The following is a 144,179-nucleotide window of genomic DNA, read 5'->3' on the forward strand; positions in this document are numbered from 1 at the left end:
TGTATATCACAAATAAATATACAGTCAATGCAATTTGACTGCTCAAATAGCACAGCTGCAGTATACATTATAATACATATATAACACATATCTAGCCCTTACTGGGACAACAGTAAACGGCTAATGACGTATTATAAACATACCCGTGTTCAACACTGTCATCCACGTTAATTAAAGAAACAGGTCCCGTTCCCACAGATGTTCTAGGTAAACAATTTCAAGAGCTATTTCATATGATGTAGTGGCTTATTCTCACAAAGACTCGTTTACTGATATATATTTTTATATACATTACATGTATCAATAACCTAGAGACACAATTAATGATTTATCTATTGATATTGCCTGACATGTCAATCGTATCTATCTTATCGTTTCAGCTTTAACACAGCCACGAGTATTTGGGAATACACGCACAATAATTGATAGTAAAGTTCTCATCATTATCTTTGTCAACACAATGATTTATATCACCTACGAAAATCATCGTAAGGAAATTAAAAATGTCGTTTTCAATTAAAAGGATAGTCCTCGAGAGAAACTATTGATCACCTAAAGCAAGTCCCTATGCTATTGATATGAACAACATCTAGTTATAAGAAGATGTGGTATGGGTGCCAATGAGAAAACTCTTCAGCCAAATCCAAGTGACAAACTGTACAAATAGACCATGATAGATCAAAGTGAGGCATTCAAAACACAACCTTAGATCACACCGAACAGCAAGCTATATATCCCTTCGTAAATTTTACGGACGCCATCACGAGTTGGTTGACCGTTATGGAATAACCGTTTCACAAATGATATCGGATATGTTCCTTACGTCGTAACTACAATTCCCTTACCTTTCATGAATGTGACCTACCGAATTAGACTATTTACCGGATTTGTAATCACATAAGCAACACGACGGGTGCCACATGTGGAGCAGGATCTGCTTACCCTTCCGGAGCACCTGAGATCACCCCTAGTTTTTGGTGGGGTTCGTGTTGTTTATTCTTTAGTTTTCTATGTTGTGTCATGTGTACTATTGTTTTTCTGTTTGTCTTTTTCATTTTTAGCCATGGCGTTGTCAGTTTGTTTTAGATTTATGAGTTTGACTGTCCCTTTGGTATCTTTCGTCCCTCTTCTATAACAGGGCTTAAAAATTACCAAAAATTATCTGTTTAAATTAGTCTTCACTTAACCATAATATAATACATGTGTACCGTACTCCTGTTTATTGTTTATTTTATTTTCCTGTGTGCTTGTATGTGTTTGTGAGAGAGAAAGAGGGAGTTCATACGTGTTGTCTACTATTTACGAATTTGTATTAATATCATGAACAATGATGAGTAGGTTAGTGGTAAATCATTAATTGTTTTGTTTTTAAGATAATGTTTAAGAAAGCATAATGGATACATTTTGTACTTATTTAACAGTTTAATGAAATTTTACGCTGAAAATAGATTCCACTATATATATGTTCCCCTAAAAAATATAAGTTTACGGTAGAGATAGATTTCCTCCCTCTTTTCTTGGTGAATTGCATGAAGCAGGGCCTTCTTGATTTTTCTTTGTCCATTTTGTCCATTTTGATTGTTGAACACTTTCATTAACAACCTAAAAACGATAAAATAACATTTGATCAAAACATTTGAAAATAGCGTTAAATTAAAAAGTATACTATGTTGGACATTTTATTAATTTATTTGTTAACAGTTTTGAGGATTGTATTTTGATACAATCCTCAAAACTGTTAACAAATAAATTAATCAAATGTCCAGCATAGTATACTTTAAGTCGAAATATTTCTAATAAGGAAGTGATCAAATAAAGTGACTCAAAGTTAAAACCTGTAAAGAGGGATAGGTTTCAGTTTGTACAGGAACATTTTGTTGTGTAAAGATATGTTCTTCGGGTGATGAAGAAGACAAAGCTTTGTCGAGATAGATTATTTTTTTGGTTCAAAAACATTTATGATGGTCAGTTGGTATTATATTTGTAATGTTGGTAATACAATTGAATTAGAAAAAAGAAAATGCCTTGAAATATCGATGCCAGACACATCCAAAATAATGGATTTAAATAAAATTAATTATCTGTTAAGACTTTGCTAATAAGATTTCTAAAGAAAAAGAAAATGAGCCTTAACATTACATCATTTGCTGATTAAGCCATATTGTCTGATTTTGATTTGTTGAATATCAGTTATAAGAATAAAAAAAAGCAATGGAGGCGGAAAGTCATTAAACGTATGAATTGAATCTTGCATGTAAATATATTCTTTTAAGAAATTGAACTGATGTAAATATACATTTTGGAATTGCGGTACAGACACGCGATATGTCTGCTGTCAGTTGTTTATTCTAGTTAAACCGAAGGGAAAATCGGCTTTAATTTTTTAAACTAAGTATTATAAGTTATTTCTCAGAAATGAAAAAAACATGAATAAAAATAACTTCGTCCAGCTTCTTTTCTCACATGCAACTTGAAACAAGTATTGTAGATGCCAATAACTAAGTTTCCAGTTTGTTTTCCTGAATGAACCGTAAGCTTTGTTTTCATCTATTTCGTTTAATAGATCTAGATTGTATTGAACAAAATCAGTCCTCTTCGCCGAAAATATTGCCTTAACCTCCCCCTCTTAAAAAAATGCAATGTATGTGGCAGAAAGGATTATGATGTCATTGTTAATTCCCTTTTCTAAAACTATAAATGTCATGTTTATTTATTTAATGATTTACATGATGCTTATTCAGTATATATTTGTAAAATTGAATAGATATTGGTATTTTGAATTCATTGGTTAAAGATATTCTAAAGTTTAGCATTTGCATTGTTGCAAATTATTTATAACCTCCTTTGAAAGACTTAGGCCTATACATTATATATGACTGGTTTGGTATAATTAAATTGAATTGTCTGAGGTGTGAAGTATACAGTTCAACCAATAAAGGTGTGATGAATGCAAATCTTCCTTTAATTTATTGGTTTTCAATTGCTTAGATATGAGAACCCCCCCCCAAAAAAAATGAAATTTTAATAAATCTTGAAGAAAATAGTATGACCTCCCCCGTCCAAAAAAATCAACCACCCCAAATTGTTTTTTAATTTGAAATTTCCAAAAATATCAATTCCCATATAGAATATTTTTGCGGTCCTATAAAAAAATTACAAAGAAAATGGTTTCGTTCTTTGCCTGTACCAAGTCAGAAATATGACAGTTCTATTTCATCCGTTTTTTATGTGTTTTGTCATTCATTCGATTTTGCCATGTGATAATGGATTTTCCGATTAGATTTTCCTCTGAGTTCAATATTTTTGTGATTTTACTTTTGCTAGATAATTGATGAAACAGACTTTACTTAATAATACTAGTGAGTGAGGACATTGAGTTATTTCTCCTAGTATAAGAAAATGCAACAGAAAACTTTGATTGTTCCCCTTGTATTCATTGTTGCTTATAAACAAAAAAAAAAAAAAAAAAAAAAAAAAAACAATTAAAAACTTTGTAGATGGCTTTAAAAAAAAATTCATTGGTATATGTCGATATTTACAAAATTAAGTAGAAAGGCTACAGTATGAAAAAGTTTTTATTCCTAGATAAATTGGTATTGTTTAAAAATATGATTATGAACAGAGTTAAAAGTAACGATGTGATTAATTTCCATCTATGTTAAGAATTATGAATGTTTTACTGTAAGGTTAAAGTCATTACCTCATCTTCAATTAAACAGTCAATGATTTTCCAAGAAAGGCCTTCAACCTGAAAGATTTTCGTGAACAAAACATTTTTTTTCGCAGCTTCAACGATTATTGAGCTGAAGTCATATAAACGGTCGAACATTTTCTTGTTTGTAGCTCTAACATTTAATTTCTTCTTGTTGCCCCTTGGTGTTATGGTAACATTACTGGAAAATAATTAATGAATCATACAATCATTTTGATATCTTTTGAAACTGTTACCAACAATTTTATCTTTATGGTAAATTTAAATGATGTTCTGACTGTCAACTAAATATCCTGAGACAATTGAAGTAATAGGCATACAAGTACAATACTTTAAAAGCCATATAACAAAGTAATTACTTATAATCATGTATCACAATGTATTGTGTTGCTTTGTCAGTAGCTCGATTTTAGTATCGATAATTATCCATACCACGACGATAGACATAACAGGACCCAAAATCAAAAATGTAAAACTATTCAAATGTCTACAAGAAAACAAACGCCCGGATGTATCCTAACCCTTTCCTTAACTTAGGCAGATTAGTCACAGCACAAACTTAGAACAAACTATAAAAACCAGTCGAAAAGGGATTATCTTCTCCTAACGATAAGGAACACTGACACAACTGACCGAGTCTCAAAATACACAAAAAACAGTTCAAAGACAAAAACACATTTATCTAAGACTATAATATCACTGAGCACACATCCATGACATCCGGCATCCAATTATATTAATTGTTTTTAACAGTCAGCGAAACATAAACTTGAGCAACGCCAAAATATAGGTATCAAGTGATTGTAGGACCGTGCAAGTGCAAGTGCGAATAACAATTATATTTAGCTGGGTTTGAATTATTTAACAACAAGATCAGTATGCATAACGATAAAGTCACTTTTGAAAGGTATCAACGTTTAATTGATAAGCTTTTGGAAAAAATTATTGAAATAATATTTAAGGTTTTTATAGTGATGTTCTAATTGTTTATGTTCTTATAATTTTATTATACTTAACTTGTACTTTATCGGGAAAGTGATTATGTCAATATGCTGGACTTATTGGATTGTTTGTGCAGAACTATTTGTAAGTTGGTTTAGATTGTTATAAGTCAGCTTTGTATTAAATAAATGATGCATGTTTACACATTTTTGGCTGATAGATCACAACCATTGTCACGTAAATAATTTATTATCCACTTCTAACAGTTGACAATTCTCTTATCAGAAAATAATACCGTAACTGGGAAATATAAGGAATTAAACAACAAATATAGAGAAACATGATACAACATCCACACACGACGAGTATCATATCCTGTAATTAATATTAAAATAAAGAGATGTAGTATGATTGCCAATGATACAACAATCCTTATGCAGTGTCTGCTTGGTTGCCCACTCATTTTTTTTTAACAAGACTGAACTATCAACATACGTTTTGTAGGCCATACAAGTGAGACGGATTAATTAACTATCAAACTCACTTTTTTTTTCTTCAGCAAACTGTAAAAAGTCAGGAATATGACAGGCGTTTTTTCTTTCATGGTTGATATAGTCAAGTATAAGTTATTTTTCTGGTTTTATAGACTTTCCCCCTTTTTTTAAATTTACATCGGCATTATTGTTTATCTTATGATTAAAAGGATGCATAGCCTTAAGATGGAAAATTTATTTCGGACACTTTATTCGATAATATTTGTACAATCTGATTACAAACTAAAACGTCAATAATCACATTGTAAGGATAAAATCCTACTTATTTAAACAGATAATAATTAGTAAAAGGTAAAAGGAGCTTCTATATCTTTGATAAAAAAGAAAACAAGAAAGAAAGAAACTTAACCTTAATTATACGATGCTGGGTGATGATATATACAATGTGCATGTGTCACATTTTATTTTAGTGTTTCTTGTTGCGTTTAAAGTTAATAAAAATAAACAAACTGAGTGTGAAAAACTTAAGTGTTGAAATTACTTTCAACCAAATCAACAATACTTACCTATTTGTATTATCATCATAGTCCCTGCGTTTGGTCAAACAATCACTCTAAAAAAGGTTAATTTCATAACACATATATGTTAAAATAAAATACTGTGAGAGTACTTTAATTCGTGGATATCAATTTTCGTGTTTAAGCAAAAGAAACATGTTTATGGGTTCTTAAAATCGTTCATTTTATTTTTTTAGGAAAAAATTAAACGAATGAAGTATATGAAGCCACCAGAAACGAAGAAAATTGAAATAAATTATATATTGTTGTTGATTGATTTGTAGGACATTGCATTATAAGACGTTATCACTTTCTCGTTCATCCTTAATTACTGACAACATTCATCGAATAATACAAATAATACTTTATTTCTCATAAAACTACAATAACATAGTAAAATAGAACATACATAAATATAATTATATGATACAACTATTACATGCATGTACAGGCATCGCAGATCAAATTTATTCGCTCATAGCGTGTTAATTTACGTTTTTTGATTGACTTAAGCCTTCCAATTGATATTTTATCGCGTGTTTGTCTATGTTGTGATGTTATACTATTGTCTCAGAAAAAGGGAGAAGGTTTGGTACCATTAAAACGTTTAATCTCGCTGCAAATGTTTGCACCTGTCCTAAGTCAGGAATCTGATGTACAGTAGTTGTCGTTTGTTTCTCGTTTCTCTTTTTTTCTATAGATTAGACCGTTGGTTTTCCATTTGGAATGGTTTTATTCTAGTTATTTTGGGGCCCTTTATAGCTTGTTGTTCGGTGTGAGATAAGGCTTCGTGTTGAAGGTCGTACCTAGACCTATAATGGTTTACTTTTATCAATTGTTATTTAGATATAGATCTATCTATGTACAATACAATAAGATTAATTTAGAGGGCCGACTTTCACATTTATAAATTTAATAAATTTACATAGTTTTTCTAATATAACAATATTTATTGAGTTAAACAGATGATCAAAATTATAGATATTAGGATTTGACCTACAGTATTTCGCTAAAAAAACTATTTCTTTCTAATGTTAATGTTCCACAATTCATAATGAAGTGGTACTCGTCACAAATGTCAAAGTCGATAAAAGCACATAATTTTTCCTTTTCTCGATTTTAATAATTCAAATAAAATATGTATAATAAAAATATGTTCAGTCGAAAATAATCCCTTCTAAAACCTGCATGATTTTTATAATGTATACACAATTCATCAATAGTTTTAGTAAAATTATTGCTTACAGAAATAAATTGATGTATATCTTAAATAACAAATTGTCTCGATTAAATGCAAAGTAAACATTTAAATTGTTGCACATACTCAATCAGAAATGGTGACATTAATTAATCGAATGCAGAATTTGGAACAGACTTAAGATTGTAGATGGCGTTAATTGAGTCAAACACATTTCATTATTATAAAAAAAATGTTACGAATGAACATTGAATTGTAGGATTAATTCTCATGAAATAAAAAGCATTGTCATAAATTTACATTGATAAAAATTTATTGGAATATCCTATACAATTACCAAATCATTTGAAAACAAATGAGTGTTGATATATTTCAAGTTTTTTTAGATTCTTACTGATCCAAACTAGTTATCTCATGAAAGCACACAAAAGATGTATTCCGCAATACTGAAAATACTTTCTAACATATCAGTGTTATTTGATAAAAGAAGCAATTAATTAAAAGCAATGCATAGAGTAACATTATTTGAACACAAAATATGTGACCGATTCCGATTAACCATTCCCGGCAACTTCTAGTGAGTATCATTTCATTTTGTCAAAAAACGTACTTACATCTGCTACTGGTGCCCAAACCCTGACCTTTTTCAGTTCAGGTTTTGCAAACTGAACAGTCTCATCAATGACCTGAATACAGAACAAAAAAAATGCTTTTTAGGAAAACCTTGATGTAAAATCATTCAGCGGCAGATACTTATGTATCGTAACTTATATATCGTAACTAAGAAAAACAGAAACTGGGAGGAAAAGCCAAACTCTTGAGTCAAAATCATCGACAAACGACTATAATGACAAAGAACGGTTTACAAAAATTAACACATAAAGAACTAAAGATTAAGACACAAACTACCCAAAAAATCCGTATTGCTCAAATGATAAATGTAATAGAGATAGGTCGAGAAAACCAACGGCCTTCTTTGAATGAGAACAAACTGCACCGAAAAACAAATATGGCAGACATGAAACAACGACAACATCTGAACTACAGACTTAAATCTTAGGACAGGCAACTTCAGTATGTGTCGAGACTAAACATGCTAAAACCTGACCCTAATCTGGGACAGTGTTATAACAGAACAACATAAACACTAATCAGTGGAAATTGGTTTAACTCTTAAGATTGTTACATTGTTCAAAAATAACTCAAAAAAGAAAAATGGCATTGAAATAAGAATACTTGCAGTCAAGCTCTGAAAAAAATCATAATCTCCTAGAATAAAGTATCGATATGGCCTTTCTTTGGTCGGTTTGCCCGCTATTTGAGCTGTACTATCAATTATCATAACACATCAACTAAAGCATGATTTAATATAAATCTATGTATCGAAGAGAGCAACATGTTCTTATGCTTTACGGTCTGTGAACTTTAAAATATTTTATACATTAATTTTAGTGCATCTTAATACTTCAAGTTTGGCTATACACATTAAAAAAAAAACAAGTAAAGAAAAGCCACACAATCAGTTCCTTCTGTAAACATTTGCACAGTGCAAATATTTAAGGCACACGAAACATTTGTGCATAGCTGATACTAAGCTACATTGTTTAGGGTAGCTAGGGTGTCTTCATTCATTTTGGATTTTGAAATACCAAAAAACATCCGGTCTAGATCTTTAATAAAATGTGCAAATCTCGAGAGTAGTAGGTAAGTCATGTGCACCAACTTTCATTCCCTTATAGAAAAATTAATAATTATAAGTTTTATCATATTTATTTTTACAAAAAAAAACAGAACACTTTTGTTTGATTCATCTTTTCCACATTTTTGCTACATAAGGGGAGGCAACTCAACTGAAGGACAGATAATTTGATAAAGTTACTTTTACAATAGAAAGTGTAAGGAATTTACCTATTTTTTTATGTAGCAAAAAATAACGAAACCCGTGACCCGATTTTTCTTTTTCTTATCTGAAAGCATGATATTGGAGCTATCCTCTTATATTTTATCTCAAATATATATAGTAAAGTTTTCGTTTTATGGCATAAAATTGGGTCTTCCATGTATAAGCCATGTGACCTATAATTTCTATTTAAAAAAGAATGATATAATCTTCATTTTTTACAAATTATCAAAAAACTATATGGATTATAATGAAGACACCCCATCTACCTTTATTGCCATATTGTAATTCTGAAAAGCACAGATAAGTTTGTCATTTGTAAGATTTCACCCTTGACATGCTTCTTTTACCAATTTTATATATACATAATTTAAACATGCATGCATTCGAACATACATGTATGCCATTATGGTATTAAATGGGTTTATTCGACAAAGACGTGCTATATATTTATAGAACTTCTTTCAAATCATATATGAACAAAAAAGTTGTTTCAATATTGAAACACACATCTCCAATATGTAATAATACGCAAATAAGTATATTAGTAACAATAAAAAATGAAGATGTTGTATGATTGTCAATGAGACAACTCGCCACAAGAGACAAAATGACACAGAAATTAACAACTATATGCCACCGTACGGCCTTTAACAACGCCAAACACATACACACAGAGTCAGCAATAAAAGGCCCCTAAATTACAATTGCAAAACAATTCAATCGAGAAAACTATAGGCCTGATACCTAGTTCCACAATGTGAAATTAAAATATGATTGTACTTTCTTTACCTTATTTTCAACTAAGTAATCGATGAACTTCCAAGACGCGACATCCATATCACAAATGTTGGCATAATAGATATCTTTTTGAATAGCTTCCTCAACTTTATTTCTCAATGTATATACACAGAATTCTATTTTATTATTTGCATAATAATCTATCTTCTTCCCCAAACCAGGTTTTGCCATTTTGCCTTAAAATGAAATGCAAAAACACAAAATAAAAATAAAACAATACGCAAAATTATATGACTGTGTGTAACACAAACAATAGACTACTAAACAACTTTATATCATATTTATTTAAATATGTGTTTAATCATAGTAATAACAACAAACATTTTTGACTTTTTCTTTTTCTCCTCTACAGTTTGGTTAGAGTCAACCAACAATCCACTATCGCGTGATGTAATACTCATTTGATATAAATCGACATATTTTATAGGAGCAACATGACAGGTGTCGGTTGTGCAACACAATCCCTTTACTTTTACAGATCATTCTATAGCATCTCCGAATATTGGTTGGTAACCTGTTGTTTAGTCTTTCATTTGCTATGTTAATATGTTTTGAATATTGTTGTTTGTCTTTTTGTCATGGGAATGTCATCGACTTGTGAGTTTTATCATCCCTTTTGTATCTGACACATTTGGTTTTATTGATCAGTTCTGCAACGTTTATATTGGGTTTTGGAATTTTGTCTTCGAGTATCACCAAACAGCTTTTAATTGTGTAGACAAGCAACTGATGCAAATAAACTGGTACCGTAATTTAAACTCATAAACTCATTATATTATCAATGCAACTATGAAATATAGCTGCACAGATGACAGACTATGATCAAAATCTTCGTATTATAACAAGAGTAACAAAAAAGCAAGTTTCCTAACAAAATTGTATATTTTTGAGACGATCTTATCCCCAAATTCAGGGACAGAAAACAGAAAAGACCTTATGCTAATGAACATGGTTAATTAATGTTGGGTATCGTAGTAAACTACATGTGACAAACACTTGATGCATGGACAAAAAAACAACAAATGAATGAACAGACGTAAAAGTTCAAAACATAAAATGCTCCCTTATATTTTATATGGGACATAACAACAAGTTGTTTTTAAATGTTCCAGCAACTTTGAAGTTGTTTGATAAAATCATTAGTAGTATGACATTAAAAAAAAACACCAACACCAACAAAACCGTACCGATCTTAGTTCCCCTGAAAGGGTACACATTTAGTTCACATGTTTCATCCTTATTATGGCTTATGGTAAGTAAAAACTCGGAGATATGTCTCATGTTGTGATGTAACAATGGGGCAGATATTTCGACATTGTGTTTATAACAATTTTACCTATATTGTATTGTCTTGATTATCTGTACCCCATCAAGTTTTACTGGCGTCCGTAAATTTTTAGAATGTATAATCTAATTCTTCCAAACGAGTAAATATCAACCATTCACCAGGTAAAAAAAATGAAAAATCAACATGCAGGGGCTGTCGGAATGTTGTTTAAAACACAATTTCGGTACCAAGATCGGAACTGGACAATTGCTTTCCATTCTTTTTGTTAACTGATAAAGTGTAACGTTAACATCTTTTATGAGGCATGAACATCCATCTTTAAAAATTAACCTTGGAGTTTTTGTTTTTGGGTAAAACTAAAAAAAATCACAAATTTGCATTTTCATTTAATAACGGGTCTGTGCACATTTGTGTCTATATGTTCAATCGAAGAAGAAAAAAAAGCTCCAAACAAACGAAAGAGGTTTCTTTTTTTATTTTTAATTCTCTAATCGAAACAGGAATGGACGCAAATATACACCTAATGTGTCTTAATTTACATATACTTAAAAAAAAAGCAAAGTTTCTTGATTAAGTATGCGACGTTTAAAATATCTGAACATACCGTGTGTGGACATTACAGAGTATTGCGAGTATATGTGTTCAACTCTTGCACATATATATTTCTTCAAACAATTTTAAATATGAAATATCAAAACCTTCGTTTTAGATTTTCAATGCTTTTTGCCATTTGCCAGAGTGTTGCAGTGAAAATGTAGTTATCATTTCTGAGGCGATAAGACATATTCTAATACACCTCTCAATCATAGGACACCAGTGAACATTAGCTTAATGACCCTGCTAAGTACTTCCAGATAATTTCTCATACTTCCAAGGGCTTTACACAAATATAATGATTTTATGTAGAACATTGGAATTTATAATGACATAATTTTGATACTCACACACCCAATCACAATGTTCTATAGTGGATTTCCTTCAACATATTAGAGTAGCGGAAAGGGCATTCGAACTATTTACCAATAATACATATAAGGGTTTTAGAATTTTGTGATGTTTTTTTTTCAATTTCAATTACTGTGGTAAGGTGGTAAATAACTATTTGTACGCACAATGTTTCTAAGTTTCCGAAATGAATAAAACACAAGTTTTTAATCCTTTCAATGATATCAAGTATCATAAAGGCAGATTTAAAGCCAAACAAAGTATGGACGGTTGTCAAACAAGCAAACTACATCTCATTTTGTATTATGTTGGAATGATTTTTCAATATGATAGTGGAGTTCATTTCTATTTTATATGGATAAAGTATTGCGTTATTCCAAATATAATTATGACGTCGTCAAAGCATTTATTTAAAGTAGCCTTTTAATATCGTCATTATCATGATAATTTTTTGGACTGGTATTGTGAAATAATTGTAGAAATTTCTGGATCATATATTCGTTACAAAAATACATCACTGTTTGTGATGTCGTAAATTGAAGTTGTTCGTTGTTAATATGCGGTTTACCTATTGTAACGACTATTATATTATCCATTTGTGCGTTTCCTAGTGCTGGGTGTTCTTGAATTGGTTTTGCTGCTGTATTTCTGTCACGTAGTGCTGTCATTTTAGCGATATTTTTTTTATCATTTCTAAATAAGTGGGAAGTTTGGCTAGCCATAAAACCAAGATTAATTCACCATTTTTTTTAAAATGTTTTGTACCAAGTCAGAATTATGGCAGTTCTAATCAAATATTTCATTTTTATGACTGTTGCAGTGGTGTTTGCTTTTGTTGCACTTTGTTTCTTCTGTTGTTCCGGTTTTTTTATCTTATAGTTCATGTGTTTTAGTTTGTTACTCGGATTTGCTTTACTCTGAATCGATAATGAGTAGTATGCAGCTATGCAGCGGTATACTACTGTTGCCTTCATTTATCAGACATATTCAGGTTCTCCGAAAATCAAATTATGTTCTTAGTATGTTTTTCTTATCGAAAATAAATAACATTTCCAAATTAATATCTCTTTTCCAGAAGATAATCTCTCATTCGTTTTTTTTGGGTGTAATGTTAGATAACTAAATTAGAAAATTTATGTCTTCTAAATCAGATATATATGAAGTACGTTGAAATGGTTGATATCACGAATGTATCAAGTTTTACCAAACTTACCTTCTCCGTTTACATGGTGTTCGTCTTTAAGCAATCTTTTTCAATTGTTTAAATAATGTCAACTAGAACATACCCGTTAAATCGCTGGTCCGTGACTGAGTTAAAATATATAACAATGTGTAAGCCTTATTTTAGCCTGGATATTTAGTATTGATATTGCCGTCTGATAAAGTCATGCTGATTATAAGATGCAATATTTTCTCTACTTTCAGAATATTTCTGTTTGAAATTGTCGACCTGGAACTTATCAAGTATTGGTACATGTAATATTCATTATTTGAAAAACGAAAGGCCTGGAATGGAGAACTTTTTTTTATCCAATTGTCCAATATTAGTTACAAATAAAGTTGAATTCTTTAATTCTCTGTTTTACGTCATGCCGTCTAACAAATTGGAAACTGTACCTATACGCCTTATTTTAAGTCTAAACTTTTAGTATTCGTATTGTCATCTTTTAAAGTCATACTGATTAAAATACTACAATAGGAAACGATGTGACAATGATAGAATTTAGTAGTGTCAACCCTGTGATTATGACCCGTGAATATAGCAAATCCTTAATACACCGTTTGGTAGTTTGCCCGTCAGATGCGGAACGTACAGATATGATATAGGTAACAGGTGAATATACTATTGGTATCGTTATTGGATTCGACCCGGAACTTGTTTAATATTGGCAATATTAATTATGTTAAAAACAAAACGGTCTGGAGTGGTTTAATTTTTAATCAACACCATTGTCCTATATAAGCTATCTATAAAGTTGAATTCTTTGATTTGTCGTTTTTACCCATGACGGCTAACAAATTGGACCTCAATATTGTAGTATTATAGATGTTATTCTATTGAAAGTCAATCTTTATTTTGTCTTTCAATGGAAACTAACTTATAAGTTATAGATTTCCGTCCATGCTAAACGTTTTGATTGATAGTAAACAGATAAGTACAAACGGTTCCTCTCTAATCCGCACTGACATGCACACGCAAAGATTAATTTATCAAACTTTGAATTCAAAATAATTCCAAAATGCTAAATACACATGGCCGAGATTATTAAACGTTGCATAAAAGAGGTACCAATCAGGGTTACAGTTTCAATACATCTGCTCTGGACTTGTATTTCAAGTGGATTTGACTATCATAATATGTTAGATCTTCTGTATTTGCATTACATTTGCCAGTAGAGAAAATCATTTCAGATTAAGTAAGTTGTCCCTCTTATGCAGATCAATCATGTATTACTCAGGTTGTATGTTACTTTGATAATCATTCGATTATAACAAACGCCCAACGTTTATATTGAATTAAAGATTTTACGACATAAAGTTCATTTTACACTCATATGACGGGGACAAACTTAAAACTAATTAAAGTCATGAACTTGCCAACTTTTGACCATGAGGGATATCCATGTAGGGAACTACTCTTCGTTGTATCGTTGTGTTTTAATGTTCTATAGTGTATTACTTTCAGGTTTAAATCACATTACATAAATTTTCCTCTTTTTATCAAGTTTTACGATTCTTACGACATCAAGCCGTGTGGTATTTACAACTGATTCACTTGACCAAAAAAAAAATGAAGTATGTAGAACACACATTCGTGTATCATCAGGTTAAGCTAGAAAAGTACAATAACGAGTTTTTGTTGAAGGTTAGACACAAATATATACAGTTTTGGTGCATATTAAATGATGGGTTTGTTTTAATCGACATTGGTATAGACGGGATATGGCGTTATAATTTCACTTTGTGAGCTAGCACAACATTTATTAACTGGTCAGACAAAATTTAAAGACAGTTTGTTAAACATTGAATGCTTTATTCACATACCCGTCAACATAATATTTTTTTTCAATGCTGCCTCTCGAATACTTCTATGTATATAAAGTTCAAAATTTCCTTTGGAATATATAAAAACTCATTATCAAAACAAACTTAATACTGATATTGGTTTATTATGGTGCATTTCAGTCATTAAATAGTACAATTTCCAAGTGTTTGATTCAACTTTTATTCATACCAAATGAACAAATATCTACATATAGGTATTATGTAATGAAGGGTGGAATATTCACACTCATACGACGGGGACAAACTGAAAGTGTGATTATAAAGACGAAAAAACACAACAAAAAAAATAAAGCCTGAGCAGATCGACCCCTACAAATCCTCACGAGAGCTCGTTGTCTTTGAGCAAACACAGCTATCGAATATAAATAGATTGAGACATGGTCTCAATTATTAAGATATCAAATCAACGGTAAAATAAAGGTTTCCCGTTATAATATAATGTTTGCAAGTGTATAGTTTCATCAGCAATATTGATACAGATGTTAAAACAAACTCATACCGTATAATAATATAACAAAGATACATATTTGTCTAACAATTCAAACAATCAGAAATAATAATTTGAATGTAAATATGTAGTCAATGTCAGTTTAAAGACAAATTGAGTTAAATGAATTTCATCACGGTACATCAGTACGCGTCGAGAATGTTTCACTTGCGTACAAAACTCTTGTAAATGAATATTGGGTTTATTGACAAAACATCACTTAATATTATTTAAATACCAAGTTTCTACTTGATAGCAGAGGTAAAATCCTGTTCTACATGTAAATATTTGTTTTACCTTTTCATCGAGAATATAAATATCATAAACTGTTCTCTTCATTAAATAGATCTACGATACATTAAATTCTTACAGATTGAAAAGATAAATTTCGCTCATATAAATAATCAGTTACATATCAAGATTTTTGCTTAATAGAACATTGTATATCAATTGACTTTTATTGTGACAGTGCGATAACATTTCAAACAAAAACAAATGTGGTTGTTATTGGTTTTGATAGGCGGCTACTTATGCACCTTAAATCCGTATATCATAAATATTATGTAAATACGTTTTTTAATTCATTTTTATTATGACATTTTGTCAAGTAATTATATGATACTATGACGAACATGGTTGACTGTGTTACAATAAGGTATTTATATGCAGGGAAAATACACAGACATGACAAACGGTAATAGGAAAATAAAAAAACCAACAAAACAACAATAGTTCCCAATGCAATGTAAATTATTAACTGATAGGCATCATGAAATTGTTTACAAATTTCATCTGGTTGTTCGCTTTTGAGTTTTACACTGACAACTGTAGAGGCTAACAGTAGCTATATTTAAATGTAATTAAATGAGTGATATCATGTATAATCTTCATTATGTCTTATAATGGCATATGTCAGTTTTTGGTTCAAACAGAGACAACTATACATAGATATAATTTAGTTCATGATGCAATAATATTTCTCCTTTGTGTTACACAACTCTACTGCGGTTAACGAGTTGTTTTATGACTCTACTGGTTTATCTTCACACTTACGATTTCCTAATAAAGTATCCTATTCATCTATGTTCACAGTGTTAGTTCAAATATAAAGTAGTGATATAGTGTTGTTTCTTTACTATGTGTTTATAAAACTTACCCCCTATTTTCTCTAAGAGAAACAAATAAAGCAGATTTGTTTTGAAAGATCAAACAGGTCGTGACCCAGTTCATACCTTAGCTTGTGTTTTCCGTCTTCCGTTTTCATTCAGTGAAGTACAGACCAACTGAACAATTTCATTTTCCTCAATACATATCGTGCGAATAATAACAATCATATGAATCTATTTCTTTATAAACTGACTCACAAACTACTTGCATTTTCGGAAGAAGACGAAACTACTAGTTCACGCTGACCTTGTCAAAACATCTATTATATGAAAATATTTACCTACTTTGATTTACTCGTATACTAAATATGTAAGACGTAGTATATCGCCTTCAAGTATATATTTACATACAGGTACATTCATAGGTATGATCAATTTATTTATTTATAAAGACAAAGGAATGTACTCCACTTACTCTGATAGTATGAGGTGTTCAGTGGCGGATTTACCGAGGGGGGGGGGGGCACAGGGGGCATTTGCCCCCCCCAGTTGTGGTCACGAAAATATTTTTTTTATCACATTATTTTCTTGCGACACAATCTTATTATCTAGAGATGCCAGATGTGCGGAAATGTGAATTACCTCACAGCTTGATTTAACTTCCTGACTAGTCGGTTAATTGGCTTTAGTTTCAACACGTGTGATTTATTACCCCTTTACAATTTATCGATCAGCATCGTGTAAATATTGACAGTTATGTGTAATGTCTTTTTCCAAAAGCTTTTATATAAACTAGGTGCCAATTGGTGAAATCTCTGTTTAAAAAAGAAATGACAAATCAAAATAGTTCTTTCATAAAATAATTAAAAATAGATGTTTATTGTCTATAAACACGTGCTGTTTGTTGATATATAGATATGGCGATGTTAAAACAAATATTGCAATTGAAAATTAATGAGAAAAATGATCAACAACTGAATTATGAAGAGACAAATATCCATCCAGAGTTTTTTTGGGAGTACCTCAAACCGACAGAAAAGTGATGAAACTCTAACCACAAGAAATGAAGACTTTACAAATGCCGAATCAGCCGTAAATGAAAGGTTATTGAATTTTCTCACTTTCTCTAGTAATCATTATATTTTCATTTTTTATCCTTTTGAAAAACGAAAGAACGTACAAATCAATTTGTTAAATCGAAATTCACCGTATCATGAGGGTCTGAATGGGGAAAAAGAATAGAAATTCAGAAAGAAAAAAATACATGAAAAATGTGCAAAAAAAATAATTATACAGAATAAAAAGGTGCAAAAGTATAAAGAATATCTGTGGAAGATAACTTGATTAGGCCATACAATACTGATGACAAAAATGAAGGAAACACGTAAGGAATAAAAAAAAATATATAATTGCCGAAAAATTGATAGTTCATTTATTTTATATAAATTTAAATAATCTGTAATAACATATTTATTCATTTGAGCAAAATATTTTCAAATTTTCTTTCAGTCAAAAAGCTGTTGAACAATCAGAGTCCCATACCAGGTCCCAGTGCCTAACTCCAAATAATGTAACTTCTTGGTTTGGTAGAACTTTAAATGATGATGAGAAATACACAATCTACACAAAAGGTGTGACTATTCCTGATACTTTCAAGTTCCCATCTACAAAAATAGCTGATAAAAACAGATGCTTTCGGAAAGAATGGATCTCCAAGTATCCAGGCTTAGTTTATAGCATCGAGGAGGATGGAGCATACTGTCTTCATTGTGTTTTATTTGAGAAGGAACCTGAAAAAAGAGGCAAACTTGTTAATGCCCCTTTCAAAAATTGGAAAAAGGCATTGGAAGTATTTGATGAACATTTTTGGGGGAAAAGTACCAAAAGTTTAAAACGAGGAGGTACAGGATATCAGAGACATATGCAGTGTGTAACAAAAGGTGAAATGTTTCTTCAGCAGATCAATCAACAGACTAATGTACACATGACCCTGAATCATGGTTTAGAGAGCCGCAAGGAGAAACATTTGATGGTTTTGGAATCAATTGTGAAGACCGTCCTTATTTGTGGAAGACAGAACTTTGCTCTTCGAGGCCACAGAGATGATGCAAAGCACATTGTAAAGAAAATACTGCAAATATTGGAAATTTTCAAGCACTTTTGGACTTTAGAATAGATGCCGGTGATAAATTTCTTGTAGAACATTTCAAAACAGCCCACAAAAATGCGACCTACAGGTCAAAGACTGTTCAAAATGAAATTATTGACATTATAGGAAATATCATTAGGACAAAAATAATCAAAGACATATCAGAAAGTGGAGGGATGTTTTCTGTATCGGCAGATGAAGCTAGAGATGTATCCAACACTGAACAGTTAGCTGTGTGTCTACGTTTTGTTGATTTGGCAGGTAATAACTAATATATATCAACTAATACATTGGTTAATCATTTATAAAAAAAATACAATATATGAATGTACAATACAGCTGTTCATGCATGTGTTATATGCAACTACATGTATATTTAAGCAGTTTATCTAACTGCTGTTAATTTATCTGTTTTAACATGTAAACTATATGTGCATGTATAAGATATAAAAGAGTAAAAATAAATAATTAAAATTTATTGAATTAAAGAAGTAGGTCCGGTAAGGGCCCATTTTGGCCTCAAATTTCAGGTTCATCTGCCAAAAGATTTCGGACACTTTTTAAACACTTAAGTGTCTATTTCAGTTGATTCAATTACTTTATGTGAAAGATTTTAACTGAGTTAGTCATTAAAATCGCTCCAATTTAAGCTAAAATTGGAAAAATCTATCAAATATGCCAAAAAATGTCACTTTTTAGATGATTTTTGTCAAAAATAAAACTGGCCGCATCCGTGTTCATCCTCAACCTTTATATATGTTTTGTATTTTCATCAAATACAACTTATATTTCAATATTAAGAATGAACACGAATGCGGCCACTTTCATTTAAGACGGAAACCGTCTAAAATTTAACTAAAATGCTCAAATTATGAAGATTTCAGTAATTTAGCATGACTTCATGATGCTAGTACCCGATACATATGCACTGTATTGTCAAAAACAGCCCATATTCATGTAGCAGAAGCATTCTACCGGACCTACTCCTTTCTATTTTAAAGGTGTCATTAGAGAAGAGTTTGTTGACTTCATAGAAGTGAGCGAAGATACAAGTGGAGAAAGACTATCCAATGAGCTACTGAAGCTGCTTCCAGAAATTGGACTAGATTTAAATTTGATGAGGAGCCAATATTATGACGGTGCAGGTAAATTTCATTTAGTATACCTCAGTGTATTAACAGTCGAATTTGTTTCATGATGAATATACTGTAAGCATAGTTTTGTTACTATTTTGACATGCTCTCAAATTCATTGCTCCTGTCATTGTATTTTTTAAATGATGTGGCAGTGCCCATTCACATATATATACTTTTCTCCAGGTAATATGACTGGACATTTGAAAGGAGTTGGTCCCAGAACTCAAAGGATATACCCAAAGGCATTATACTTTTGGTATACAGCTCACCAGCTAAACAGATGTATAGTTGCTGCTGCTAACATTCCATGTGTCAGGAATATGATGGTAACTGCAGATAAGGTATACAATTTATGCATTTCTATTAATTCCTCATATGATAATACTATAATTTTGTTTTGGTGATAAACCAGTAATTAAATGTGCAACACATGTATTGCTTGATTATTTTGATCAACCTATTAGTCTTTATCTTTGACAGGTAGTCAAGTTCTTTAATTGGTCTCCTAAAAGGCAATCATTCCTAGAGGACCAGCTCCAACATTATAGAAATGAAACCAAAAGAATGAAATTGAAGGAGTTATGCAGAACCAGATGGGTGGAGAGACATGATGCTTTTGAGATTTTTTGGGATTTCCTTCCAGCAATAATAGAAACCATGGAAAAGATCAAATCAGTGGACAAAAGCCCAGTTGCCATTAGTGACACACAAAGTCTAGAAAACAACATAACATCCTTTCAATTTCTAGTCTCCCTGCTTGTGACAATGAGATGTATTGGATACCTGAAACAACTTAGTACATCACTTCAAGGTACTTGCAGTTACTGTCTAAGGGAAACAACTCTTATTTAATTTGATATTGTGAAGAAGCAAAACAAAAACAGAAACTATTTGTTTTTATCAATTTATTTACATTACAAAAAGAACATGTTACCAACAACAACATATTGTTATTAGAATTCAAAATCATAAACACAAAATTAAACATGCTGATTGATTTTTTCAATAACTACAGAAAAAAAGGGAGATAACTCAAATACTGTATTCACAGATCTGATTTAATTGGTAACTAATTAAAGAATTAACCAAATATTTTTTTTCTTTAGGTAGAGCTGTTGATGTTGTAAGTGCCCTTGAGTCAGTGAGCCTTGTCAAGGAAGCTTTACAGGATGTAAGAGACAATATTGGTGAATTTCATGCTAAGTGGTTTTCAGAAATATTGAAGATGGCGGATGATCTAGATGTAACCCCATATAAACCAAGGACATGTGGCAGGCAGACAACAAGATCAAATGTGCCATGTGAATCAACAGAGGATTATTACAAGAAAACAATTGCTATCCCTCTGTTTGATCCCATTTTAACAGAAATAAATTCAAGGTTTGGTGACCTGCAAATCAAGGCATCCATGGGACTTCAGGTAATACCCGCCATGATTTCTCAATCCTCAACTCATGATTTTGAGTATTTTGTGGATGATTTACCATCTCCTTCAACACTGGAGCAAGAAATGCATATGTGGAAGTTAAAATGGGCAAATAAGTCTGATCCACCTTCAGATATTAACACATCATTACAAAACTGTAACTCTATTATATTTCCTAATGTGCACCAAATTTTGAAAATTTGTGGAACATTTCCAGTAACCTCATGTGAGTGTGAGAGAAGTATCAGTAGACTGAGACTTGTGAAGACATACTTACGATCAACAATGTCAACAAGTAGGTTATCGTCCCTAATCATGATGTATGCCCATAGGAACATGACTGTAAATCCAAAGGAGGTGGTGATGCAGTATGCAAGGAGAAATCCTAGGAGAATCGTGCTATCAGACATTCTTGTAGATTAACTTTATTGAACATACTTTATTGTACACATGCTTATATGCCTCTTGTTTCAATTAACATATATAAATATTTATACAAATATTTTCATGGTGCCCCCCCCCCCAGTCATCAAGGTTCTGGATCCGCCCCTGGGTGTTGCATCAAGAATAAACTCATCATAGATACCTGGATTGAAATGTTATATTTGCGCCAGACGCACTTTTTGTCTACAAAAGACTCATTAATGCCGCTTGAATAAAAAAATTATAAATGCCAAATAAAGATGAAGAGCATTGCGGTATGGCATGGTACATTTGTAGTGGTTGCAAAAATTTGATATTTTTCCCTTAAATGCAATTTTTCTTATTTAATTGTTATATTTCTTCATTTAAATGCAATATTTCTTATTTAATTTGTATATTTCTTCATTTAAATGCAATATTGTTTCATTTGAATGAAATATTTTTTATTCAAATGGTATAATTTTAATTTTTCATTCAAATGCAATATTTTTTATTCAATTGGTATAAAATGTCATTTTTTTTTTTTTTTTTTTTTTATTTATATGCAATAATTGCATTATGGGAAATTCTTTAACGTCATAAGGTCAAATAAGCAACAACGTTTGTGATTGGTCGGTAATTGTTTGGATTTCTCCCCTTTCTTTCTAATCATGGGATGACAAAAAAATTACAAAACGCGTCGGAATATCGCCCCGCTTACTAAATCTGGCGTTCGTGCGAATCCTGCACTGGCTGTTAAAATCTTGTGGTCATAAATAGTTTATTTCTATTTGAAATTTCGATTGTCAAAACGTTCGGTCCACTTTTCAAAAATGTTCATTGTATATGGATTTATATGCAAGTATACCGTATTTTTAAATAGATTAGATACCGTTGGTTTTCCCGTTTGAATGGTTTTACACTAGTCATTTTTGGAGGACCTTTATAGCTTGCTGTTCGGTTTGAGCCAAGTCTCCATGTTGATGACGTTACTTTGACCTATAATCAGATACTAGTAATGGTTTACATTTACAAGTGATGACTTGGATGGAGAGTTGTCTCATCGGCACTCATACATCTGCATACAACGTAAACCAGACGTTTCTCAGACTGTTTCTTTTTTTATCAAATCCTTTGCCGCGCGTTGTATACTGATTGATAACTCAGTGTGGGAAAAAGATTTATTTCAGTACTAGTTGTAATTAACTTTGAGCAAACTTCCAGCAAATGCAAATACTCTTATGTCGGTGCGTTGTGTCTATTGTTTTAATGTTAGTGTTTGTGTGTGTCTCGTACCGAACTTTTGGTTTAATATAATTGCAACTGATTTGTGCAGGTTGTTGTTTTTATTGTTCTGTTACAAATGTACACCACTGTCCCAGCTTCGAGTGGTTGAGTGCTCACAAACATGTTATTGGACTGTTACACCGCTGTCCCAGATTAAGGGAAGGATTGAGATCCCGCTAACATGTATAACCCCGCCACATTCTGCATGTTTATGCTTGTCCAAAGTCAGGAGCCTGTAATTCAGTGATTGCCGTTTGTTGCTTTGTTATACATATTTTTTTATTTTTTATTTTATTGTACATTAGTTTGGCCGTTTGAATTGTTTTACATTTGTGATTTTGGAACCTTTTATAGCTGACTCTGCGGTGTAATCTTTGCTTATTGTTAAAGAACGTAGGGTGACAATGCTCTTCAACTTCGTACTTTATTTGGCATTTTTAACTTTTTTGGATTCGAGCGTCACTGATGAGTCTTTTTTTTAGACGAAACGCGCGTCTGGCGTATATACTAAATTTAGTCCTTGTATCTATGATGAGTTTATTTATAGCTGTTGATTTCTGTGTCATTTGGTCTCTTGTGTAGAGTTGTCTCATTTGTAATCATACCACATCTTCGTTTTTATATCAACCCTACCATATTCTTTTTTTGCAGGTCAACCTGTAGTTAGTGGTTCTAATTGGTTCCTGTCTGGACTCATATTTGAGATTTTGTAAATTGATTTGTTATGTATAATTTGGCTGTTAGTTTTTTCGTTTGAATTGTTCACACTTTTCATGTTGGGCCTTTTATAGACGACTTTATAGTTTTAAGTTTTTGTCATTGTTGAAGGCCTTACGATTGTCTATAAATGCTTACATCCACTTCATATTGGAACTCCGGTGGATAGTTGCCTTATTAGCAATCATATTCAATTTCTTCGCTTTTATATTATATATTACCTGACCTCTTAAAGTCGTGTTTTTCTGAAAAAGCATGACATATTTGTCACTGGACGTTAAAATTAGCAACAAACAATTAAGAGGATAAATAAGAGGAAAAACATGTGATATTTATTTATTTGTTGGGGTGGGGCAGAAGGATTTCATATATGAATATGGTTGCCTGGTAAGAGCTGAAAATAGACATGATTAGCGACAGAATAAAATGATTAATAATGCCCTCTCTACCCTACCCCATCCTTCATCTATAAATCTAAATCGACCACCACGAAATAGCCTAATAGTGTAAAAAGTAGCGTTAAACACCAATCAATCAAAATCCCTACCCTAGAATATCAAATAATCGTCCCTTCACTGTAATTGTCCGTGTAGTTCTTATATTTATCCAGCTTATTGTCCTTCAGGGATGTCATACTAAGTCTGTCATACCATCAAAACGTTTATAAAACAGCTCACTTTCTAATATATCTGCATTCATAAATTTATCAATTTCATTTAGACTAAACGACGCAAATTTGTTATGTGTCTCCTCCGTCTAAATAACCTATCAAAAAAGAAGAGGTGGAATTCGAAGAGACCATGGAGATCTTCCCAATGCAAAAATAACAGAAATGTACTTCTTCAGGCTCACGTCCGAAGAACAAAAAAAAGAACCCAATTTATATGTTTTAAAAACGCCTTCCCTTACCCTACACCTTATATATATAAAAACATATATAAAATCATCAAAACTAAAATGCTATTGTATTTTTATAACAACTACTTTATTACCTGACCTGGGTCTAATGACATCTATCTTTAAGTTCTATATGGAACGCTAAAACCGTCTTGTTATGACCATTTTCATTATATGATGTGCATTTAATTTTATATGATGTGCAATTGTCATTATATGATGTGCATTTACTTTTACATGATGTGCACTTGTCATTATATGATGTGCAAACACCTTTATATGACGTGCAAAAATGCTTATATTATGTGCAAGTATCTATATATCTTTATAAATTACAAAGGTGTCAGTATTCACCTCAGAAACTTACAAAACCTTTGAATAGACTTATTAAGAAGGGATATAATTACGATACTCTTGTCAAGTCATTAAAGATTGCATATTTTGGCGTTAATATTGAGTCACTGATAAGGTCTTTGCATCGGAACTAAACACATTTATTCTAAAAACAGTTGTTGGCATGACACAGGTTATGTTCTTCTCATATATGTTATGATGGTATGATACTAACCCCCTAACGGGAAGGATTGTGCCTGATGTTCATATGATGAAATCATAATCTTTCAGTCAGTTTAATTGAAGTCTGGAGCTAGCATGTCAGTTAACTGCTAGTAGTCTGTTGTTATTTATGTATTATTGTCATTTTGTGTATTTTCTTTGGTTACATCATCTGACATCAGACTCGGACTTCTCTTGAACTGAATTTTAATGTGCGTATTGTTATGCGTTTACTTTTCTACATTGGTTAGAGGTATAGGGGGAGGGTTGAGATCTCACAAACATGTTTAACCCCGCCACATTTTTGCGCCTGTCCCAAGTCAGGAGCCTCTGGCCTTTGTTAGTCTTGTATTATTTTAATTTTAGTTTCTTGTGTACAATTTGGAAATTAGTATGGCGTTCATTATCACTGGCCATGGACTAGTATATATTTGTTTAGGGGCCAGCTGAAGGACGCCTCCGGGTGCGGGAATTTCTCGCTACATTGAAGACCTGTTGGTGACCCTCTGCTGTTGTTTTTTATTTGGTCGGGTTGTTGTCTCTTTGACACATTCCCCATTTCCATTCTCAATTTTATTAATTTTGCATACTTGTATTTATACAATCTGCAAAGTTTGCCATTGATACATATAGTTATGCAGCATAGCTTCATTGTATAATAAATCCAGTAATTTCGGTTTTTAACTAATATCTGTATTTACAAAATTTAATGGAGTTACTTTTTAAAAGAATTGACATAATTTTTTATATGTTGAAATTGTATATGTGTGAGAGAATTTATCCTCCACCAAATGAAATACTGCTTGTTAATCAGTAAATATTCTATATAATATAAATGTAATTTCATGGTAAGTATATTTAACCAAATTTCATATAAAATGGTAATTTTTGAATTCTCAAGAAGAGATTTTATATGAATTTATAGGGTTAAATATACTTACCACAATCAACCACCACCCTTGGAATAAATTAAGTTTTTTGTTCACTTAATTGAAATTAATCAATTAAGCGACAAATTAAAACTAAAGCTAGTGTATGTTACACAGGTGAACTATGACGTAGGTGAGTACATCTCATGGATGTAATTTTTAATCACCTAGTTAATTGCGATGAGAACATGTTGTGAAAGCAAACATATTTAAAAATTCCCACATCTGTAATAAATCCTTTTTTTTTTTTTTTACATTTGTACAATAAAAACCTCACATCTGAACGTTTCGTCTGCATTTTATACACTTAATTGAGATTGTCTCATTGTTTTGGTTGAATATACATGTACAAGTATTGTTATGCATGGTGGACATGAATGCTATAGTCCCGATTAGAGTGTTGTAGAGTTCCTGATAATCAATAGTTGTTGTAATTGTTCTTCAGTTGATTGTTTAGTGTTTGAAGACTTACTCGGTTACCGTTTACGACAACATTTTTGATTGTATTATATGTATATTGGGTAGGTCGGATTCTATTAATCTATCGGTATCTGTTTCATTGACAAGTAATCGACAAGTTGTGTAGTAAACTGTTAGTGTATAGACGTTGGTTTGGTCTATGTACATACGAAAAATTATGCTTAAAACATAGCCTTTCTTATCCTAGTCTGGTATAGTTGGTACATTATTTTTTTCAGTTATCCCATGCCTTCTGTTTTATAGTGTTCTTTACAATAAGGATGTTAAACCAACAGCTTTCTGTATTAAGTCTGAAATTTTACTAAGCCAAGCTCTTTTTATATGTGTTCCGTTGGTATATATGTTGTAGTTCAGGTATTTTTTTAGTGGGTTGCTTTTCTCTCTTTGTATATGTCGCCTACTTTGTAAGTCGTTTGATAAACAGGGAGATTTAGTCCCGAGAGTACAATTCAAATACTTTATGCCGTCAATAAGTTTGAGTATTTGTTGTTTTCGTTGTGCTCTGTATATCTATGTACAATATATTATTAAGTCACTAATTCGCTATGGTTGTTACTGCTAACTTTGTGATTACTCTGTTTTTGGCTATTTTCTGATTATATTTAATGAAGGATACGGTGGTATTCGAGTATTGTAATTTTATAACGTAAAATTTTCTTCACTTTTCTTTACACACGTGAAATCTATTCAAAATGAGTTAAATTGTATCGTCGTTTGTAGATGTAATAGAAATGTAACCGTTCTTATCCGTTGTAGTGAGGTAACAAATAGCTGATATAAACACTGATATCCCCGACTAGTTGGATCTTGTGATCAATATTTGTTTCGTACCATTTTAATGGCTATAAGAGATTATGATTGGCGTTAAATGTTGTCTACCACTTAGAGGTTTGCCTGAAATTTGCAAGTATTTTATCAATTGTGCCTCTGTTGTAAATTGTTGATATAGTTATACTATATACAGCTAGTATGCTTTAGTTAATATTCAGTTGGTCTATAAAAGTTTGAGCTTAAGCAGTTATCTATGCATCATATATAGTCCAAAATAAAATGTGGCCCTGCTAAAATCCTATGTAAAAGTATAAGACTGACGAATCTAAATTTTTTAACACTTTCGAGACCAAACGTTCAAGGATCGTACGACAATAGTACTATCAGCAAATATCGCATGCCATCTGATACTGAGGATACCCGTGGGGAATAAAAACCCCACTAGCAGTGGCACAGATATCTACTAGTAATAATAATTTACACACGGTCATTCGCAGTTTGAAAATATTCTCAGAATGTATAAAAAGTAATAAAAAAACGGATGATTAATTGTTAAATAAAGTGTATTTATACTTTCTTACAATGAAAGTTCATCAAGATTAGTTGCTAGGGAATCAGTCTTAAATTTCTTTAAAAATTTGTTGAATTTTAAACATGGCCGCAATGCGTGGTCCTCTTTTTCCGATAAAAAGTTCTCAATAAAAGGTAAAATTCGTTTTACCGAAGCTTAAAAATGAATTAGTAGGTGTAATGCAGGGTCACTTATGACATAAAAGCATTTTCTGCAACTATTGTCTGTACCAAAAAATCTATTTTCCAGTCACATATAAAACCATAACCGTCACCAGTAGAAACACCCGATAAATCATTCTCGAAAAAGATTATAGAACTGTTTTTTCCTTATTATTTCTTATTAATTCATCATAAATTATTGCCATTAAACAACATCGAAATGCTAATAATACCATTAAACGATACATCACTGAACAAATATTAAAAGAAATCAAAGTTATAAAATTAAAAAAAAATATCTTATATTCTACACCTTATTTAACTAACTTTTTTTTTTTAATTAACAGACTTTTTTGGCAGTTTTAAAATAAAATAAAATATGAGATTAAAACAAATTTAAAGTCTACTTTAAATTGAATTGATATTTAGAAATTTATTGCTTAAACTGAATTTTAAGTAAATGTAGTGTAAATTTAATATTTACAAATTGTTTAAACTAATACAAAGTTTGGAAATTTGAAAATTATATTAGCTTTAATATGAATTTTAATAACCAATTAAATGCACCCGTTCATGCAGCGTATATTGATATAACCAGTTGTATCACGACATGTAGGTATAACCTTATTGTTCATTTAGCAATCTATTGAGATATAAATGATATAACGCATCTAAGACTATATATTCATCAACAACAACACAACATGATGTTAATTTAACAAAATATTTCGAAGTAAAAGATAAACAATGACAAAATCAAATACTCAAGAACCACCCAATATGGCGTCTTATGCTGATGCATTCAAAAACAGACCCAAGTCTGACGAATTTGATTTCATCTCATCAGTTAAACCTGTATTCTCTCAGGAATCCGATCTATTTGGTAGTATCACAAATCCCATTAAAAGTCTATACTTGACTACGAACGAAATGTTTGAGGCTGTTGATAAAGTAGTGCCAAAACGAAGCATCATAGGCCTACAAAGAATCCGTGGACTTTGGTGGATATATTTAGACGATGAAAAGGAGAGGGAACTTTTACTGTCTAATGGCTTAGAACGTCGTGGTATGTCAGTATTAGTCTACTCGAGAAATCCAAGAGTTAAGTCATATGAAAACTCAAAAGATATCAAGATTTGTGTCAAAGATATATCTCTCTCAGCAGATGATGGACAGATTCTAAGAATGCTGGAGAGGTACAAATGTGTCATAATTAAACATTTCAGAGAACGACTTCGATATGAAAACAGGATTACTGACTGTCAAACTGGAGACCGACTTGTGATATGTCAAGGTCCATTAGAGGAACCGATCCCAAAAAACATACCTATCGGTAAATATAGAGGAACCGTGCTATACAGAGGTCAAAATGACAGCATTGCAAAATGTAGCAAATGCATGGAATTGGGTCATCGCGCTTTGCAATGCCAAAATGACTGGAAATGTTTCCCAAGCACGTAAATCAGGCCCAACTAACAAACTTGCTAATCCTGATCATGTCAAACAAAGCAGGAATACGGGTCAAACGCAAATGACGCAATTTATTCAAGTCACAAATCAGGAATCGCGTTCAACAAGAAAACATATACATAAACAAGTCAATACGCCAGGAAAATCGACATCTGGACGTGGCATCGAAAAGTCACCAGTGACACCAACTGAGCAATTACACGATGGAACCCGTAATAATGCAAACAAAAGATAAAAAACTGCTTCCTAGACATTACGTTATACCAGAGATAAAGACCAGAATACTAGGCAGACTTATTCTTTTTTAATATAAAATCTAAAAAAAAAAATACAAAAAAAATCTTATGAATTTGTTCATAAGTTTATATGACAATTTCGATAGTATCGTCTCATACTGTTTATTATCTGCCATAAAGATCTATACTAAGAATTATTCAACTCCTTATCACCGGAATGGTCACACCATTCATCATCATATAATATAAAACCTAAAAGAGAGAGAGAAATTCTATTTTAAACAAAGCTTAAAGCAAAACAAATTCAGTTTGTTCTTGTTCATAATATTCCTGACACGTACATAATTTACTGTCTTTTTGTAATTTACTGTCAGCTCATTATTACAATAAATTAGAAAACTACTATTATTTACAATTGTAATTTACTACAGAATTTATTTTCAATTAAACAACTAACTTATGTTATTGTATATACCTGTATATTTATTCTTTTTCTTTGTACATTTCTATATTTTTAAACTGTTATTATTTGAATTTTTATTTTTTGTAAACAAAGTCACCATGATGACCCATATAGTGACACATGAAATAATTTACATCAATTGAACTGTTTAAATGTCTAAAAAAAAAGAAGAATGGAATTGTATCTTTATTTGTTATTTTTTATTTCATAAAAAACAATGAGCTGTTCCATATCAATAACCATCAATTCAAGATATATTTTATATACCAGGTGGTTTATGCACTATGGTCTTTTCAATCAATAGAAATTACATGCTGGTTCATTGTTTATATTTATCGTGATTAACAATCAATTAGTTTCACAAAATAAAAGTGAACCTATTCTAAATTCCGAGGTAAGTAGATACACATTGTACATTTATCCCGTTTGCATAAATTGTTTCTTATAAAGATAAGAACGTTTCATTTTTTCTAATACGTGTTTGGGTTTCATGGTTTCTTATCACCACTGCTAATCATTTTACTTATATGAGAATGAAGATTAAAACACAATAACAAATACAAATTTGTTTGTGTATTCATTAAAAGTTTGATTACTACGGCAATTGTAATTTCTGATGGAGATTTCAGGTAAACTTACACACGTAATCGACAAAAAAAATAGTCAATATATTTCGTCTACGTAAAGCATATTTTGCTGATGAAAAAGTATAGATCAAGTGATTAAACATCTTATATACCAATTATATTTCGTTTGATCTAGTTCATTAATCAAAATCTGATAACTTTTTTTCAAACTTCCTAATACTAGTTAAACGTTTTATAAATTACCCGATTCAACCCAGTGACTTCGTAAAATAGACATATATTTTTACTGATCTTTACAGAAATATATTATTTTCTTCAAACTTTTGACCTAAATTCAGAAATACATAGATCCTACCTCCGATCTTAGAGCAATTTGAAATGGTATGCCTACGTACGACAATTTAGGCATAGATACTAAAAACTGCGTGGCTAGCCTCGCATTTTTAATTTGAAAATTTTAACGTCTTTAGTGAAGAAAAATAGTTACTTTAAAGTCAGTTACTTTTCAAAATACCCTGTAATCCTGATTACATTTTGATTACATTCTGATTACATTGAACAACATCTAATGTATGGTGAATAAATGAACCTTTTTGTTATTCATATTTGGTAAATATTTAGCATGTTAAAATAGTTTTGTTCACTTTAAGCATGTTTTGATTGGTACACTCCAGTAAAAAAAATAAACTGTTACAGCATTTAAAAGTCATCATTAGTAAAAGATATATCTGTACATATATTTAAAATTTATAGATGAACATAGATGTATTTGATGATAACTGTTGTGTCATGTGTACTATTGTTTGTCTGTTTGTCTTTTTCATTTTTAACCACGGCGTTGTTAGTTTATTTTAGATTTATGAGTTTGACTGTCCCTTTGGTATCTTTCGTCCCTCTTTTATATTCAAGTAATAATTTTCTTTAACCCTTGAATTTTAATCTTTTGTTTAAATAGTGATATCTGACAACTTTGAATTGGCAGGTAGGAGACAAATAAAGGTTTATTTTTATTGCAATCACCTATTGATTATAGCTGTAGGGCAATATATATGATAAAAGATTAATCAGACATGTGAAAAATTACTTAATTAGCACAAACTAAATTAAACGTTGGACAAATATGTTGTTTAAAATAATCAAATTTTGGTATGTATTCGAACAATATATGTAAAATGATATGATTGAAGTATTCATATTTTGTTTACAATTTGTTTCAACAGTTCTATTAAAGTTTTACTTAGTTTTTAACTAGTAAATTATAACTTTATTTCATCTCTATTTTAACTTCCAGAAACTGAACCTTAAAATACATATTAATTTCATGTCAGATGATCAACACCAATCTCTTTATCGACCTTATTCAATGGAAGTTAAAATAATTCAGAAATCAATGAAGATAAAGTTTAATGAGTCATAACCAGTCACACAATGTTCATGAATATATGTTGTGAATTTTTGTGGTTTACTAGTATTCAATAGATGAAGTTTGAAGTTATAGCATATACAAAAATCCTTTCCCAAAAATCTTATTTTTCTATTAAACGTTTATTCATTCACATTATTCAAAATGTTTGGTTTTGTTTTGTAAATTCATTGTAATCAGATGTAATCATGATTACTTTGCCAATGTAATCATTAATTTAATCAGATACTTTCAGAAATGATGTGATCATTAATTCAATTTAATCGTATAAATGACAAAGTAATTGTAATTTAATCAATTACATTGAAAGTAATCTGACCCATCTCTGAATATAACAATACAAAAAATAATCATAGAACAATAACACAATAACGGGATGTAAAAGAACAGTACCACGTGAAATAGATAACACCAACAACAGACTAAACAGTAAATGTAACATTCATTAAGACAAATACAAGAAAACCATAACACGTTATTTTAATGATGAACAACAGCGGTACACAGAATCAATACTTCAAGGCCACCGTGTATTATTTGTGACGTTGATACGACATATATATCTATCTTGATACCAACCGAACTGTTTTGAGAAAAAGAACGAGACGTTCTTTGACATAACCATGGTTCATCAACTTTCTGCTCCGACACTGGTGACGTTTTACATAGTCTGCATAGCTTTTCATGCTCTTGAACACCTAATAAGATAAGAAATGCACTTTCCATATGCAAGTGCAGTTGGTATATTGCTACTGATGTGGGGGAAATTTATATTTTCAAAATTAAAATCGTTTGATTTCTCATAGATTCTGGTACTAAACTGACTGTGTATGTCGAATTCGAGGTATAAGTCACAAAATGAGGCGACAAAAGCCGTGTATGTTGTTGATTTCATTTTTAGGGGATCTATTCATATGCAAATAAGAGAGTTCGGCAAGGAGATGCACGCATTTCGTTGCCACAGGAATGCCGACAAATTTGTTGAAAAAATCTTCGTCAAAATTCAACTAATATGTTTTCCATTAAAAACTCCAGCATTCTGATCAATTGATCCTCTTTGTAGCAAGTCTTACCTTTTTTCAACTAAATATGTCGTATGGTATCCCAAAGTAACATTTCATTTTGGCGAATGTTCAATTTCAAATTGGTAATTATGGTATACAGGGTTGAAAAATCAAAAGTTTTGATAAGAATCCACATATGGTTATTACAACTACGCTGAAGACCCTCTTTCACTGCGGACATAATTAATTTAGTGATAGGCAAAAATATAATAAAACATAAGTTTCACAATATCTTTAATGACTTATTTGAATCTTGGTTAAATTATATTTTTCTGCTGTTTAAAGTTTTAACTATTCATCATCGTTTTCAATGTCTTTAGGTGAAACATAAAAACCTGTTCAATATTGTCATTTAACAGCAAAGCGTTCTAAATGCAAATGTTTTCTACCAATAATGAGAACAAATCAAATTCTTAAAGAAGTCGACAGATGATTTCAGCTTTACTGACATATTTATCAACCTTATTTTGCTGAACATTTTTTTTTATTGACAGTTTATCCACTTAACTACTTATTAAAGTTTCTGTACAAAAACGTTCAATGTTGACACTCATTGTTATTCATGCGCAATAAGTACTATATCTTTACAACTTCTTCGACATGTTGACGGCAAGAGAATATTAATTTACTTAGCATTTTTTCATCTTCCCAGTTCCTCTTTTTCTATCAAATATTGACAATTGACTAATTAAGATTTCTCCATCTGTGATATTTACATTTAATAATTTAATCTCCATCAAGGTATTTATATTTAGGCTTTTTTCATCCTTAAATCTATACCAAAAAAAGTGCTTCAACTAAACTTTAAATAAATAATGCGAACTATTTATTAATAAATAAAACAAAAACATGAGAAATAGGTCCAAATGAATTAATTCTCAATTTCCATAAACGTGTCCAGCTATGTTTTGTAGACTGGTGCAGTATAACCCGTTTAAATCGATAAGATGGTACATTTCGAAATTATGGTAGAGGTAAACGTTTTGTTTCGGTTACTTTAAAACTGTTAATATCATGAATATTATTGAATAATAATTCAATTACGCTGATGATTTTGATGTAAAGGTTTCAAATATCAGTCGCAAAAGTCTCCAGTTCTGTAAAGCGTATCATTTAATTTTTTATATGATACTCGCATGTTTTCAAAAATATTGAATTGTATAGGTTTTCTCTCCAGTTCTGAAAAACGTATCATTATTTAATGACTGATATTTACATTTTTTTCTAAAAATTCCATCACAATCGACTCGACTAGTTATATTATGTATCAATCCGGTCAATGGAAGGTGGTGTAAAGTAACACAAAATGCTATACCAATTGCTAATTGCTGAAAAAGGTGCGTATTGTTTATGTATTCCTTTCTATCTTTTTTATTTATTTTTTGCATATATATTCAATAGTCCACATAAATGTTAATTGCGATAATGTTAACTAGTAAATTATGGTCAGACATACCTTGTACGTATTGACTGCTGATGGCAATGTCTTTGAAACTAAAGATTTCTTTTCGATTCTGTTGTGCTTATTTTATTCCTTTATAATTTGGCATTTTGCTTTATAAATTTCTCGGTATGTTTTATGATGCATACAGATAAAATAAGGTAAGTTTTTATGTTTTCCCCAAATGTACACCCTCAGGGAGATAGTGTATTCTACATATAACAATTACGATTGAAAATACGAAGTGGTGGACACAATTGTGAAGAAAAAGATAAAGAGGAGAATAATAATCATCCCATGTTTACCCTTTAAATTACAGGGGCGGGAAACAGTTGAAGAGAGTAGTGAACAAGGGATAATTAATGCTTCATCAACAAAAAAGTAACAAGGGGGAGGGACATTAACTATAGGGGCCAGGGTACTAATTCACTAAAATAATTGAACAATTCTTTTTTTTACAATTATTACTTTACCGAAGTTTAACAGTTTATTTAAAGTAGTACCTTTCAACTCTCAATCAAAATTCAGACAAATTTAAAAAAAAATAAAATTAGTAAATTGATTGAAAATTTTAGTTTTATCTTTCTTATAAATTCTGTTTTTTTACGACGGGTTGCATTTTGGTATACTTGTCTGACTATTCGTCTGTCGGCAACACGTCCTACAATACCGAAAATCTGGTTTCACCATCCCCTGAAACTTTGGTGAAAAGTTTAACTATATTGATGTAATACCCCTTCACATTTTTTTATAAACTTTAAAATTTAACGTTTAATGGGGCTTCATTCATAAAAAGATAGATTTCCCAGTTTTCAACATATACCTCAGATTCCTTGTAACCTTATTTCATGTTATTGGTCATTTTCTAAAATTTGATTTTTTTTAGAGTAACTTATTCAAACAATCCGTGTCTTAGGCAAATAAAAGCAAACAGTACATCATTTAACACATTAAGAGGGTTGACCATAAGTGAAATAGGTTAAACATGTTAAACAACTTGTAAAAGTTGGATATTGCTTGATATTAACTATCGTTATTTGATTTAGATAGAAATAAAAAAAAAACTCGACGAAGCCTCGTTTATTATTATATTGAAATTAAATAACTCTAGTTTATATCAAGCGATATCCTATTCTCACTCGTTATAAAACCTATAATTCAATCGTGGTTGTGTACGTTGAATATATTCAGTAGTATTATAATCTCATTCAGATAGCAATGATTTGAAATATTTTTAGAGTGTCTTGATATTTTTCAAATACAAATTAGAACGTTTTTATTTTACTTTTCAGTTTTAATCCTGCTTTATTCCAAACGAGTTGGATGGACGGATTTCCGATTGTGGGTCATGCTAAATCGCTGTTATATTACTGTCAAGGCCAGAATCATTTGGCAGCTGAAGCACTTAAACGTTCAACACATAATACAGGAGCATTATGTTTTAGTATAATGGGGGATTCCCTGATAGGTCCTCCGGGAATCTTTATTGGGGGTATTTCCGGAGGTATAGCTAGTGATGTAGTAACCAGTACACTTAGTTTACAGTGCTACGGGTATATGGTATACGCAAAACGAGTGTGGAATTGGAATATGATGTTTGAAGATTTAGAAGGTTTAGCACGTTTAGCTATCAAGGATGGACTACTTGGCTTAGCAGGCTTTATCATGTGTTACTGTAAAGGCATACAGATAAACCTTGACGGTTTTACTATTTTCAGTGAGTGATATATTGATGTCTCGTGTTAATGCTGTTGTGATATTGAAAAGCTATGTGATATTTTTCTATATATATTATGCATTGTTAAAATATAGAATAATAAAGTCAATACAAACCACGATTACAATACATAACACAGTGTGTTACAACCTCTAATTCAGTTGATAATAATCGAGTGTTGTTGTCAAGAAGGGTTTAACTGTACAATTGTCATCAAGAATATCAAAGTATTATTTCCTTCATTTATTAGTTTGAATACTAGTACCAATTACCGTCTTAAACTCAAATGATATACAGCTCTGTCAATGTATCTCTAAAATAAAGGACATAAGCTTTTTAAATCAATAATGCAAAACTGTCATATCTCTTATAATCAAATAAAGTTTTTATATCGTTTGTAGGGTTGCATGCACATTACGTTTGTTTTATCTGTTCGTGTGAGTTGTGAGTTTTTTTTTACATTTTATATGTGTACCCTTTACAATCTCCAAATGTTTTATTTTCTAAAGGACACAACCCATTATCGTTTATTTTTAATTGTTAAGAAAAATCAAAATGCGAGGCAATCAACTGTTCCGCAAAAAACTGAGCATGTATTTTTTTCTTTTTTTTATGTTGTATCTAAGGTATCAAGACTGATATACATGTAAACAATTGTTGCTTGTTATTGAATCCTTTTGTGTCAATGTGTATATATGTTATAATTGTATAATTAATAATAAAACTATTGTTTACACTAACATACCAATTGAAGGGCATACAATACAGTTTTGATCCCAAAATGAAATTAAGAAGAAAATTTGAAATTAGGCTATATTTTACCTGATTAAATCAAATATGTAATAAAAATATACCTGCATGTGCTACTTTTTGAGTAAAATGAGGTCGAAGTTTCAGATATTTGCTCAAAATTCGGATTTGTGGACGTTTTTTTCTTCCGACAGAAATGCATAACTTTTTTGTTTTAAAAGATAAAAAAAAAAAGCTGTTTTTTTTATTTGTGATTTCTGTTTTAATTAAGTTTCTTATAAATTTACTAAACTTTTCGTTTAAAAATAACTCAAATTAATCAAATGGTCATGAATGTAGAAAACAAAGTCATTTTTTGCTGTATATGTATCAAATATAAAACAAATTGCATTATGGAGTTTTACATGAAAATTGGTACAAATAATCTTCATACGTAATCAAACCGTATGCCATTTTGAAAAAGAGGGGTCGAGGAACTCATTTTCAAGTTAAATCAGTTTGACGTGGCAAACATAACGTTTTACGTACGGTTAGCAACGTCATTACCTCCCATGTAACTGTATTGAATTCCCTTAAATAAATAAGTGGAAGTTGTAATATCAATACGTGATCAATTTCAACTTTAAGGTTTATTAAACAATAGAATAAAAAAAGAAATAACAAAAAGTAATAAATTAAACTGATTTTTTTCTATCATTTTTGATGCCACAACTATGAGTTTCCAATTATTATATCTATACAACTAAAAAGTCACCTTTCAGCTCTGCTGGTCGCGACATCAAATTAACTATTTTATCAATTTAAAGCATGTAAACGAGGTCCTTATCGTGCTGTATTATAATTGTCTTCATCACAATAACCAACATACCTCACATTGATAAATAAAGGCAACAGTAGTATACCGCTGTTCGAAAGTCACAAATAGATTGAGAGAAAAGAAATCCGTGTTTCAAACTCAAACTGAGGGAACATATCAACTATAAGCGGAAAACAACAGAAAATAATAATAAGTGTTAATGCGATATTAATGTCCGTAATAAACACGGTACGAAAAAAGTTTCTAAAAGTAAAGTTTGACCTACATATTTTTTATTTAAACACAACAATCTTTGAACTCGTTAAACATTGAATCAGTCCATTTTAACAATTATGACCTTATCTATGCACACTTTTACAATAAAATTACGATATAATAAATAAAATTCCTTAAAATAAAATGGTTGAATTACTTCTCACCATGACCATTATGGTGAATGCTACTACTAACGGTGAAGGATTTGTCTGTTCTTCCGATCACCTCAAATTGGAGGTAAGGGTTGCTCAGTACATAGTATTATATGCAGTGTCTCTCGGATAATTTGCATTTTCGTATTATTTTGTTTTTATACATACAGTAAGAATTTAGAGCTTGTTGTGTTGTAAATATTGTACAAACACTTTTTTAAATTCAAGACAGTATATTAATCCTTACGTGTCGAGTAGATATTGTGGTACTGAACTTTACCTACACTAGAAGATATTTACCTTCACTTAAGGAATTGTACCTACACCAGCATATATTTACCTACTCTAGACGAAATTTACCAACATTAGAAGAAATGTACCTACACTAGAAAATATTACACTACACTAGACGAAACGTACCTACACTAGGAAATATTTACAGAAATTTACCTACACCTGATGATTGCTACACTAGAAGAAATGTACCTACACTAGAACATGTTTACCTACACTAGAAGGTTTTGCATAAAGAGCCATGTCATTTGACCAAGAAATCGTGGCCAAGGCAATTTTGACGCTATGAGTTTCTTCATTTAGAAAACCTAAATCGAAGGCGCGAAAGTCATTTATCATGCTGTCAGTTGAGATGTCATTACTAGATCATTTTGATTTTGATTGATTCGGTTACAAAATCTATGTGTTCAAGAAAATGATGTAAATGTTGACTTATCTTGTGAGAGCATCTTTTATAACAATATATATTAGAGTTGTGAAAAATGGCTCTTTGAAACTGAAATAAGGCCCTGGTTGATTTGGTCCAAACAGTTTTGGGGCTTTTTATAGGGTTTTTGCCCCTTAATTGTTTAATTAATCGAGTCAGGTATCCCATTTGCAATTACATCAAATAAAACATTTGCCTGGTTATTTGTATACAAAATGTTAATCAGTGTACCTCTTGCAAAACTAGTATACAAAGTCTTGAAATAGCCAACTTACAGTAAAAACATAATATTAGTAAAAGACAGGACGAAAATAGATATCAAACAATAAAAAGTAGTTTATTGTTGGCAATATAATCATCATATACTTTTGTACAGGTATGCTATTTCAAGAACAAAGTCGTAAAAAAATTAAAATGATCGAACTCTTTTGGGAATATAATTAGTACCGTTGATGTTTGAATTTCGAATATGTACAAATTTCAGCATACGATGACGCACAATTTGAAATTTAAGTCCGTCGGTACTAGAATTTCAAATACATTTATTTTTCAAATAAATTTCAATTTTAAAATATTTGAGAAACCATTGATATTAATGGATATATTTCCATCGTGCATGGTTCCGATTCTTTATGTGAAGAATTAAGGTGCTTTTTGGCTCAAAATATTGAATTGAGATTTCTCTTTTGTCGGTCTGGTGGATCATGTGATGCTATTAAATGATCGAAATGCGCATCTGGTGCTGTAAACTCTGTAACACCAAACTATATTTAAGTTATAGAAAGAAGTTAACTGTTTTCAGGAACAGCAGAACATAAAAAGGTACGTTGGTGATTCCCTTGCTTTCAAATGACAAAATCAAAATATTACAAATCTACTTTACATGAGCACCTTATATATGGGATATAACAAATGTATAGCCTATCATGTCACCAATTGAAGACCACCTTGAAAAATTTAAAGTTAAAAAATAACACCTTCAATTCAAATTGCTTTATTCTTTTTTCCGTACAACATATTTTATCAAGACATTAACTTATTTAAATAACTAAATCAATTAAATTGATTATTGAGTCAATACATGTTTAGTTGTTATATCTGTGAGTTCTGTCAAGTCTGATGATATGTGCAGCTTTCTCCACAATCATCATGACTGGTGCGTTTGTATGACATGAAGGAATATATCTCATAACAGAGGCATCTGCCACTCTCAGGTTCTTGATACCAATAACCCTGTAAGACAAAAGTATGTTGATTTGTAAAATTAAGTAATGCGTTTAATATTTATTCTGTCTATGAAAAATAAAATCGAAACTGTGGTGCATTGAACATGTTTAAATTTGTTTAAAGGTTATTTCGAATAGACAAACAAAAGTATATTACTGTCAGTCCTGAAAATGTTATCCGGGACTCCAGTCAGTCCTGATAATGTTATCCGACACTCCATTTTTAAGGAATAATTAATAAAAAAAAAAAACGTTTATGACGTAACGATCACATGTTATGAATGTCACTTGCTGGACAGAAAACGTTCAGCCAACCAAAAAACCTTTACATCAAAATTTAAATATTCACAAATGCATTTATAACATAACTTATGCAGTAAAATACACGAATATTGTATATTTCGTATATTTTAAATCAACGAAATGTACATAACTGAATTTCCAATGAATGCAGAATATGAAACAGAAAGTAATATATGAACAGTTGTTATGCTCTTGAAATTTCAAAAGAATTGAATCTCTAATCCGTTCAAAACAGTATCACATATACTGATATATAGATGGAATGATATAAAAGAGGGGCGAAAGATACCAGAGTGACAGTCAAACTCATAGATCGAAAATCAACAGACAACGCCTTGGCTAAAAATAAACAGACAAACAGCCAGATAATAGTACAAAAAAACAAAACAAAGAAAACTAAAGACTAAGCAACACGAACCCAACAAAACTGGGGTAATATAATATAACCATCAAAGCACATGAATGCTGTGTATGATGTAGTGTGAGATCGAGTTTTATTAGATTGTCATCTTTGACAAAAAAGGACCACTTAACACAAAAAAAATGTCATAAAATGTTTATATGTGCAATGTCTTTAATAGACAGTTTAATAGACAGTATACCTTAACATCTTTGTATATGCCCCCTTTAAACACAATCTTTTTAGTATTAGCTCATATATTCATACGCATAACACTATCTTAACATGAGGTTATTTTCATTCAGTGTTTGAAGTTTTGTTTTAAGATCAAGCAATCTACAGAAAAGTACAAAGCATCAATGTACACAAATATGATAGACACAAACCTTCGGAATATCTCAAAGATATAATTTCAAATCTAAAAGTTAAAAAGTCCAAACAGTGGCATTGACATCTCAGTTACCTTAATACGTTGCTAACAATAACAATGCGTTATAAATAGTAATATAGTAATATAGATATTTGGATGTATAATAGCAAACTATGTTGTGAAAATAAATCTCACATTAAGCATCACTTTACCTTAATCTTGAATCGACTACAACCGAAGGGTCATTAACTGATCCCATTCTACATGTACCTATAAAATGAGTTGCCGTCGTTAGGAAATGACGTCCAATACACCTCCAGTAATTATCCGAATCAAAAATTTCTTCACTACAATGTCCAGATACATCTTGTCTCACCAAAGTAGCTCCAATAGATTTCCATGCTTTAGTTTGTTCCAACGAACGCATTAACCGAATGCCTGAAATTATATTTAAACGTATTTCAATACCGTAAAGAGGTATACATGGTATATACTTTATATAAATTTTCCATTGATAGTAAGTTTATTTTGTACTTTTGTTAAATGAAGGCAACAGTAGTATACCGCTGTTCAAAATTCATAAATCGATAGAGAAAAAACAAATCCGGGTTACAAACTAAAACTAAGGAAACGTATCAAATATAAGAGAACTACGACACAACAGAGATACAACACCAAAATGTAACATACACAGAAACGAACTACAATGTAACAAAATATATTCTTAAATAAAACAGTATTTGTGGTAATTTAATCGTTATTACAGAATTTTGTAAAAATGTAATAAGATATTAGCTTACACATTTTTAACTATTGAAAAGTAAAAAACTAAAAAGGAATCTGGACTGCTTTCAAAATAGAAATAATTAATTAAATAACAACTTAATTGGAAAAACAATTTTAAGAAAGATAATGTTAATTATTGCAATACTGGTACTTTCAACAAGTACATGTCGAACAATACTGTCCGTTCTACTGTTAAGTCTATTTGCGGTAAAGTCCATTTGACGAGGCTCAGTACTTGTACACCCCGTCACTGTGTTGTTGTGCTATGATGATTTTTTAAAATCTGGATTTTCGTTTTTGCTGATGTGCTGTGTATGTTTGCCTGTTTGTGTGTTTCTTTGTTGATTTGTTTGTTTTTATAGTGATTAAGATTATAATAAGTGTTGACTGCTGTACCCCTACTTTTGACATTTTTTGTTGGTTTGTTTTGTTCACACATCGTAGTCAATATAAAGAAATCTTATACGTCTATCATACAAGTGAGAGGTTGAATTAGCTATAAAACAAGAATTAATCTTCCATTTTCTACATAAGACGATACCAGTACAAAGTCAGGAATACGACAGTTGTTATCCATTAGTTTGATGTGTGCGATTTGCCATTTGATGAGGGAGTTTCCGTTTTGATTTTTTCTTAAAGCTCAGTATTGTTATTGTACTTTTTTCTTACTAGTTGTTACAGTATAGTTGTTATATCAATATTCATACCTCTAACAAAGTCTTCAATGTCCTCTTGGTGAGAAAGATATCGTGGATCTATGAAAGGAGAACTAAACGGTGACTTGCTCGATAGCCGTAAATGACCTTTACTTCTTGGTTGTAATAAAAACATTTTAACTATGAAACTATTTTGATCAACACGTTTTAAATGTTCTTTTACAATCTGAAATGTAATATGGGTATGAAATAATTAATGTATGCCAAAAGAAATATACTGTCATGTGTTATTGGAAACTACTTTCTTTAATCAATCAAACGCAATAAATACTTTTGATGGAATGATGTTTAGACGAATTTTGTTCCACCATATTCAATCACTAATCAAATAACAAAATAGAGAACAAATGAATGTCTTTTCACAATAAATTAGATGCGAAAATTGGGGGAAGCAACACTTTGTCTGGAGTTAAAAGATAGCTTATTTAACATTGAGACTAACACAATGATATATATATATATATACCATAAACCGTATACACTTTAAATTAGAAGAATAAGATTTGTGTAGAATCGTTCAAAAGTACAGTCTACTGGTACGTAAACCTATAGTTTGTATTCCAGCTAACCGGAACTGCTATTCCTGATGTGATTTTGATTTAGTATTGGACTAAGCGAGATTTAATAGCAGTATAACTTAATAAATTGTTATCGAACTATCTAAATACCTTATACAATATAAATTTTCAATCAAGTAAACTCCCCAAATGCCATTGCATTTTTTTTATGAAAAATCTCATGAAATAAGATTCTTAAAATGTCACTATATTAACGGATGAACCATGCTGCTTTCATTATTCTTATAGTATACAGACAAGAGAAAGTTAAAAATAATCTATTTGTACAAATATAATGATTAAGAAGAAAATGCTAACAAAGATACTTAATATTAATTGAAACTTATTTTATATATTACTTCTTTTTTAAATGCCAGGTACGGATCAAGAACCAAACCCTCTTCATATGCCTTGTTAGTAATCTGAAGTTCAATTTGTGGACCTCTTGTATATAGCGGGTTGACATTTTGAAGAATTATTCCTTCAACTTCGTTTCTTGAAAAAATTCCTTCAAATACAAATTAAGAAATTGATATAGAACGTTGATGACATGAATATCAATTATATGGTAATTATAATAAATGTCCTGATGACAAACTTTATATTTTTCGAAAACTAAGGATTTTCTTATCCCTTGGAAAAGATAATATTTGCCCTATTTAGTACAACTTTTGGGTTCTCAATGATACTCAACTTTGTACTTGTTATATATAACAAGGCTTTATAACTATTTCGAATAGAGCGTCGCTAATGAGTCTTATGTAGGCGAAACGTGCGTCTGGCGTATTGAATTATAATCCTGGTACCTTTAATAACTATTATGTTCGAAGTTTTTTTTTATTTCCTTTTTCATGTGTTTACTCTGCGTTGTCATGTGATAAAACAATGCATTTATTTTGACCGTTTTAGGTGAAGAGCAAATATGTTTTCTGAAAGGATTTTATTTGTTTTTTGTATTTTGTTGCTAGAGCATTGCCAATTGGTCTTATGTAAATTAAAAACGTATGTACAAATTGTAGTCTTTTTACTAATCTTTGAATACCATACCAATTTACTTACCTTGAATATAACAAATGCATGATGTCATTTTAATTAATACTTTACACCATATATAAACCTTATCATCTTAGAGAGTAAATTTTAGGTGGTACAATTGAGAAAAAAGCTCAAATGTCATCATGGAAAAAAATAGAACCGAAAAAAATCATTGAAAGTTAAGTTGCGTTACTTGCCTTCTCTGTTGAAAATATACTCGAGAATTCTGTCTGGTTCTGAAGCCTTTTTATTGTTAATATTTAATGGTGCAGTGATATTATATTGAACAGCAAACAGTAAGTGATCATACAAATTCTGTCCAACAGGAAGATCAACTTTTAACGGTATCTGTAAAAGAAGACATATCACATCTTTGATTTATTCTGAGCAGAATATTTAACCTACTGTAAAGCTAATTATCCGCTTATATATTTACAAAACCTCATGATTAGCAGAACACGCTCTCTTATCAACATGTATGGCTCTCTCCTTCTCATGAGTTCATGTCGTTAGATTTTGTTAATTGCATTGATTGGTTTTGGTCATCGATTAAGATATTTGCACCTTGATGAACTTCTATCGTCAATATATGCATATGTATATTAAGTAGAAAAATGGTTTTTTTTTATAAATATTTTTATAATTAGCTTTTGTATTGGATTGACAGAACATGTCCACTATTTCACTTTTTGTTTGAATAAGCACATTTTACTCTAACATTGTTTGCCACTTTTTAAATTTTGGGATAGTGTATGTATATTCACGTGTTTTACTCTCAACGTATAGTAATAAAGAACCAAGTTACTACAAATCAATGAGGGAGGAGTGAATACATCAATGATATAGCCTGCAGACGACACAAATAAGCAAAGGGTTGTTAAAAGCAATAAGTATGCCTTTAACATATTAAGGATAAAGTTGATACTATCTAAACATAAATTGTTCTGCTGTTTCAATGGAAAATAACAACAACTGATTTCAATTTCTGCTTTGGACCTAACTTTTCTTAACTATATTGAGAAACATAACTGTACTTAGTTTATCGTTTTAAACTTAAAAGGAGTAGGTTCAGTAAGACCCCTTTTTGGCCCCAAAATAAAGCAGTTTTACAAAATTATGAAAATGTAATCTTTTAGCTATTTATTGGAAAGAAGAATGCTTCTGCTACACAAATATGGGCTGTTTTTTACAATACAATGCACATATATCGGTACTAACATCATTAAGTCATGATAAATTACTGAAAGATTCACAATTTTTGCATTTTAGTTAAATTTTAGACGATTTCCGTCATAAATGAAAGTGGCCGCATTCGTGTTCATTCATAATATTGAAATGCAAGTTGTATTTGATGATAATACATAACATAAATAAAGGTTGAGGATGAACACGGATTTTCAATTTTGACAAAAACCATCTGAAAAGTGACGATTTTTTGCATATTTGATAGATTTTTCATATTTAAGCCTGAATCGGAGCGTTTTTAATGACTTAATCAGTTGAAATCTTTCACTTAAACTAATTGAATCAATTGAAATAGACACTTAAGTGTTTAAAAAGTTTTCAAATTATTTCGTTAGATGAACTTGAAATTTGAGGCCAAAAATTGGCCCTTACCGGACCTACTCCTTTGAGTGAAAGCAAAAAACCTAGCAAACGTGCAAAATCATCATAAAAAGTAAAATTATTTGTGAAAATACATTTTTTTTGGTTACCTTCATTTGTTGGAGATGTTTGCGAGGGCCGATTCCCGAGAGCATTAAAATTTGAGCAGAGCTTATAAATCCAGCTGAAAGAATAACTTCATGTTTTGCGAATATCCGTCGTCTCTTTCCATCTTTTACAAATTCAACTTATTAAAACCTGTATGTCATAGATAATAGATATACGTTTAGTTAAAATTGAGAAAGGAAATGGTGAATATGTCAAAGCGACAACCACCCGACCATAGAGCAAACAACAGCCGAAGGCAACCAATGGGTCTTCAATGTAGCGAGAATTCCCGCACCCGTAGGTGTCCTTCAGCTGGCCCCTAAAATATGCATAATAGTACAGTGATAATGGACGTCATACTAAACTCCGAATTATACACAAGAAACTAAAATTTAAAATCATACAAGACTAACAAAGGCCAGAGGCTCCTGACTTGGGACAGGCGCAAAATTGCGGCGGGGTTAAACATGTTTATGAGATCTCAACCCTCCCCCTATACCTCTAGCCAATGTAGAAAAGTAAAAGAATAACAATACGCACATTAAAATTCAGTTCAAGAGAAGTCCGAGTCTGATGTCAAAAGATGTAACAAAAGAAAATAAATAAAATGACAATAATACATAAATAACAACAGACTACTAGCAGTTAACTGACATGCCAGCTCCAGACCTCAATTAAACTGATTGAAAGATTATGTCTTCATCATATGAATATCAGGTACAATCCCTCCCGTTAGGGGTTTAGTATCATACTATCATAAAATATATGAGAAGAACATAACCCGTGTCATGCCAACAACTGTTTTTTTAGAAATAAATGTGTTTAGTTCCGATGCAAAGACCCTATCAGTGAATCAATGTTAAAGCCAAAATATGCAATCTTTAATGACCTGACAACAGTATCGTAACTATATCCCCTTTTAATAAGTCTATTTAAAGGTTTTGTTAGTTTCTGAGGAGAATACTGACATTTTTGTGCTTTATAAAGAATATTTCCATAAAATTTTGGATGTGAAATACCTGAACGTATAAGATGTCTGCATGTTGAGTTATATTTACGAATTATTTCCTTATACCGGTGATAAAATTTAGTAAATGTTTTGACCAGTTTGTGATATCGAAAACCCTGGTGTAATAATTTTTCAGTAATACATAAATTTCTCTCGCTAAAATCTAATACATTGTTACATACACGAGCGAATCGTACAAGTTGAGATATATAAACACCATAAGATGGTGACAAGGGAACGTCACCATCTAAAAATGGATAATTAACAATAGGAAATGAAAAATCATCTCTTTTATCATAAATTTTTGTATTAAGCTTCCCGTTTATGATATAGATATCAAGATCGAGGAAAGGGCAGTGGTCATTGTTATCATTAGCTTTATTTAAAGTAAGTTCTACAGGATAAATTTCTTTAGTATACATACTGAAGTCGTCATTATTTAGAGCCAATATATCATCCAAATATCTAAAAGTATTGTTAAATTTTTGTATCAAATGTTGTTTTGATGGGTCTTTGCTAATTTTAGTCATAAATTGTAACTCATAACAATACAAAAACAGGTCCGCAATAAGTGGTGCACAGTTAGTCCCCATTGGAATTCCAATAACTTGACGATATACGGAATCTCCAAAGCGAACAAAAATGTTATCAAGTAAAAATTCAAGTGCATAAATAGTATCAAAGCATGTCCAATTGACATAGTTCTTTTGTTTATTGCTACTAAAAAATGATCTAAAAGAGTTTGAACATATGTACTCGCATTCCGACTTTTTAAATGCCCAGTTAATTAGGGATGTGAATTTTTTCTTAATAAGAATATGAGGCAAAGTGGTATATAGGGTAGAAAAATCAAAACTTTGAACAGATTCAAAATCACCAATATATGCATGCAATTTATCAAGTACTTCCAACGAGTTTTTGACACTCCAAAAGTAATTAATTCCACTATTTTCAAAGGCCTTATTTGAACAATTTATTATCAGGTTTTTTATTGTACCAAGTGTACTAGTAAGTAAAACAGACAATTTAGTAGTTGAACAATGGCTGGAAGATGAAATAAATCTATATTTGTAAGGTTTTTTGTGCAGCTTCGGAAGCCAGTACATAGTTGGGACTTTCATTGTGTTTGGTTCTGCTTGTAAAGAAGTAGCTAAAAGTTTATGTTTGTTACAGATGTCGTTTTCTGAAAATGAAGTCAGTTGGAATGTTGGTGAATTCGTGATTTCCTTTTGCAGAACCTCTATATAAAATTTACGTCAAACAATAATGATATTATTAGCAGCTTTATCAGCCGGGACAAAAACAAATTCCTTGGCTAGTTCTGTTAGTTTATTTTTGATACGCGAAATAGGGTTTTTATAGTTTTTGTTGAGGGTAAAATGTTCTTTAAAATGTTGTATTCGAATATCAACTATCTTCATTACTGAATTAAAAAAAGAGTCCAAAGATTTTTTGTCAGCTTTTTCCCGTTTTACCCATTTCAAACAGTAGGCGCGGAGTGAGTCGTTGATGATATTACGACACTCATTCCAGTTAATAGTTGACGGGGGACGATATTTAGGTCCTTTACTGAGGAATGATTTTAACTCTCGGTCGCGAACGATGTTAAGGTCTCCTGTTATAACATGGGAAATTGGTCCATAGGTGTATTCTGAATTACTGCAATTACACGACATAGGTGTATTTTCAGTGATATTTACATCTTTACACAATTGGCTATAATTAAACACATATTTTCGGGTAGATTTCTTGTAAATATAACAAATGAGAGGGAGTTCAGTATTATCAAAATATCCAGGAATTTGGTCTTTAACAGAATGGTCGTTAAAAATACCGGCAATATTTACAAAATCAAAACCTTTATTGACATACTTTATTTTAATAAAATGTTTTTTATGATCTTCAGGGCGATCAATTTTTGGAAACAGTTTAGAATAACAATATGCCATTATAATTTGGACAATTTCATACTTAGGACTGTAATATGAAATTGTGTTGCAATCCTCTAAAATTTTATTTAATTTATTTATAGGTAAAGAACAAAGCTTGGTTAACAGATAATGTCTGCCGTTGTTTTTTGAAATGGAAATTAGGTCCGAAATATTTGTATGGTTGGTCCGAAATTTTCTTTGATTGCGATTTTTTCTGCGTCCATGAGAACGATTTTTACGAACAGTTTTAGAAACTATATCCAAAATGTTAACAGAATCGGTTCTTGATATATTGCCAATTCCCATGATATTATCATTAAGACCGAGAGGGTAGACTGTCTGTAATTTTTTAATCCAATTTAATTCATTTATTTTTCGTGATCGTACAAACTTGGAATGAGATTCACCAGGCTGCTTATTTACTACTTCTAAAGGTTGAACTGTTAAATATTTAATAGGATGACTGTGCTTCTTAAGATGTTGATAAATGATACTTTTGAATTTATTGGGTCTTTTAAAACGATACAGGTGTTCTTGCGTGCGTTTAGATAAATATCGCCCAGTTTCACCTACGTACTGAATACCGCATCCCGGTTTGTTTCATGTGAGTAAATAAATAATACTGTTTGTTCTTCAAGTAATATCAGTTTCAAAATTTAGAGAAAATGTGCGACCATTAAATGTGGACCTTACTGTATTGTTGGTGGAAAGACGGGGACACGTAAGTCATTTTTTGGCATGACACTTATCGATAGAAGGGTAACCACGATTTTTATTGTTAAAAACGTTAGCTATTGTAGTATTTTTAGATAAGCGATTCTGAAGATTGAGACGTGTAGATACCCTTTGAAAGAGTTAAACTACATGATCTATAAGCAGGATAGTTACGCAATGGGATCCAAACATGATTTAGTAAAATATTTGTATATGGAAACATATATTTGAATACGAATACCTGCTTAAGTTTAAGGATACTCTTTAACCTTCAAATTTAATATTCGATGCATATCTTTTTATTGTAAAGTAGTTAAACAAAGTTTCGCCTTTAAATAATCAAATTTAAGAACGTGTTGTTGCCGTCAACGTATTCAAGTACTATGACTTACTAATAAAATTATTTATATACAGAGTAATATTCAAAGTACAAGGAATTATAGAGTATACGTATGTATTACCCTAATATGCCCTGTCATCTCCGTAAAATGTGATTGTGCATGTATTGCAAATTTGGTCTTATTGCGACCGGTTTGTTCTTTTTAAATCATAATGTTTTGCTATGAAAATGTAGCATGACTGGTGTGACCTACTGTTTTCCTATGAAAAAGTAGAAAGATATCACTCCACTCTTCTGTGATATAACTATAATGATGCAAAATATTTACAAAGGACAACAAAGAGTTGTCATTACCTTTGTTACGCGAGATCGCAAACTGACTTGTAAGTTGTGTCTTTCTAAGGCTGACCTAATGTAACAGGTCGATGTGCTGCAACGTTTGACGTCTTTAACATTCATCTGATTTTTACAGAAACCTAAAATATTTAATGTATGTAAAATCAAAAAGTTGTTTCCTGCTCTTTGGATTAATAAAAAGACCATAAACTCAAAACTGTAGGAAATGTTGGTAGCCACACAAAACATACATTTTAAATTAAGATCTATGTTTTCGAATTTTCATCCTTTGGAAAAGTCATTAAATGTCAAATTATGTGTTAATCAGATTAAAAGGGCAGATATTAAACATACCACTAGTTTAAAGTTGCCTTGCTATTAACGTGCCCCCAAAAAATCGCTAAAATGGTGAATGAAAGACAAAAGTTTAGTGTTTCAAGATAACAAGTGTACGCTAGTCTCCACTTTTAAGGCAATTTGCTATTGTATAATTAATAATCTGTCTTAAGGCATTTCTGTTTAAAAATTCGTAGTCTTTAAAGGCTTTACGCCATTTTTGATCTTTCAGAAAGATTATGATATACTTTTGTAAAATAATAAATATTTACAATCAAGTATTCAAAAATCTTATAAGATAACATAAAATGTATTAAATCAAAGACCAAATCACCGATTTTGCATGTTAACATATATTGCTGACGATTGATGCGACTGTCATACAAGTGAGAGGTTTAGCTAGCTATAAAACCAGGTTCAATCCACCATTTTCTACATTAGAAAATGCCTGTACCAAGTCAGGAATATGACAGTTGCTATCCATTCGTCTGATGTGTTTGGACTTTTGATTTTGCCTTTTGATTTTGGATTTTCCTTTTTGAATTTTCCTCGGAGTTCAGTATTTTTGTGTTTTTACTTTTTGGATACCATACAAAAATTCATCAGAAATACAAAGTTATGAATTTGTTACGCTAAACACACGTAATCTTAGCATAATGAATCGCAAATTATATTTGAGATGACCTATGCCCTGCAGTTTATTCAACCAATATTGATGAATGACGAATGTCGCAATTTTAATAAAATTCTTTTTGTGTATTTAGCTCCCAAATGGTCTCAAGGAAGTTCGCTATTCCGTTTTAAAGTAATAAGTTTTTCATAACATTAGTATATATTTATAGGGGATTAATAAAGGAACCAAAAGAGCAAGAATAAAATATTGCTTGATGTGCTTCTTTTTGAGATATTTGCCATTGAAAATTTGGCGGGAAATTTTCTCTCTCGATTTTTCATGGCTTAATCATTGGGTAGTTTAATTTCTCAAAAACTTTAAAAAAAACCAACCCTTTTTTATGAGACTTTTCAGATGGCTTATAATGATACATGTGAAAGATACTTAAAAAAAATTGGGTCAATGGGCAAAATTTGTTTAGGCATTCTTACTACTACTTAATACTGGGCCAAGTTCATTATATATAGAGATAATTTTAAGCAGCAAGAATGTGCATAAAGTAAGATTTACAAACAAATCACAATCACCAAATCAAAATTTTGTCACGAATCCATCTGTGTCCTTAATTTAATTATGCACAAACACCAAGGTGAGCGACACATGCTCTTTAGAGCCTCTAGTCATTTTGACTTGGTTTATCTTAAAATATATTCACTAGATTTGAATATAGGCGACTTACTGTAAACTCTCATTCTCAGTTTACTTTGAGCGCTCTTAATAACACCTACCGACCGTTCAAGACCGTAATGGGTAGTCATGATAGTTAATAACCACCCACACCATTAATACTAACTAATAATCTACCTATCGGATCATCACTATTACAATCTACTGTAGAAAACCCTATTTCCTTTGCCGCTGTTTGATGAAATGACTGTAAAATACTCCCAGTAGTCTCTTTTATGTTGATAGGTCCATGTAGTCCTCGTAAAGCTATAAAACATATGAATTCACACATATGACTGAAACAGATTTGTCTACAATTGATTATGAACCAATTGTTTTGATATTTTCAAGTTTTTAGTGATTGATAAAACCATACAAGCAGTATGTAGAAAGGATATTTTTTTAAAAAAGACCCATTTTGCCAATAATGAGTTCACATTCCATTTACTTAAAAAAACTCACCAAGAATAAAAGGTGTTAGCCCCTTACTCAAGATGTTCATTTAAAATTTAATCAAAACAGCTAGAGTATGAACATTATTAAAAATTAAAAAAAAACATTATAGGATTAATTTTTCCCAGAGGTAATTGATGTGTACACCGGGGCAATTAACTCACAAACTGTATAAAAGTCCGAAGGACATTTGTGTAGAGTCCGAAGGACTTCAGTTTAAAGTTTGTGAGTAAGAGTCCCGGTTTACACATCAATAACCTCTAGAAAAAAATGTGTTTAATCCTTATAATTCTTAGGCCAAAAAGTCGCAATTTTCAATTAACATATGTTTGTGTAAACGTACTATACTAGTCAACAAAAGAAACGATACAAGACTTTTTTCAAATTAAAGATAAAGATTTCCGTTCATTGGACCAATATTGAAGGTAGTATTACTTAATCATTATGGAAATATAAATCCGTTTAAAAAAATATTTTTTTGCTTTCGTGACGTTTTTTCGCGATTTTTTCTTTTTTTTTACAAAATTTACATAAAAGGACAATTTTAAAAACAGAAGTTCCAATTAATGATGCCGACCTCTCATTTAAAAGTAAAGACAATGTTTGCCATCAATTTGTTTTTAAAAATCATACAGTTTCTTTGTTTATTTGTTAAGCAAAGTTCGGCCCCACGAGAAATCGTTAAAATGTATACATTATCAACTGATTTACCATAGATAGAATGTGTAAAGTAATATTCAAAAAGCGGTTAAAATCTTAAAACTAATCCGAATGGTTCCAAATTTACTGTGTGTTGTTTTCATATCTAAAGCATTGATTTAAGACGAAAATAAAAAAAAAACATTTTTTTGCATTTTTTGGGATTTCAGAAAACACTTTTTTACCAACAATTTGAAAAAAACAATATTTCAACCCATTAATTACAACATGAACATAACTTGATTAGCATATTGAATATTTTAAACAAACTTGAAATTTTATTTAGTACTTAGAAAATTATCTGTCGATTTTTTATTCAACTTTCCGCAAAACTAATTTGCACGCTATGCTCGTTTACACGAAATTTAGATACTTTCCGACAAGTTTTGATTTTCATTATCACATGTGCATACATTGCAAATGAAAGCTTTTTAAAATAGTATATCTCATTTTGTTTTATATTTAATACTTTTTGATCAATTTTATTTCAAAGTCGTGTATCGTTTCTTTTGTTGACTAGTATATAATAACCATCAAATGCACAAATGAGAAAAATGTCGTAACTAAGGAGTTGGCCGCCATATTGACTTTCCAAAATCCATTAATGTTCAAAAACTGCAACGGAATCTAAAATAAGTTATCACCTACCTCAAACAAATATTTTATTGAGATATTATCCGAACTTGAAGCGTTCAAGTAACCAGATAATCTTTCCAATGAAAATTGTTATTCGAATGACGTCGTGTTTTGTTATGACGTAAACCCCCAAATCATTTATGACATTTCGCGGAATTTTGTCTTAATTTTACACATTTTCGAAGATTTAGTGCATTTTATTTATTTCTTTTTTTTTGTTGTTATATATGCAATCGAATAGACACAATTGTTATGCATTTGTATTTTAATCTTAATTTGCTGAAAATCCCGGGATTCCTGGAAGCTTGTGTATCGCGCATGAAAAAATTACGAAAGTAGTTTTGGAAACATGGTTTATCGAATTGTAAACTAAGAGAAAAATTCTAAGTGACAAATCCAGTTTCAGTATTTACAGATATGCAAATCATATAAAAATTATTGAATTATAAATATAGGTTTTAAAAGTGTAAGTCCAATTTGGCTAAGGCCTGTTTGCTTTGTATATACCAACCTTAGGTTGACATTTTTTTTACTTTATTTACAACAATAAGGAGATGTGGAATGATTGACAAAGATACAAATGACCACAATTCTCAAAATCTAACAAAACAGCTTGTAAATTAATTTATGTTGACGGCAATGCAAAAGAGGGACGAAAGATACAAGAGGGACAGTCCAACTCATTAATCGAAAATAAACTGACAACGCCTGGCTAAAAATAAAAAAGAAAAACAGACAAACAACAGAACACATGACACAACATAGAAAACTAAATTTTTATGAAATCATGATGTTCCTCTTTCAGTTGGATATACACACACACATATATATATATATATATATATATATAGATTGCCTAACAATGTAATTTTAACACACTATTTAGTATGTAAATATAAGAATGTTTAAAATATTTACAAAATGATGAAAATAAACGCAATATTTCGCTAGACCAACTAGCTTTATCAAGCGTGCATCTATCCAGGTGAAATAGGATGTAGATGATAAGAAACTTTTGCAGCTCAACGTCTGTGTTGCACTGAACTGCCTTCAAAATAAGAAAATTTTGCAGCTCAATGTATATGACCTCTTGCATTTAGCTGCTTTGAAAATAAGAAAATTTTGCAGCTCAATGTACATGACCTCTTGCATTTAGCTGCTTTGAAAATAAGAAAATTTTGCAACTCAATGTACATGTTGCACTTGGATTTAGCTACCTTAAAAATACATAATTGGTAGTTGAAGTTAGCAACGTCCATTGGCCAATATTACGGGATAAAAAGGACGATGCTTTGTTTTAAATTATTCTTTATCTTTTCTGTATCTTTTTTCGTCTTTTTCGTTAAGACCATCAGGTTCTAAAGTGTGGAGTTGGTGGATCCAAAAGTTTTCTCTTCTCCTTCTCGCCGTGGTGTCCCATTCGGTGTTGACTTCTATAATTTGGAAAGTGACATTATCAAAAGGATGTTTCGTTGAACGAAGATGTCTTGTGAGAGGACAGTTTTTGTTGGTTTTGTACGATGAACGATGGTTATTGAGCCGAATATTAAATTTGTCCATTGTTTCTCCCACATACTGAATGCCACAAGTGTCACATGTTAATATATAAATTGAGTTCTCCGTTTTACAGTTGGAATTAGAGTAGATGGTATAATTTTGTTTAGTAACGGAGCTGATGAAAGAACTGCTTGTATTGGCAGCTTTACAACACAAACAATTCCTTCGACCACATTGTTTGTAGCAACCGGGCGATTGATTAGGCTGCTTGGTTAATACAGATGTCACTAATTTGTCACGGATGTTTTTAGGTCTTCTGAAGGCCATGACTGGTGGTGAAGAAAATACTTTTTTTAGATTTAAATCATTTTCTATAATTTTCCAATGCTTCTGAACAATGGATGACACATTTTTAAAATCAGGATGGTAAGTGAGTACAAGGGGTGTTCTGTTAGCTGCTTTATTCTTATCTTTGTACTCAAGAAGTTCTTGGCGACTAGTTTTGTTTGCTCTTTCGAAAGCGCTATCAATAATGTTGTTATTGTATCCTCGAATAACTAGATGTTTACGAAGTTGTCCAAGTCTAGCATTTTTCGTATTTTCAGTAGAGCATATTCTCTTGATTCGCAATGCTTGGCTGAATGGGATACCACGGGAGCAGTGTTTAGGATGGCAGCTTTTAGGAGAAAGGAATTGATGTTTGTCCGTTTGTTTGGTATGAAGGTCCGTTATAATGGTTCCGTTCTTGATGTAACTCGTAGTATCGAGGAAGTTTATTTTCTCCATAGATGATTCATATGTAAATTTTATTGAATGGTGGAAAGAGTTGCAGTGTTCTAGAAATTCATTAAGATGTTCTTGTGAATCTGTCCATTTGAAATCAATATCGTCAATGAATCGGAACCATGATAAGGGCTGATATGGAGCACTAGCCAAGAGGCGTTTTTCAAGTTGGCCCATAAATATATTGGCATATGACGGGGCCATTTTTGTGCCCATACTAGTACCGTCTATCTGGAGATAGTGTTTTTCATTGAAAGAGAAGTTGTTATTCTCCAGTACTAGTTTCAGAAGTGTAACAAGGCACTCAGTAGGAGGATTTTTTTCACTACGAGTGTTCCATGCCTCTTCACAGGCTGCTATTCCTTCGTCTTGTGGAATGTTGGTATATAAAGATGACACGTCCATGGATGCAAGTATAGTATTGATTGGTAAAGGATTGAGGCTTTCCATTTTCTTGAGATAATCAGTTGTATCTTGAATGAATGATGGTAGTTCTTTCACATGAGGTCTTAGATGATGGTCTACAAATTCTGATATCTTTTCAGTTGGATGACTATTCGCTGACACAATTGGTCGACCTGGATTGCCCGTTTTATGTATTTTAGGCAACATATAGAATCGTCCGGCCTTTGCTTCGTTCTCAAGAGGTCGGAGATAATCAAAGGTGTCATTGTCTATATGCTTTTTGTCGAACATCTCTTGAAGGATGGTGTTGATCTTTCGAATAGTATTAAGCGTTGGATCTGTGGTTAATTGTTTATAAAAAATGGAGTTAGAAAGTTGTCGATTCCCCTCTGCTATATAATCTGTTTTATCCATGACAACCACAGCGCCCCCTTTGTCGGCAGGTTTTATTACAATATCCTCTTGATCTTTTAACGCTTTCAAAGCTATACTTTCTGACTTGGATAAATTATAATTTCTTGTATTTGTTATACAGGACTTTATATCAGACCTCACGTAGTTAATGAATGACTCCAAGTTATCATTTTTGCTCTTTGGTGGTTTCCATGAACTTTTTTTCCTAAATTTTGGGATGGGCGTGACTTCTTCATTGGTGTCAGTATCTGAATCTGTTAATCCGGCTTCTTCAAGGTTTTTCTTGCCCCTATTGTAGAAAAAATCTTTCAAGCGTAAACGTCTAGCGAATTGGTCTAGGTCTTCGTCTAGCTGAAAGTTATTTACAGTTGATGGGATAGGACAGAAGTTTAAACCTTTACTTAAAAGAGATTCCTCAGCACGTGTAAGTTCTTTAGATGACAAATTTACAACAATGCTTTCAGTTTTTTGTTTCCGTCTTTTAAATTTCCTTTTTCTAGGGTTCTTATGGTTTGTTATATTAATATCATTCATATGCTGATTTAAATGGACAGTATGAATTTTATCTCTTTGAAATTTATTCCTTTGTTTTTCTTTATGTTTTGATAGTTCAATTTGTTCAATATCTGCGAGGCGACGTTTAATTATTGCTAAATCGTCACGAGAAATGTTACTATTGTTGATGATATCTGATATTTCATTTACAATTTGTTTGTAATTTGTGGTTGTAAAAGAAAGTAACAGTTGAAGAAGCTGGATTGAACAGTTAAACAGAATTTCATTCCAACGGCTCATGAATCTTTTGGATTTATGTCCCGGTGCCTGGGGACTCACTTTGATGTTTAAACCTTTTGGTACAGTTTTACTTTGAATATAATTTTGTAAGTTAGATAAATGATGTTCAGTTTGTAGTTTCTTTTTAGTTAAAGATCTTAATTTCTTGAAATGCTGTGAGCTATCCATGTTGTAAAGATAGCGATAGATGTGAATGGATTACACAAACATTTGTGTAATGCGTGCTACTGGAGATAATAATATAAGTGCCTATAAATAGCAGCACAAACCATAAGAACCCTAGAAAAAGGAAATTTAAAAGACGGAAACAAAAAACTGAAAGCATTGTTGTAAATTTGTCATCTAAAGAACTTACACGTGCTGAGGAATCTCTTTTAAGTAAAGGTTTAAACTTCTGTCCTATCCCATCAACTGTAAATAACTTTCAGCTAGACGAAGACCTAGACCAATTCGCTAGACGTTTACGCTTGAAAGATTTTTTCTACAATAGGGGCAAGAAAAACCTTGAAGAAGCCGGATTAACAGATTCAGATACTGACACCAATGAAGAAGTCACGCCCATCCCAAAATTTAGGAAAAAAAGTTCATGGAAACCACCAAAGAGCAAAATGATAACTTGGAGTCATTCATTAACTACGTGAGGTCTGATATAAAGTCCTGTATAACAAATACAAGAAATTATAATTTATCCAAGTCAGAAAGTATAGCTTTGAAAGCGTTAAAAGATCAAGAGGATATTGTAATAAAACCTGCCGACAAAGGGGGCGCTGTGGTTGTCATGGATAAAACAGATTATATAGCAGAGGGGAATCGACAACTTTCTAACTCCATTTTTTATAAACAATTAACCACAGATCCAACGCTTAATACTATTCGAAAGATCAACACCATCCTTCAAGAGATGTTCGACAAAAAGCATATAGACAATGACACCTTTGATTATCTCCGACCTCTTGAGAACGAAGCAAAGGCCGGACGATTCTATATGTTGCCTAAAATACATAAAACGGGCAATCCAGGTCGACCAATTGTGTCAGCGAATAGTCATCCAACTGAAAAGATATCAGAATTTGTAGACCATCATCTAAGACCTCATGTGAAAGAACTACCATCATTCATTCAAGATACAACTGATTATCTCAAGAAAATGGAAAGCCTCAATCCTTTACCAATCAATACTATACTTGCATCCATGGACGTGTCATCTTTATATACCAACATTCCACAAGACGAAGGAATAGCAGCCTGTGAAGAGGCATGGAACACTCGTAGTGAAAAAAATCCTCCTACTGAGTGCCTTGTTACACTTCTGAAACTAGTACTGGAGAATAACAACTTCTCTTTCAATGAAAAACACTATCTCCAGATAGACGGTACTAGTATGGGCACAAAAATGGCCCCGTCATATGCCAATATATTTATGGGCCAACTTGAAAAACGCCTCTTGGCTAGTGCTCCATATCAGCCCTTATCATGGTTCCGATTCATTGACGATATTGATTTCAAATGGACAGATTCACAAGAACATCTTAATGAATTTCTAGAACACTGCAACTCTTTCCACCATTCAATAAAATTTACATATGAATCATCTATGGAGAAAATAAACTTCCTCGATACTACGAGTTACATCAAGAACGGAACCATTATAACGGACCTTCATACCAAACAAACGGACAAACATCAATTCCTTTCTCCTAAAAGCTGCCATCCTAAACACTGCTCCCGTGGTATCCCATTCAGCCAAGCATTGCGAATCAAGAGAATATGCTCTACTGAAAATACGAAAAATGCTAGACTTGGACAACTTCGTAAACATCTAGTTATTCGAGGATACAATAACAACATTATTGATAGCGCTTTCGAAAGAGCAAACAAAACTAGTCGCCAAGAACTTCTTGAGTACAAAGATAAGAATAAAGCAGCTAACAGAACACCCCTTGTACTCACTTACCATCCTGATTTTAAAAATGTGTCATCCATTGTTCAGAAGCATTGGAAAATTATAGAAAATGATTTAAATCTAAAAAAAGTATTTTCTTCACCACCAGTCATGGCCTTCAGAAGACCTAAAAACATCCGTGACAAATTAGTGACATCTGTATTAACCAAGCAGCCTAATCAATCGCCCGGTTGCTACAAACAATGTGGTCGAAGGAATTGTTTGTGTTGTAAAGCTGCCAATACAAGCAGTTCTTTCATCAGCTCCGTTACTAAACAAAATTATACCATCTACTCTAATTCCAACTGTAAAACGGAGAACTCAATTTATATATTAACATGTGACACTTGTGGCATTCAGTATGTGGGAGAAACAATGGACAAATTTAATATTCGGCTCAATAACCATCGTTCATCGTATAAAACCAACAAAAACTGTCCTCTCACAAGACATCTTCGTTCAACGAAACATCCTTTTGATAATGTCACTTTCCAAATTATAGAAGTCAACACCGAATGGGACACCACGGCGAGAAGGAGAAGAGAAAACTTTTGGATCCACCAACTCCACACTTTAGAACCTGATGGTCTTAACGAAAAAGACGAAAAAAGATACAGAAAAGATAAAGAATAATTTAAAACAAAGCATCGTCCTTTTTATCCCGTAATATTGGCCAATGGACGTTGCTAACTTCAACTACCAATTATGTATTTTTAAGGTAGCTAAATCCAAGTGCAACATGTACATTGAGTTGCAAAATTTTCTTATTTTCAAAGCAGCTAAATGCAAGAGGTCATGTACATTGAGCTGCAAAATTTTCTTATTTTCAAAGCAGCTAAATGCAAGAGGTCATATACATTGAGCTGCAAAATTTTCTTATTTTGAAGGCAGTTCAGTGCAACACAGACGTTGAGCTGCAAAAGTTTCTTATCATCTACATCCTATTTCACCTGGATAGATGCACGCTTGATAAAGCTAGTTGGTCTAGCGAAATATTGCGTTTATTTTCATCATTTTGTAAATATTTTAAACATTCTTATATTTACATACTAAATAGTGTGTTAAAATTACATTGTTAGGCAATCTATAATTTTATTTGTGTAATTGAATTAATCTCTGTACTGATTAATCCACACTCCCATAGATTTGTATGTCATGTGCTGCTATTTATAGGCACTTATATATATATATATATATATATATATATATATATCCTTACGTGTTAAACGGAGAAGCATTGAAATAGCAGATCGAATCACAATTCAGATAGTAATACACCATTTAATCATAATTAGTTCTTAGTATGCAATGTCCTTTTGTTCGTATAATTTGTAAGTACATATTTCTGTCAATTTAATAGCTTTGGAATATTACAAATGTTAATTCTTTCAAATGCAAAATAACAGATCATTTATTGAAATTTACCTAGCTGTATAAATTCGGTAAGTTTAATACTACAAAACTATTCTTTAAGAATAAAAGTATATCATACTTGAGTCTCCGTAAGATGTATCTGAAGCATTTTCGAGTTTTCTGAAGAAAGGCAGAACATCGTCGTATCCCCAACTGACTGCCCCTTCGTGTTCCCATTGATCATAGTTGTTACGACTGCCTCTTACAATATTTTGTGCATTGATCGACTATGAACCTCCAAGCACTTTGCCTTGTGCTATGTAAGCCCTCTATATTAATAAAAAAATTTAGTAAAATTAAGATGTGCATCTAAAGAAAGATAAGAAGTTAGCAATATCCTTTAACTCTACTTTCCGCTATATAGATGATGTTCTTTCACTAAATAATTCAAAATTGGGGACTATGTGGAAAGCATTTATCCCATCGAACTAGAGATAGAGGATACTACAGATACAGTTCAGTCGGCCTCATATCTTGACTTACATCTAGAAATTGACAATGAGGTTCGATTGAAAATAAAACTTCACGACAAAACAGATGATTTCAGCTTTTCAATTGTGAACTTTCAATTTTTAAGTAGCAACATTCCAGTAGCACCTGCATACGGGGTATATATCTCCCGATTGATACGATATTCCCTTGCTTGCATTTCCTATCATGATATGCTTGCTAGAGGGTTGCTGCTCACAAGGAAGCTTTTAAATCAAGAGTTCCAAATGGTGAAGTTAAAATCATCCCTTCGTAAATTTTACGGACTCCATCACGAGTTGGTTGACCGTTATGGAATAACCGTTTCACAAATGATATCGGATAAGTTCCTTACTTCGTAACTACAATCGCCTTCCCTTTCTTGAATGTGACCTACCGAGTTAGACTATTTACCGGACTTGTTATCACATAAGCAACACGACGGGTGCCACATGTGGAGCAGGATCTGCTTACCCTTCACGTCAGTTATTGTACTATGAACAACAAAGTTATTTAATTTGTAATAAATATTTCCTATCTTCATTACTGTATATACCATGTATACCTAACAACAAAATTATTCATTAACCTCTGTACATTATTGCGTGTGGGGGCATTGTTTTCAAGTTATGGTTGATTGAAATTGTTTAACATATCACACCTTATTTCATTAAATTTGTATTTACATTGTCATGATTGTGTCATAAGTCAAGTGTAAAAGTTCAGTGTATTATCACTTGTTGATTTTATGCTAGTAATTTATGGGAGCCTTTACAGTTTGCTGGTTGGTGTGAGACAGTACATTGGCCTTTAATGGTTTTCTTTTATAAATTTGACTTGGATGGAAAGTTGTCTCATTGGCACTCATACCAATTCATCTTATATCTTATTTAAGCATGTTTACATGTCTTACAACAAACATTAAACACCGCAATTAAACAAGGATTCTCTGTTATGGGTGTATAACAATATATGCATTCGTGGCATTCATAATTGAAATTTAAAATCCACACTTAGTCGCATTATCGGATGCTACAATAGATGGAAAGATGGATTGTGATTTTGACAAATCGAACATACAAATATGAACTACTGGTATGAAATTTGTCACCAAAGCGAAATGGTATACGATTTTTTCAGCAAAACCACATGTTTGACTTGAAATACTTAGCATAAACTGTTTGATTCAGTCTATTGCACCGTTTTAATATATATGTTTCTTATTCTATTAAATAAACAATCGTTTAACTAATGTCGATTCTCTTACTTAACCGTTTCAACCTGACTCAAATGTTATTTATTTTTGTATTGATTTTCGTTCGCGACAATAGTTCTGTAAACATGTCAATCGCTCACCTGCAAAAAAAAGACACCATTATGTAACTTTATTCAAAAAAATTATTGATATAAAAAAGATATAACCTCATTTTCATAAGCAAAATGGGAGTACTTTTGTTGAACAGAATGATATCCCCAATCTTTCTCTGAACCTATAAGAGAACCCCACAGAGATGGTATTTGGGTTACGTCATCCGGTTCCAAATCTGACATTCCAGCTTCCAACAAAAGAACTGAAGTGTCATAATCTTCCGATAATCGAGTGGCAACAACACTTCCTGCAGAACCAGCTCCTACTACAAAATATAATAAACAACATATATAGTTTACATATTCACACAAAGTTAACCTATTCTTACAGCGTTAACCTATTCGTACAGAGTTTACCTTTTCGTACAGAGTTTACCAATTCACACAAAGTTTACCTTTACGTTTAGAGTGTACCTATTCGTACAAAGTTTGCTCTTCTTACAAAGTTTACCTATTCGTACAGATGTATGTAGGCAATAGCTGTATAGTAAGTTTACTTGATAAGTTGTCGTGTTTTAAAACTGCTTTAAATGGTCTAAGGACCCAAATCAAAGTAGTGTTCAAGCACATTTTGACGTTGGATTGTCCCATTTATGATGACGGCTGAAGATTTAACTTAAGATAGGTTTGCTACTGGAGTGAACTTCGAAACCAAGCTATCTTGCACCTTGAAAATTAAATTGAAACAGACGTATTCAGCTATTAACTTTTTGTTATGTCAATTGTTCGACTGGTACTGGATTGGAAGGCCTAGTACTCGAGTACAGTTTGTTTTACATGTTAAAGAGGCTCGCGTGTATAAGATTTTCAGAAAAAAAAATAAATATTTATTTTTCATTACAAATTTTATTAATTACCGTGAGTAGTTCTTACTTTATCATATGGTACAAAGATCATTAAAAAAAAATCGATTCGTGTTGGCCCCAGGTGACTTTTAAAATGTAGATACCATTAAAAAAGCTCCAAATTATCTCACCTTGGTGCAAAAATGCTATTTTTTGCATTAAAATTGAAATATCTTTTTTAACTCATCGGTGACCTAGTTTGTTATTGTTGTTTACGAATAAGCAGTACATAAACTATATAATTGTAAAATTTAAGCGATTTCCGTAATTAAGTTCTTTTTTTTATTTCGATATTACCGCTATTTCTCTTATTAGTTCAACAGAAAAAAACAATATTATCAAAAATTAATGGTTCTTTCGAAGGCAGATTGTGAGCGCAAATGAACGGTGACCTATGTTTTTTTTTTATTTCATTTTTCTATTAAGTATAAGATAAAGTTCACTTACAAAAAAATGTAGCGAAAACCAGAACAAAATCATATTGACATGTGGTGAACTCTACGCAACTGATAAGAGACATTTCTAACGGTGTTTGTACATAGAACAACACTTTCATGGATTGATAATTAACTCATCACAAGCCGTACTTACCTTTGTTTATTAATCAAGACTTCTATGTAAACGTGATTGGTATGAGATGGACACTTAAATTAATTGAATTGCTCTTCATTGGACACTTAACTATTTTGAAACATGTTTAATTTACAGTTTATAGATATGCAAAAGTATGAAAACGACATTTTCAAACCCAAAAGTCGAAAATAGACTGACAACGTCATGGCTAAAAAAAATCAGACAACTGATAGTGCAGAAAAACAAAAGAAAAAATAAGACCGAGCAACACGAAAAAGCACTTGTAATTTGAAGTCCAATATCGTTGTTTACAAATTAATGGTCGTATTTAAAAAAAAAAACTCATCAGAAACAGATGATACATATATTGTCTACTGAGTCGGAATTATATGCAAATATTTTTAGTTTTATTTGAATTTGGTTCATGAACACGTACACAAATAATGATTGCTATAATATAGGTTATTTGTAGAAACGGCGGTCGGTAATTAATTGTTTAATTGCCGCACAAAAAAAAACAAACCCAAACAATCAAGCTATGTTTGAAGTACGTTTGTCTTTCGTTAAATTAATATGTTTAAGAAAGGTAATAAAAAAAACCACTGCATCCCACCTAAAATCTAAACTTTTCGGTTCTCGAGTATTATGACCGAGTATCCGAGTATTAGATCTTTTAACATCCCTATTAATTACTAATGGTTACATTGGTTGTGAAAGAATTTTAACATTGCCACATAAATATAAATACACTATGCGTATTTACATGTAAACTCTTTGTTAATTCATCATGAAATAATGTACATTCTTTTTGATATGAAATCTTATCGTATTGAAGCTTTTAAATTTTCATCATGCACAAAACTGACCATAATTAATGGGAAAAAAAGAACGCAATCTTCAACAAATATCTTTGTACGATCACAAACCTAAGTTATCTGTCTAAACTACAAAGTTAAAAACTTACCGACGATGTAATCATACATTTCTTTGAAGGGTTTCTCATAAACCCCTGGTGGATCTGATTTCCGTTCTGGAAGAACCATCGCAAGAAAGTATACAAGTGATGCAATTGCTGATTTTCGCACAATCACTTCTGCGAAAAACATTTTCTGTTGACCAACTATTGGGTGATAAATATCTACAAAAAGATTCAAAACAATCCAATTGAATTCAACTATCTTGATTTTATGTAAGTCTGGAAAGGAATATATCATATCAACAAGGAACTGAAAAGGAATTTGATGTTTTAACAATTTGTACAAGAAAAAGTAATTTCTATAACACGTATATATACATGTAGTTTAAAGGTATCAAATTTCATTTGCAATTATAATTTATCAATTAAAAATATTTAAGATTTGTCTGAGCATGTCATTTAGAAACATTAAAACCATGTCTAATTTTTACCAATGTAATCCCTAAAAGTAATGACATGTTTACTTTAAGAAATACAAATTTTCTTCAGAGGTTATTTGTTTATTGAATTTCAAAACGTGTTTAACAAACGTGAAATTTATACTGTAATCGGTTATGAATCTTATATATCTGGTTTAGACATAACATTTCTAACTTCATCTTTTTGAATGTTTTATCTTCAAAACGACAAATCTGCATTTAAAACGAAAAAGAATTAAAAAAAAGAACGTCACCCTAAAATTTTACCTTTTCAGAAGCTGTTATCAAATGATAATGTAACAATACAACAAAATATAAAGATATGCATCATCTAACTTACCAGGTTTTACACCTAATGGTAATCTGTGATGAATGAAAATACATGATTATGTGTTACGGTTCATTTCTTCGATAAGTATTTGTAAATGTCATAGCATGTTAGATTACAAACAAAAATACTGAACTCCGAGGAATATTCAAAACATAATGTCCCGATTCAAAGAACAAAATCAAATGGTCAAACACATCAAACGAATGGACAACAACTGTCATATTCCTGTCTTGGTTCAATCATGTTCTTATTTAAGAAAGTGGGAGGGGGGTTTAAACTGGTTCTATAGCTCGCTAAACATTTCACTTGTATGACAGTCGTATACATTTAATTATATATACAGCGATATGTAAAAAAAAACCTTAGACATAATACGGGAAATTGTCAAAATAGGGGAAAAGCAGTAAACGTTGTGTAATTATGCTAATCACTGTAAAAACAAACAAATATATAAACAAACTTTTACAATGGCTCAATAACACAATGACGGGATGTATAAGTACATATCTAGAGCCAAGTCACATACAAGAAAGAAACACAAAAAGCCACACAGAAAATTTAATCATATTAGTCAAAACGAACAACAAGAATAAAAAAGTTATCATACAACAAAAATTACTTATTTCTAGATATACTAGAGCATGTAGAGAGTTATATTGAATTCAGTATGTCTGTATTTCGTATCACCAATTGTCTTTATATAAAGAGTTCAACTTTTCAGAAAATGTTAGGTGCATCGGGGTTTCTGAAAACACTATTTAAATCTATCTGGAAGACATATTTTACAAATGTCTGAATTTTGCTCATTGCCTCAATGTATGTAAATTTTGGTAAACGTCAAGAATTTCGTCAATGAAACTAAAAAAGTACGTACTAGGTAATTGTAAACGATTATCAAATTTTCAAACATTTTCTGATTAATTGAACCATCGTTGATTAATCAACATGATACTAAGGATTTTGATAGGAAAACATAAAAAAAAAACAATTCTCTGTAAAGCAATGTGTTCTTTCGACAATACAAACAACTATAGTCTCAGGACTGATTTTTTTGGTGCAAAAACGAATGATGTTCTATATTATTTCTAGAATAGCGTTCTGCACTTTAATTTCCAAGCAATTCTCAAAATATCTTTTTTAACTTGTTCAACCATGACCAATATACACTGGGATAAACCAGTTTACAAACCAATAACCTCTTAAAATGTGTTTCAGCCTTTTAATGCTTAACCAGTCATGAGCAATTTTCAATTAATTTTTCAGTACATTGGCTACTAGTTCCCATTAAATGCACAATTGACATTTTGCAACTAAGAAGTAGGCCACCATATTGACCTTATTTGTTATGCAAAATATTCTTAAAGGAAATAACACCTATCCCACAAATTTTACTTTAACAAATCAGGTATTAATGAATTTGAGGCGTACAAGAAACGAAATAATCTTAAGTTTTAATTCATTTGATCTCAAAGTATTCCCCTGAAGATGATGCGCCAAGCTGATTTATGATTTTTCTAGGAATTCGATTTTATTGCAAAATTATACATTTTTCAAGATTTAATACATTAATTATTGTCTTTTTATAAATCATTCATGTCATTAGACTAGAACAAACAGTAACTGTTATGATTTGTTTTTTTTTTCAATCTCAATTTGTTCGAACCCCTTGATTCGCCACTGAATCCAATTCAAGTGTTTGTAGATATGCAAATCGAAAGAATTATATATTTATATAAATATCTAACAATATATCAGTGAGAGTACTTAAAGTTCACAAAAACATAATAATTGACATTAATGAAATGTGTTTCATCTTCTAGAATTTGTTTTATAAGATTTAATATGCACTCAGCAACAAAAGTAAAACGCATCAGTGTTATCAGACTTTATAATTGAATTGCCTATAATCTTTAAGAAGATGTGTCAAACTAAACGTCTGTAATATTCAACAATATATCAATGCGCGAATTGAGGTATTTTGTATTTAAATCAATACACGATATAGATACATATCATTTAAAAAAAAGTTATTATGAAATTATGAACGCAGCACTTTGCAATAAACAAATGGTACAAAATCAGCTAGAAGAGCCAGCGGCAATAACTACTAACCCTTTCAATCATTCACTTTTCATAACTTAACTCCAAGTTATGTCTGTATTAGTTGACATATAGACGCAAACAGGAATTAATGCAAACTTTTTGTCTTAGATAATTTTCACGATAACTGGCGGACCTTTATCATGTTAATATCATGAACGTAGGGGTGACTATTATGTCCAACTACAAGTTTTTGTTGCTGAATTCTGTTTTAGGGTTTCTGGTTTTCAGAATGGCCCTGATCGCAATGTATATCAATATTTAGTGTGTAATCATATAATTTTAATTTTAGTAAAAGGGGATCCTTCATATCTGTATTTTTTATTTTCACTTTACCTCTTTTCTTTACATTTTAGTCCCCAGTATTCTTTATTCTTTATATTTTTTATCATTATTCTTCATTTTTGGCCCTCTATTCTCTATTCTGTAAAACTCATTCAGGCCCTCATCGGGGGAAAATAGTTTGTCATCAATACACCTCATCGTTTTGTCCGCCATCATTGCACATCACAAAAGTTCCTGTAAAATGTTGATTGACGTCGTAATAGAAAATATATGACGGCACAATGGAAAAGTGATTGTTATATGACGTCTAAAGTTCATGCGGGACAATATAGGGTCAAGCAGGAATAGCCAATATGTTTATATAAACGGAGGGGAAAACTGTTACAGTTTCTAAAATATCGAAGATGAAATGTTCCAGGGAAATATCTGTATTCATACCTAGTCTAAATATTCGCCTAATGTTATCGCCATTAAAAGATAAGAAGGGTCTCTGGTAGTGTTTTGGTCTTAAGTATATACTTTGTAGTGGAGACAAAAACAAATAGGGAAATGCCCTTTTAACCTTTTTATATGTATAGAGTGTTAGTTTGTATTTTGAAATATAATGTTGTAAAAGTATAACTACGATTACATTTTATCTTTCTTTAAAAAAATCATTTTTTTTTTATTAATTTTAACTAAGGAAGTTGAATATCGACACACGTTCCAGCACCTAGTTGAATATTTTTTAACACCTAGTTGAATATTTATTCTAGCACCTAGTTGAATATTTAATAATAAAAAACGAACTGGATACTAACTTCACATACATACAGTTGTTGTTACTTTGGGTATCTTGACTAACTTTAAACTTACTTGTTCTTTAAGTAATGCTCCGTCTTACAAATCTTTTGGTTCTTTTAAACTTGCTCGAAGAAAATGTAGCTTTGTTAATTCATTGGTCAACGAAGATTATATGAGTCTTTTAAAATTAAAAAGACCTTTTATTTGACAGTATTTTAAGCAGAGTAAGTATGAAACGTGACACTGAAGATTATGAAAGTATTGATAATGAAAGTAATATTGTTTCGATAGCAATCCCTTAATATGTACTACATAAAATGTATATATTTGTAGCACCTGGCTTTTCTTAAAAAAGATTCTATGGTCTTATTAAATGTTAAAACTGTTGATCTCCATTATCCATCATTATTCTAAATATGTCAATATGTATGCCTCGTTGAAAGATGCAGAAAGCGATAATTAACTAAGTACTTTTCAAATAAAAAAAAATACATAATATTTATCTTGTACATATATTTCTATTCTGACGCCCAACATGCGAAACAAGTAATGTGTTTTTTAATTTGATAGATATTTTTTGTGTTTTTGTATATGTTTGTTTTTCTTGAGATTGTAACACAGTGATGACTGCTGTAACCTTAATTTGACTATTTTACTGATTATGTCTGTTTTGTTCACGCATCGTTGTAAAAATAACTGAATTTGATGCGACTGTCATCAAAGTGAGAGGTTTAGCGCTTTAAAACCAGGTTCAATCCACCATTTTCTACATTTACCAAGTCAAGAATATGACAGTTGTTCTGTATTCGTTTGATGTGTTTTATCCTTTGATTTTGCCATTTGATTATGGACTCTCTTTTTTGAATTTTACTCGATTCAATATTTTTGTGATTTTACTTGGATATATGTTCATTTAATACTGTTAAAGACATTGAAAAGTCACGGAAATGTAAAATACTTATCTATTTAAAATTAGATTACCTTCCTGTGCAACTATATTTGAAAAAATAAAATATCTTTTTAAATAAACTTATTCTAAGATTTTACCTATAAAGCACTGTAACTACATATGTATCATATGTTCATTTATATAATTATATGAAATAAACTACTAGATTGAAACCCATTTGTTGCCGACAGGTTTTGTCGATGTGTCAATGGCATTCACACATAACAGATTTCAATGCGGGGTTCGATTCCCTGTGAAGGCATATACAAATTACAAAAAGTAAAATCTAAATTTTAAAATCAGATCTATTAGTGAACAGAAGTTAGTAAATAAGCAAATTCAAACTTAATGAAATTAGGCACACAGAGGAATCCATCGCTATTATTTGGTGAGTCCATTTCGGCATCAAATTAAGGGAGCATTAATTCTAAAAAAAGAAACCACAGTAAATGAATAGGCTGACGTCACGGTAATGGTCTCGATGAAAATAGTTGTGTACGTGTAGAAAAGCCAAGCAGACCTTCGCAGCATTTACTTTACAAATGTGTAGACTTGTTGAATGTAAACCGTCGAAGCATTTAAATTAAGATTCGATCCATCTGTGCATTTTACTACTCGATATTGTACTCTTTATGCCTTGTAACGAAAACAAATCTCATATAGAAAATACTTGGATATTGGGTATCTATTCATGACTCAACATCAGTGCCTACATAGCAAAAAAGAGACAAAAAGTAAGGAGCAACGCTTTAATTGTTGTTCTTCATCTCAAAGACCTTCAAAAAGGAGAAAAACACCTCTCACCTCGCTGCAAATTTAAGGTGGCCCCTAGCATCAGTTTCAAAATCATAAAGCTAATTTGTAAACATCAATGGTCCGCGAATGGTAGAAATAAAGATAAGATAGTAGATACGTTGACTATTCAACCATAAAATATCTTTTCGAATACATACAAACTTAGACTACTTCATCTTGCAATAGTATTAAAACATTTGACTTGTCTATGATTTGCAAAAGTATTCCCCATTTCAAACTAAAAATAAATTGAATGAGTTGTCCTTGCTTTGTTTCAAAAAAAAAAAAGAATGATCAACGTAAATACAAATATCTTGTCTTAGGGAGCGATAGATCCTACTATATGATTCGAACAAAAAATTCTCTGAAACTGACATTATCAGGATGCTTGATTTCTTGATTGACAACACACTTAGTATTTTTGATGTGCGTTTCGGGGACGTGTTTTAAAAAAACAATCGGCATTCCCACGGGAACCAACTTTGTCCCTTTTCTTGACGACTTGTTCCTTTATTCATAAAAGGCTAAATTCATACAGGAACTTCTTAGGAAGAATGAAAGGAAAAAATATAATCAGTATCCTTTCACTTCACTCTCCGCTACATAGATGATGTTCTGTCACTAAATAATGCAAAAGGAGTAGGTCCGGTAAGGGCCGATTTTTGGCCTCAAATTTCAGGTTCATTTAACGAAATATTTTGGACACTTTTTAAACACTTAAGTGTCTATTTCAATTGATTCAATTAGTTTGTGTGAAATATTTTAACTGATTTAGTCATTAAAAACGCTCCGATTCAAGCTTAAATATGAAAAATCTATCAAATATGCCAAAAAACGTCACTTTTCTGATGTTTTTGTCAAAAATGAAAGTGGCTGCATACATGTTCATCCACAACCTTTATATATGTTATGTATTATCATCAAATACAACTTACATTTCAATATTATGAATAAACACAAATGCCACAGTCGTGTTCATTCATAATATTGAAATTTAAGACGAAAACCGTCTAAAATTTAACTAAAATGCTAAAATTGTGACGATTTCAGTAATTAAGCATGACTTAATGATGCTAGTACCCAATATATGTGCATTGTATTGTCAAAAATAGCCCATATTGATGAAGCAGAAGCATTCTACTTTCCAGTAAAACGCTAAAAGATTACATTTTCACAATTTTGTAAAACTGCTATATTTTGGGGCCAAAAAGGGGTCTTACTGAACCTACTCCTTTAGTGATTATGTTAGACGCATTTATGACATTGAACTTAAGATAACGGATACAACAGACACAGTTAATTCTGCCTCATATCTTGACTTGCATCTAAAATTCGACAACAAGGGTTAGTTGAAAACAAAATTTGATGACAAAGGAGATCATTTCAGCTTCCCAATTATAAACTTCCCATTTTTATGTAGAAAAATAACAAGCAGCTCCTTTATACGGAGTATATATCTCCCAGTTGCGACGATACTCCATGGCTTGTATGTCTCATCATGATTTTCGTGATAGAGATTTATTTCCCCGAGGGTATCACAAGCCCAGTAGTCAGCATTTTTGTGCTGACATGAATTGTCATTGATATGGTTATATTTATAAATTTACTGTTTACAAATTTTTGAATTTTTTGAAATACTAAGGCCTTTCTACCTCAGGCATAGATTACCTTAGCTGTATTTGGCAAAACTTTTAGGAATTTTGGTCCTCAATGCTCTTCAACTTCGTACTTTATTTGGCCTTTTTAACTTTTTTGGATTCGAGCGTCACTGATGAGTCTTTTGTAGACGAAACGCGCGTCTGGCGTATATACTAAATTTAGTCCTGGTATCTATGATAAGTTTATTTACTATCAATTACAAACACTTTTATATTTCCGTCTTTATCAATGTAATTGTAAGTTTGCTGGAAGTTTTTAATCAAGTAAAGTTGTGTATCTATGATGTAATCATGTCTGATTAAGATTGCTCATGCGATTTTGTCAATATACCTAAAACTATTTGGTGTTTCACGAAATTGATATATTCAACAATAAAACGGCAATTTGTTTCATGTAAGATTGCATTCATCAACAACTGTCTTACAAATTGGTGATTGACGACTGGAAAAAAATTATGATGATATTCAAACTAGGGAGATAACAACATATATTCTGGGGATCGTAGTATAAGAATATTTTCGTATTTGGCACAACTTTTTGGAATTTTGGATCCTCAATGCTCTTCAACTTTGTATTTATTCGGCTTTTTAACTATTTTGATCTGAGCGTCACTGATGAGTCTTATGTAGACGAAACGCGCGTCTGGCGTATAAAATTATAATCCTGGTACTTTTGATAACTATATTCAACAATAAACATGTATTTTGCTGCAATTCTGGATAAGCTTCAGAACTATATCTAGTCCGTTTTTTAAGGGTGCATTGGAATCGACTTGACAACTGTGTGATGCGAACAAATGTGTATATACAAACACAGGTAGATTTTAATTAAGACTGAAGTTAGAATGAAATGTAACATATATACCAAAACGAGAAAAACGATTTATCTATGCAATGTTTTCTAGCACTCAGAGTGTTGATTTTCAAATGACGGAGTAAAACAACTGACAAATATACAAATTTACTATAAATTAACGCCTTATCTATATATGTGGTACAATTTTGTTAAGACATCTAACCGCTGTTAAGTCCATAAAATTCAGAAAGAACACCTTCAATTCAAATGTCTTTATTCGGTTTCAGTACAGCACATTTTATCAAGACATCAAATAATTTCAACGACTCATTCCATAAAATTTTTCATTGAGTCAATACGGGTCTAGATTTTATATCTGTGAGTTCTATCACGTCTGATCATGTCTGCAGCTTTCTCCCCAATCATCATGGCTGGTGCGTTTGTATGACCTGAAGGAAGATATCTCATAACGGATGCATCTGCCACTCGGAGGTTCTTGATACCAATAACCCTGTTAGACAAAAGTATGTTGATTTGTAAAACTAAAGAATGGTCACTGTAATATTTGTTTATGTCTATGATGAAATAAAATCGAAGCTGTGGTGCATTGAAAGTGTTTACATTTTTTAAGGTTATTTCGAATAGCATACATAACTGTAGCAGAGAATTAAACGAATATTGTATACTTCAAAGTCGTTACATCAACGATATGTGAATAACTGAATTAACAATAAATGAAGAATATGAAGAAGAAAGTTATAAATGTATAATTATAATCCTTGAACCTTTTAGACACTACCTTTTTGTATTGGCTTATAATTTCATACGCAAAACAATATCTTAACATGAGGTTATTTTCATTCAGTGTTTGATGTTTTGTTTGAAGCGCAAGTAACCTACAGAAAATACAAAGCATCAATGTACAAAAAACTGGCAGACGACCGATACATTCGGAATATCTCCATGATATAATTTTTAATCTTAAAAACAAAGAGTCCAAACAGTAGCGGTTCCTTTACCTTTCATTTAATACGTTGTTAAAATTATAATCTGTTATGAATAACAATTTTGAAAAGACATTTGTAGATGTCTTGAGGTACGATACAAAATATGTTGTGAAATTAACTATACCTTAATCTTGAATCAACAACAACCGACGGGTCATTAACTGACCCCATTCTACATGTGCCTATAAAATGAGATGCCGCTGTTATAAAATGACGTCCAATACACCTCCAGTAATTATCCGAATCAAAAAGGTATTCACTACAATGTCCAGGTACATCTTGTCTAACCAAAGTAGCCCCGATAGATTTCCATGCTTGAGTTTGTTCTAATGAACGCATTAACCGAATGCCTGAAATTATATTTGAACGTGATCCAATACAATAGCGTATGATATACCTTATGTGAAATGTCCTATTGACAGAAAATTTATTGGGTGTTTTTGTTAAATATATTTTTTCCAATAATGGTGATTACAGAATGTTGTAAAAATATATAAACGTATGCAATTGACTATTGACAAGTGAAAAAAAAAATAAATCTGGACTGCTTTCACAAAGGTGATAATTAATTAAGCAATAAATCAAGGTGGTACCTAACACTACAGGGATAAAACTCTGTAAAATCAGCTAAACGTTTTAATTATGTTCTGTTGTTAAGGGGAATATTAAGCTTCTCAATGATCAAAATAAATGTTTGTCAAACTGCTATATAACCAGTGTAATTTTCTGATAAAACGGTTGGTTCAACTTTTTTGAATTTTTTTTTTATATTTTTGTCAAAGGGTCAAAGTAAATACTTTGTCAAAATTTTAAGAAAATTAAACGAGCCAAAGTAATTTTAGTTAAAGTGTTGAGTACCACCTTAATTGAAAAACAAACCACTATTTTAACGATAGATAATGTCAATTATTGTAATACTGGTACTTTCAATCAAGTATATGTCGAACAATACTTTCCGTTTTACTGTTAATACTATTTGTGGTAAAGTCCATTTGACGAGGCTCAGTACTTGTACATCCCGTCATTGTGTTGTTTAATCTTGATTTTTGTTTTTGCTGATGTGCTGTGTATGTTTGCTTGTTTGTGATTCTTTGTTGATTTGTTTGTTTTAATAGTGATTAAGATTATAATAAGTGTTGACTGCTGTACCCCTACTTTTGACTTTTTTTGTTTGTTTGATGTGTTCAAACATCGATGTCAATATAATTAAAATTTATACGACTGCTATACAAGTGAGAGGTTGAGATTTAATTCCCCATTTTCTACATAAGAAGATACCTGTACAAAGTCCGGAATATGACAGTTGTTATCCATTCGTTTGATGTGTTCGATTTGCTATTCGATTCGAGACTTTCCGTTTTGATTTTCATTTGATGAGGGACTTTCCGTTTTGATTTTTCTTTTAGAGCTCAGTATCGTTATTTTACTTTTTCTATCAAGGTGTTACAGAATAGTTGTTATATCATTATTTATACCTCTTACAAAGTCTTCAATGTCCTCTGGATGAGAAAGATATCGTGGATCTATTATAGGATAACTAAATGGTGAATTGTCCGAAAGCCGCAAATAACCTTTACTTCTAGGTTGTAATAAGAACATTCTCGCTATGAAACTGTTTTCAGAAACACGTTTTAAATGTTCCTTTACAATCTGGAATGTAACATTTGTATGTAATATTAACCGTGTGTAAAACACCCTAATGTTATGTGTGTCGTGTTATTAGAACCGCATTGCCTTAGATTTTAAAATTTAAATAGATATTTTTTTGCAAAAATAATATTTAACAAAATTCAATCACGATAAAAATTTTTGTTTAGAGAACAAATTAAGTTCACTTCACTGTTAGTTAATTACGATATGCCAATTGTTTGTCTGGAGTTAAACATAACTTAAACATTATTGAGACTTACTCATTGACCTATTTAACATATATTATATACACTTCAAATTTGTAAAAAATAAGATTTGAATAGAATCGATCAAAAGTACCGTCTTCTGGTACGTTAATCTGTGATTTGTATTCCAGCTAAACTAAACTGCTGTCCTAGAACAGACGAAAATGTTCAAAAAGATATTTATTCTTAATTGAAAGCTATTGTATATACTTCTTTTTTAAATGCCGGATATGGATTACGAACAAAACGCTCTTCGTAGGCCCGGTTAGTAAACAGAATTTCAATTTGTGGACCTCTTGTAAATAGCGGGTTGACATTTTGAAAAATTATTCCTTCAACTTCGTTTCTTGAAAAAAGTCCTACAAAATACATATAAAGATATTTATTATATACTTAGTAGTAAATACAGATAAATTGTATGTGTAATACAATCAATGGAAAGCGTTCTGTATCAGCCACCCGTGATGATATCGATATCAGCACGGTTGCAAAAGCTTTATCACACCTTTAATCTGTATGACGTCACGTCATCGATTGCAGTCACGGTTGCAAAGGCTTTATCAAAACCGTAATCTGTATGACGTCATGTCAAACCTTCTTATCTGTATGACGTCATGTCACATAAAAAAAATCTACTTCAGGTATATTTATATAATAAAGTGTATATGATATGGCTTTTTCAATATCACACACCGTATCAACCCTCAACCAATATAATCCCTCGAGCAAAGCTCTTGGGATTATATTGGTGTCTCGGGTTGATACGCCATATGATATTCTCTATTGATATAGACATGTTTATAATTCGAAGGTTTTATATTTTTTACTTTACATATGTTTACTCTGCGTAGTCATATGACAAAACAATGTTTTTCTATTTAGACCGTTATAATGTGTTTTTTTTTTTTTTTTTGTGTTTGGTATTTTGTTACGAAAGCATTACTGATTAGTCTTATGTAAATAAAAAAAAAAAAAAAAAAAAAAAAAAAAAAAAAAAAACGCGTGAACCAAATAGCCTGTTTTAAAAAGTTTGTATTCAATTTTGATTACTTTATATTATACAAATGCATGACGGTATTTTAAATAATACTTTACACAATAAATGAATCTTATCACTTGAGGGTTCTTGTTTCGTGGCACATTTGATAAAAAGCATTCAAACGTAAACATGAAAAACCATTAACTGTTTTCAGTTGCATTACTTGCCTTTTCTGTTGAAAATATAATCGAGAATTCTTTCTGGTTCTGAAGCCTTTTTTTGGTTAATATTCAATGGCGCAGTTATGTTATATTGAACAGCAAACATCAAGTGATCATACAAATTCTGTCCAACAGGCAGATCAACTTTTAATGGTATCTGTAGAAGAAGACATATCATATCTTTGATAGTTTCTTAGCTGAACATTTTTGTTTCTAGGGGCACTGAGACGAAATGCGCGTCTGATGTAAATATATAATTGAATCATGTTATCTATGATGAGTTTAGTTAACCTTCTGTAAAAGTTGCTCTTTCGCTTATATTATGACATATTCTAATGCAACAACGTTTGTAACGTTCATTTTTATTGGATAACGTCACTTATTTACATGGAATCAATGGACAATTGATGCACATGCGCAGACGGCATATGATAGATTTTTAATACATATTTTAACGTCGTTTTCTGTCAGTTTCATAAGAATGGAGATAACAATATTGTATTTAAAGCTCATAACCTCATGATTAGCAGAGGTGCTCCCATATCTACATGTGTGGCTCTTGTTTTCTCATGAGTTCATGTCGTTAGATTTTGTTTATTACATTGATTGATGTACGTCATCAATTTATGACATGTGTACCTTGATAAACTACTATTGGCATCGTATGCATATGTATATTCAGTAGAATAAAACACGTTTGTTGGTGTTTATGTTCAAATGAGCTATTGTATTGTCTGGACGAAACATTTCAATGCTTTTCACTTTGTGTTTGAATAAGTACATTTTACTCAAAAACTGTTTATCACGTTTTGAATTTTGGAGTAGTGTACATATTAACATATTTTCATAAAAGAAACCAATCAACTACAATTCAATGAAAGTATAAAGTATACATCAATGATACAGCACGCAAACGACACAAATAAACAAAACATAGTAAAAAGCAATAAATATGCATTGAAGATTGAAGTGAAATGTTATCTGAATATGAATAAGCTGTTCAGCTGTTAATTTCGATTTAGACTTGTTTAAATCCAACAAAAGTTTGCATGAAATTGGTGAGTGGCATTCATTTCAATTTCTGCTTTGGACCAACGATAACGAAAAACATAGTTAATCGGTTTCAACTAAAATGTATGTGTAAGCAAAAACAAAAGAAAAAGAAAGCTACCAAAACGTGCGAGATATCATACTTATTCCCAATTGCAAAACGTGAAAACACCTTTGTTTTTTTTATATTACCTTCATTTGTTGAAGATGTTTGCGAGGACCGATTCCCGAGAGCATCAAAATCTGAGCGGAGCGTATAAATCCAGCTGAAAGAATAACTTCATGTTTTGCAAATATTCGTAGCCTCTTTCCATCTTTTACAAATTCAACTCCAACAGCTTTGTTATTTCTTATTAAAACCTGTGTGTCATAGATAATAGATAAATATTTAGTTATTATCTATAAGCAGGAAAGATATACAATGGGATTCAAACATAATTTAGTAAAATATTTGATTATCGAAACATAATTCCAATGTGAATGCACGTAAGTTGAAGGATAAATTTTAATTTCAAATTTAATATTAGATTCATAGTCATTTTTATGGAAATAAATGAAAACAACACGTAAAATAAATGTTATGCGTCCGAAGCGCTTTTTCTGGATTTACCTTCCTCCGAAACGCTCAAAGGGCCAAACATTTGAAATCCGAAACCGAAACCGTTGAAGAGCTATGTTACAAAAATACTTCAAATAAATAGTCAAACTCATTTAAAGTCAACTTTGCCTAAAAGAGTGACGAAAGATACCAAAGGGACAGTCAAACTCAGAAATCTAAAATAAACTGACAACGCCATGGCTAAAAATGAAAAAGACAAACAGACAGCCTTAGTTTCTTGATAATTTCAAAATTTATAAAAGGACAATTTAGGTTTATCAAATAATGTCAGTACCGAAGTACTAACTACTGAGCTGATGATACCCTCGGGGACTGATAGTCCACCAGCAGAGTTATTGACCCGGAAATTGAAAATTGTGTAAAGTAGTCATTTTCACATTAGACATGTTAGACAACTTTCGCCCTTAAATAAACAAATTTAAGAACTTTGTATTGTCATCCATTGGAATTCCGTGATGTCATTTAGTCTTGGCGACATATTCAAGTGTTATGAATTACTTAACGGCCAACCAACTCATGATGGCGTAAAATTCAAAGTCAAAGTATAAACTATACGTATGTAATACCGGCTTATGCTCTGCCGTTGCCGTTCAAAATTGTTGTGCATGTATCACTGTTTTATCGGGACTGTTGTGTTCTCTGTAAAATCTATTGCTTTTATGGAAATGGTAGCAAAGATACCTCCAGTATTAAAACCGCTTGTACTATAATACTATTACACAACCTTTACTAAAGGCAATAACGAGTTGTCTCTCTTCTTCATTATTTGCCATCTCTTAATTGTTCCGACTTTTATAGTAAAATACTAAGAATTGCGCATGGTCATAGACGTTCTTTAAAGTAAACATATAGAAACAGAAACTCATTACCTTGGTTACACGAGATCGCAAACTGACTTGCAAGTTCCGTCTATCTAAGGCTGGCCTAAGGTAACAGGTCGCTGTACTGCAACGTTTGCCGTCTTTGACATTCATCTGATTTTTACAAAAACCTTAAATATTTTATGTAAAACAAACAAACAGTTTCCTGCTCTATTGGGCTGCGTTAAAGACCATAAATACTATATGTAGGAAAAGTTGAAATTGAGAATGTTTTGTTTGAATAAGAGGAATTTTTTTCAAGGTAGGATTTCCCCCCCCCCCCAAAGACAAGATACTTGTATCTAAGTAGGCTATTCTTTTTTATGAATCGAAGCATTACCAACTCTTTTAATTTGTCTTTTATTTGGAATGGGGAGTACTTGTGTAAAGTGTAGAAAAAGTGTTCTAATACTATTGTAAGATAAAAGAGTCTTAGATTGTATGTACTCTAATAGATCTTTGGAATTGTTTAGTATCAACATCGGATTCACGCCACCTCTAAAACAGACAGTTTCGCAATAGATTTTAAGCTTTGATTGCTGATGGAATAGATATTGATTATTTAGAAAGAGGTTTCGTGGATTAATTGGAAGACCTATCAGTATACCGTTATTTGTAAGGACACTTATGGGGTAGTGAAAACAGTTATGGAAGATCCAGTTCTAAATATTTAGTTGAAATTCAAAATGAGCATAGAACAGACCTATTATCAAGGATTTCCTCCTTGGTAAGTGTCATGAGGGTATATGTTGAGTTTTAAAGTCACTTTTAAATCATTGTTGAACAAGAATGTGTCCATAGTACACGAATGCCCCACTCGCACTATCATTTTCTATGTTCAGTGGACCGTGAAATTGGTTTCAAAACTTTAATTTGGAATTAAAATTAGAAAGATCATATCATAGGGAACATGTGTACTAAGTGTCAAGTTGATGTAACTTTAACTTCATCAAAAACTACCTTGACCAAAAACTTTAACCTCAACTTCGCACTTTCATTTTCTATGTTCAGTGGACCATGAAATTGGGGTCAAAACTATAATTTGGCATTAAAATTAGAAAGATCATATCATGGGGAACAAGTGTACTAAGTTTCAAGTTGATTGGACTTCAACTTCTTCAAAAACTACCTTGACCCAAAACTTTAACCTGAAGCGGACGGACGAACGGAGGCACAGACGGACGGAGGAACGAACAGAGGCACAGACCAGAAAACATAATGCCCCTCTACTATCGTAGGTGGGGCATAAAAATGGTGGGTTAAACCTGTTTTTTTTAACTAGTTGATAATCACACTTCTCTGAGAGTTTTGTTTGATAGTTTCATTAAACAAATTAATTTGTTAAGAACCCCGGTCCGATCCAACCAGGACTTAATTTAGCTCACTCTGTTCCTTTACTAATGCTCTAATGACTGACAGTATCAATAATAATTAATTCTAGATTTCATTTTTTTAACATAAGTGCATCCTTCATTTTATGTTTTCACTTATTTTGTTTTTATTTTGACTTGTTTAATCGTAAAATAGATTAACTAGTTAGGCAGCTAACTGTAAGCTCCAGTTTTCAGTTTTTTTTTATCGCTCTAGATAATAACTACCGACCGTGCAAGACACTTATGTGTAGTCAGTATAGTGAAAAACCATCCTTATAATCTACATATCAGATCTTAGCAGATTACTGTTTGTTTTGTGTGCACCGCATTTATGATGTCATTTCTAATAGACAGACAAAATATTACAGTCATTCCTTATAATTTAATTTAAAATTATTTTTTAAGCCAGAGTAAATTATAAAAAGAAAAAACGTTGATGACGTCACGGTCACATGAAGAAATTATGTCCATGAGCTGATAGACAAAAACAATCATCTAATCATCAGACGCGTTACATTCAAAATTAAATTATTAACTTGTAAACTACCTATTGGATCATCACTATTACAATCTACTGTAGAAAATCCAATTTCCTTTGCCGCTGTTTGGTGAAATGACTGTAAAATACTCCCAGTAAACTCTTTTATTACTATAGGTCCATGAAGTCCTCGTAAAGCTAAAAAACATTTAAACTCTCATATATGACTGAAACGAAGTTGTCTGCAATTGATTATAAACCAATCCTTCTGTTCATGATTTTTGATAATTTGATGTACTTTGTGCTTGATTTAAAAATATAAGCAGTATATAGAAAGGGTATATATATATATATATGTATAAAGACTCATTTTGCCAATATTGATATCAGATTGCTCCATTCCATTTGCAACATTTAAACCTCACCAAAGATAATAGATAATAGCTTCATACTCCAGATCTTCAGTTTGCATTGAACCTAAACAGCTAGATTATAAATAATACTAAAAATTTTGAAAAACATGGAATTATGAATATAAGTTTAAAAAGGTTAAATCCAACTTAGCTAAGGCCTCTAGCTCTATGCTTGGTACATCATTGTACATATCAACCTTAGGTTGTCAAGGAATTTTACTTTAATTACAACAATAAAGAGACGCGGAATGATAATCAAAATCTAACAAAACAGCTTGTGAATTTATTTATAACATATAAACAACTCTTCTCTTACCTCCCATATTTGATTGGTTAAAGGACTGACTATGTGTATTTGATATAGGGTGTCTCAAAAACTATACGGTTAGTTATCATACATGGTTAGTTACCATATGGGGTAAGTAAGGAGTAACTCTAATATCAAAACAAAAAAGATCCCATAACCCTTTATAAAAACAACAAAGTGTTGAGGAAAACTCTGAAAGGATTATTCAGACGAAGAAATTAATGATAAAAACTTGAAATAAGTTCATAAAACATAGTTAAAGCTATCAATTTTTTTTATTGTAAGCATAATGGTGTTACTTTCCCTAGAAAACAAACTAAAGGCTCTAGAGGGTCTATGTGCATATCAAACAAAGAACACAGATGGATTCATGACAAAATTGTGTTTTGGTGATGGTGATGGTGATGGTGATGGTGATGTGTTTGTAGATCTTATTTTACTGCATATTCTTCCTGCTTGCAATTTCTCTATCTATAATGAACTTGGCCCTTTAGTTAGAGAGGAAAACATTTTGTATAAAATTACAAAAAATTATCAAATTTATGAAAATTGCTAACAATTTATAAAGAACTATAACTCCTTAAGGGGTCACCTGACTATTTTGGTCATGTTGACTATTTGTAGATTTTTATTTGCTGAATATTATTGCTGTTAACAGTTAATCGTTATCTATAATAATATTCAAGATAATAACCAAAAAAGACAAAATTTCCTTATAGTTTACCAGTTTGGGGGCAGCAACCCAACAAGCAGTTGTACAATTCATCTGAAAATTTCAGGGCAGATAGATAATTACTTGATAAACAATTTAACACCATGGCAGATTAAATGCTTTGGTTTCAGAGTTAAAAGCCAAACTCTACATTTGACCCCTATGGTTTATTTTTACCCATGGCAGCCATCTTTTTGGTTGGGTCACCACACAAATTTTAAACTAGATAGTCTAATAATTACTGTGGCTAAGTTTGGTTAAATTTGGCGGAGTAGTTTCAAAGGAGAATATTTTTTTAAAAGATAACAAAAATTTAAGAAAAAACTGGTAAAAAATGACTATAAAGGGAAATAACTCCTGAAGGAGTCAAATCACCATTTTGGCCATGCTGACTTATTTGTATATCTTACTTTGCTGAACATTATTGCTGTTTACAGTCAGTTTGTCTCATCTAAAGTACACGTGTGCTAGTGACATAATACGATATATCTGGGTCAGTAAATTCGATATGGGGATTCACTCTCAACCCGTATAGAATTTACTCACCCGATATATATCGTATTAGGTCAATAATACACCATGTAACTAATAATATGACATCATGTTGTTTCTCATTTAGTTTAATAAATATTTTTACGTTTTAAACAGACAAACAATGAAAAAGCAGATAGAATTACAACTCAGATAGTTATAAAGCATCGGTTTTAGTATAGAATGTCGTTTTGTTCGTAAAAATTAGTACATATTTCCGTTAGTTGGATGTCTTCATTTACTAGCCTTGAGTATAGTTGGGTTTGGTAAATATAATACTACAATACTATTATTCAAGAATAAAAGTGTATCCTACTTGAGTCTTTGTATGATGTATCTGTAGCATTTTCGAGTTTTCTGAAGAAGGGCAGAACATCGTCGTATCCCCAACCGACTGCCCCTTCGTGTTTCCATTGATCATAGTTGCTACGACTGCCTCTAACAAAGGCTTGTGAATTTATCGACGATGTACCTCCAAGCACTTTGCCTTGTGGTATGTAAGCTCTCTATGTTAATAATATATGAAATAGAAAAATAAAATGTGCATCTTTCCTGTTAAAAATGTATTTTTAAATATCACAATTTTTTTTCTCAGTTTTAAATTAAATATTATTATCTAAAATAAATTTGGTTGATAGTCTCATAATATTGAATTTGAATAGATATAACAAAATCAGGATAAACTGGTTACACAGAGTTCAATTGTCCTAATACGGTATTAATAAGGTCAATGAAATTCATATCGGGTTTGGCTTTGGGGTGTTTGTGTCCTGTCGATAACCAAAAAGTAAGCAGTAACGGCTAAATCTGCCTTTTTTGTCTGCGCGATATAATAAAATACAAGCTAGCAATACAAAAATATCTCAATAATACTAAAAGTAGTGTGTTCTATCCTGAATATGTACTAAATATTTCATACTGCTAGAAACAGAAAATAATTTAGGAAATTTGAGGCCCCAGAAGCATAAAACATAGAAAATTACCTACCCTGGGTCATAATACATCATAACTCGTAAATGCTATGATTTTATGATTTCAAATATCTTTATACGGAAAACAATAACTGTGCTTGGAAGTTATGAAAAAATCAGATGTAAGCAGTCATCTCTATAACATTTTACGGAATTTATGTCTCAAACTGGTATCTGCATACATATGACTTTTGCAATTATGGCTATGTTTGAACACTTCTAGTTTATATATTAAATAAATTGTTTCAGATACATTGTTACAGATAGTTCTGTTGAGACAGAAATTCTAAACTGACCATTTGAGGCAGAAAATATGAACTTAAAATGACGAATAGGCATACTGTAAGATATGGACTAAAGACAGAGGTAGGATTTGATACTTTATATTATCTTGAATGTTAGAATGATTGACTGCTAAACATTATATGTACAGTATTCTGATATGTTTCAAGGGTAAGTTGGCAATAATTAGAGTTTCAAATTCTTTCAAAAATTGAAATAGGGGAGGGGGTATAAAATGTACTGTGAAGTAAAAATTTGAGTGCATGCAGTAATTTCTATAAGGCTATAATTCTGGTAAATGAGTATTAATGTGAGAAAAACTAATTTCAGAGAGTTTTCTGTTTAAATAAATGTTTTATTAGATTGTGTTTTGTAAATACAGCTGTTTCTCAAACTACGCCTTTTTTGGGGAGATCTAGATTATTTATAGCAAATTAATTTTGCTTACATACTGGTTCCAAGTCATGCTATGTGTTCCATCTCATAGAAACATAACTTTAGAATGTTACCAGTAAATAAACATGTGTATACTGATTCTATTGAAATTTGTGGTAACCCTAAAGTCGAGGTAGGAGTTATTATGAAAATTAGTGTTAGTTTAAACTCTAAAAAAAAGTTCGGGACATATACCCGTTGAAGATATGCCGCACAGTCCTTTATTTTGACCTTTGAAAAAATAGTAAGGTATATGAACTTTCAATTTCAGGATATGATTTTGTTCAAAACTTCATAGTAAAAGTGGTACAGTATTAGCCGTAAAAGGAGTTCCTATAGGAAGTTCCATTGTCAATATTTACGGAAATGCAATCTTTACCGTTTCAACGAGAGTCAAATGTTATTTGTTTTTATATTGATTTTCGTTCGCATCAATAGTTTTTTAAACTTGTCAATCGCTGACCAGCAAAAATGGACACCATTATGTAGCTTTATTCAAACAAATATTTATATCAAAAAAGATATTACCTCATTTTCATAAGCAAGATGGGAGTACTTTTGTTGAACAGAACGATATCCCCAATCTTTCTCTGAACCTATAAGGGAAGGCCACAGAGATGGTATTTGAGTTACGTCATCAGGTTCCAAATCTGATATTCCAGCTTCCAGCAGAAGAACTGAAGTATCACAATCTTCCGAAAGCCGAGTGGCAACTACACTACCTGCAGAACCAGCTCCCACTACAAAATATAATTACAAAAAAACTATAGTTTTCCTTGTGTAGTCGCTAGCCGTACAGTGAGTTAACTTGATAAATAGTCGTGTTTTAGAACTGCTTTTATCCTACAATTTGGACAATGTTGTGTTATTTTTTTTTCTCTTGTTGAAATAAGTTGTCATGTTAGAATAGATAATTATTCACCTAGGGTGATGTATTATGTATTATGGTTGACTATTCGAGGTTCTTTTTTTATGAACCCGTCACCAGCTGTGATTTTAGTATTACTACGAGGGTTTCAGGGAATTTTAAATTGAAAATAAATGCAAAAAATGCGAGTTTTTGTGTCTTCCAAAGCAAAAACAATATACAGAATTGATTGCAGGATAAAGACAATAACTGTTTATGGCTTTTAATTTTTCAACTGTATTTGTACTCAGCTCGGAACAGGAATAATATCTCGCTAAAGCTCGCATTGCATCTGTTTCTAAGCCTCATACAAATACAGCTGATATTTAAAGACACTAAACAGTTATTGTCTATTTATCGGTCAAAGGACCAATATCAATGAAAGTTTGAGGCACACTTGGTCTTTGATTGCAATAGACTGTTTCTTTTATTGTTTTACGACTTGATAGCAGCTCAACACGGAGTTAACGTGTGTCAAAAACCTATCAACATCAATTGAATTGATAAAGAAAACAATAAGACCTGTCGAAGCAAAAACAAATACATTACGCGTAACGCTTTGATCGGAATACCAATATTTCATTGATCTGCCTTTTAAAGGGGCACTAGCTGTCAAATTCATGATCACCTATTTGACTCAAATTCTCATAGTTGATTGATAACAATGTAAAACATTTATCCAAACTATCAAAAGTCTAAACTAAACAGTTTACAGAGCACGGGGTAGATAATGTAAAGGTTCGTTTCGTGTGTATTTTATTCCAGACGCCATCTAATTAACTATTGATTTGACCTCAGATGACCATATAAGCGATGTTAACATGAATAAAGATATGAATAAATTAAACCATCACGTGCAATTGGATTTTTATAGATCTGTTTTATTTTATTTCATAGATTAAAGATAGATGTTTCTCAATGCTTTTAACCGTATAAGAATGATTTTATGTGCATCGAATTAGTAATCAAATGATTTACCGTAGTTTCACTTTCATTGTTGACATTCTTTTTCTTTGAATAACCAGTACACGCACAATGCATGCGTTGTCAATCTCTAGCGAGGGGTTAAATTGAAGTTCACATACGGATTTAAAGAGGTCGACTCATTCACTTGCAAGTGAATAACTAATTATCAATGTTTCTTAGCGTAATTTGACAAAATTGAACCTTTTTGGCTAAAAAAAGCGAATTGTTATTTCACTATTTCACTTTCATTATTGATTGAACAAAAAAATCAAACTTTAGATTTTTTATATATCTCGTAGCTAGTGCCCCTTTAACAAGTCAAACACGAGATTGATTACAGGTGACGTATATCTAATATTGCAAGGTATGTAGAGTATTCTAATTAACCATGATAACAAACATCAATATTGATGTAATTTTACAAAAGTTTATGATCGGTTTTAATTCAGAGCGCCCCATTTCTCATTTCTTTGAAAGACCTAACCACGCTAAAAATTAGATGTTATTAAATCTCAGTAGGTTTTGAAAAAGAAACATATTTGATACCATATACCATGTATAATAAAAACTGACTACATGTGTACTAAATTATGAAAAGGAAAATATCATGAGTCTATTACAAATGACAACAAGATTAGTATATATTGACCATGTTTACTACAAACAAATTTACCTCGTTGATTTAAAGTTACAGCATTTTTTTATTTTATTCAAACTGCTGAACAGTAACAAATAATAGTAAAGTTTGTATTTCGGGTCCGATAAGTATAACAAAAATATTTGACTGCATCAATCGAATCTGACCATACGATACTAATAGTCATTGTTTTGAAAAATCTTGCATATTGCCACATAAAATGGTCTGACAATGTATCATGAATAAAGGTATACTATCGTTAACTGACCATCATTTATGAAGAAAAAAAGATGACACTTTCGGAGGACGTTTCGTCCCTGAGGGTATCACCAGCCCAGTAGTCAGCACTTCGGTGTTGACATGAATATCAATAATATGGTCATTTTTATAAATTATCTGTTTACAAAACTTTGAATTTTTCGAAAAACTAAGGATTTTGTTTATCCCAGGCATACATAGCCAATTTTGCATAGGTACTATTTTTGTACTTAAAATCTGTAGTACTGAAAATTTACTTTTGATATTTAGTACTATTTCTTTACTTTAAAATCATTGTACTATTTACGTACCTGTATTATACAGTACTTGATTTGTACTGAAAATTTTGGAACAGAAAAAAATCCAAATTTAAAAATCATAATATAAAGCGATTGGAAGTAGACAAACTATCAAAATGCTTAAAATGTAACGTTGTTACCAAAAATATGTAGTACTTAAATTTTCAAGTACAAATCAAGTACTATAAAATACAGGTACCTTAATATTACAATACTTTTAGAGTAACAAAATAGTACTGAATATGAAAAGTAGATTTCCAGTACTACAGATTTTTGGTACAGACATAGTACCTATGCAAAATTGGCTGTGTAGATTACCTTAGCCGTATTTGGCACAACTTTTTTTTGAATTTTGGATACTTATTGCTCTTCAACTTTGTACTTTCTTGGCATTATAACTATTTTGATCTGAGCGTCACTAGTGAGTCTCATGTAGACGAAACGCGCGTCTGGAGTACTTAATTATAATCCTGGCACCTATTAACTATTTCGTTTTGATCAAACATAAGCTATTTGCACTCGTCAAACCGTTCCGTCAAATAATAAGCGGAGTCAACCAAGGACTGCCGGTTGTAGTAACCCTACATGAGTTCTTATTTTAAGCCAAAATTGTCACGTCAAAAAAACTTACCAACAATATAATCATACATTTCTTTGAAGGGTTTCTCATAGATTCCGGGTGGATCTACTTTCCGTTCAGGAAGAATCATTGCAAGAAAGTAAACAAGAGATGCAATTGCCGATCTACGGACTATTACTTCTGCGAAAAACATTTTATATTGACCAAATACTGACTGAAAATAACAAATATCTACAAAAACAAAAAGATCAAGTTAAATTTTAATACCTTTGATTAAATTCAAGCATGTAAAAGACATATGTTAACGGGCGCACTACGTTTGCGCGCATTTGGTGATTAAAGTGTTTTACGTTTGCCCGCAGCTTTTGATTACATTTGCGCGTAATCATTTTACAGTTAAACTCAGGTAAAAATATATATAAGAATTAAAATAGATTATAATTGACTATATATATTTTTTTCATTTTCACAAATATGACTATCATTATTAATTTTGAAAATATTTCTTCATTGTTCATTTTGAATTCTAATTATAGGTGAGACAATACTTTTATGAAGATTTAAGCCCAAGTTGAAAGTGATCATTATAAACTCCGTAGTATACATGTAGCCTAAGGCATACATGTAACTTAATTGCGAATATGTGTTTTAACAAATAGTGATAGATTTAAAAATTAGTAAATAATTTAACATGAAACTGAAAGGGTTTTGATATTATTTTTGATTATCATTGATATGGTTATATTTATGAATTCAGTGTTTACCAAATACGAATTTTTGAAATGCTAAGGCTTTTCTACCTCAGGCATATATTGCCATAGCTGTATTTGACAAAACGTTTAAGAATATTGGTCCTCAATGCTCTTTAACTTCGTACTTTATTTGGCCCTTTTAACTTTTTTGGATTCGAGCGTCACTGATGAGTCTTTCGTAGAGATACGCGCGTCTGGCGTATATACAAAATTTAATCTTGGTATCTATGATAAGTTTATTTGATTATTTATCACTTTGTACAAGAATAAGCCATTTTCTATCAGCTGAGAGATATCAAGTTTATGTTAAATAATGAATAATTATCAATAAAAAATGTTTAATATGATTAATCTATTAATGTCATAGCGAAAAATTAGAACCATTTTTTTCTTACCAATATAATGTATACTATTTAGAAAGAAAGGTTAAATCAAATATCTTATAGTAATTGAATTCTAAAACGCAATTGTCTAAAGTAAACTGTAAACGATTAGGAATCTAAACTGTCCATTTAAATATTGAAGTTCTAACTTCATTTTCTTATCTTCAGAATAACAAATTTAATTTACAAAAGAAAGCTTACCTTAAAATATACGTCTCCCTTAATTCTTACCTTTTCAGTAGTTCTCAAAAAATAAAAATGTAACAATCCAACAAAGTATAAAATTATGAATAATTTAACTTACCAGGTAAAACACCTAATGATACATTTGTGTATTTTAACAGAGCATATGTGACGAACAAAAATACATGATTATGTAATACAGTTCATTTCGTCGATAAATACATGTTATGCATTATAGTTTATTTCCTCGATAAGTATTCTTACATGTCAAACATGAAGCATGTTAGATTACAAACAAAAAGTAAAATAAAAAAAAAATATGTGAACTCTGAGGAAAATTCACAACAGAATGTCCAGAATCATGGGGCGAAATCAAAATCTCAAGCACATCAAATAAATGGACAACGATTGTCATATTACTGTCTTGGTTCAAGTATTTTCTAATGGTTAAACCTGGTTCTATAGCTAGCTCAAACTCTCACTATTGTGACAGTCGTAAAAAAATATATTATATCTACAGCGATGTTTTAAGGAAAAAGAAACAGACAGAATAGGTAAAAATGTCAAAATAGGGATAAAGCAGTCTACGTTGTTTTATTATTTTAATCACTATAGAATCAAACAAAAGAACTGTATTACATAATCATGTTATAAACAAACATTTGCCACGGCTGAATAACACAATGACGGGATGTATTAGAACAGATCAAGAGCCAAACCACACACAAGAAAGAAACACAAAAAGCCACGCAGACAAAGCACATTGAAAAAAAAAACAAAAACGACAAAAAATACAAAACTTACCATAGAACAAAAATTACTTCTTTTTAAATACACTTGAAAGTTACATTTGTATTTTATGGCCTGGTCCTGATTTTAGTATGTCTGCATATCGTATCTTCAATTGTTCTTATAAGGGAGATCTACTTTTCAGAAAATAGCTGGTTCATCTAGGGTTCTGAAAACACTATACAAATGACTAAGTTGTTTGGGTGTAAAAATTAATAGTTTTCAAAATCATTTTTAGAATTACGTTTTGCAGTTGTCCTTATAATTCCCAAAATTTCTGTTTAAATTTGTTTAACCACGACCGATATTCGTGTTTTAGCAGCACTTTCATTATATATTAAAAACTAGTATAAACATTTAATTTCAACGAAGCAGTTTGATCAAATTAAGTAGGTAGTTTATCGTTCTAAAGGAGCATTATTTAAGAACACACATTGTTAGTTTACTCTAGTAAAATTCTTTTTTAGAGGGAAAACAAGCAGCCAATCGAATTCAGTTGAAGGACTTTTATTTTAACGAACTAGAATGTCATTCCAAACAAAACTTTTCCTTTCGTCATAATCAAAACTCTTCTTTTTTTTCATTCTATGTAATAGTTTTAAAAGTGTAAACAAAAAACGTTGTGATTGGTACAAAAAGTCATAAATAATGGAAATTAAACCAATGCAGTGACATTATTTTGTGGTCCGAACAATGAAATAATCCATGATTCTTAAGATTCTGAAGTGGCCAATTTAGTGAGGTCTCCGAACGCATGATTTTTTTTCTAAATTTTCATTTTAACTGGATTACGTACTGCATGCAAACAATCTAGCATAAATATTTGAGTAGGTTAAACAGTGAACGCTACGTAAAGTTGTTGGTATTGGCCATTTGAATCATTACTTGGGAATCCATAGTTTGTTTTTGTTTTTTTGGTTTTTCGTTGTTTTAATTTCTTTTTTTGTACCTATACAACATTAGAAACTTGATGTAGTCTGATTTAATAATAACACTAAACTTAGTAACAACTTCCAGTTACTTATATAAAATTACTATAGGATCAAACACATTTTTCTAGACTGAGGTTATTGATGTGTAAATCTGGAGCAACCCAGTTTTCACTTCTATGCATGAAACATCTAGACAAATGTGTTTATTATAATCCTTATAATTCTTAACCCAATCATTTACAATTTTCAATAAAACTTTCAGTACATTGGCTACGTTTTCCAATCAAATGCACAATTGGGACATTTCATAACTATATATATTAATTTTATAACTTAATATTATTGAAAATACTAAAAGATTACAAAACAATATATAGATATTAATACAATGAGAATTAGTTCTACAGATGTAACATGCACTTAGCAACAAAAGAAACGCATTAATGTTACCAAACTTTATAATCCAACTGCCTATATTTCTTAAAAAGGATTTGAATTAAATTTCTGTTTAAATATTCAACATCCAGAGGCGGATTTAGAGGGGAGCCAGGGGGTCCAGGCACCTCTTTTCTGGGAAAAATTAAGTTGATTATATAGGGAATAACTTGAACATGAACAGAGCGGGCCTCCCTATTAGGTAGTCATTGGGCTCCCATTTGTGAATAATTTCTTGATGATGGATCGACTACAAAGTAACAACACTTGGTCAGCACCTCATAAGGAACATTCATGCTATGTTTGGTTTCATTCCATTTAGTGATTCTCTAAAAGAAGTCAATTGTACGCATTTCCCATAGGGTCTTATTTAGCACAGGAAAAATGAATACGAAAAAACATACATAACTACGACACATTTGTGAGTGGTCTGGATTTGGAATGTACATTAATACGGTCCATCATTTCTGTTTTTTTCTAAATTTTAAGGCGATTATTTTTTCTTTTCTTTATATGTTAGAACCACATATTCTTTATTTTGGGCCTTTTTTTCTATATGTTTTCTATATTTTTTGTTATTGCCATCTACATGATCTATTCTCTAACCTTTTATTTGTGGAAAACATTTTGTCTTCAGTATGAACGTAGGGCTCAAAGTTTTACGTGGGAATATTTGAATATGACAGTGAGAACTTGGGTAACGTTTTCTTACAAATCGAAAGTGAAATGTTTCAGGGAAATGTCTAGTTTAAGAGTAATTATTCACCAAATATTATCCACACTAAAATTCAGGAGGGTTTCCAATAGTGTTTTGCGACATACACTTTTTGTATCGAATTTTAACTTTTAGTCCTCCGTATATACTTGTATCGGACAAATGCTTTTTTTTTTTTTTTAACTTTTCCATATTTTTTCTGGTTTATTCTGGCTATGCCTACATTTTGTATTTTATAGGTAACATTTTATGTGAGTTAACATACTTTTTATGTTATCAAAGGGATTATGAAGAACTATTTTGTGAACACACTAAACTAATGAATCAAGGTAAACTCAGGTACTTTTTGTGGAAAATAAATAAAAATAGTTTATATTACATTATTTTATAAAATATTTTCAAAGCTCGTTTTGTGTAAATAATATTCGAAAGAATTTCTAGGCTTGCTGGTATTCACAAGCAATTGCATTTATTTTGGTGTAAACATTAAATTATAAAAGTAAATAATAGCAATTGAAATTTAAATAATAATTTTAAAAATCATTCTTTGAATCAATGCACTAAGTTTTGAGTAACACTAAACAAAGCACCAAAAGTTCACTAAAATGACATTAATCATAGCACTCACACAGTAATACATAGCACATTATTAAATATACAAGAGAATACAAAGTCTTAATAAATGTTCAGGAGATGAGAAGCAGCATCGTTATACTCGACAGTAGAAAGTTCGTCATACTGATTATGTTACCTTGTATTTAGTGTTTGCAGTCTGTTATCTATTTCCCTGTATTTTCTCTTTCTTGGGACATGTTTTCCATAGGCTATGATCTGGATAAGTGTGAGAGCATGGGAGGCATCTTTTTGTCTCAACAACTTGATCATGCTTTGGTTGAGGGGCCTTTACTAACTTCTATAGTTTACTATGGTATCCTTCTTAATGTTTTTTTTTTGTTGTAGGACCTTATGTTGCGTTGTGGTTCAATAGGCTTTGGTTGTTGATATACATGAAGATGGTTTTATAGTTTGTAAAGATAAGGGTTGGTGGTAAGGGTTCTGCATCATCGATGTATTGGGTGGTAAAAGTGGCAGAACTACAGCTCATCGTTCAAGTTTGTGAATGCCGCCCCGTTCACTATATTCAGTCTGCAAACCTGATTCTGTGCATTTCGCAAGATATACTTATTGTAGTGAAATCATCATCCTTTAATTTTGATTCCTGGGGAGTTTGAAGTGCCTGCGTTTTTTTTATGGCTATTTCGCAGTCGAGGAACACAGTAACTGGTTGTAGTAGAATATTGAATTGTTTACTTAGATCTTGAAGAATAGTGAGTAGCCTTGTGTATATCTGCTGATCTTGACCAGGTAGGAAACTGTAAACCAGTTCAAAGTTACTCGGCTTGACTTAATCAAATAGGCCAATTTATACACTTATCTTTTATAATTTTAGTAGCCTAAAGTTCTTTTAACATTACTTTTGATACAATATTCGTTTAAAAAGAATCATAATTGATGAAAATAATATGAAATCAATAAATTCGTTGATGCTGAAGTTAAAAGTGGGGTTTACTATTAATTTTCTTTTAAATACTTTATCCGGACTTTTAAATGCTTTTCTTCTTTTTCTTGTCTTTTTTCCAGTATTTTTAAGACTATTAAATGTTTTTACTTTCTTTTATATCTAATAATTTTATTTTCTAGAAATTCTATAATATTAAAAACACCTAATTTGAATACTTGATTCATCTTTACAAATAAAAAAAAGTCATATTTTTCACACAGGTAAAACCTTTGACCCAATTAGACACTATATCTTGCAATAACAACATGTATTGTTCTTTCACTAATCTTCCATGTAGAAATAGTCAGAAAAGTAAAATGCAAAATATTGAAGTAGCCAAAAGACACCATTTCTACTATTTCCAAATAATTCAATTTTGGTTGTAACACGTCTTTTGATTGGCTGACAGTTTTTTGTCTATCAGCTCATAGACATAATTATGTCTCGTGACGGTGAGTCATTAACGTTTTTTTCATGATTTACCCCGTTTTGAAATAAAATTGGTTTACAAGGAATGACTGTAATATGTTTTCTGTCTATTCGAACAACATTAAAAATTTGGTGCGCACTTCAAAATAAACCGCCACGCGGGTAATTAAGTGTAACCAACATTTTTCAGGTTATTTCTTCATAGACAGAAAAATGTTACAGTCATTCTTCAAGTTGTATTTTGAAATGTTATAAGACTAAGTACGACTGCATTTTATCATTCTTTAAAAGTATCACGGAATATTTAAATTTTGATTAATTTTATTAAGAGAGGTTGAACAGGCCGAGAACTCTAGATTTCCTGACGTCAGAATATATTTGCATAGTAATTTCTCAAACACAAGGCCAGTACGGCCTTGAAAAACTGACCAACCGACTCAATGAACTGCAATGCATTGTGGGCTACTACGAGTTTACTACCAGTTGAAAACACGTGGAATTAGTGGGAAAACTGTCCACTAATATAGTGTCTGCGACTCTCAAAATATATGTTTTTGTTCTGCAAATACATTTATTGTAAAATATATAATATAATCTTCAATTGACAATCTCAGATTAAATAAACTCATCATAGATACCAGGACTAAATTTTGTATATACGCCAGACGAGCGTTTCGTCTACAAAAAACTCATCAGTGACGCTCGAATTCAAAAATGTTAAAAAGGACAAATAAAGTACGAGGTTGAAGAGCAATGAAGACCACAATTCCGAAAAGTTTTGCCATATACAGCTAAGGTAAAACATATTGTTTACGGACATCACGAGTCGACTTTCTTTTTCACCTTGTAAAAGTAGTTTAACAGGTTTTTCAATTGTTATGCATTAATACTTGTGCAATACTTTACCGGCGTGAAACAGTGAAATTTTAGATGAATTGACAACTGCCTATTAGGAACAATTATTTGGTTCTTTCAAACCTATCTAATGTCATTCCACAAATATTTTTGCCTCGAAAAACATGACACTGACACTGAAACACTTCTATCTGTACTAAATGTGTAATTTTTTTCATCAGGACCTGAACTAAAAGTAAGAGCACAATAATATTCAGTATGCTAAGCAAAAGTGCTATTAAAGCGAGTGCGGTAAATTTAACATACTTTGAACAGTTTTATCCATCGATCATGTCCGTCTGTTGCTATTTTTATCCCAAAATATACCTCGGAGGTTTTCTCATCGTTCGGCCGTTGTCTTTTGACGTATGAGCAATATCTTCAAGCATTTAAATCCTCTGGATCATAATGGGTTCCATATTACACATTAGTTTTGAACTTGCTTGTTTATTATTTTATGCTCCGCCTTACAAATTTTTCAGTTCTTTTAAACCGGTTTAAAAAAAAAATAGCTTTAATTTAGTGGCCAACGAAATCAACACGAGTCTTTTTATTTTTTTTAATTAAGAGAGATGTATTAATCGACAGTAGTTATAGCAGAGTATGTATTTACATGACACTGTTGAGATTATTAACATATATAATAGATAATAAAGGTAGTATTTATCGAAAGAACCATGTCTGCATTTACTTATGGTAGTAACAAACACCTTGACAAAAATTAATTTGGATCTTTGATTTTTTATAAATTTGTGACATTATATAAACTTTGACCCCTCGACTAAAATTTAAAAAAACTTTAGCTATACACTACAACGAAAATAAAAAAAAATCATTGGATATATTTATAGCGGTTTAGCAAACACTTATTTTGATCATTAAGACTGTTTCCGCAATAATGGTACGTAATTACAACGTTCAGCTGATTTTTTCAGAGTTATCACCTTTAAGTTTTATGTACCAACTCATTTACTTGACAATGTGCAGCACCTGGCTTTCTTATAAGTTTTTTATTTTCCAAAGTCTTAAAAAAATCAATGTTTAAAATGCTAATCTTCATGATTATTCTGTTATTATTAAAACAAATTGTTCCAAATGTCAATAATAAAATTGAGAAAGGAAACGGGGAATCTGTCAAAGGGACAACAACCCGACCATAGACCAGACAGCAACCGAAAGCAACCAATGTATGCTTTCTTCAAAGATACAGAAAGCGAAAATTATTTACGTACTTTCATAGTAAAAACTATATCTTGCTTTTTTATCAAATCCAAAAACCAAGTCACTTTGTAGTTATTGTCAAAGTAGTCTAACTGTTCAAATATTTGACCTATCGTTTTTTATGAATCATGTGTTCTTCCCTGTGCTTGACAAATATTCAGAAAACTTCGTGTATTACATATTAGGTCAATAATTTCTTGAAAGAATTGTTTAAATTGAAATTCTTGTAACAGTTATTCAAGTTGTACAAATGGGATATATAAGCATGATTTCTCCATCAAATCTATTTAATTTTTACCGGCAAATTTGTCTTCTGTATCTATTAAAGACACAGAAATGTAATACGATTGTCAATGGCATATTTCAACGCAGCCAATCAAACTTCAATTTCCAGTTAGATTCAATCCTAAATGCACACTAAGGGTATAACAGCAAATATGGTAAAATTATTGAATTCTCTCGTCTGGCATGAACAATTCAATGCTGAGTGAAGTGAGAGAAAATTAATTCTATCATAAAAATCAAGTTACCTATGCAAGGGGAGATTCAGCTAGGACTTTAGAAAAGGGTCGAAAAAACTATCTTCTAATTTTTGTAACGATTTTAATATCATTGTGTATGAAAAACAATTGATGTTTAGTTTGCAATCGAAAAGGGGTATACGCCTATTACCATAATATCATACGACCACCGATTCTGCTGGACATAGCTCTCGAAGGTTCTTTTGTTGTTTTTCGTCGTCAATTGAATGATGGAGTTTTGCGCAAACCCCCTGAGGGGTTCCCGCTTATATATTGGCGTGTTTAGGATGTGTCTTTGTGCCACTCGATATCTCTCGGCTAGAAGTCAGAATACAATTCTCGGAATGTCTCGAAAGATTTCCATCATTTATACAGGGAGTTATCTCCATCTTTGATACAGTCCATCTATGGCTAGGCTACAACGTGGCATTGTATATTCAACAATCAAAGTAAATTGGAAAGAAAAACAATAAAGAATAAGTCGCAGTCAATAAATCGTTAAAATATTAGAACCTGTTTGCATTTTCACAAAACATATGTGTTTTTAATTATGTCAATGTTTATAAGCGTTTTGGTATGAAAGTTTCTAAACAAGTATACTGACAACGCAATTATTTGTTTTGTTTTGAAACGACCCCAGTACATCGTGTGTGTCTAAGTCATTTTATAATGTGGTATTGTGCATAAATCTGTCATGGTAATGGGAAGAAAATGTCTAATTTTGCATTAAAATTAGAAAGATCATAGGGAACATGTGTACTAAGTTTCAAGTTGATTGGACTTCAACTTCATCAAAAAACTACCTCGATCAGAAACATTAACCTGAAGTGGGACGAACGGACATATTGACTTTCAAAGTATTTTGCGATTCATATGTAAAATGTTTTCCCCCCGGAGGTACAACAACAACATAACCATTCCAGTACAACACTATTTGGCTGACAGGTAGAACAGTATATATATTTATATTTTCCAATCTGTAAATACTCTTGCGTTTTCTGATAAATATAACAAAGGAAATTCACGTCATTAAACCGTCTCACAACATTTCTGGTACAATACAGGCTGCCTTCCGGTGACGTAAAAACCCGTACCCGGGTAGTCCTTACAGATAGCAAGGGGCGGTGGCTGCAGGGTAAGGAAACTCACCAGTCCGAAAGGGAAATCATATGGTGGAAAAAAAGTCCAGAAACGTGTTCAATATTTGGAAAATATCATTGCAGAAAAAGTTAAACCTCTTGGTAACATTTGGCTGTACGTTTGGCTTGGTACTTGTGACCTCACATCCAAACAAGATAAATGTTTATCAATTACATCACAAACTGGTGACGAAACCATAGACCACATAATAGAATATTTTAGAAAAATAATAAACATCATTAAAAAATACCCCGACTGTAAAGTAACTTTTTTTTAATAGACACCTATATATTCAATCCTGGAATACAACAAACAGAAAGGTCACCCTCACCCAGAGACTTTTGTAGTTCAAGACACATAATTAAACAGACAAGTATATCAACTAAATCATAAAATAAGAAGTCTAAACGATCAATCTAACCGCCACTCTCCATCTTTTAGCACAGACCTAAACTACAATACAACAGTGAAAAAGGGAAAACACAAAAAACCTGAAAAAAAGACTAAAACCAATTTCTCACTTCTAACTGACGGTATTCATCCAGGTTTCCTTTTGGCAAGAACCAGGCTAAGGAAAATTTCAGAATAGTACAAGAAGGACTGATGGAAATAAATCAAATCAATAAATAAAGCCTTGAAATTGTAAAAGATCTACATTCTTAATTATTTAAAATATTCAGTCAACATGGATTTTCCAAGCTAAACTGATATATGTGAATATTCCTATACATGTGCACGCCTTATCTGACCACTTTGTGAATATCCAATATAAATTAACAAAAAAGTATGAATGCAAACAGTGAATTAATAGATATAGCGAATAATGATATATTGGAAATTCATGTTTGTTAAAGGGCCATCATTCAAGATGGCTTCCAAACAATCAATATATGAAGTCCTCAGATGACAGTCCTTGTCATAAAATTAACGGTACCAATTTTCTTGAACCAGATGCGCATTTCGACAATACATGTCTCTTCAGTGATGCTCGTGGCCAAAATATTTGAAATCCAACGCTTATATAAAAGATGAAGAGCTATAATCCAAAAGGTCCAAAAAGTATAGCCAAATCTGTCATCTGTGATGCATGTACCATATGACTATAGAATACCTTTCTGCAGCAAGCGTTTAACTAATTAGTCAAAGTCAGCACGGTTACCAAGGAACTGCAAATGTGTAAAGACAGTATTAAGTTGTACTACTCTGTGTACATGTGGAGAAAAAAAATGAAAACAACACGTTTAATAATTTCTTGCGTCCAAAGCGCTTTTCTTGACATTGTAATAGACTATGATAGATAGATTGTGGTTTGACAAAACATGTACATTTAATTTATTGTGAGATATTTTTAGGGTCAATTGAGAACATTTGAGCAGTTGATTGTCTTATAACATTACTTGTATGATATGAAACTCAGGTTGTCTGCAATCAAGGTTTTTGAAAGTTGTTTCATGTAAACACTACGCATTGTACTTTTTCAACAAATTTTGCAAACAAAGAAAGTTAATAATTATCATAATTATTCACACATATGTTACTGAACATTTAAAAATTCTATTGATTACATGTAAACATTTCCAGTTGTACAACGTGACAAAATTCAAAAAAATCAATTGACATTTCAAAGTACTTTATAGAAACTCATTCTTTTTCTAATGATGTATTATACCTTAAAAGGATACAAATCTTTTGTTAATTGTAGATCTACTGAAAGTATTAGAAAAAGAGGGGGTTTAGCTGTATTTGTAAGGAGAACAATCATAGTAGGCAATTAGTTGATAAATCTCTGAGTGACATGTTATGGTTTAAATTAGACCACACCTACTTTGGTCTTAAGCGTGATCTTTATATTTGTGTACATATCACCATCTTATTCATCACATACATTAAGAACTGGTATGGATAAAGAGATATTTGAAAAACTTGAGACCATAGAAGTATTATATTGACTATAATACTTCCATGTTGAGACTGATATTTCTAATTTTAACTCAGTAGGTGAAGTCATGCTAATGGGAGATCTGAATGCTCATATTGAATCAAAAGAAATAGATTTTGTATGTGATGAATTAAATGAGCCTTTGGAAGATTTTCTTCCACCTAACTATATTGCAGATAAAGTACAAATTAAACGTTATACTCAAATGCCACAACGTACAAATAGCTATGGAAAAAGTATCCTAGAAATGTGTACTAGTTCCAAATTACGTATTTTAAATGGACGTACTTTAGGAGACTCTATAGCGAAAGTAACTTACCATAGTTACAATGGAACCTCAATAGATGATTATTGTATTTATAGTTCAACATTCCTATCAAATATACTAAACTTCAGAATTGAAGACTTAAAATAAGAAAACATCAGAGGTATTCGATTATGACAGTTAATAATTTTAAGAGTAACTTATTTTCAGGGGCTGGTGTGTTTTATGCATCTTGTCTTTTAATTAGGGGGGAAAGGAGGCTGTGGGTGTCTTAAACTCCTTCAAAATACGTATATTAAAAATGTGCCAATTGTCTATATTTTACAGTTTGAAACATTTAAGAATTGTGTGCATTTGTTCATCCCAATGGTATTTCCATAGACAGTAATTGTCCACACTGCGATACAGTCATTACATGATCGTAAATTTCCATCACCTGACAACTGTAATACAAGCAAGTTCATTTATCTCTAATCCTTGAGCCCATGTGTTTTATATCTGAAGTGAAATTGTATTAACACTGGTTGAAAGGGTGCATAAATATCTCAAAACTATGATTTTATAAATGCGCTAGACATTTTTTTTTTGTATACATTATTCTTGCGTATCCGGCTCAGTTTCATATTGAGGACGGAAAAAACATACGCTTTATTATGAATTTGAAATAAATGAGGTGGTATTTCTCGAATTAAAGAGTTTGGTAAACACATTTACATTTGAAAGTTAAATGAATTGCATGATTGATTGTTGTTTTCTAAACGTCCAGTGGCAAATATTTCATGCATATTGACGAGAACACGTAAACAATATTTACAATAGGCATGTCCTGCAGTTGGCTGTCGAGCGGCACAAGGGAACATCTCGCCTGCGAAAAATCAAAATAAAGTTTATTTTCTGTTGAATTATATATACCCTTTTAAAAATAGTTACGAATGAATATTAACTGTCCACTTTTTGCACACACTTACGTACATGAGTTCGCGGGTGTGTGTGTGTATTGAGAGGGGAACGGCATTACCACAAGAAATATCAAACTAATATTTTCATAAACTACAATTGTTTGCAATTAGTGCATATTACCTTGAAACTTCAGTCAAATAGTCATCGTCAATATCAGGTGGCATATCTTGATCTTCAGCCACAGGTCTGCCTCCTTCGTCATTATTGCTATGTATCTGTAAGTCAATGGTGCCTTCAAAAACACTGGGAATACTCTCCTGTGAATTCATTTAAAACAATTAAGCAAGATGGACAATAATATGACACTTCAGTGAAGACTTAGAAATATGCGAAATTATTAAGAAAGTAAGCCCTTTTATAATGCTTTGAAAACTCTCAGTACATGTACTCATTCTCTATTGGTCAATACTTTGGTACGGAAATGCTTGTAGGTGGTGGTACTAAAATATAGCTTCAGGAAAGAGATTAACCATATTTGTAGATCAATTAACAGTATTTCGGTTATGTTTCATGCTTATGATTGCTGAAAGGAAATTTGTTTCCTGATTAGGAGTGTTTGGGAAATCCACACCTCTGCATTGGTATTGTGACCCAGATTTCTTTGAAGTTAATATAGATTGCTGTTAAAAAACTTTGATTTACTATCACAGTATATGTTCACACATTTCTAGATATCCGATTAAGTTATTTCGTTTGTAAATTTTACAATAAAGATTATATGATATATATGAAAGTAGATATAGGAAGATTGGTGTGAGTGCCAATGAGACAACTCTCCATCCAAATAACAATTAAAAAAAGTAAACCATTATATGTCAATGTACGGCATTCAACACAGAGCCTTGGCTCACACAGAACAACAAGCTATAAAGGCCCCCAAAATTACTAGTGTAAAACCATTCAAACGGGAAAACCAACGGTCTAATCTATATAAAAAACGAAAAAACGAGAAACGAGAAACACGTATACATTACATAAACAAACGACAACTACTGTACATCAGATTCCTGACTTAGGACAGGTGCAAACATTTATAGCGGGGTTAAACGTTAAATATATTTGAAACATTCATTTTCATTAAGTTCATAACAAATTATCAATAATTAAGATGCCAAATTGAAATTAAACGCTTTTTTAGAAGGCCATGTATTAACTCTTTATATGGCGAATTTTAAAGATGATCCTGCTATAAAGTTATACATATGTTCTGACTAAATAAAGAACCTCCTGTTTTCAATTGGCTTCCTATCGGCACAACAATTAAGCAAATCTCTAATATAACAAGATATCGACATGAATCAAACGTGGTGTACGCGTCAATGAGAGATCAACCCATCGAATAATAAATAGCAGAAAAGCATTCAATCATATGCAATTGAACGTCTAATTGTCGGATTAATGACGAATTTGGATTATTAGGGTATCGGACTAATGGAGAGACGGAATATTTCGGGTTAGACCGTTTTGGTGTTGGACTAAATGGATTTCACAGTGTAAAGATGTCGGAATATCTGGCCTACCAAATGCGCATTGTTAAATACAGTTAAAAGATATCCTGATGTATATTACGGAACATCTGTGTTTTTCAGTTAATTTCTTATTCAGGTTCCCTCCACATAGTATTGTAACACATGTATAATCGTTTCATTTCAACGTTAAAACAAAAATGAAATATTCTTTTACCAAAACAAAGCTAGTGTACAGTAAGAAAGCTTGTCTTCCGATCCCGTAGCCGGTAACGCTTGCTCTTCGTTACGTGTAACGCTAACTGTCAATGGATGATAAGTTTAGTAAGGTATATGTAGTGATCTCACATGTATCACACAGAATATAAATGATAAATGTTTACTTTTATTGTCATACATATTTTACACAAGAAAAGAGAGAAGTCTTGATCCTGATTTTGATAAAAGCTGTGATAATCCCAATAAGTTTATTAATCAAAATCAGGATCAAGGACAGAAAAAATATCAACATTGTCTTCCACATCATCACAATGCTCACGACGACCATAGGGTGCCTGACTGGGTTACTGCTTTTGATTCCTCAGGTGCTTTCCTTTATTAACGTAGTTTTGTTTATGTTGTTCCAATTGTTCATGAGAAATTGTAGAATCTAACTTAAAATTTGAAGATCCCCTAACAAAAAAAAAAACATTTCTTATCTAGGTCTGTCACTGTAATTTTGTTTCAGATGTTGTACAATTCATTACATTTCGATCGACTATGTAATTCAACCATTCGCGACATTTTTCCCAGGATTTTTGGTATTCACGTTTCCTTTTGTCAATTTCATATACTTTATTCAGATCTTCCTTTTAAATGGCCCGGTCGTCAAACAAAAAACAATAATAAAAAATCTAATATTGAAAGTTTAATAAAAACAAGAATGTGTCCTCAGTACACGAATGCTCCACTCGCACTTTCATTTTCTATGTTCAGTGGACCGTGACATTGGGATAAAAACTCTAATTTGGCATTAAAATTAGAAAGATCATATCATAGGGAACATGTGTATTAAGTTTGAAGTTGATTGGACTTCAACTTCATCAAAAACTCCCTTGACCAAAAACTTTAACCTGAAGCGGGACAGACGGACGGACGAACGGACGGACGAACGGACGCACAGACCAGAAAACTTAATGCCCCTCTACTATCGTAGGTGGGGCATAAAAAATTGCATAAACTAAAAAGATAGAAAATGTAAAAATTGAAAATACGTAAATATTTGACCAGAAACAACAAGAAATATTTTGTTATATGTTTTGATTAAAAATTTTACATATATTTATTTTGGAAACATTGATTAGGCATGCACCTGAAGATAAACATAAGTACGTTGATGGTTTTCTGTAACGAAAGGAGAAAAGTCCTTCCAAATATTTCCACATTTGTGTTGTTGTGAAAGACGTTCACCCGATATATAAACTAACTTAATCAATTGTAATACACCCCCCCCCCCCCTTTTCCCAAATGCCGTGCGTGTAATTGATTTCATAGGTAATTTTTGTTTGTAAACAAACCGAGATTACGATGCAAACAGTGTTTCTATCGACAAATTTCTATTGGTCCGCCGGACCACCAGCTGACAAAATCTACTGGTCCGACGCAAATTCTACTGGTCCCTGACCACCGGATCAGCGCTAATTTCGACCCCTGGCAGTCCAACTAGTTCACAATGGCACTACGATCTGTGAAAAAAATGAAAAATTTGACGATCGTAATGCGATCTTGCAGATCGCAGTAAGGTTGTAGCACGGTCGTGGTGAAGTCTTTCGATCGCGATGAGCGTGGTCAACTTTGAACATGTTCAGAACAATCGTGGTACGGTCGTGGTAAAATTAGGTCGTTGTAGAAGCGTAGTGAGAGCACAGTAAGGTCGTGGTAAGATCGCAATGATCGCTTTATCATCGTAGCCTCAGCGTAGCCGATACCAGTCAGGAATACTGCGCTACGATGTCACAGCGCCTTTACTTCGACCATCATGTTCTTATCGCAACCCAAACACGCTTCCACTAAGACTTTACCACGCTTATTCCACGCTGTTCAAGACCATAATACGAATTTAGCACGCTCATGCCGTCCTCATCACGCTGTTTTTACGACCTGACTTCATACTTTGATCATTATGGTCATTGTTATTGTCATATAAGATCTATAAAAGCTTTTCAGCTTTTGTTTGTCTGTATGTAATTTGAACCATTTGTCCTTTATTTCCGCTGGCTCAATCATGCTTGGCATATTTGTGTTATCCCTACTATCATTCTATCTTGGTGGACCAGCAATAAGTTGTGATTCAGGTTGGATTGGTCGGTCCGACAAATGTATCTACTGGATCTCCCTATGCCTTTACTACTACTATTACCCTTACGTTGATTGTGTTTGCATGACTGAGTTGATTCCGAGAAACTCGACGTATCAAGTGTCAGAGAATATTTATATAGAACACGATGTTGACGTTATTGCTTGGAGCGTAGTAAGATCGCGGTATGAACGTTGTATGATTGTAGTATAGTCGTGGTGAGAGCGTGCTTTAAGCTAGGTTCACACTGCCGATCAGACCAACTCGATCAATCTCAATCAAGACAAATTAAGCGATCGGGAGACTGGTCTGTTTCAATCGACATGAATGTTCGTGGTGGTCTACCTTGGTCGTCATCGATCTGACTTTCTACCCGAGAGTTTTTGATACGAAAAAAACATTCGAGTAAGGATCGAGAAGCTAGTCACTCGAGAAGAAATCGATAATTCGTCGAGTAGCGGTCGAATTGATCGGGAAAGGATCGTGTACAGATCGAGTTTTGTCGGAATACAAATAGTTTACCGATCAGTACTCGATCTTTTCTCGAATAATATCCGATAATTTCCCGATTAACGACAACCTGTACGTTATTTACTCGACCAGTGCCCGATCGCTTCATGATCACTGCGACTTCTATATTTTTTCATCGCAGACCAAATCGAGCAATACCCGATCTTTATGCGACCACATTCGACCACTCTTCTATCTCTACTCGGCAATACACGAGTTAACATGACTGCTACAAGATTCTCTAAAAATGTGTGCAGCTCTGATTTACTCTCATAACTTTGCTTCTGCAAAAATATATTGTCATTATTTATTTTTTAACTGTACACAAATTTCTCCATATACAGTACGCGTCTGTACTTTTAGAAGGAGGTGTAAAATTTTAAAAAGAGAGAACACAGATACCAAAGGAACAATTAAACTCAAAGGTCAAACCGACACAGCCTTGGCGAAAAAAAGAAAGACGACGAGAAGACAACACAACATAGAAAACTTATAAAAACTTAGCAACACGAAAACCAATAAAAAAATGGATGATCTAATGCAGGTGTTTCGGAAGGAAAGTAGATTCTACTTTTTGGGCCCAGAGGATTTATCAAATATGAAAATAATTGTGCATTAAAATTTATAATTAGACAGCTGATGACTAATCTAGCCTTCAAAGTTAGTGTTTAAGAACACCAATATTATATTTAAGCTGTTTAATGGGACAGGGTTATTTTTGTATGACTGTCCGTATTTTACGTATGTCCAGAAATTTTTTGTAGTATAAAAATAAGAAGATGTGGTATAATTGCCAATGTGACAACTCTCCACAGGACACCAAATGACACAGAAATTAACAACTATATGTCACCGTACGGTCGAATGTTTACAAACACTTTTTTCATGCACTTTTTGACACTATTCTATCTTAAAAAATGAAACGAAAGACATGATTTTTTATCTTAATTCGTGATAGATATATGTTAACAGTTTTAAAAAAAGGTGTCCTACAGGGGATTGAAATTCTATTTTTTTTTTTGCTAAATATGTGACATCTGTACCCCCTTCTGCAATATTATTAGTAAAAAAGGGCAGGTTGTTGCCATGGATACACCAGAAAAAAATATCTTGAAAAATTCAACTACTGGGTATCAGATCTATAGAAAATTATGATTACATACATATGCACATACTAGTATATGACACAGACAGAAGGCTTAATTTGTGAGAAAGCAAGGAAAAGGGGATGGTAATATTTATGTATATTGCTATCTTACATCTGTAACATCAGTTCTAATCCAGTGATAGTTCAGTGGTTGTCGTTTGTTTAGAATGAAATTCAAAACAGTGTGGCTGTGGCCATTGCTTGACACATTAAATTCATTCATTGACTGTGACAATTTACGTGAACGTTTGTCTGTAACGACCACTGTTCACGACGTACCTACGATAGACATTTAAACTGTGGTGTCACCAAAGGTTTCTTAACGCCTTTAATTATAAAATAATTCGAAAAATTAATCAGGAATAACCTTTATGTTTTGATTTATATAATTGATATAAATCAAAACATTGTTTTATTTCTGATTAATTTTTCAAATTACTTTATTAAGGTGTTGAGAACCTTTGGTGACCCCATAGTTTAAGTGTCTTTAAAAAGTACATAGTGAGCAGTGGTCGTTACAGACAAACGTTCACCTAAATTGTCCCAGTCAATGGATGAATTTGATGTGTCAATCAATGGCCACAGCTACACTGTTTTGAATTTCATTCTATGTGTTACATATTTCTTTTTCGTTCATTTTTTTTACATAAATAAGGCCGTTAGTTTTCTCGTTTGAATTGTTTTACATTGTCTTATCGGGGCCTTTTATAGCTGACTATGCGGTATGGGCTTTGCTCATTGTTGAAGGCCGTACGGTGACCTATAATTGATAATGTTTGTGTCATTTTGGTCTTTTGTGGATAGTTGTCTCATTGGCAATCATACCACATCTTCTTTTTTTATAAGCTCATTTTAAAGAAAAAAGCAGTAAAACTCCCATAACAAATCAGCGTCCTCCTCTACTTTCATGAAATTTTCCTCATAGTTTGTTACAATTTATACTGCCAACACAGTGGTTGCCTTGTCACCACTGCATCATCTAGATTTTCCAGCACCTTTAATTTGCTGTCTACCCGTTTTTGTTAGTTTTCTACGCTCTCTTCAAGCTCCGTCACAGCTATTAACCTGTCTATCTATCTGAGCTCTAACCACCTTGCCAAACAATCCAACTGCTTTATTTCATGTAGATATTTTAAATGCATAATTTTACTCAGACCTTCTGTGAACTACTGAATCTAAACAAATAAACGAGCTTACATATAACGTTATAAAGAGTCATTTCTCAAGAACGGTAAAAGTGACACCACCGAAATTCGCACTTGATCTGTGTTTTATGGTATTGCTATTCATAAAATTTGGTTGAGGTAAAATAAAATTAGAGAACGGAAACTAATTGATGGGACGTACGTATACGTACTTACGGACGGACAAGGGTAACACGTAATGCCTCCTCCGCTGCAGCCGTTGATATGAAAAAATCAGATGTTTTTATACTGAAATTGTACATACCCGACCAATGTCCGATAATAAACTCATCATAGATACCAGGACTAAATTGTGTACATACGCAAGACGCGCGTTTCGTCTACAAAAGACTCATCAGTGACGCTCGAATTCAAAAAGTTAAAAGGGCCAAATAAAGTACGACTATCCCTACGACCCCTATACGATCAAGTCGATCAGGTCTGGCCGAGATCTAGCTGATCGAGATCGAGTATAGTTGATTTGGTCTAGCTAGTCGAATAAAGATCGTGTAGAGATCGTGAATTGGTCTGATTTATCGAATATGTATTCAATTAGTGGTCGGGTTTGAGTCGTGATAGAGTCGTTAATGAGTCGCGAATGGTCGGGTTAAGGTCGTGTGCAGTCGGATAGCAGTCGGGTAGAAGTCGTAAACAGGCCCAATCAAGAATTTGGTCACGTTTGGTCGTGGAAATTTGGACTATCGGGATCATCGAGTTGATCTGATCGGCAGTGTGAACCTAACTTTATGAGGACGTAGTAGCAACGTGATTGAAAAGAAAATTTAAACAGATGTTCCGAAAAGTGTAAATATTAAACATCCAAAAGTTTATTTCAGCTCTCTTCTTTAATTTTCAACCCAGAAAAAAAAACAAGAAATGTATGAGAAAAGGAAAGAAAAGAAAAATAAACAAAAAATACGCTATAATGAAAGGGAACTATATTTGGGATCATTAATTGTGGTCTCGGGCCATCACCCTCCTCCCCTTCCCCCACACAAAATGAAATGCTTACTACACATTTACATCGTCACACAAAGCCCTATTCCCATTACTTTTTAAGAGTAAATGAATAAACGAATAATTTTAAAACGTCTGTTTCAACCATTTTCTTAAACGTTAATTAAGGATCCTTTTTCGAAACTTTTGTCGGCCATAAATTCTTATAAGATGCAATTTATCTTCTTTCAATTCAAGAGAGAAAAATAGAGAAAGAGAGAGAAAGAAGATAGAATTCGTTGTGTAAATCAAATGCAACTACAAAATATATCATTTGTGTGTTTTCAATAATTTAACCGATTAACTGTTACACAAAAAGTCATGTACTGATAGTCTGGGAATATAGAAGTCAGCAGTTTATCTTGATTACATCAACTTAATCATGTTGTAATTGCATGAATGGGTTTTTCTAACCACAAAATTATAAAATGTCAAGCCTATCCTTGATGTAAAAATGCTGGCGGGATCTTCATTATTATTTAGAAGAACAAATTATGTATACACACACACACACACACACACATATATATATGTTACTACCTGTTTCAAACAACGCCGGATTTAGTACTGGCTTTACAGTTCGAAATTATTTTTAAAATAACAGTTTAAATTACAGGTTTTCATTGATTCGGGATGATGTATAAGTACGTTGCCACGTTCAATTATTTTACCTCATTATACAATACTTATTTTTTCAATCATTATTAGACTGATATTCGTTTGGGAGGCTTAAATATGTAGTTTCTGTTGTAATTACCCTACCGTTGTCTAATTTATACCATCCTGGATCGGTTAAGACATTTTTGATTTTTTTGTTTGAGGACTGCCCTCAATGCAGTTATAACATCTCAACTGTCACAACCTTTGGAAATCTAGAGTTGTGCCATTTCACATCGTAAATAACTATTTTTATTTTTGGCATATTTCTGTAGTCTTTGCGGTGTGTTTGGAACTTTTAAAATTGTTCCAGCGTTCGCTTAAATTGTATAAATCAAGATTTTGATAGAGTCTCAATTTGAATTGACATGATTCATTTGTCATTGTGCAATTACCGAAGAAGGATATCTGTTATCCGAAATATCTAATATTTGTATATTTTATAGTTATTAAATGGTGATGTTGTACCCTTTTTGACTTGTTATATATTATATTTTGTAGTGTACAGAATCATATTACATGATCCATCGCCCTGTAAGATTGATCGTTGACTATTTATTCACTCATTTTATATATATATATATATATAATGTCTAAAAATAGCAACAATCAACATTCAATCTATTTAAGCGTGGATCAGTTTGTGAAAATAAACTGATACAGTTACTGAATTAAAATTATATAAATGTCTAAGAATATAACTTAAACACACTAATTAATACATTAAAAAGTTCTATTAGATGTTAAATAGAAATACGCAATATTTCGCTAAACAAATTAGCTTCATCAGGCGTGTGCATCTCTCAAGGTGAAATCGGATGCATGACAAAAAAATATTTTTGTAGCTTAATCTATACAAGAGTTGAGGAAAAGTGTAACATATTGATTGATGTTGCATAAAATATGTTTGTAGCTACAACTACATGAACTTGGAATAAAAGTTTAACACATTTATAGATGTTCGATTAATTGTATGAATTTCTATAAATTAATTTGTATGATTTCAAGATAATTATGGTTTTGATTTGTTTTTAAATCTTTTTTCGTCTCTCTCATTGAGTCCATCAGGTTCAAGAGTTCGTAACTGGTGCATCCAAAATCTCTCTCTTTTTTGTCTTCCTTGTGTATCCCAATTTTGATTTTTCTCAATGATTTGAAATGTGACGTTTTCAAAATCATGTCCTGCTCTTAAAAGGTGTCTTGTAATTGGGCAGTTCCTTTCTTTTGTATAAAATGACCGATGGTTATTTAGTCGGATGTTAAATGGTGTTTCTGTTTCACCAACATATTGTATTTTGCAAGTTCCACACGTTAGAACATAAATGCAATTTTGCGTTTTGCAATTTGATGTTATGAATATGTTGTATTTTTTCTTTGTGACTGTGCTGACGAATTGGGTTTCGATAGTGGCGACTCTGCAGCACTTACAATTGCCCCTTCCGCATGGTGTATAACCTCCGATTGTTGATATCTCCTGTTTAGATACTTTGGATGTTACTAGAATATCTTTGAGGCTTTTGGGTCTGCGGTAAGCCATAACGGGAGGTGATGGAAAAATCTCTTTTAAGGAAGGATCATTTTCAATAAGACGCCAATGTTTGTGGACAATTGATGAAAGATTTGTCAGGTCAGGATGAAAGCTAACAACAAACGGGATTTTATTTGTTGGGGCCGTCTTTTCTTTGTATTCAAGTAGGTTTGTTCGGTCTTTTTCTTTTGCTTTACCGAAAGCTTCTGAAATATTTTTGTTCTTATAACCTTAAAGTTGCTTTAAGTTGCTGTCTGAGTTGCCCCAAACGATGGTTTAATTTTGATTCCGATGAACAAATCCGTTTTAACCTGATGGCTTGGCTGTACGGAATGCTCCGGGAGCAGTGTTTCGGGTGGCAACTCTTTGGAGAGAGAAATTGGTGTTTATCAGTTTTTTTGGTGTGAAAGTCGGTTGTCATGACTCCGTTTTCTAAAGTTATGGTGGTGTCGAGAAACGCAATTTTCTCATTTGAAACTTCAGATGTGAACTTTATCGATTGATGAAAGTTGTTACAGAAATCGAGAAATTCTTGCAGACGTTCTGCAGTTTCGTTCCATTTGATGTCGATGTCATCAATATAACGGAGCCAAGACAAGGGTTTGTATGGTACATTCGAAAGGATGCGTTCTTCGAGACTCCCCATGAAAATGTTGGCAAAAGAAGGTGCCATTTTGGTTCCCATACTGGTACCGTCAACCTGCAAGTAGTGCTGGTCGTTGAATACAAAATTGTTGTTTTCCAGCACTAGTCTCAGCAACTGAACCAGACAGTCTGTTGGGGGATGTTTATCCTTACGATTGTTCCATACTTGTTCACAAGCGACTATTCCTTCATTTTTGGGAATATTTGTGTATAAAGAAGACACATCCATCGATACCAAAATTGTGTTGTTTGGTAAGGGATTTAATGAATCCATTTTCTTCAAATAATCTGTTGTATCTTGAATGTAAGATGGCATTGTTCTAACATGTGGTCTAAGATGGTAATCCACGAATTCAGATATTTTTTCGGTTGGATGGCCATTTGCAGATACTATCGGTCTTCCCGGAATCCCTTCTTTATGAAGTTTTGGGAGCAAGTAAAATCGACCGGCTGTGCAGGTTTCATCAGGGCGTAGATAGTCGTACGTGTCGTCATCTATGTTTTTTTGCTGTTCATATCTGAAAGGACCTCATTAATTTGTTTACTTATTTCTTTTGTAGGATCACTTTCTAAATGTTTGTAAAATTTTGTATTTGACAGCTGACGATTCCCTTCTTCAATGTAGTCGGTTTTGTTAATCACTACAACTATAATGATTTGTTTACATTAACTTGTAAAAGTAGATATTTTTGTAACATGTGTAATGCTTTCGTACATATTTAATCAAGTAATTTATTATCATAGCTGCTATGAACATATTATCTTTAAAATTATTTTTGTGTATTTCTCTTATTGTAATATACATTTAATTATGGACCCTTACAGAGAGGGGACAACCATTTGATATTTTTTTCTTAATCCTCCTATACATGTATCATCAGAGAAAATCAAATGGTCGCCCTTTTATATTAAGCAAATATTATGGAAACACAGTGTCACCAAAGACAGACTTTAAATTTGAATGAAAAGAAAAATGTCGAATGCATCAACAAGACGACAGTAGCTCATTGAAATAAAACATTGACAAATGACCAGATTGCAGATTAATTACTGTATACAGTTAATAGATATAGGAAACTACAATGGTTGGTTTTCTTTTTTACTTGTTTATAAAAGCAATAGTATATACTATCGATTTTCTCACTTTAAAAAGGACAAGAAATCGTCCTGAATATGCATGCAATATTTGCCACTGGACGTGTGCAACCAACTATCATTCATATACTTAGGAACATGCATTTGTGTCTACTTTGTGACGTTGTCTCCTTTCCCTTTTTTTTGGGGGGGGGGGGGGGCTGCATAACAGGTCGTTATTTTTTTTTATAAAAAAAGGGGCATACATATTTCTAAATTCCAATTGATTGAATGAATACAAGAAATCTAAAAAGGAATCAAATGAATATGACATTGTACTAAAGACTTCTTTTTTTTTTTTTTAGCTATATACGTATTTTTCTCAGTATGTGTGTTAACAATAACAGAGACATTTTTCTAGCTACACGGGATGTATAAATACGCAGCCACGTTCGATCGGAACTTGGACGGACGCTTCATGTCTACAGGTCTGTATGTTCTTGATATGCTGGTGACATTGCTATATAACTGTCTATCTTTATGAATACCCTAGCAGTGGCAGTCTCCAATTCCTAACCTTCAAACGGAAGAGCCCTTTTTTAAATCAATATATCGAATCCTGTACATGCATGATACATTTGACACTGGACGTAAACCATCGACTACCAATCCAAGTATCGCTGCTGCGTACAGATCAAATAAAAAAGAAGGTTGGTACCTAACGATATAATTTGCACACCAAATATTGTTTAATAATTTCATAGCCCTCTAATCTCACATCTTTCTATATAATTTCGTAGCGGTATCTTTGGGGGAAAAACATGAATTCGTGTTTTCTATCGAAGGATTTCTGTTGAGTTATGACAATATAGATGACCTTTTAAAAACACATTCAATTTTCTAAAGGCGTTATGTTTGAAAGCAAAAAAATACAACCACACATTATCGGCAGCAGTCCTTTTCCGTCAATTACTGTTTTTTAGGGGGTTCATTTTCGACAAATTTTGTTTTCCAAACGCATCAATTGCACCAATATTTGGAACTCATTTGCGCCCTTTAAATTAAACACATATATATCATAAATTTTGATGATTAATATATACATTTATTCTTATTTTTGGTTTAAAAAGTATCACATGTTCGGAGATATTTCACCAAGAAGATGAGCATCTGAAGAGAAATGACTTAACATGCATTAAACAGTCAATTTACAGTGAGAGAATAAAACTAGTTGCTTTGCTGAATATTTAATACAAGATATGCCAAAAGAGAAGAAAATAGAAGGTTTTGCTGATTATGTTTTAGCCACATATGTAGATGACACAGTGCTTTAATCCACCATCCGTATGGGCTTAAACTCTATCTACCACAAGACGTACCAGTAATGAAGCAGAAGCATTCCACAGGAATTATTATGAACTGTTTTATGCATTTCATCCTTCAATGATTGTGTTTTTGGACAATAAAGGGAAATTACAAAATAATTATCAAAATTAAGGAATTATATGTATTAATTATCAATCTAACTAGAATCGAATGAACTTGTATAACTCTCAGCCCCCCCTTTTTCTAGCCCACCCAATCCGGCACGCGTACACCTTTTATGTCTTATGATATCACAAAAAGCAATTGTCATATAGGATGTTACATAATGATGTTCTAGATAAATGTGATTTGAATTAACCAAGACGCACAGGATTCAAATGTTACCTGTTTAAATTTAGAATCAATGTTTTGACACCGTCCCAAATTTTAAAGTGTAATTTGTCAACCTCAGCGTCGAGAATATACCTTTTCGTAACATGTCTAGTTGTTTTAATCAATTAAAATATATGTAGTAGGCCGATAAATGTATAAAGTTATAAGCTATTAAATTGTTAACCAAACAATTGCTTATTGTTAATAAATGAACCACATATATCGTCTGGAAAATGCATGTGGTATTTGTGAGGTGTAGCTTGATAATGATTTAATGTAACCAAACAGCTTACAAATATTATGCACAGAAAAAAATGTAATAATCGATAATTGTGGATAAACATTACAAATTAAAAAAAAAATCTGAATTGTTTTATATGAAAACGCACCCTATATAGTTTCTCTTTTTCTGAAGTAAAAATACTGTTCCGATTATTAGTAAAGGAATGGAAAACATTGATTGTCTCAGCTGTTGTCAGTAAGCCGCTGTTCGAAACATTCTCAGTAAAATAATCTTGCTCCATTGTTGGGAATCTGATCAGCTATAACATATAGATGAAGATATATTACACATTAATTATGCGTGTTCAGTTATAAAATGTATTTTTCGATGTAGTTCATAAGTGTTTCTCGTTTCTCTTTTTTTTCATATAGATTAGACCGTTGCTTTCCCCGTTTAAATGGTTTTACACTAGTCATTTTTGGGGGCCCTTTATAGCTTGCTGCTCGGTGTTAGCCAAGGCTCCGTGTTGAAGACCGTAGCTGGACCTATAATGGTTTACTTTTATAAATTGAGACTTCGATGGAGAGTTTTCTCATTGGCACTTATACCACGTCTTCCAATATCTATGTCGTGTACATGTTATTATTTTATACAGGTTATTGCTTGTACAAACATTTTATTAAAGTAATTACTTGTATGAAGCCATCATACAAGTTATTACTGGTACAACTACAATTGTACAAGTAATTACTAGTACAATTTGTACTGAGTTAAAAAGGCTTTATCAGGGGCGTAGCTGAGTTGAAATAAAGTGCAAGCATATATCGCAAAATTTTTTGAGCCGAGCGAAGCGAGGCGAAAATTTTTTTGGACCATTTTATGATGAAAATGATAAATACCCTATCTGTTTCTTACTATACCATATTTCAAGAAACGATAGGAACATCCTAGTGGGTTTCGTAATTTGGAAACCCGGGAACAGATAAGACACAAAATGACAAGCAAAAACTTTCAACATTGAAAACTAACTACAGATGAAAAACACGGACCCCGAAAAAATGTGGCGACCTCCGGTGCTCCGAAGGTAAGCAGGTCCTGCTTCTTGCAAGACACCCGTGGTGTTTCTCACGAGGGTCATTTTAAAATCAAATGAGAGGTTTCTACGACAACGGTAGAAGGTCATTTGTATCGAACGGCTACTTTTAAGTCTTGACTTATAAGTAAGGGAAATAAATCTAAGATGTTTTCAAGGTGATTTTATTGAGCCTGTATAATTAAATGTTAATACTGCATGTAAGACTTAAACTAAAGTATAGACTAGTTAATATCCAAAGTCCATATATCTATTTTTTGCCAAGGCAAATGATCTCAGAACTCTCTCGGTGTCAATATCCATTTCTCTGTGAACATGTATGAGGGCCAACGAAGATAGTCTGTCCTGTACCATGGTTGAACGGAGATAAGTTTTCAGTCGGCGTAATGAACTAAATGACCGTTCGGTAGTTGACGTAGTTACTGGCATTGTAACTAGGATTGCGAAAATTGCAAATATTGAAGGATATAGCTCCTTATTAGTCACTGATAGAGAGGCCTTCAGAGATTTGGGCTTCTCTATAACATCTGGACTCGACCAGCGTCTCTGCCATCTCTGTACCTCTGAGTTAAAGGTTCCTTGATTGTCTGTCAAGTCGTGTCTATATGTTTCGTATAGTTTGTCTATACACTCTGCTGTCAACCATTCTAAACGTGCAGGTATAAGGTTCTGGCCTTGAAAACGATCAGAGTTATCCAATAAACGTCCTGTAAGTTCTGCAATAAAATAGTCAAGAAAGGGGCAATACAAGGCTCGCTTCCAATACTGACTTGGAGTGTCAGCTGGGTGGTTAGCCCGGTTGACATGTCTTCCGATTCTTCTTGGTATGGACGGTAGGACTTCAATTGTGTCAGCCATCGTAACCGCCTTATCAAAAAGCGCATCCCAAACAGAGTCATCGTTTCGCTCGTCTGATAATTGATCAATTATCAGTTTACACTCACGTACAGCTTCTACCAAATCGCAACTCTTACTCTGAAGATAAGTGGTTAGATGCACAATGCTTTGTAAAATGTGCTCCGTTGTTACTAATCCAATAATAAATTCAAATCTGGATATTGCAGCTAAGAACTGACCGGCCTTGTCGTCACCATCTTGTCGCAAATGTTCAAGGGCACTGACAATAACAGGGAAAGCTACCCTAAATGTGTACAACGAATCAGCGCGACTCGTCCAACGTGTTTCACACAACGTTCTTAGTTTTCTTCTCCCATCAAGCTCCTCGTTGGTTAATATGTCAGCATCTAGCTCATTGGAAAAAGCATCCATCTTTTTTGCGGAGTAGTCAAAAGAGAACGCAATGTCCTGGACTGTGCTCATGATGGTTCGAACGCTTGCATCTTTACAACTGTGAACGATTGCGAGGTTTAAACAATGACTCTTACAATGGACATAAGATGCCTCGGGAAAACGTTCCTTCACATAGGCTTGCACACCCTGGTGTTTTCCAGACATATTAGCTGCTCCGTCATACCCTTGAGCACGCATTTTGTCTCCATCTATCTCGTATTCATCGATAGTATCTAACAGGAGAGTAGCAAGGGCTTGACCTCGTATACTATGAGCGTGTAAAAATCCAACGAATTCTTCGCGGACTTCCAATCCATTGTCTGTATGTTCCAGGAAACGTAAGCAAAGAGATACTTGTTCCTTTGTTGAAGTGTCTGTTGCTTCGTCTGCAAGAATGGCGAAGTAATCACTTTTATTACAATCGCGCACGATATTTTCTCTTATTGTTCTGCCAATGATTTTGAGTATTTCATTTTGGATATCAGGAGATGTGTATTTTGCCTTTGCATTGGTCGGTTGTGTTAAATGCTTTGATAGAACATCATCTTCTGAGGCAGCATGATTTAATATGGCCATAAAATTACTGCGTTCCTCTGTGTGACCTCTAACAGCTATATTTTGCCTACCACACAAGATAAGAGTTTCAATTATTCTTTTCATTATATGTCTATTTTTTCCTATCTGAAGATCTCTACTGGAAGTGAGGGTATCGCTGATTGATGGTTTTTCATTACGTATTACCCTAAGGAAATTGTCCGCCATTTCCACAAACCTAAAATGAATAGAATCGCTCCTTTCATGGCGTTTAAAATATCCTGAAATATTGGTCCAATCGGTGACAGGTCTGATAAAAGTCTTTTCCTTGATAGAATCATTTCTTCCAAATAAAACACAAGGAGCACAATACAGAGAATCTTCAGATACAGAATATCTCAGCCATTGGTGTTCTTTGAACCATACATTCTGTACTTTCCTCTTCACTCCGTTTTTCATAACTCTACAAAATTTACGAAATTTGAAAATCTAAAGTTACATTTCTGGGCCAAAATATTCGTTTGTCTTAAAAATAACAAGAAATGGTAAAGTTATTTAGATACTATACTATACAAAGGATATAATTAACGGTCTTGTATGTTGTACTGTTACACCATTGTCCAAGGTTAGGGGGAGGGTTGGGATCCCGCTAACTGGTTTAACCACGCCACATTATTTATATATGTGCCTGTCCCAAGTCAGGAGCCTGTGATTAAGTGGTTGTCGTTTGTTGCTGTGTTACATATTTGTTTTTCGTTCATTTATTAGTACATTAATTTGGCCGTTAGTTTTCTCGTTTGAATTGTTTTACATTTGTTATTTCGGGGCCTTTTATAGCTGACTATGCGGTATGGGCTTTGCTCATTGTTGAAGGCCGTACGGTGACCTATAGTTGTTCATTTCTGTGTCATTTAATTTGGTCTCTTGTTTAGAGTTGTCTCATTGGCAATTACACCAAATCTTCTTTTTTTATATTGTATGCAAATACAGGCATAGCCATTACACGGTCGCTGGGTTGTTGGGGGAAGCCCAACGGGCCGTGGTAATTGTATTTGGATACTTATACGAAAGTGTATTCTGATGTTTCATTAACAATTTGGATTTGGAAATTCAGAATTTTTTCTGTAACTGCTAGTACATGTAGACCATGATACAAAAAAAAAAAAAATACGAGGTGCACAATGACATTATATTGCTAATATTCTGAGAAATTTTTCAGTAAATCTGATTCGGCGTTTAGGAGCTGAAGACGTTGCGGATACAAAAGTGTAATGAGAGAACGAACGAATAGACAAACATATGGACGAACGAACAAACGAACAGACGGACGGACTTCCCCTTCACAATATACAGTACCTCCTACTTTACAAGTGGTGGGTATAAAAATGACAAAAATGTTTAAATCACCATTGATCCAAATAAAACACTTATATTGGGTGGTATAGGTTTTTTTGTGCAACGTCAGTTTTTGTTATGTTCTGTTGTTTAACGTTTAGTCCTGCAAGATTTATTATATTTTGCAAAAAAAGTTTCCCGTTCATTGGTGATTGGCATTTTTTAATGTTCTTCCGATCGTGTATGTACCCCCTCCCCAATTGTATCACTCTCTTGTATATGACCCGGGGGCGTTCTGCATTTCATATGCAATTATATATGATTATTCTGCACGGGTGCATCATATTTTCTTTTTCAAATCGTCCTGTGAAAATGAAGACCCTCGTGTTCATGTGCAAAATGTAAATTCTTTGTATATACATGTATATCCGAAGCCGACTAAGTTACTACAGAAAGCCAGGAAGGGGTGGGGTATTTATATCATAACATATAAAAGTAATATTGTTTTTTTCATATTCTAATTACCTAGATGGGAAAGAGTAGTTTCCATACGAGTTTGGCTCCCATTTTTGCTGCAGTAGGTTGACTTTTGTTTCATGTTTTGACAACTCATCATTTGTTAGGCTAGACATATCAGGATAAGGGGGGTCAAACAATGTTATTTTCTTTGCAGTAACGTCTTGTGAAAACGATGTACATGGCTCATTTACATCTTTGCTGGGCGAATTAGATAAAACGTTTTGGCTTTCGTTATCCGCTGCCTTCTTGCTAAAATAAAAATCTAGCTTCTTCATTTTTATTTTAATTTCTACCGGGGTTAAACTTTGTGTCGTGATTGTAGTTGCAAGTACAGACACCGCCAGACACGATAATCCGGAAAGACTAAAGACTATCCGAAATTCAATTTCAGGATTTTTTTTTTTTTTTTTTTTTTTTTTTGTGAAAAACATGTGCAAGCAAATGATTTTTTGCGTAAAGGCAGCTACGCGCCTGTCCATCATGTAATAGTCTATCATGGTGTAATTTTTGATTTTATAAAAATGGATAATTACCACGTGAATCACTGTTTACATTTACTCGGAAGAAATTGTTTCGAGTATTCCTTATTTTGATTGGTCAATTTGTTACCTGGATACAGGACGCTCTTATATATTTCTTTGTTTCGGGATTCGCGGTACATTTGAAATTTTTCATTGAAATTATTTTTTAGGTTTATATTTTAAAAGAAGGGTTGCTCATTTAATTTAGATAGGTTAACTTGTCATTTGAGATGAATTTCTCAAGTGGAGTTAAAGGATTAGATATGGTTGAATTTCATGTTTCTACCATACTTCCTTTGGTTTTTTTTTTTAGTTTATGGTTGATATTATTTCTTCCATACTAAAATTTGGATTGTTTTTATTATTTTTTTTTTCCTTAATATGTATTTAAGATTGTTTGGTTAAGATGTAGTTGGGTTTATTTATATTAATATGTACTAATATTTTTATTTTATATTGCAGGTAAGGGACTCTTTTCAGTGAGTATTGTTCACACTGTTGGGTGCTGTTTCTTTTCATATGAGATATTGTTTCTTGTATGGAGAAAAGTTTATGTTCAGGGTTGATATTGTTTCTTCCTTGCTTGCTTTAATTATTTAGTTTTTGCTTGATATTATTTCTTGCATGCTAGATTAACAAGCTTAAATTGTGTATTGTTTATATGATAGTTAAAATTAATCTGCTTAATTCTTTGTTCAACACAGTTGTTTGTTTATTTTTTGGCGGCCGTTGGCTTGGCGGCTAGCTCATGTGTTTATTCGAGCTGTTTGGATGAATATATTTATCATTTCTAATGGCTAGACGCTATATTTGCTCTTTAACATTAACTTTACATGTTATATGCGACTGTCAGTGGTATAGTCGAGTGTTTGTCCTGTGCTGTGAAATATATCTGTTTGTCTTGTGTATATATTGTGCCGTAATAAAATTGAGTAACTTTGATTTCTTTTGTGAGAAGCCTGGTAATTTAATAGATTTGAAAATTTGTGGACCTGAGAAATGTCATCTGCATAGGGTTCAGACCATTTGCGTTTCTGGGAGAAAAGGTCATGATTCATGAAAGTAGGTGGTTTATATAATTACATTTATATGCAAACAGAATTTTCTTGTTGTAAACTTGGATTATTCGAACGCGAATGCAGTTGATTTTGCCCGGATTCCAGTTGTTACATTTTTGGTTTAAATAAGCATGCACACTTAAAATTTAGAACATATCCCATCTATATAAAATAGATGTGGTATGATTGCCAATGAGACAACTTCAATGTATCCACAAAAGACCAAAATGACAGACATTAACAAATATAGGTCACCGTATGGCCTTCAACATTGAGCAAAGCCCAAACCGCATAGTCAGCAATAAAAGGCCTCGATATGACAATGTAAAACAATTCAAACAAGAAAACAAGAAAACTAAAGGCCTTATTTGTATAAAAAAATGAACGAAAAAACAAATATGTAGCACATAAACAAATGACAACCACTGAATTACAGGCTCCTGACTTAGGACAGGTACATACATAAATAATGTGACGGGTTAAACATGTTAGCGGGATTTAGACTGTAAAAGTCTGTATAAATTATTTTTAAAAATGAATCATTTCACAAAACTACTTTTCTTACCGGTGGTCTGGATGGAGGGTCCTTCATTTCATTCTTATCTAATTCTTTATTCCATTTAACTCTATTTTTTTTCCATTTTTCTGTAATTCTTATAATTTAACACCCGGTTTTTCTTCATTGTTACATGTGCATCATCGTAACATGTATGTCTATTTTCTTTATTTACAAATGTATTGTGAACATTACATGCATTATTCTCTATTCTTTAAACTTTTCCTGATCTTCCTATAATATAATTGATCCTACAGAACCTTCATGAGAGAAAAACAAAACTTTGACTACCTAAACAGGAAAAGGGGTCTTGTCATAAAATGATTTTTTTCTAAATTTAAAAGCTTGTTAGGTCTCTACAGAGTAATTCGAAGTGCATTTCTTTAACATGTTAAAGACATTAAATGCAAACTTTTAAAAATTACACCTGCGCTAAGTGGGTGTTATATTCTCTTGATGGCTTCAGACATTTTTTAACCTTTTTCAGCTGGTCCATTCATGATCAAAAGTTATAGTATAATTTCAACTCTTAAAATACTTCCTCTTTAAGCATGTTAAGGCATATTTTTTAAAGGTGTATGAAAAAAAATTGTAAGATGTGTAATGTTCACACAAGAGTCTATATTTTGTAAATAAAGATAAAATCAAAGGATAATAAATTAACTATGTTCCTATATACATTTGTAATAGGATAGTAGGAATTAACCGATCTTAACCAATTTTGTGTGACCAGAGCTTACTAAATTAAAAGCCTGTGGACCAAGCTTCATGGCAATTATGAGAGATATATTATAGACAAAATGTTTTAAAGACTAATTTGATGTACATGTATCAGACATGTCGAACGTATAAAAATTATTCAAAAGTCAAAACTATAAAAATGTATGAGTATGTGTCTTTTAGCATGTTTAGGAGGTTTTTGAATGAAAAAAAAGGGGGGGGGGGCTTGTATGAACATGTGATATTTTCCAGTAATTTAAAACTTGTGAATGTTTTTGTTGAATAAATAATCCCAGTATTGTATCCAGAATTTTTGGGGGCTCACTGACTGCCTAAGAGGGAACCCGCTCAGGTCATGCTCCAGTGATTCCCTATATTATTAACCAAATTTTTCCCAGGGCCGCCTCTGAATCCTCCCATTTGTACTTTAAATAGAAAGGAAATTACAAATGGCATAGTATGTTATATATTTAATAGTACGTTATGTATTAAAAAGTCTTAGGTCAAAAACACTTGAAATAATTCAGGGTCCATTTAGGCCCTAGCACATACATTGTATTTACATTTAAAAATGCATACTACAGCTGTCGTTATTAACATTTGCTTTTTTGGGGCTGATTTCTATTGCATGTAATTTTAGTCTCAAGAGGCATACATGTATATTTGAACCACTTACTATCCTACAGTAGAAAAGAAAAATAACATGTGAAATACAGCAGTTACAAAAGATATTGTAAAATGGGAATATACTGAAATCTTTAATTTTATGACAGACTTTTATGTACATACAAACATCGTCACATTTTTCTTGCTTCATAAAGGTTGAAAGACAAGAATCCTGACTATCATGACTATTCATACAACTCATTCTGCAAATTTATCTGTGATAATCTACTTTTCGCTAGATTCAGAGTTCACAAATATTAATGAATAATACAAATTGATAAAACCCATATGTTGTACCAATTTACACCACTGTCCCAGGTTAAGGGGAAGAGTTGTCACCTTCAAACATTAACCCCATCACATTATATATGTGCCTATCCCAATTACATGAACCTGTAATTCAGACAGTGGTTGTCTTTTGTTGTTGTGTCACATTTTTTTGGGCATCATTTTGTACACTAAAATGCCTTCAGTTTTCTCATTTGAATTGTTTTTCATTAGTAATTGAAGGGCCTTTTACAGCTAACTATGCGATAACGGCTTTTGACCTGTAGCTGTTAACTTCTGTGTCATTTGGTCTATTACAGAGAGTCGCCTCATTAACAATCAATTATCATACCACATCTTCCTTTTATATTGAAACACAAATATTGACACATAAAAACCTGTCAGATAGAAAGTCAGAATGAGACTTATGGATAAAAACTTAGCAGACTGTCAGCTCACACTTTTCATATGTTGTCACAATCATGGTTTAAGCACAATATTAACCAGATGCTCCGCATGGTGCAGCTTTATACGACAGCAGAGTTCAAACCCTGATTGGTTTGGGCTAGTATGGACCAGACTTGGGGTAATTGTAATTGTAATCGTTAATCAGCTGTAATTGATTACAATTTTTCAAGTAATCATTGTAATCATTAATCAGCCAAAAATCTGATTACATGTAATTTAATTTAATCAATTACTTTTCAAAATACCCTGTAATCCTGATTACTTTTTTATTACATTCTGATTACAATGAAAAAAATCTTAAACTGTGTTTATGGTCAATAAATGAACAATTTTGTTATTCTTATTTAATAAATATTTACATGTTAAGATAGTTTGGTTTACTTTATAAAACATGTTAATTGATTTGTATACTTCAGAAAAAAATATACTGTTACAGTATTGAAAAGTCATCATTTATAGCCTAAGAAGAGACATATAATACAATAAGTAAAATATATTGTACTGGCCTTAGTTAAAGATATTGTACATATATTCACAATTTAAAGATGTACATATATATATTTAATAATAACTGTTATATTCAAGTAATATTATACTTTTCTTTAATCCTGAATTATGATCTTTTGTTAATATTGTGATTTTTGTCAACTTTGAATAGGAAACCAATTAAGGTTTGTTTTTATTGCAATTTCCAATTGAGTATAGCTGTAGGACAATGTATATGATAAAAAAGATTAATCAGACATGTGAAAATTTATCTAATTAGCACAAACTAAATTAAAAGTTGGAAAAATATCTTGTTCAAGATTAGCAAATTTTTGTATTTTCTTAAACTGGACATGTAAAATGCAATGATTTATAGGACCTGTATTTTGTTTACAATTTGATTAAACAATTCTATTAAAATTTTACATAGTTTTTAACTGGTAACTTTATTTCATCCATATTTTAACTTCCATAAACTGCACCTTGAAATACATATAAAGTCTCAAAGAGGTCAGAAGACAAACAGCAAACTCTTTATAATGCCATATTCAATTGAAGTCAAAATAATTCAGAGATCAATGCTGATAAAGTGTAATGGGTTATAACCAGTGACACAATGTTCATGTATGTATGTTGTGAACTTTTGTGTTTTATTAAATAGATGATATTTGAAGTTATCATTTTCTAATATATAAAACAAAATCCTTTCTAAAAAGTGCTTTAGTTGTATCAAATGTTAATTCATTCATATCATTCAAAATGTGTTGTTTTTTTAAATTCATTGTAATCAGATGTAATCATGATTACTTTGCTAATGTAATCATTAATTTAATCAGACACTTTCAGAAATGATGTAATCATTAATTTAATCTAATCGCACAAATGACAAAGTAATTGTAATTTAATCAATTACATTGAAAGTAATCGGACCCATCTCTGGTATGGACACATCATTCAAGCTGGATACAGCTCTGAATTTGGACTGTGATTAAATAGTTGATACAGCATAGGTTTCTGACACAGAATGAATGTGGTATAATGAACTTAAAATATTTTTTTTTGGCTTAAAATTGAGCTTTGGCTGTTGAATATTAATCCTCTCAAAAAAAAAATGTTTGAAGAAATTCAGATTTAATTTCTGAAATATGAAATAAGAAAAATTGACCCCCCCCCCAAAAAAAAAAAAAAAAAAATGTTCACCCCCCCCCTTTCCCCTATTCCAATAATGATCTCAATTCAAATTTCTAATGCAACAAATTATTACTACTTATTTAAATCCATCATAAAATATTAAAATATAAAATGTCATACAGTCATGGTTAAAATTAATATTAAACATGTTCTTGGATTAATTTGCACTTCTCATAAGTGCAAATTGGAACCACACTTTTTTTGTCGTAGAATCATCAAATTTGGCAATAATGTACCTCTGGGGATAAATAACACAATACAAAAAAAAATTGGTGTGGCTCGCCCGGTTTGGCAACTGGAGTGAAAATAGTGACAAAATCCTGTAGGATATTTTTTTCTCCCATAGGATTTTTAAAAATCCTACAGGATTTTGAGAAATCCTATAGGATAAAGTCATAATCCCATAGGATATTTTTTATATCCTACAGGATATTTAAATCCTAAGGGATTTATCATCCCTTAGGAGAATAAAAATATCCTATAGGATATAGTTTCGCCCTTAGGATTAAAAAAATCCCTTAGGCCAATTAAAATTAAATGGTAGATTTTCATCCCCGCCCGCCCCTCTGAAATCTTCCCGCCCCGATTTTTTTTATTTTTGAAAAAAATACGATTTCCGGATTTTGTTCATTTCCGTTACCAGTAACCGTCGATAATTTCGTTTCATCTAAAACTTCCTGTTTCAGATTTCGGTTTTCGTATTTCATAGCGTATTCTTACTGAATGATTTAGTCGATATATTCTGCTGATCTTTGATGACAACATCATTTACCGAGAATAGAGATTGATTACGAGAAGGGCATGAAATATTCGGGTTACGAGTAATACGCTGTGCCCAAGAACACAAATCGCCGTATGTCACAAATGACACAAATGTTTGTGAGTAAAACAACTTGGATTTATTTTATTTATGCAATGACTTTGTGACAAGAAATTTGGACTGTGAATGAAACACAAAAGCGTTAGAATCGTGGAACACATTTGACTGGAATAAAGAAATTAGCACAAGCATGAACTTTTTAGATTGGTGACCGTATATTGAGTTAAACAAATCGACAAACATACGCATTTTTAATTTATTAATTGATAGCAAGCTCTTAGATTTAGATTTAGCCTTAGTTTCGTTTTTTGCAGAAATAGAGAAAACATCCTCTGTCCCAATACCCACGATAGAGTCATTAAACAACTTTATTTTCTACATTGTAATTATATTTGCATCTTGCATATTAAGGACCAATCCTATTATTGAAACACTGTTTGAGTTTTCATTTTATGTTGTACTTATCGTACTTGTGTTGCATACCAATGCATTTGCTTCATTTTTTTGGACAACAAAACATATTAGAAAGCAAAATACATTTGATGTAGGTAGTCCAACTGAAGAGAGAATTTCTCCACACTTCTGCTGTTTACTATAAAATAGGTTTCTAAAGCGGCAATTACATGTAGAACAGATCAGAGATATATATTTATGAATTTGAAAAAAGCGGCACCAGCATATGGAGTATATGTGTCTCAATTGATATGTTACTCTAGAGCTATAGCTCAAGGTACGTTGATTTTGTTGAACGAGGAATACTGCTTTCTCGAAAGTTGCTAAGACAGGGCTATGAATCAATCAAATTAAGGTCATCACTCAAGCAATTTTATGGTCGCCATCATGAGCTGATTGGCAATTATGACAAAAGTGTGTCAGAAATAATATCTCAGTGATATTCTTCCTCAGTCATAACAACCTTTCATCATTACCGAACTGAACAAAGAAATAACATGACGGGTGCCGTAAATGGTGCAGGAAATGCTTACCCTTCCGAAGCACCTGATTTCACTCCTTGTTTTTTAATAGTGGAGTTCGTGTTGTTTCCTACTTATTTTTTGTAACTGTTGATGTAAATGTCTTTTGGTTTTTTGTGAGTCTTTGGTTACTCCTTGGTTTTGATTGTTATTGTCTTATACACGATACCTTATGAATGTATTTACATGATATAAGCTGATTATTACACTTGCATATATGAATAATACATGACAAGAAGGTTTCATATGAAATAAAATTTAAAAAATAAAATCCTCCCACCCGCCCCATTTTTTTCAAAAATTTGGATGAAAATCTACTAATTAATTTTAGTTGGCCTTAGGAAAAATAAAAGCATTTCCTATAGGATATTTTTTATCCTACAGGATATTAGTCTAATAAAATAATCCCATGGGATTAAAAATATCCGATAGGATTAATAAATATCCTAAGGGATTTCATAACAGAAAAAATATCCTGAGGGATAAAAAAGAATCCTAAGGGTAATAAATAAATCTTAAGGGTAATAAATAAATCCTAAGGGAGATTAAAAATCCTAAGGGAGATTAAAAATCCTAAGGGAGATTAAAAATCCTATGGGAGATCAAAGCAACTCATAAGAGAGAAAAAAATCCTATGGGAGAAAGAAATATCCTATAGGAGAAATAAATATCCTATAGGAGAAACAAATATCCTATGGGAGAATGAAATATCTTAGAGAAAAATCTATTTGTGAATTCAACCAAAGAACAGAGAATAGTTTTATATGTTTTTGTAGTAGGTAAGGATATTATTTTATTGGAGCAGACCAAATATTCCCAGATATTATTGTTTAAGAATTGTTAATTTTTCTACCAATGACACAAATTACCGATAAGTGTACTTCAAAAATGGAGCTTGCATTGAGTTACTGCTACTGGTCCGTTTGTTATTTTGTGTTTATTATTGCCATTTGCGTAGTTTCGTCTGTTACCTATTTCTACATTTGACTCTGGCTTCTTTTAAATCGAGTTTTCTCTTGTTTAATGCATTGTGGTTGTTTATTCCTTATTTGCTAAAGGAATAGGGGCCGGTTGAGATATCAAAAGTCATGAGTATACATCCATCGCCTGTCTCAAAGCAGAAACCTTTATCCTTTGGTAATCTCATGTGCTTTTTTTCAATTTAAGTTCAAAAGTGCATTTTAGTGTTTAGTGTAGCACCATTTCTCTGAACTATTATTCATTATTGTTTAGTGACCAAAAGAGGCCCGCCTCTATGTGCGGAATTTTCTTTCTGCATAGAGGCCTCATCATTTTGAACTCATCAGGGTTCCTGTACTCAACTGACTTGTTGGGTACTGAGACATGACTGTGACACCATCTGAAAAAAAACTGTGAATAAAATCAGAAGCAATTTTAAAACAACACATGGTGTTGGGGCTAAGAATACCACCAGCTTTTCATTGAAAGTAATGACAAGACAGAAACATGCGTCCAACGGGTATATCCAATACACTACAATTACTTAAACAACTTTGAAAATCGTACATAAGTGTTTTTTTATTTTTTTATTTAGTATAGCTTCTTTCCGTGAAGATATTTTTATTGTGGAGATGCCTGGATAGATTTGCCAGTAACCATACTTCTTCTATTGCGTCCTCAATATGCATGTAGTATTTGCAACTGAACATTTACATTAACTTTCACCAATAAATTCTTCAACAAAATTGGATAATAACTGAAATTTTATGGAACTAAACACTAGATGTAACTAAAGACAGTATTGTTCACCTAGGTCTATGTGCATCTCTGACAACAGACACATCAACACGTTAGGCTAGAATATCACGGAACGTCTAAACACTGCTAAGGACTCCTTAGTGCACTACGGACTATACAATGCCACTAAGGACTAGAAGGAGTGCTGTTGTGTGTATTATTTTTACATATTATGTTAGAGATTGATATTTCATGCATAGATTTCAAATTTTATAGAAAAATAATCATAAATAAACAAGATATTCAACATTATTTAGGCACGTGCCCGTTTTTCTTTGATATGCCGAAAATCAATGAACCGTTTGACACGTGCCAAATGACAAAACAATTTATTAAACAATCATAATCTTTTTATTTTAGTTAATAAACAATTGTATCTAAAAAAATGTATGCTTAATATTTATAATTAAATGTGTTGTTCGTATGAAAAATGATTACAGAACAAATAATTTTGTTTTTGTTTTACTTCTTTCCCGACAAAATTATTTGCCACAGGTGCACGACTTTGATGTGCGCCTACTAAATGACTAATAAGTTAGAGTGTGGTCAGCTTGTTATGTAAGAGATATGAAGACAAAATAAATATATACATGTATATTGATAAGTGTTTTGTTTTTATTTTAATTTCGACAAAGATGATGCGTGTATATATACAAATGGTTTCACTAAAACAATACGATGGAATTGAGAGAGAGAAAATTATGTGTCGTTCTTGGGGTTTATCCAAACCACTAGTTTTCAACCAGCTTGATATTTGTTTACAAAGGCTTCATACGGTACTTATTTGGTTGTATATTTCGACATTTTATTATTCTTCTAAAAGTAAAAGAAGTTAAAAAAAAATCATTTCCCGATTTTAAGTCAGATTAAGTTTCATTTTCAAATATATAAAAGAGACAAATGTTTTAAAAATGTTCCACAGTTTTTAGTACAGTATTCACGATTTTTTTTTCAGTATGTGTAAATTTAGAGCTAAAGGTTGCACTTTGTAAATACAGCTGTTTCTGACAACACGCCTCTTTTGGGGAGAAATAGAATATTCATAGAAAATTAATTTTGTTTACATACTGGTTCCCAGTTATGCTCTCTGTGTTCCATATCGCAGAGACAGAACTGGGGAATGTTACCAGTAAATAAACACGTGCATATTGTTACGGCCAGAAATCGCCTTTAAATTGTAGCCAACAAAAGACACAAATCAATAATAAAATTTAACAATATTTAATATACAAAAGTTTACAAAAGGTATTACACAAATATTACTGTTAACTTAACTGTCAAAATATGAGTCCAATCAGTTATCTTTATCTGTATCCGGAAATCTTTCGGAATCCAATTTGAATATTACGTTCACTACTAATGTCACAATCCAGTATGATGTTGTTTGTAGAATAAAAGTGTCAATCCAAATGCTGTGAATACTAATGTCTATCAATGTCTATGTCCAAGTTTAATAATGAGAGTTTAACTTTAGTGTCTGTATATATAGTGTTGTCATGGAAAATTCTAGAACACTCTATAATGGAACATTGTGGAAAATCCTGGAAAGTTACAACGGAAGTTTCTGGAATAACGTAGAAGTTTAAATTACGCATCTTTTATAAGGATCATTCTAGAAAGTTCCAATCATTCTGTGATTGTTCCAGTGATTCCTAAACTGCACAGTTATAAGATTATTTGGTAAACAACTATCAGGCCATACAACACAATTTAGACCAACATAAATAAACATAATAATTACAATATCATAACACCTCCCCCTTAAAAGAAGTTTTAGTGTAACAAAAACTTATCATGAACAATATGAACAAAAATACATAATATATACAAAGTGATTTAATAAGCTCTAGATAAAGCATCAGGTATTACATTATCTTTACCCTTAATAACGAGCCCCCAATTTCTGTTACGGCCAGAAATCGCCTTTAAATTGTAGCCAACAAAAGACACAAATCAATAATAAAATTTAACAATATTTAATATACAAAAGTTTACAAAAGGTATTACACAAATATTACTGTTAACTTAACTGTCAAAATATGAGTCCAATCAGTTATCTTTATCTGTATCCGGAAATCTTTCGGAATCCAATTTGAATATTACGTTCACTACTAATGTCACAATCCAGTATGATGTTGTTTGTAGAATAAAAGTGTCAATCCAAATGCTGTGAATACTAATGTCTATCAATGTCTATGTCCAAGTTTAATAATGAGAGTTTAACTTTAGTGTCTGTATATATAGTGTTGTCATGGAAAATTCTAGAACACTCTATAATGGAACATTGTGGAAAATCCTGGAAAGTTACAACGGAAGTTTCTGGAATAACGTAGAAGTTTAAATTACGCATCTTTTATAAGGATCATTCTAGAAAGTTCCAATCATTCTGTGATTGTTCCAGTGATTCCTAAACTGCACAGTTATAAGATTATTTGGTAAACAACTATCAGGCCATACAACACAATTTAGGCCAACATAAATAAACATAATAATTACAATATCATAACAATATTGTTTACATTGAAATCTGTGGTAACCTTTCATTCGAGGTAGGGGTAGTTAAGAAAATTAGTGTAAGTTTCAACTCTGAGAAGTTCGGGGCATATAAACGTTGAAAATATGCCGCACAGCCCTATATTTTGACCTTTGAAAAAAATTGTGGTGCAAATGAACTTTCAATTCTAGGATAAGATTTTTTTCAAAACTTCATAGTAAAAGTGGTACAGTTTTAGCCGTAAAAGGAGTTCCTATGGGAAATTGCATTGTCAATATTTACAGAAATGCAACCTAAAGATATAATTCTGACAGAGAAAGAGAATGCTTCGTATGAATGCCTTGAAAATATGCCTTTACCACATGATGTGTAAATAATTATTTTTTGTAATGCAATATAATCAGAATATTTAAACCTAAATATATCACGCGAAAAAAAGAAAAAGCCGACAGAAATATTTTCAACTATAATTTCTTTAAATCTACTTTTCTTAAAGAAGAACAAGTATCACAGGCACTTGTCTCAGAAAAGGTATATAGGAATTTTTTTTCTGAGACAAATGCCTGTGGCAAGTATGTCAGAAGGAAATCCGATTTGTATTGTTTTTAACAAATTGTCTGCTTAACATATCGTACGAAATAATTTATGAAATAATGACTATGTGCTATGCGCTTTACTCACTGTTAAAGGCCCGAAATATATTACTCAAACGGGTCATATATGAACTTAGTGTGTTGCATGTAGTAAAAATGCATTATCTTATTGGTTTCGTTTTGTCCAGTTATAAATTTCTTAAAATGTCTTCCTATATGAAAATAAATTTTGAACAGTGCACCATAAGAAACAAACTAAAGTGTTCCAGCTCCAAACCAGTCTATTGTTCAAACGCATGTCCGTCGTCGCCTGTCACCACATTAAAGCACGCTTGCAAGAAAAAATAAACAGAATAGAGATACGGGTACAAAACACATTATAGATAATGTGTCCGACCACCTGAAAAATAAAATTGGTTCAAGAGACAAAGAACGCTACGAAATATCAGATTAATTTTTCGGTACTACCGGGCTTATCACAGCCCAATAACAAGATGAATTTAATGAAAACGCAACAAGCATCTGCCGGTTATCCAAACTTCAACACGTACTTTAAAAAAAATATATATAAATGTGAATTAAATATCTATAAAAATTTGTATTTCAGTCACTTATTAATATGAACATCAAATAAAAATCCGACATTAGATATATTTCTCTGGTGACAAATTTATTATTTACAAGAAATATACAATTGAGAAAATACTTCTTCATTCAGATTTTTTTGTTAATAAAATTTCAACAACAATTCATTTATTAGTATCCAACTTTACCAAAAGGATTCCCGTGTAATCAAGACAAAATATTTTATTTCCTCAGACACGAACGTGTACAAGAGGTCAAAACATAATAAAGTATACATATAAATCGACAGCAGAGTAGTGTACGATAATAGCATGTGATTTTCATGACATTGAGACATATACATTTTATATATTACCTATTGAGTTTAAAGGATTACATATGTACAGAATTCTTTCTTATTGTTCAATGATTGTGAGTACATAAATATATATAAATGTATAAAAATTGCATCTACAAAAAATAAGTAATCTTTCTAAGGAAAGTACATACTTTCCTATACACCTTTATGTTGCAAAATGAGAGTAAACCGATTAATTTTTGCCTTGAGGGATATTGTAGGTAATAATTAGGTACAAGATTTTGTCTAAGAAGTGATATACTAGGATGTGAACAAACACACAAATAGTGATATTCGTCGCCAATATTTTGATTACATAGATGACATATCCTATTTTCTTTTAAAATATTTTTCCATCTTCCCGTTTCAATTGGGAATTTAAGATTTGAGCATCTAAATTTAGCCATATACAATCTATCAGTATTTCCCAATCGAAGTAGATAGGGTTCTAATTCAGATATACTTTTGAATTTACCATAGAATTCTCCTCTAGAAGAATTATTAATTACAGAAAACCATTGTTGTATAAACTGATCAACAAGTTTTTGTTTGACAAGAGATTTCAATATTTCTCTATTCATAGGTATTTGATCATTCCATATAAAAGTAAGACCACATTCATCAAAAATGGATTTAATGTACGTAACCCATTTAAAATGTGTGGGTTTACTCTGGTGAAGTTGTATCATAAGTCTATATAATGTATTAGATAATTTATTCTCACTTGAGAGCATATCATTCCAAAACATAACCATACGTAGCTTAATAGTAATATCAATGGGATAACGACCCAGTTCCCCGTAAACCATAATTTGGCGTACTTTTCCTCACGTGCAGAATATTTTTACAAAACTGCAAGTGCATCCGTTCCAATCCCTGCTTATTTTCAAATCCCCATACTTCACTAGAGTAAATCATTATAGGTAAAATAAGACAATCAAAAAGCTTTAGCTGTATATCTATGGGTATTGCAATATTTCTAATCTTTCTATATAGTGCATACAATGCTTTATTGGACTGTTCCAATAATTTCTTTCTAGCTGAACAAAAAGAGCCGTTATAATTAAATACAATACCCAGATAAGTATATGAGTCTAATACATCAATATTTTTACCATAGATTTCAAAATCTGCTTTAACCTTGAATTTCTTTTTGCTGAAAATTACAATTTTAGTTTTACTTGTATTAACTGTGAGTTTCCACTCATTACAATATTGCTCAAAAACTTTCAATGCATGTTGCAGATCCTCCTCTGACTCAGATAAAATAACTGTGTCATCTGCATATAATATTATAAATATTTTTACATAACATAATAAGGTTTCTTTGCATTTATCAGATATATTTTCAAGGTCTTTAACCTCATTATCTAGTAAAAATTTCTCCAGATCATTCAAAAAGAGAGAAAACAGAAAGGGGGATAAATTCTCCCCTTGTTTCACTCCTATATTACAACTAAAAAATGCAGAAATATCCTTTCCCATTCTAATACATGTCTGGATATTCTGATACATATTATGTATAACTCTCAATATTTTGCCTTGAATATTATATTGTAGCATCTTTTGCCAAAGTCCAGCTCTCCAAACTGTATCAAATGCACTTTTGAAATCAATGAACGAGCAAAATATTTTTTTACCAAATGAAAAATATAGAGAAATAAGTGAATGTAAAATAAAAATATTATCCATAGTAGAAAACCCTTTTCTGAACCCAGCCTGTGCTCCTGTAATTAAGCCTATTTCATCTGACAATTTATTCAATCTATTGTTGAGCACAGCAGTGAATGTTTTACTAAGACATGAATTGAGAGTAATACCTCTGTAAGAACTCGGGTCAGATTTGGAACCCTTGTTCTTGAAAATTGGAACCATTATTCCTTTGGTCCAACATTCTGGTATAATACCTGTATCTAACACAATGTTAAATAACATTACATACACATTAATCATATCATCTAATGTACATTTAATATATTCATTTAATATATTATCATATCCAGCAGATTTATTATTCTTTAATTTTTTTACAGCGCATTTTATTTCTTCTACTGTTATTGGAGAATTTAGCAATTCTTCTATATCTGGTGGTAAATTATTAACATCAATATCTATATCAATTTCATCATGTACATTATTTTCATTCATGGATTTAAAATAATCATATAATGTTTCTACAGATATTTCAGATTTCTGATCTTTATTTTTAACAAATTTATTCAAAATTTTCCAAAACTCTTTCCCTTGTTTTTTTGACGTATTTCTCAATTTTTGTTCAAAGTCAAATTGATAGTTTTTGTATGCTTGGTTTGTAACCATCTTGTATGATTTACTTGTCTCTAGTAGTTGTTTGCGTGTTACTTCATTTTTATGAATGTTATAACGTTTTCTGGCTTTATGAAATTTTTTTCTCGAAGTGAGACATTTATTTGTGTACCAGGGTTTTGAGTTCGGTTTCTTTCGTGATTTGTAGTGCGGTTTTGAAAGTGTCGCCTTTGCAGTATTTTGGAAAAGCTCATTTATTTCTCCGGTGATGTTGTCTATGTCTTGTTGAGTGCATGTATCACGTGTGTGTATGTTTTCAAGGTCATTCATTATATTGGTCAGCTGATCTTGACTATTATGAAATGTATTTACAAATTCGTTTCTGTTATTGTCGTTCCACTTGATTGAAGTTGAGTTTTGTGATGTATCATGTGTAATTTCATCATGTGGTAATACTGATTTAAAAACAATGTGTATTGCATTGTGAACATCAGAAAAAAGTGGTACAAAATCAAGTATCTCAAATTCATCTACTATAGAGAACAATTTGGATGATAAAAGCAAATAATCAATAACACTGATATCTTTACATGTAGTACGTCCAATACCTATATCAGAACCAAGTCTGGAGTTAGCTATATAAACATTGAGTTTTTTACACATATCCAACAGTTTATGACCATAATTATTAATATTGCAATGACACTCTGACATTCGAGATAACGGTATATTTTGAAGCTTTAATTGTTCATAATCTAACATGTATGACAAAATTTCATCATCACTTTCTAACTCAAAAATACCAATCAATGACTCATCAGGAACAATAAAATCATCTCGTGTTCCCGTTTTTGCATTAAAATCTCCAATAAGAGAGACATATGAATCAAATTTATCAGCAAATGTCAATAATTCAATTTCAATTTCTTCAAATGCATCAGTATTTGCATATTTAGAATTTTCCGGTGGTATATAAACAGCACCAAATAAAACATCTTTTTCACAGTTTAGTAGACATTTTTGGAATTTAAACCACTGTACATATTGACTTTCACTTTCAATAAAACTGATGAACTGTTTCAAAATATTTTTGTATATAATTACAATTCCACCTGATTTTTTAGTTGCACCCTTTCTATTCTTTGTTACATATGAAAAACCATCAAGAAGATCAATTATATCTAAATCATCTAATTTAGTTTCAACAAAAACTAATACATCATATTTTTGAAAGATGTTTGAAAATTCAGTAAATTTTAGTTTAGACTGTAAACCACATACATTAAGATAATAAACATTCAGTCCAGATAAGTGTTTATTTTGATTCAATACAATATTGTTTCGTTTCCTTTGTCCTCTTGTACGCCTGTCCTAGTGTCCTGTGGTGTTCTGTGGTGGTATAGACTCTATAGGATTCATCGGCATGGTCCTGTTGTTGTTCCCAGGTACAGACATCGGAGTGTGTTGGTCAGATGGTGGCTGTTGAGGTCCATGATCAGATGTTGGTTGTCGGGGTCCTTGTTGATTTTGTTGGTTTATCTGAGGCACACATTGACGTGGATCGAAACGCCTTTTATTGATAAACAATTTATCCTCTACCAATACTGCTTCATGTCCCTTTTCACGAGCATCTTTCAGAATTGGTATTAGTTCACGCCTTCTTTCTATTATTTCTACTGGAAATTGTTCATGAACATAATATTGGGGTTTTTGTTTGAGTTCTTTTTTTGCTGCTTCCAAAACTCTATTTCTGTCTTTTCTCCTTTCAAACTTTGCAAGTATATTGTATCAATTAATATGTAATTTGACACGTGTCAAACGGTTCATGGATTTTCGGCATATCAAAGAAAAACAGGCACGTGTCTAAATAATGTTGAATATCTCCTTAATTTATTATTATTTTTCTATAAAATTTTGAAATTTATGCATTAAATATCAATTTCTACCGTAATATGAAAAGAAATTGCATGTAACAGCTCTCCATCTAGTTCTTAGTGGCATGTTATCAGTCCTTAGTGCACTAAGGACTCCTTAGCAGTGTTTAGACACACCCAGAATATCATTCGTAACTAAAACTTTAAAAAAAAAATCATTATTGCTGATAATTTCAGAGATTAAAAGGACAAATCATTTTGCTTTTGTTTTATTTCTCTTCCTATAAATATTTTCGTGTGCATGGCTTTGATGGGCGCCAACTCTTAAATTAGAATATGGTGAGCTTGTTAAAATGTTTATACATGTATTAAAAAGTTTTATCAAGAAAATGTAATAGAAATGTCGACAATAACAAACTGAGATATTCTATGCTGAAAATAGATATAAATATAATTAGTGGTATGAGTGCTTATATTACAGTTGATTTGGCAATGGAGAAAAATGCTGTATCCATCAAAAATTTTAAAACTTTACACACTCTGTGTTCTCTTTGATTTTTTTTTTTTATAAAAACCTATCTCCATTTCCAAGTTGTGGTCCCTTACGCGGAATTTTGTTGAAATTTGAAGACAACAACATTTGAGGCTTTTTATAGCCAAGGCTGCGTTTAGTTTAAACATATTTTATTTAAAAATTGAATAGGTCAAAGAACAGCCTTCAACACGGATCCTTGGAAATTAGAAAATTTGCAATTAGAGGCCGCAAGAATAGTAACAGGTCTACTAATATTTACAAAACCTGAAACTTTATATTCTGAGGTTGCCTGGGAATCTCTTTTTGAAAGAATAAGGATGTAGTCGTAATTGCGTGTCGATATCTTGTCAATCGTACTGTTGTTTTATTCGACTAACTAACTTTATACGGAAAATTTTTGCATTTTTTTTAAATTACCATGGTCTGTTGTTTTTAAACTGTTAATATTGGAATTAAGTAAAGAGTCAAAGTTGAAATCATGAATAAGTGTTCCGTGAAAATTGTTTTCGAAAATATAATTTGTTCATAATTCTTTAAAGTAATAAACTTTTTTCAAATAAATTCTGATCTTCCCTCATCTGATCACCAGCATGGCTTAAAGTATTACTTCCAAAGGTATTGTAAGGGGTGTGAGGTGACACTTCCAGGTATTCAAGCGATTTCCTGTCGGACTTGCAAGTTCATAAAATTGAGAATGGAAATGGGGAATGTGTCAAAGAGACAACAACCCGACCAAATAAAAAACAACAGCAGAGGGTCACCAACAGGTCTTCAATGTAGCGAGAAATTCCCGCACCCGGAGGCGTCCTTCAGCTGGCCCCTAAACAAATATATACTAGTCCAGTGATAATGAACGCCATACTAATTTCCAAATTGTACACAAGAAACTAAAATTAAAATAATACAAGACTAACAAAGGCCAGAGGCTCCTGACTTGGGACAGGCGCAAAAATGCATGCATCGTTTCACTTCTGCAGGTAATATTCAGTGTACACGGCCGATAACTTATAACTTTCCATTTTGAACTATCAGATGTATAATATACAACTCTGTCTTACTTGTCATAACTAAACTCATACGCTTGTTTATAAATAACATTTCTGGTGTAAAATAAAAATATAAATAATACCCAAAAAATAAGATTTGATGAAATTACAATCTATTTAAATATTTTTTCCAAGGTTGACTTTGGGAAAATGTAATATATACTCGATGTCAATAGTGAAGGACAGATTGGAACATACCAGAAATATTGATTTAAACAAATGTACGCACTTGTCGATGATTCGTCTATACGACTGGGTAGAAAGTTACGGAACTATAGCGCAATTTAAAATATATACATGTATACATTAAACATTAAACATAAGAAAAAAACATATATTTTGAATAAATTGGGGTAAAAGTTTTGTAAATAGACTAGTCCACGTATGCCAACAGTATGTAATCATCGAATGTCGATAGACTATTGTATACCAAAAGAAGAAGACGAAGAAGAAGAAGAAGAAGAAGAAGAGAACCAATTTGATTTAGATACAGGTCGATGTTTAACTTGCTTTGGTTCATCGAAGTTGTGGACATAGTAAAATCACAGATTTATATTGTCGTTACGCACGGTATTGGTGCCACTTAGCGTTACACGACGTTCCTAATAAAACAACGATTTTGACGTTGTTCCAAAAAATGTACGCACTTGTCGACGATTCGTTTATACGACTGGGTAGAAAGTTACGGAACAAGGCTGAAAATACGGAACAAGACGGAACAAGACTGAAAGTTATGGAACAAGACGGAACAAGACTGAAAAAGTTTCAAACGTTGACCTTATATTTTACTCATGTGAAAATGCCGCTTAAAGTACAGAGAATTTCGATGTTGCTTCTTTATATGTTTTTATTTTTTTCAAGCGGGTGCAAATGCAAAATTCCATTTAATTAAAATAATTTTTAATATTTGAAAAGAGTTGTCTGCAACAGGAACACAAAATAACAATTTGATGACTTGTAAAATGATTGAAATATATAAAAAAGATGTGGTATGATTGCCAATGAGACCACATTTCACAAGAGACAAAATTGTCACAAAAATAAACAACTATAGGTCACTGTACGGCCTTCAACAATGAGCAAAGTCCATACCGCATAGTCTGTTTTACAAGGCCCCGAAATGACAATGTAAAACAATTCAGTCGAGAAAACTAACTGCCTCATTCATGTTACAAAATGAACGAAAAAGTCTGTTTTGTATATTTTTTTACTTTTTTTTTTTATCTTCGAAATGTTTTAAAACTTTCAAATGTGAGGCTCTTATTTTATCAACACTTTAATTCTTGGACTATTATACTAGTAACGTTAATATAATAGTCCCAGAATTTTATTTTTTATTTTTCTTAAACAGTGACTTATATATTATAGGCAAATAATTAAGAAAATTCAGGTTATCAAGGAATTTTCACATTTTGTACATAAATCAGGCCGTTAGTTTTCTCGTTTGAATTGTTTTTACATTTATCATTTCGGGTCTTTTATAAATGACTACAAGGTAAGGGTTTTGCTCATTGTTGATTGCATATAGAAATAAGATTGTTATGTATGCCACTGGACGAACACTAATTGTGAATATTTTGATGGGAAACTATTGAGTATCAAAGTTCCAAATTAATTTCGGGATTTATTTTCTTTCTCGATATTCAATAACAGAAAAAAAAAATTGCTTGTCCGCTAAATAGGGACTTTCTTGTTAAACATCGTTAAAAAGATGTGTGTCTAAGGTGAACGCCACAAGAACCCTGTAATACTAGTACGAGAGTATAGCATGTAAACATTCCTTCTTAATGATATGGTTGTTTTGGAAATCTTTTCTTACAACTCATGTCGGCATTAACATGTCCTTTAGTAGTTATTTTTTTTTTCCAAAAGTCCAATTTCACGTTTCCGCATTTTCGTGCATTACTTTTCCGAAATAAGTAGCGGCGTTTTTACGTTTCCGCAAATTGGTATTACTTTTCCAGAAAAAGAAATTACTATTCCGGAAAAAATTTAATTAAGGTATACCTGTTGATTGAAATAATAAAAAATAAATATTTATTAAGTTAAAGGTCATCATAACAAAGTCTACAGTAGTACATATACATTCACCGTTTACTAGTTTTGTATTTTGGTCAAGAAAGAAGTCCATCTTTTCCTTTTCATATTTCTGAACGTTTTTTTTTTTTTTTTAAAGTTAGAGTTATCATCTTTATGCAAAATTGAATGATTTCGTATACTAGTAGTATTACGTTTTCTGTGTCTCTTAGATTTTTTAAGAATACATTTTCGCATGCTTAAACATGATAAAGAAAGCACGTCAACTGTTGGACTCGTGAAAATATTTTTCAACTTTTTAAAGCTTCATCTGTGTGATCGAAGTTGTCGAAAGATTCTTATGACAATTTTAATAAAAAGTGATGCAAGTACAAGGGACCAGACGATATGATATATTTGGCACTAGGGAATGAATTATAGAAGTAAACTATTTCAAAATAAATAATTCAATATTTTATATTAATAACATCTTTAAGAATTACAAAATTTAATGTTTTATCGACACATGCCACGTTCAATATTGATTGCAATCTGTGTAATCGATTGAAATTCATGATCATTCAACCATGGACCGCTAATCACGCACGTGTGAACAAATTATGGATATCAATAAGTCAATCGGGGAAAAAAAATATTCCATTTATCATAAAAAGCTTCACAAGTTCCAAGAAATGGTTTGACACGAAATAAAGATATTTATCTGCTTTTAAGCTATTCTATAAAATATATATATTATAACGTTACTTAAAACTGCGAAAAAAAAACTGAACCATTTGTCGATAAAAAACGGACGAACGAAATTGTAAAAAATATATATTATCTTTAAAATTTTTTAGTATATTTATTCTAGTTTATAAATCAAAGGTTGATCACCAGCAGTATGTGTGCCTTACTAGTTTATAATGTCGTGGACTGTGATGTATGCTGCCACCTTCGAGACGTATTTGCTAACGGTTCATTAAAAAAGAGGGTCAGGATGGGATCGATGAATAGTGAATAATGGGTTAAAAGTGCCGAATAAAGGGAAATAAATAATGACTACAGAAACATAGTGAAAAAGATAAGGAATAGAGAATGACGAAGTGCTTATATATATAAAGAACACAGAAAAAGACTGAACAATTATAGAATTAAGGACCCCCGTACAGGTCCTCATACAATTGACACATCTTATTTTCACACCTAGCAGTTTCTTAGTATATACACATAGTGGTCAGCGTACATCTGCAATGTTCAATTAGGTGTGAAATTTTAATCTGGTAATTGAGATTAAATATAAAAGATGAATATAATGATTATTTCATTATAGTGTCGCACATTGGTCTTACAGTTAAAACAAAGATCGATAGCCAGCCTTCATAAAATTACGAGACACAAAATTTACAATAAAATTAATTAAAATATATACAATTATGAATTAGTTACAACAAGGATTTGTATAGTTACACACACATCTTTATCAATGAAATCCAGGATTTGTTTAGTAAATCTTTGATGAAATTAAAATAATATCCACATTTGATATAAACAGAGACATATAATACATATGTATTATATGTCCCTGATATAAGTAACAAAATAAACGAATAAAATCTTTATTAAAATGCTAATATTCTGATGATGGATATTATAATAAAATTGTCAATTGAAATTATCTTTGCAAAAGAAAATAAAGGTATATAAACTTGGGATTTTATTTGAAACACATCACAGTAACCTTTATGTAAGAAACAAATATGCACAAAGAAAGACAAAAATAATACTGAAGATATATTGTTTGTAAATCATAATTTCATAAAAACTTTTTTCTTCTAATAAAAAAACTATTTATTGTACGAGCTAAAAACTTTTGTTTGTATTTACAGTTCATATGAGCAATACATCCTTTCTCTGTGTTCATTCTGTCAAAGTTAATATGTTCACGTGATGTTTAAAAAAGTTCATATCGGAAGTCTGTATATAAAAGACAGACCATTAAAACATGTATTTCGTTTTCCACACAGTTCGAACTACAAAATTTACAAAGTCTATCATTAAATGGTATCTGCGGTATGGAATATCGTTCCGTCTTAACGGCTAGCAAAGTTATGATTTCGCAGAAAAAAATATGAAGATGTTAAATAAAAGTATTTACACCTTTCTCACAGACTTTTTCCCAACGTGTACACTTCGATTACATTTTTGTGACTTTCGTCCTACTTATAAAAACATGTGCGACTTTTCCCTCA

General features: G+C 31.8%; 5 protein-coding genes and 3 long non-coding RNA genes across 8 annotated transcripts in view; 2 read left to right on the forward strand and 6 right to left on the reverse strand.

Moving 5' to 3' along the window:
- LOC143043781 (uncharacterized) overlaps positions 1 to 5,761 on the reverse strand; it is a 21,656-nt gene extending 15,895 nt beyond the window's left edge. The window contains exons 1-3 of the mRNA XM_076215959.1: positions 5,715 to 5,761; positions 3,701 to 3,893; positions 1,456 to 1,602 (exon numbers count right to left, since the gene is read on the reverse strand). The gene's annotated coding sequence lies outside the window, so the exon portion shown is untranslated. The remainder of the gene's footprint in view (positions 1 to 1,455; positions 1,603 to 3,700; positions 3,894 to 5,714) is intronic.
- Positions 5,762 to 17,071: 11,310 nt separating this feature from the next.
- On the forward strand, positions 17,072 to 19,775 carry LOC143043534 (uncharacterized). The gene is made up of 3 exons (XR_012968446.1): positions 17,072 to 17,599; positions 18,006 to 18,906; positions 19,647 to 19,775. It is a non-coding gene; the product is annotated as an uncharacterized LOC143043534 (long non-coding RNA).
- Positions 19,776 to 20,256: 481 nt separating this feature from the next.
- On the forward strand, positions 20,257 to 21,635 carry LOC143043535 (52 kDa repressor of the inhibitor of the protein kinase-like). The gene is made up of 2 exons (XM_076215806.1): positions 20,257 to 20,592; positions 20,888 to 21,635. Exons 1-2 carry the CDS (start codon positions 20,346 to 20,348, stop codon positions 21,628 to 21,630), a joined length of 990 nt encoding a protein of 329 aa, XP_076071921.1. The 5' UTR covers positions 20,257 to 20,345; the 3' UTR covers positions 21,631 to 21,635.
- An 18,448-nt stretch (positions 21,636 to 40,083) lies between these two features.
- On the reverse strand, positions 40,084 to 43,937 carry LOC143043536 (uncharacterized). The gene is made up of 4 exons (XR_012968447.1): positions 43,791 to 43,937; positions 42,866 to 43,040; positions 41,585 to 41,810; positions 40,084 to 40,306 (listed from the first exon to the last, which is right to left on the reverse strand). It is a non-coding gene; the product is annotated as an uncharacterized LOC143043536 (long non-coding RNA).
- A 6,589-nt stretch (positions 43,938 to 50,526) lies between these two features.
- LOC143043537 (uncharacterized) lies at positions 50,527 to 65,614 on the reverse strand. Its single transcript, XR_012968448.1, has 5 exons — positions 65,440 to 65,614; positions 63,112 to 63,323; positions 61,301 to 61,490; positions 52,323 to 52,451; positions 50,527 to 50,649 (listed from the first exon to the last, which is right to left on the reverse strand). It is a non-coding gene; the product is annotated as an uncharacterized LOC143043537 (long non-coding RNA).
- Positions 65,615 to 73,824: 8,210 nt separating this feature from the next.
- On the reverse strand, positions 73,825 to 79,008 carry LOC143042613 (ecdysone oxidase-like). The gene is made up of 6 exons (XM_076215016.1): positions 78,912 to 79,008; positions 77,676 to 77,826; positions 76,680 to 76,828; positions 76,050 to 76,224; positions 74,699 to 74,924; positions 73,825 to 74,078 (listed from the first exon to the last, which is right to left on the reverse strand). Exons 1-6 carry the CDS (start codon positions 78,954 to 78,956, stop codon positions 73,931 to 73,933), a joined length of 894 nt encoding a protein of 297 aa, XP_076071131.1. The 5' UTR covers positions 78,957 to 79,008; the 3' UTR covers positions 73,825 to 73,930.
- A 703-nt stretch (positions 79,009 to 79,711) lies between these two features.
- Positions 79,712 to 90,842, reverse strand: LOC143043782 (glucose dehydrogenase [FAD, quinone]-like). The gene is made up of 7 exons (XM_076215960.1): positions 90,787 to 90,842; positions 89,399 to 89,578; positions 86,229 to 86,440; positions 84,329 to 84,518; positions 82,119 to 82,247; positions 80,208 to 80,329; positions 79,712 to 79,741 (listed from the first exon to the last, which is right to left on the reverse strand). Exons 2-7 carry the CDS (start codon positions 89,538 to 89,540, stop codon positions 79,712 to 79,714), a joined length of 825 nt encoding a protein of 274 aa, XP_076072075.1. The 5' UTR covers positions 89,541 to 89,578; positions 90,787 to 90,842.
- Positions 90,843 to 117,250: 26,408 nt separating this feature from the next.
- On the reverse strand, positions 117,251 to 119,305 carry LOC143043783 (52 kDa repressor of the inhibitor of the protein kinase-like). The gene has a single exon (XM_076215962.1). It carries the CDS (start codon positions 119,303 to 119,305, stop codon positions 117,251 to 117,253), a length of 2,055 nt encoding a protein of 684 aa, XP_076072077.1.
- Positions 119,306 to 144,179: the final 24,874 nt, after the last annotated feature.

Source organism: Mytilus galloprovincialis, chromosome 8 (genome assembly GCF_965363235.1).
Source record: "Mytilus galloprovincialis chromosome 8, xbMytGall1.hap1.1, whole genome shotgun sequence".
NCBI lineage: Eukaryota > Metazoa > Mollusca > Bivalvia > Mytilida > Mytilidae > Mytilus > Mytilus galloprovincialis.

What these genes read in the sequence shown, in the direction of transcription:
- LOC143043535 (XM_076215806.1), top strand. Translation starts at nt 20,346, where the DNA reads ATGAAATTGAAGGAGTTATGCAGAACCAGATGGGTGGAGAGACATGAT. An exon ending in ACTTAGTACATCACTTCAAG is followed by an intron (nt 20,593 to 20,887) that starts GTACTTGCAGTT and finishes TTTTTTCTTTAG; the next exon opens with GTAGAGCTGTTGATGTTGTA.
- LOC143042613 (XM_076215016.1), bottom strand. Translation starts at nt 78,956, where the DNA reads ATGCTCTCGGGAATCGGTCCTCGCAAACATCTTCAACAAATGAAG. An exon ending in ATCCGGCATTTAAAAAAGAA is followed by an intron (nt 76,225 to 76,679) that starts GTATATACAATA and finishes GTTACATTCCAG; the next exon opens with ATTGTAAAGGAACATTTAAA. An exon ending in GTTGTTGATTCAAGATTAAG is followed by an intron (nt 74,079 to 74,698) that starts GTATAGTTAATT and finishes TTTGTCTAACAG; the next exon opens with GGTTATTGGTATCAAGAACC.
- LOC143043782 (XM_076215960.1), bottom strand. Translation starts at nt 89,540, where the DNA reads ATGTTTTTCGCAGAAGTAATAGTCCGTAGATCGGCAATTGCATCTCTT. An exon ending in AATGTATGATTATATTGTTG is followed by an intron (nt 86,441 to 89,398) that starts GTAAGTTTTTTT and finishes TATATTTTGTAG; the next exon opens with TGGGAGCTGGTTCTGCAGGT. An exon ending in TGCGATCTCGTGTAACCAAG is followed by an intron (nt 79,742 to 80,207) that starts GTAATGAGTTTC and finishes TGTTTATTTAAG; the next exon opens with GGCGAAAGTTGTCTAACATG.
- LOC143043783 (XM_076215962.1), bottom strand. Translation starts at nt 119,305, where the DNA reads ATGAAAAACGGAGTGAAGAGGAAAGTACAGAATGTATGGTTCAAAGAA.